Source organism: Hyla sarda, chromosome 4, assembly GCF_029499605.1.
Source record: "Hyla sarda isolate aHylSar1 chromosome 4, aHylSar1.hap1, whole genome shotgun sequence".
In the NCBI taxonomy this organism is placed as follows: domain Eukaryota; kingdom Metazoa; phylum Chordata; class Amphibia; order Anura; family Hylidae; genus Hyla; species Hyla sarda.
Window position 1 is genome coordinate 75640355 of NC_079192.1, and position 119546 is coordinate 75759900.

Below are 119546 nucleotides of genomic sequence, written 5' to 3' on the forward strand. Positions count from 1 at the left end.
AATGTACTTATCCCCTAAGCCCTATCCTTCCCATTCCAAAGATCGAGGGGGTCCCAGCGGTCAGACACCCACCCCCCCCAATCAGCAAAGTTATTCCCTATCCTGTGCATAGGGGATAGTTTAATTTTTGCTGGATTTCTCTTTTAAGCAAATTTCTGGCATAAATGATATGAAATGCATTGGGCCACGGGCCTTCCTCTAAGCCTCTAAATGATGTTACAAGTTCCATATTTTTGCACGAAGCTCAACTTCACAAAAATTTTTTATTTTAAAGGGGTACTCCGGTGGAAAACTTTTTTTTATTTATTAACTGGTGCCAGAAAGTTATACAGATTTGTAAATTACTTCTATTAAAAAAATCTTAATACTTCCAGTACTTATTAGCTGCTAAATGCTACAGAGGAAATTCTTTTGTTTTTGGAACACAGAGCTCTCTGCTGACATCATGACCACAGTGCTCTCTGCTGACATCTCTGTCCATTTTAAGAACTGTCCAGAGTAGGAGAAAATCCCGATAGCAAACACATGCTGCTCTGGTTAGTTCCTAAAATGGACAGAGATGTCAGCAGAGAGCACTGTGCTTGTGATGTGAATGATTTTAGCTGGCATCCGGCTCCGGTCCCCAACCGGCTAGCGGTGGGGACCGGATTTCCCACGGGCGTATGGATACGCCCTCGGTCCTTAAGGACTCGGAATGCAGGGCGTATCCATACGCCCTGTGTTCTGAAGAGGTTAAGATACTGTAATACACAACACATAATGCATTTGGCATACCTCACAGCATACTAAACACATGCCATCATGGTGATTGTCCAACATTTACATTAGCATATTGTAGCAAAAATGTTGTTTTGCAGTCTCTTCTAAAATAGGAAAAACATAAAATAGAGCAAAGGACACGTCTGGCCTTTCCTCCTGGGGCCCAGACAACACTCCGTCCTGTTCTGCTTCCATTACAAAGTGTAGAACATGTAATTGCAGCTTTTTACAGTTCTGTTTTATATTAGGATCACAAGTTACCAGTTTGTGCAGAAATAAAAGCATTCTGCGGCCTGTAATGCATTCATTTACTTACAAAGGACTGTTAAACATTTCCTTTTCAGTATTTTATGTCATTGTACAAAATGGCATAATGTTCTTCAAGGAGGGTCAATTTACTGCTGATCGAGCTGTGCAATGCAGCCAATAGCAAGAAGCCATTTCTGAGGGGATACTGTGCATCATGCCCACTAGGAGACCAAGCATGCCCACAGCAAATTATCGGCCAATTAAGGCAGCAATTAACCTCTAACCAGTAGGGCCCCCTGCTGAAGCGATTATTTATTCATTATGCAAAGGACAGTGAATACTAAATACAGAAATCTATTGTTTTGTGTAATGTTATTCTCTTTGAACATGATATGTCACAACATTGCATGTGGAAATGAACTATTTCCGATAATTCCAACATTATTTACAAGTATTTATAATGGATGAGATGAGTGAGGGAGATAGAGATGGATGGGGATTTGCGGAAAGAATATAAAGGGATAGAGCATTTTATTATTGGCTAATGGTCTTATAGCTCTGTAATGGTATGTATAGGTTCCTCAGGGGTGGCGTGGCTCCACGTTTAGTCAGCCCTCATTTTCTGCAGCCCTCTGGCTTGTCTAAAAGGGCCCTAAAAGTAATTTCATTTATTTTATATGGTACAGATCATTTCAATGCATTCTACCTAGGTTGTGATGTTCTACTAAAACTTGCCATACAGTTCAGATACAATTGTTCTGCTGACAGCTATTTTTCCTAATCTGCTCATACATGTGCACACCTGGCTTGGCCTTGTGTATGTGCATGCATGCATTCTGAATGGGTTGCTGATGCCTGACACATGTGGGGGTTGACTATCTCCCTGAAAATCCTACATTGCCACCTACATTTCTAACTCTCAACATCTGCTTTTGGGGGAAAATTGATAGGCCCCATACTCATTAGCTGTTAACCCAACCTACTGATTTCAGGAGGACTTTAACCCCTTAAGGACACAGGGCATATCCATACGCTCCCGTTTCCAAGTCCTTAACCCCTTAAGGACACATGACGTTCTCATACGTCTCCATTTCCGAGTCCTTAAGGACACATGACGTATGAGAACGTCATGTGTTTTACCGGCCCCCCGCAACCATCTGGAGCGGAGCCGGTCCCCAATGCCTGCTGAAATCGTTCAGCAGGCATCGGGGCATATCGCCCAGGGGGGTCATTATGACCCCCCATGTCGGCGATGGCCGCAGATCGCTGGACAATTCAGTCCAGCGATCTGCGGCGGATTCCAGGTCAATCGGGTCTCCAGTGACCCGGTGACCCGGAATTATTGGCTGATCGGGGCCGTCTCTGACAGCCAGAGCCAGCAGGGGTGAGGTGGCACTGGTGCCACCTCACGATCGCCCTGATTCGTCGGCCGGATTACCGGCCGACCAATCAGGGCGCCTGCTGCGGGTGTCACTCCCGCAACCCGCTCCGCCCCTCTTCCGGAGGACGTGAGCGGGTGCGGGACGTGCACCCCGTGTGCTGGGGACCCCGATCCCCGGCGCCCCTGTTGGGATCGGGGCCCCAGGAGCAGCGGCGGCGGCGGAGACGACGAGGGACTGACCTGTGCGGCGAGGATCGTTGGAGGTGAGTGACAGCCTCCTGCTGTTGCTTAGCAACAGCTCCCAGCATGCAAAAAGGGCATGCTGGGAGCTGTAGTTATGCAACAGCAGGAGGCAGACCACCACAACTCCCAGCATGCCCTTATGGGCATGCTGGGACTTGTAGTTTTGCAACAGCTGGAGGCACATTCTTTCTATGGAAAAGTGTACCTTCAGCTGTTGTGTAACTACAACTCCCAGCTTGCACAATCAGCTAAAGTGCATGCTGGGAGTTGTAGTGGTGCATCTGGTGGTTGCATAACTACAACTCCCAGCATGCCTGTTGGCTGTCGGTGACTGCTGAGAGTTGTAGTTTTGCAACAGCTGAAGGCACACTGAGTTAAGTAGCAAACCAGTGTGTCTCCAGCTGTTGCATAACTACAATCCCCAGCATCCCCAGCCAAAGTAGTATGCCTCCAGCTGTTGCATAACTACAACACCCAGCATGCCCTTCCGCTGTCCGTACATGCTGGGGGTTGTAGCTTTTGCAACAGCTGAAGGCACACTGGTTGCAAAACACTGAGTTTGTTACCAAACTCGGTGTTTCACAACCAGTGTGCCTCCAGCTGTTGCAAAACTACAACTCCCAGCATGCACTGATAGACCGTACATGCTGGGAGTTGTAGTTTTGCAACAGCTGGATGTTCCCCCCCCCCCCCCAATGTGAACGTACAGGGTACACTCACATGGGCGGAGGATTACAGTAAGTATCCGGCTGCAAGTTTGAGGTGCGGCAAAATTTCTGCCGCAGCTCAAACTGCCAGCGAGAAACTACTGTGAACCCCCCGCCCGTGTGACTGTACCCTAAAAACACTACACTAAACTAACACACAATAAAATAAAAAGTAAAAAACACTACATATACACATACCCCTATACAACCCCCCTCCCCAATAAAAATGAAAAACGTCTGGTACGCCACTGTTTCCAAAACGGAGCCTCCAGCTGTTGCAAAACAACTACTCCCAGTATTGCCAGATAGCCGTTGACTGTCCAGGCATGCTGGGAGTTTTACAACAGCTGGAGGCCCCCTGTTTGGGAATCACTGGCGTAGAATACCCCTATGTCCACCCCTATGCAAGTCCCTAATTTAGGCCTCAAATGCCCATGGCGCTCTCACTTTGGAGCCCTGTCGTATTTCAAGGCAACAGTTAAGGGTCACATATGGGGTATCGCCGTACTCGGGAGAAATTGGGCTTCAAATTTTGGGGGGTATTTTCTGCTATTACCCTTTTAAAAAATGTAAAATTTTTGGGAAAACAAGCATTTTAGGTAAAAAAAAAATATATTTTTACATATGCAAAAGTCGTGAAACACCTGTAGGGTATTAAGGTTCAAATTACCCCTTGTTACGTTCCCCGAGGGGTCTAGTTTCCAAAATGGTATGCCATGTGTTTTTTTTTTGCTGTCCTGGCACCATAGGGGCTTCCTAAATGCGGCATGCCCCCAGAGCAAAATTCGCTTTCAAAAAGCCAAATGTGACTGCTTCTCTTCTGAGACCTGTAGTGCGCCAGCAGAGCACTTTTCACACCCATATGGGGTGTTTTCTGAATCGGGAGAAATTGGGCTTCAAATTTTGGGCGGTATTTTCTGCTATTACCCTTTTTCAAATTGTAAAAATTTTGGGAAACCAAGCATTTTAGGTAAAAAAAAATATATTTTTTTACATATGCAAAAGTCGTGAAACACCTGTAGGGTATTAAGGTTCACATTACCCCTTGTTACGTTCCCCGAGGGGTCTAGTTTCCAAAATGGTATGCCATGTGTTTTTTTTTTGCTGTTCTGGCACCATAGGGGCTTCCTAAATGCGGCATGCCCCCAGAGCAAAATTTGCTTTCAAAAAGCCAAATGTTACTCCTTCTCTTCTGAGACCTGTAGTGCGCCAGTAGAGCACTTTTCACCCCCATATGGGGTGTTTTCTGAATCGGGAGAAATTGGGCTTCAAATTTTGGGGGGTATTTTCCGCTATTACCCTTTTTAAAAATGTAAACATTTTGGGAAAACAAGCATTTTAGGTAAAAAATTTTTTTTTTTTTTACATATGCAAAAGTCGTGAAACACCTGTAGGGCATTTAGGTTCACGTTACCCCTTGTTACGTTCCCCGAGGGGTCTAGTTTCCAAAATGGTATGCCGTGTGTTTTTTTTTTTGGTGTTCTGGCACCATAGGGGCTTCCTAAATGCGGCATGCCCCAAGAGCAAAATTTGCTTTCAAAAAGCCAAATGTGACTCCTTCTCTTCTGAGACCTGTAGTGCACCAGCAGAGCACTTTTCACCCCCATGCGAGGTGTTTTCTGTATCGGGAGAAATTGGGCTTCAAATTTTGGGGGGTATTTTCTGCTATTACCCTTTTTAAAAATGTAAAATTTTTGGGAAACCAAGCATTTTAGGTAAAAAAAAAATATATTTTTTTTACATATGCAAAAGTCGTGAATCACCTGTAGGGTATTAAGGTTCACTTTACCCCTTGTTACGTTCCCTGAGGGGTCTAGTTTCCAAAATGGTATGCCATGTGTTTTTTTTTGCTGTCCTGGCACCATAGGGGCTTCCTAAATGCGGCATGCCCCCCAAAAACCATTTGTCGCTCCTTCCCTTCTGAGCCCTCTACTGCGCCCGCCGAACAATTAACATAGACATATGAGGTATGTGCTTACTCGAGAGAAATTGGGTTTCAAATACAAGTAAAACTTTTCTCCTTTTTATCCCTTGCAAAAATTCAAAAATTGGGTCTACAAGAACATGCGAGTGTAAAAAATGAAGATTTTGAATTTTCTCCTTCACTTTGCTGCTATTCCTGTGAAACACCTAAAGGGTTAATACACTTACTGAATGTTTTTTTGAATACTTTAGGGGGTGTAGTTTTTATAATGGGGTCTTTTATGGGGTATTTCTAATATAAAGACGCTTCAAATCCACTTCAAAACTGAACTGGTCCCTGAAAAATAGCGAGTTTGAAAATTTTGTGAAAAATTTCAAAATTGCTACTGAACTTTGAAGCCCTATGGTGTCTTCCAAAAGTAAAAACTCATAAATTTTATGATGCAAACATAAAGTAGACATATTGTATATGTGAACCCAAAAAAAATATATTTTGAATATCCATTTTCCTTACAAGCAGAGAGCTTCAAATTTGGAAAAATGCAAAATTTTCATTTTTTTCATCAAATTTTGTGATTTTTCACCAAGAAAGGATGCAAGTTACCATAAAATTTTACCACTAAGTTAAAGTAGAATATGTCACGAAAAAACAATCTCGGAATCAGAATGATAACTAAAAGCATTCCAGAGTTATTAATGTTTAAAGTGACAGTGGTCAGAATTGCAAAAAACGCTCCGGTCCTTAAGGTATAAAATGGCCTGGTCCTTAAGGGGTTAAGGACACAGGGCATATGGATACGCCCTGCGCATTTCCGGCCCCAGCCGCTAGCTGGAGCGAAGCCGGATGCCTGCTGAAATCGTTCAGCAGGCATCCCGGCATATCGCCCAGGGGGGTCATTATGTCCCCCCATGTCGGCGATTGCCGCAGATCGCTGGACAATTCAGTCCAGCGATCTGCGGCGGATTCCGGGTCAATCGGGTCTCCAGTGACCCGATGACCCGGAATTACTGGCTGATCGGGGCCGTCAGAGACGGCCCCGAACAGCCATTGCCAGCAGGGGTGAGGTGGCACTGGTGCCACCTCACGATCGCCCTGATTCGTCGGCCGGTTTACCGGCCGACCAATCAGGGCGCCTGCTGCGGGTGTCACTCCCGCAACCCGCTCCGCCCCTCTTCCGGAGGACGTGAGCGAGTGCGGGCAGAAGACCCCGGGTGCTGGGGACCCCCAGGAGCGATGGCGGCGGCGGGACTGACATGTGCGGCGGCATCGTGGAGCAGCAGCAGGAGGTGAGTGACAGCCTCCTGCTGTTGCTTAGCAACAGCTCCCAGCATGCAAAAAGGGCATGCTGGGAGCTGTAGTTATGCAACAGCAGGAGGCAGACCACCACAACTCCCAGCATTCCCTTATGGGCATGCTGGGACTTGTAGTTTTGCAACAGCTGGAGGCACATTTTTCTATGGAAAAGTGTACCTTCAGCTGTTGTATAACTACAACTCCCAGCTTGCACAATCAGCTAAAGTGCATGCTGGGAGTTGTAGTGGTGCATCTGGTGGTTGCATAACTACAACTCCCAGCATGCCCGTTGGCTGTCGGTGACTGCTGAGAGTTGTAGTTTTGCAACAGCTGAAGGCACGCTAAGTTAAGTAGCAAACCAGTGTGTCTCCAGCTGTTGCATAACTACAATCCCCAGCATCCCCAGCCAAAGTAGTATGCCTCCGGCTGTTGCATAACTACAAGACCCAGCATGCCCTTCCGCTGTCTGTACATACTGGGGGTTGTAGCTTTTGCAACAGCTGAAGGCACACTGGTTGCAAAACACTGAGTTTGTTACCAAACTCGGTGTTTCACAACCTGTGTGCCTCCAGCTGTTGCAAAACTACAACTCCCAGCATGCACTGATAGACTGTACATGCTGGGAGTTGTAGTTTTGCAACAGCTGGATGTTTCTCCCCCCCCCCCCCCCAATGTGAATGTACAGGGTACACTCACATGGGCGGAGGATTACAGTAAGGATCCGGCTGCAAGTTTGAGCTGCAGCAAATTTTCTGCCGCAGTTCAAGCTGCCAGCGAGAAACTACTGTGAACCCCCGCCCATGTGACTGTACCCTAAAAACACTACACTACACTAACGCAAAATAAAATAAAAAGTAAAAAACACTACATATACACATACCCCTACACAGCCCCCTCCCCAATAAAAATGAAAAACATCTGGTGCGCCACTGTTTCCAAAACGGAGCCTCCAGCTGTTGCAAAACAACTACTCCCAGTATTGCCAGATAACCACTGACTGTCTAGGCATGCTGGGAGTTTTACAACAGCTGGAGGCACCCTGTTTGGGAATCACTGGCGTAGAATACCCCTATGTCCACCCCTATGCAAGTCCCTAATTTAGGCCTCAAATGCGCATGGCGCTTTCACTTTGGAGCCCTGTCGTATTTCAAGGCAACAGTTTAGGGCCACATATGGGGTATCGCCGTACTCGGGAGAAATTGTGTTACAAATTTTGGGGGGTATTTTCTGCTATTACCCTTTTTAAAAATGTAAACATTTTGGGAAACCAAGCATTTTAGGTAAAAAAAATTTTTTTTTTCACATATGCAAAAGTCGTGAATCACCTGTGGGGTATTAAAGTTCACTTTACCCCTTGTTACGTTCCCCGAGGGGTCTAGTTTCCAAAATGGTATGCCATGTGTTTTTTTTTTGCTGTCCTGGCACCATAGGGGCTTCCTAAAAGGTGACATGCCCCCCAAAAACCATTTGTCGCTCCTTCCCTTCTGAGCCCTCTACTGAGCCCACTGAACAATTAACATAGACATATGAGGTATGTGCTTACTCGAGAGAAATTGGTGTCAGGATTCGGCAGGCTGGAGGTGGATCCTCTGTGTCAGAGAGGGTTTGGCGTGGTCCGTGTCGGTGGATCGGTTCTAAGTTGCTACTGGTTTTCACCAGAGCCCGCCGCAAAGCGGGATGGTCTTGCAGCGGCGGTAGCAACCAGTTCGTATCCACCGGCAGTGGCTCAACCTCTCTGACTGCTGAGATAGGCGTGGTACAAAGGATTAGACAAGAGCAAGGTCGGACGTAGCAGAAGGTCCGGGCAGGCACCAAGGATCGTAGTCAGGGGCAACGGCAAGAGGTCTGGAACACTGGCTAGGGATACACAAGGAACGCTTTCACTGGCACAATGGCAACAAGATCCGACAAGGAAGTGCAGGGGAAGTGAGGTAATATAGGGAAGTGCACAGGTGAACACACTAATTAAAAACCATGCGCCAATCAGTGGCGCACCGGCCCTTTAAATCACAAAGAACCGGCGCGCGCGCCGGGAGAGCACAGACGGGGAGCGAGTCTGGTAAGCGGGTCGGGATGCGCACCGCGAGCGGGCGCGTCCCGCATCGCAAATTGCATCCCGGCTAGGGACATTATCGCAGCGCACCCGGTCAGCGGGTCTGACCGGGGCGCTGCGAACAGGAGAACGCTGTGGGTTTCAAATAACAGTAAAAATTTTCTCCTTTTTACCCCTTGCAAAAATTCAAAAATTGGGTCTACAAGAACATGCAAGTGTAAAAAATGAAGATTTTGAATTTTCTCCTTCACTTTGCTGCTATTCCTGTGAAACACCTAAAGGGTTAATACACTTACTGAATGTCATTTTGAATACTTTGGGGGGTGTAGTTTTTTTATAATGGGGTCTTCTATGGGGTATTTCTAATATGAAGACCCTTCAAATCCACTTCAAAACTGAACTGGTCCCTGAAAAATAGTGAGTTTAAAAATTTTGTGAAAAATTTCAAAATTGCTGCTGAACTTTGAAGCCCTCTGGTGTCTTCCAAAAGTAAAAACTCATACATTTTATGATGCAAACATAAAGTAGACATATTGTATATGTGAACCCAAATTTCTTTTATTTTGAATATCCATTTTCCTTACAAGCAGAGAGCTTCAAAGTTAGAAAAATGCAAAATTTTCATTTTTTTCATCAAATTTTGGGATTTTTCACCAAGAAAGGATGCAAGTTACCACATAATTTTACCACTAAGTTAAAGTAGAATATGTCACGAAAAAATAGTCTCGGAATCAGAATGATAACTAAAAGCATTCCAGAGTTATTAATGTTTAAATTGACAGTGGTCAGATTTGCAAAAAACATTCTGGTCCTTAAGGTGTAAAATGGCCTGGTCCTTAAGGGGTTAAATGGGTACACAGATGGAAAACAAATGTTTACAAATTAAGTGGTGCAAGAAAATGATACAGGTTTGTAAATTACTTATATTTAAAAATCTTAATCCTTCCAGTGCTTATCAGCTGCTGTATGCTCCAGAGGAAGTTGTGAAGTTCTTTACAGTCTTACCACAATGCTCTTTGTTGACACCTCTGTCCATTTTAGGGACAGTCCAGAGTGGAAGCAAATCCCCATAGAAAACCTCTCCTACTCTGGACAGTTCCTGACATGGACAGAGGTGTCAGCAGAGAGCTCTGTGGTCAGACTAGAAAGAACTACACAACTTACTCTGGAGCATACTGTACAGCAGCTGATAAGTACTGGAAGGATTAAGATTTTTTTTAACAGAGTAATTTACAAATCTGTATATACAAATCTTTCTGTCACAGTTGATTTGAAAAACATTTTTTTTTCACTGGAGTACCCCGTTAATCTAATGTGTATGGCCAGCTTTAGGTTGGTGATTCCAGAGTTGTTGTTGCCTTTTGTTTCTTTTACTTTTTGTGGTAGTGGATCCATTAACCTGTTGGGGACGAAGGGCGTAGAGGTACGCCCTTGTGTCCCAGTACTTAAGGACCAATGGTGTACATGTATACCCTGGTACCATTAACTATAAAAATATAAGGGTAGCTAAACTACACGGTCAATGGCATGGTCACTTCATATATCATACATTTTTTTTTATAAAAAGCGATCAAAAGGCCCCATCAAAACAAAAATGGTACCAATAGAAAAGAACAGACCATGGCGCAAAAAAAATTACCCTCATATAGCCCTGTATGTGGGAAAATAAAAAAGTTATAGGGATCAGAAGATTACAATTTTATAGGAAATCTGTGACCAGTATCACCTGCACTAACCTGTCTGTACTGACAGATAATGCAGGTAACACTGATGATAACGGTACTCACCTAGTCCCGTTCCGTGGTGAGGATCTTCAGTAATCTTGGCTGTTAGCTTCAGCTCGACTTGGGGCATGGGCGGAGTTTAGTGACGTCACCGCTGCTGCTCCCTGCTGGGTCTCGCTGCTAGAAATCAGCAGCAGTGACGTCACTAAGCTCCGCCCGTGCCCTAAGCCGGTGTTAATGGCCAAGATAACTGGAGATCCCCGCCACGGAACAGGACAAGGTAAATGCCGTTGTTATCAGTGACACCTGCACTATCTGTCGGTACCGGCAGGTTATTGCAAGTGACACTGGTGACAGATTTCCTTTAACCCCTTAAGGACACATGACGTTCTCATACGTCTCCATTTCCGAGTCCTTAAGGACACATGACGTATGAGAACGTCATGTGTTTTACCGGCCCCCCGCAACCATCTGGAGCGGAGCCGGTGCCCGATGCCTGCTGAAATCGTTCAGCAGGCATCGGGGCATATCGCCCAGGGGGTCATGATGACCCCCCATGTCGACAATTCAGTCCAGCGATCTGCGGCGGATTCCGGGTCAATCGGGTCTCCAGTGACCCGGTGACCCGGAATTATTGGCTGATCGGGGCCGTCAGAGACGGCCCCGAACAGCCATAGCCAGCAGGGGTGAGGTGGCACTGGTGCCACCTCACGATTGCCCTGATTCGTCAGCCGGATTACCGGCCGACCAATCAGGGCGCCTGCTGCGGGTGTCACTCCCGCAACCCGCTCCGCCCCTCTTCTGGAGGACGTGAGCGGGTGCGGGACGTGCACCCCGGGTGCTGGGGACCCCGATCCCCGGCGTTAATGTTGGGATCGGGGCCCCAGGAGCAGCGGTGGCGACGACGAGGGACTGACCTGATGCAGCTGGATCGTTGGAGGTGAGTGACAGCTTCCTGCTGTTGCTTAGCAACAGCTCCCAGCATGCAAAAAGGGCATGCTGGGAGCTGTAGTTATGCAACAGCAGGAGGCAGACCACCACAACTCCCAGCATTCCCTTATGGGCATGCTAGGACTTGTAGTTTTGCAACAGCTGGAGGCACATTCTTTCTATGGAAAAGTGTACCTTCAGCTGTTGTATAACTACAACTCCCAGCTTGCACAATCAGCTAAAGTGCATGCTGGGAGTTGTAGTGGTGCATCTGCTGGTTGCATAACTACAACTCCCAGCATGCCCGTTGGCTGTCGGTGACTGCTGAGAGTTGTAGTTTTGCAATAGCTGAAGGCACACTGAGTTAAGTAGCAAACCAGTGTGTCTCCAGCTGTTGCATAACTACAATCCCCAGCATCCCCAGCCAAAGTAGTATGCCTCCAGCTGTTACATAACTACAAGACCCAGCATGCCCTTCCGCTGTCCGTACATGCTGGGGGTTGTAGCTTTTGCAACAGCTGAAGGCACACTGGTTGCAAAACACTGAGTTTGTTACCAAACTCGGTGTTTCACAACCAGTGTGCCTCCAGCTGTTGCAAAACTACAACTCCCAGCATGCACTGATAGACCGTACATGCTGGGAGTTGTAGTTTTGCAACAGCTGGATGTTCCCCCCCCCCAATGTGAATGTACAGGGTACACTCACATGGGCGGAGGATTACAGTAAGTATCCGGCTGCAAGTTTGAGGTGCGGCAAATTTTCTGCCGCAGCTCAAACTGCCAGCGAGAAACTACTGTGAACCCCCGCCCTTGCGACTGTACCCTAAAAACACTACACTAACACACAATAAAATAAAAAGTAAAAAACACTACGTATACACATACCCCTACACAGCCCCCCTCCCCAATAAAAATGAAAAACGTCTGGTACGCCACTGTTTCAAAAATGGAGCCTCCAGCGGTTGCAAAACTACAACTCCCATCATGCACTGATAGACCGTACATGCTGGGAGTTGTAGTTTTGCAACAGCTGGATTGCCTCCCCCCCCCCCCCAATGTGAACGTACAGGGTACACTCACATGGGCGGAGGATTACAGTAAGTATCCGGCTGCAAGTTTGAGCTGCGTCAAATTTTCTACCGCAGCTCAAACTGCCAGCGAGAAACTACTGTGAACCCCCGCCCGTGCGACTGTACCCTAAAAACACTACACTACACTAACACAAAATAAAATAAAAAGTAAAAAACACTACATATACACATACCCCTATACAACCCCCCTCCCCTCCCCAATAAAAATGAAAAACGTCTGGTACGCCACTGTTTCCAAAACGGAGCCTCCAGCTGTTGCAAAACAACTACTCCCAGTATTGCCAGATAGCCGTTGACTGTCTAGGCATGCTGGGAGTTTTACAATAGCTGGAGGCACCCTGTTTGGGAATCACTGGCGTAGAATACCCCTACGTCCACTCCTATGCAAGTCCCTAATTTAGGCTTCAAATGCGCATGGCGCTCTCACTTTGGAGCCCTGTCGTATTTCAAGGCAACAGTTTAGGGCCACATATGGGGTATCGCCGTACTCGGGAGAAATTGGGTTACAAATTTTAGGGGGTATTTTCTGCTATTACCCTTTTTAAAAATGTAAAATTTTTGGGAAAACAAGCATTTTAGGTAAAAAATATATATATTTTTTTACATATGCAAAAGTCGTGAAACACCTGTAGGGTATTAAGGTTCAAATTACCCCTTGTTACGTTCCCCGAGGGGTCTAGTTTCCAAAATGGTATGCCATGTGGTTTTTTTTTTGCTGTCCTGGCACCATAGGGGCTTCCTAAATGCGGCATGCCCCCAGAGCAAAATTTGCATTTAAAAAGATAAATGTGACTCCTTCTCTTCTGAGACCTGTAGTGTGCGCCAGCAGAGCACTTTTCACCCCCATATGGGGTGTTTTCTGAATCAGGAGAAATTGGGCTTCAAATTTTGGGGGGTATTTTCTGCTATTACCCTTTTTAAAATTGTAAAAATTTTGGGAAACCAAGCATTTTAGGTAAAAGAAAAATATATTTTTTAACATATGCAAAAGTCGTGAAACACCTGTAGGGTATTAAGGTTCACTTTACCCCTTGTTACGTTCCCCGAGGGGTCTAGTTTCCAAAATGGTATGCCATGTGTTTTTTTTTTTTTGCTGTTCTGGCACCATAGGGGCTTCCTAAATGCGGCATGCCCCCAGAGCAAAATTTGCTTTCAAAAAGCCAAATGTGACTCCCTCCTTCTGAGACCTGTAGTGCGCCAGCAGAGCACTTTTCATCCCCATATGGGGTGTTTTCTGAATTGGGAGAAATTGGGCTTCAAATTTTGGGGGGTATTTTCTGCTATTACCCTTTTTAAAATTGTAAAAATTTTGGGAAACCAAGCATTTTAGGTAAAAAAATATATATATTTTTTTTACATATGCAAAAGTTGTGAAACACCTGTGGGGTATTAAGGTTCACATTACCCCTTGTTACGTTCCCCGAGGGGTCTAGTTTCCAAAATGGTATGCCATGTGTTTTTTTTTGCTGTCCTGGCACCATAGGGGCTTCCTAAAGGTGACATGCCCCCCAAAAACCATTTGTCGCTCCTTCCCTTCTAATCCCTCTACTACGCCCGCCGAACAATTAACACAGACATATGAGGTATGTACTTACACGAGAGAAATTGGGTTTCAAATACAAGTAAAAATATTCTCCTTTTTACCCCTTGCAAAAATTCAAAAATTGGGTCTACAAGAACATGCGAGTGTAAAGAATGAAGATTTTGAATTTTCTCCTTCACTTTGCTGCTATTCCTGTGAAACACCTAAAGGGTTAATACACTTACTGAATGTCATTTTGAATACTTTGGGGGTGTAGTTTTTATAATGGGGTCTTTTATGGGGTATTTCTAATATGAAGACCCTTCAAATCCACTTCAAAACTGAACTGGTCCCTGAAAAATAGTGAGTTTGAAAATTTTGTGAAAAATTTCAAAATTGCTGCTGAACTTTTAAGCCCTATGGTGTCTTCCAAAAGTAAAAACTCATAAATTTTATTATGCAAACAAAAATTTTTTATTTTGAATATCCATTTTCCTTACAAGCAGAGAGCTTCAAAGTTAGAAAAATGCAAAATTTTCATTTTTTTCATCAAATTTTGGGATTTTTCACCAAGAAAGGATGCAAGTTACCATAAAATTTTACCACTAAGTTAAAGTAGAATATGTCACGAAAAAATAATCTCAGAATCAGAATGATAACTAAAAGCATTCCAGAGTTATTAATGTTTAAAGTGACAGTGGTCAGAATTGCAAAAACGCTCCGGTCCTTAAGGTGTAAAATGGCCTGGTCCTTAAGGGGTTAACCCCTTAGCGATGCAGGAAGTATATTTACGTCCTGTGCTGACTCCCGCGATATGAAGCGGCATTGCGCCGCAATCCCGCATCATATCGCGTCGGTCCCGGCGCTAATCAACGGCCGGGACACGCGGCTAATACCACACATCGCCGATCGCGGCGATGTGCGGTATTAACCCTTTAGAAGTGGCGGTCAAAGTTGACCGCCGCTTCTAAAGTGAAACTGAAAGTGACCCGGCTGCTCAGTCGGGCTGTTCGGGACCGCCGCGGTGAAATCGCGGCGTCCCGAACAGCTGATCGGACACCGGGAGGGCCCTTACCTGCCTCCCCGGTGTCCGATCGGCGAATGACTGCTCCGTGCCTGAGATCCAGGCAGGAGCAGTCAAGCGCCGATAATGCTGATCACAGGCGTGTTAATACACGCCTGTGATCAGGATGAGAGATCAGTGTGTGCAGTGTTATAGGTCCCTATGGGACCTATAACACTGCAAAAAAAATGTAAAAAAAAAGTGTTAATAAAGGTCATTTAACCCCTTCCCGAATAAAAGTTTGAATCACCCCCCTTTTCCCATAAAAAAAATAAAACAGTGAAAAAAAAAATAAAAAATAAACATATGTGGTATCGCCGCGTGCGTAAATGTCCGAACTATAAAAATATATCATTAATTAAACCGCACGGTCAATGGCATACGCGCAAAAAAATTCAAAAATCCAAAAAAGCGTATTTTGGTCACTTTTTATACCATTAAATAATGAATAAAAAGTGATTAAAAAGTCCGATCAAAACAAAAATCATACCGATAAAAACTTCAGAGGCGCAAAAAATGAGTCCTCATACTGGCCCGTACGTGGAAAAATAAAAAAAGTTATAGGGGTCAGAAGATGACATTTTGAAACGTATAAATTTTCCTGCAGTTTTTTCTGTAGTTATGATTTTTTCCTGAAGTGCGACAAAATCAAACCTATATAAGTAGGGTATCATTTTAACCGTATGGACCTACAGAATAATGATAAGGTGGAATAGTTACCGAAATATGCACTGCGTAGAAACGGAATCCCCCAAAATTTACAAAATGGCGTTTTTTTTTCGATTTTGTCGCACAATGATTATTTTTTCCGTTTCGCCGTGCATTTTTGGGTAAAATGACTAATGTCACTGCAAAGTAGAATTGGCGACGCAAAAAATAAGCCATAAAATGGATTTTTAGGTGGAAAATTGAAAGGGTTATGATTTTTAAAAGGTAAGGAGGAAAAAACGAAAGTGCAAAAACGGAAAAACCCTTAGTCCTTAAGGGGTTAAAGGGGTACTCCACTGGAAAACATGTTTTTTTTTAATCAACTGATGACAGAAAGTTATAAAGATTTGCATATTACTTCAATTAAAAAATCTTAATCCTTCCAGTACTTATAAGCTTCTGTATGCTCCACAGGAAGTTATTTTCTTTTTGAATTTCCTTTCTGTCTGACCACAGTCCTCTTTGCTGACACCTCTCTCCATGTCAGGAAATGTCCAGAGCAGGAGCAAATCCCCATAGCAAACTTATCTTGCCCTGTATTATTCCTGACATGGACAGAGGTGTCAGCAGAGAGCACTGTGGTCAGACAGAAAGGAAATTCAAAAAGAAAAGAACTTCCTGTGGAGCATATAGCAGCTGATAAGTACTAGAAGGATTAAGATTTTTTTAATTGAAGTAATTTACAAATCTGTATAACTTTCTGTCATCCATTGATTTAAAAAAAAAACAAACATGTTTTCCAGTGGAGTACACCTTTAAACATTAAAATTTTGGTGCATGTAGTTATAATTTTTTTAAAGTAGTAAAATAAAATACAACCTACATGAATTGGGTATCCTTCTAATTGTATGGACCTACAGAATAAATATAAGGTGTCATTTTTTCCGAAAAGTGCACTGCATAGAAACGGAAGCCCCCAAAAGTTACAAAATGGCATTTTTTTTTTATTTCACCCCACAAATAAGTGTTACATTATTGTTTAACCGCAGATTATGTTATAAAATAAGTGATGTCATTACAAAGTACAATTGGTGATGCACAAAACAAGCCCTTATATGGGTCTGTAGGTGCAAAATTGAAAGCGTTATGATTTTTAGAAGGGGTGGAGAAAAAAACGAAAGCGCAAAAACGAAAATTAGCCTGTTCTTTAAGGTCAACATTTTTTTGGTCCCCAAGGGGTTAAAGAAGATGTCCGCTGCTAAGAAATGTATCTCCTATCTGCAGGATAGTGAATAAATCGATCTGCTGTACAGGGCCCGACTCGGCCCTGGCTGAGCTGCTGTGTGTGACGTTTCGCAGGTCAACTGGTACAAACACTCCCCCTTCCATTCTTCTCTATGGAAGCGGCGGAGACACAGGAACGCAGTAAGGTTTTAGGGTTAACTTGATGGACTCTTGTCTTTTTTCAACCTAATGTAACAATATTATACTGTATGTATCAGAAATCAATCAGAATTCCATAATTCTGTATAATAATATTTACAATGTTACATTCAGATCTCATTAATAACCATACAATCTTGCTTCTCAACAACATACCTGACTTGTTATTATATTATGTATTGATATTGGATAAACATGTGAACCTCTCCAGAAAGATCTAATGCCCCTTGTAATGTACGTCATAATATGTCAAAGCCACTTTCCATGTTAAAGGGAACCTGTCAGCAGTTTTATAGCGGAGAGATGCATCAAGTTGGCCAGGCAGAGAGCAGCCGCCATGAGGACTAGTTACCCGTGTCTCGTAATTCATAATTCAGAGTAATTCATAGTGTGCCAGGATTGCGATGCCTGCATTGTTTTTATGCTGCCCGACTTCGGGCAGCATCAAACTGATGACAAGTTTTCTTTAAAGTAAAGGCTTCTCTATTTGCTACATATATATATTTTTTTTTAATACAGAAAAATATGTTTGTGTTAATAGTCTGGTCACTACCAATGTATCATGGATTCATAGTTATGACTGTCCCTCATTCATTGGCACTGACCTCCACCACCCACTGAGCCCTAAAAGTTCCTGTAAGCTGATGACACATTAACCCCTTAGGCTCCTTTCACACTATGAATTTCTCTGTTCACAAACTTCCGTCACATGTTCCGTCACTAAAGCTGCAAAACCCGGCCGCTACAAAACCCCTGAAGGCCGTGACTAAATTGCATTGCAGCCTATGGGGTTTTGTAACTGCCCGTTTGCACCCGTATATGCCCGTAATTCATTACGGGCGTTATACAGTGATGGGACATTGTGGCGGAAAAATTACTGCATGCCAGAAAGTTAAACAGATTAGTAATTACCTCTATTATAAAATCTTAATCCTTCCAGTACTTATTAGCTGCTGAATACTACAGAGGAAATTATTTTCTTTTTGGAACACAGAGCTCTCTGCTGACATCACGAGCACAGTGCTCTCTACCGACATCTCCATTTTAGGAACTGTCCAGAGCAGCATATGTTTGCTATGGGTATTTTCTCCTACTCTGGACAGTTCCTAAAATGGACAGAGGTGTCAGCAGAGAGCACTGTGGTCATGTTGTCAGTAGAGAGCTCTGTGTTGCAAAAAGAAAAGAATTTCCTCTGCCCGTGCGACTGTACCCTAAAAACACTACACTACACTAACACACAATAAAATAAAAAGTAAAAAACACTACATATATACATACCCCTACACAGCCCCCCTCCCCTCCCCAATAAAAATGAAAAACGTCTGGTACGCCACTGTTTCCAGAACGGAGCCTCCAGCTGTTGCAAAACAACTACTCCCAGTATTACCAGACAGCCACTGACTGTCCAGGCATGCTGGGAGTTTTACAACAGCTGGAGGGACCCTGTTTGGGAATCACTGGCGTAGAATACCCCTATGTCCACCCCTATGCAAGTCCCTAATTTAGGCCTCAAATGCGCATGACGCTCTCACTTTGGAGGCCTGTCGTATTTCAAGGCAACAGTTTAGGGTCACATATGGGGTATCGCCGTACTCGGGAGAAATTGTGTTACAAATTTTGGGGGGTATTTTCTGCTTTTACCCTTTTTAACCCCTTAAGGACCAAGGGCGTACAGGTACGCCTTTGCTCCCTGGTACTTAAGGACCAAGGACGCCCGTGGGAATTTCGGTCCCCGCCGCGCGCCGGGCGGGGATCGCGCCGGGGTGACTGCTGATATCTATCAGCAGGCACCCCGCGCAAATGCCCAGAGGGGTCATTAGACCCCCCCATGTCGGCGATCGGCGCAAATGGCAAGTGAATTTACACTTGCGATTTGCGCCGATTCCGGGTCATGCGGGTCTATGGTGACACCCACGATCCCCCTGTAGCGATAGGAGTGAGGTGGCAGGGTTGCCACCCCTCCTATCTCTGCTATTGGTGGTCTAGACGCGACCACCAATAGCAGATCAGGGGCGGAGGGGTTTACTTTCGGTTTCCCCGTCCTGCCCTCCCACAATAGGTGGGGCAGGACGGGGGAAACCGACAGGGACCGGCGCCGAAGATCCACTTACCCATCGGCGACGGCAGCGGCGACGATCAGCTGCGGCAGCGGGCGACGATCGGCGGAAGAAGAGGACGGCGACGCAGCTCCCTGGATCCAACGGAAGCCGGTGAGTTACTTAGCAACATCTGGAGGGCTACAGTCTGAGACCACTATAGTGGTCTCTAAACTGTAACCCTCCAGATGTTGCAAAACTACAACTCCCAGCATGCCCAGAGAGCTGTTTAGGCTTGCTGGGAGTTGCAGTTTTGCAACAGCTGGAGGTCTACAGTTTGAGACCACTGCAAAGTGATCTCTATACTGTGCACCTCCAGATCTTGCAAAACTACAACTCCCAGCATGCCCAGACAGCAGTTTGCTGTCTGGGCATGCTGGGAGTTGTAGTTTTGCAACATCTGGAGGTCCACAGTTTGGAGACCACTATGTAGTGGTCTCTAAACTATAGCTCTACAGATGTTGCAAAACTGCAACTCCCAGCAAGCCTAAACAGCAAACAGCTGTCTCTGCATGCTGGGAGTTGTAGTTGCGATCCCTCCAGCTGTTGCATAACTACATCTCCCAGCATGCCTTTCGGCGATCAGTACATGCTGGGAGTTGAAGTTTTGCAACAGCTGGAGGCACACTGGTTGGAAAATACTGAGTTAGGTAACAGAACCTAACTGAAGGTTTTCCAACCAGTGTGCCTCCAGCTGTTGCAAAAGTACAACTCCCAGCATGCACGGTCTGTCAGTACATGCTAGGAGTTGTAGTTTTGAAACAGCTGGAGGTTTGCCCCACATGTGAACGTACAGGGTACATTCACACTGGCGGGTTTACAGTAAGTTTTCTGCTTCAAGTTTGGGCTGTGGCAAATTTTTCACCGCAGCGCAAACTCCTAGCGGTAAATTCACTGTAAACCCGCCAGTGTGAATGTACCCTAAAAACACTACACTACACTTACACATAATAAAGAGTAAAACACAACATATACACCCCCTTACACTGTCCCCCTAATAAAAAATAAAAAACGTATTCTACGGCAGTGTTTCCAAAACAGAGCCTCCAGCTGTTGCAAAACAACAACTCCCAGCATTTACGGACAGCCACTGACTGTCCAGGCATGCTGGGAGATTAGCAACAGCTGGAGGCACCCTGTTTGGGAATCACTGGCGTAGAATACCCCTATGTCCACCCCTGTGCAATCCCTAATTTAGTCCTCAAATGCGCATGGCGCTCTCTCACTTCGGAGCCCTGTCGTATTTCAAGGAAACAGTTTAGTGCCACATATGGGGTATCTCCGTACTCGGGAGAAATTGCGTTACTAATTTTGGGGGCTTTTTTTCCTTTTACCCCTTATGATAAAGAAAAGTTGGGGTCTACACCAGCCTGTTAGTGTAAAAAAAAATTTTTTTTTACACTAACATGCTGGTGTTGTCCTTTACTTTTTATTTTCACGGGAGGTAAAAGGAAAAAAAGGCACCCAAAATTTGTAACGCAATTTCTCCTGAGTACGGAGATACCCCATATGTGGGCGTAAAATGCTCTGCGGACGCACAACAAGGCTCAGGAGTGACAGCGCACCATGTACATTTGAGGCCTAAATTGGTGATTTGCACAGGGGTGGCTGATTTTACAGTGGTTCTGACATAAACACAAAACAATAAATACAGACATGTGACCCCATTTTGGAAACGACACCCCTCACGGAACGTAAGGAGGGGTATAGTGAGCCATAACACCCCACAGGTGTTTGACAAATTTTCATTAAAGTTGGATGGGAAAGTGAAAAAAATAAAATTTCACTAAAATGCTGGTGTCACCCTAAATTTTTCATTTTCACAAGGGAAAATAAAAAAAAGCCCCCCAAAATTTGTAACCCAATTTCTTCTGAGTAAGAGCATACCCCATATGTGAATGTAAAGTGCTCTATGGGTGCACTACAATGCTCAGAAGAGAAGGAGCGCCATTGGGATTTTGAAGAGAAAATTTGTCCGGAATTGAAGGCCACTTGTGTTTACAAAGCCCCCATGGTACCAGAACAATGGACCCCCCCCCATATGTGTCACCCCATTTTGGAAACTACACCCCTCATGTAATGTAATAAGGGGCGCAGTGAGCATTTATGCCCCACAGGTGTCTGACAGATTTTTGGAACAGTGATCCGTGAAAATGAAAAATGTAATTTTCCATTTGTACAGCCCACTGTCCCAAAGATCTGTCAAACGCCAGTGGGGTGTAAATGCTCACTGCACCACTTATTAAATTCTGTGTGGGGTGTAGTTTCCAAAATGGGGTCACATGTGGGGGGAGTCCACTGTTCTGGCACCACGGGGGGGCTTTGTAAATGCACATGGCCCCTGACTACCATTCCAAACGAATTCTCTTTCCAAAAGCTCAATGGTGCTCCTCCTCTTCTGAGCATTGTAGTTCGCACGTAGTGCACTTCAGGTCCACTTATGGGGTACCTCCATACTCAGAAGAGATGGGGTTACAAATTTTGGGAGGTATTTTCTGCTATTAACCCTTGCAAAAATGTGAAATTTGGGGGGAAACACACATTTTAGTGAAAAAAAAAATTTTTTTTTTTACATATGCAAAAGTCGTGAAACCCGTGTGGGGTATTAAGGCTCGCTTTATTCCTTGTTACGTTCCTCAAGGGGTCTAGTTTCCAAAATGGTATGCCATGTGTTTTTTTTTTGCTGTTCTGGCACCATAGGGGCTTCCTAAATGCGACATGCCCCCCGAGCAAAATTTGCTCTCAAAAAGTCAAATATCACTCCTTCTCTTCGAAGCATTGTAGTTCGCCCGTAATGCACTTCATGCCAACTTATGGGGTACCTCCATACTCAGAAGAGATGGGGTTACAAATTTTTGGGGGTATTTTCTGCTATTAACCCTTGAAAAAATTTGTAATTTGGGGGGAAACACACATTTTAGTGAAAAAAAAATATTTTTTTTACATATGCAAAAGTCGTGAAACACCTGTGGGGTATTAAGGCTCACTTTATTCCTTGTTACGTTCCCCAAGGGGTCTAGTTTCCAAAATGGTATGCCATGTGGGTTATTTTTGCTGTTCTGGCACCATAGGGGCTTCCTAAATGCAACATGCCCCCCAAAAACCATTTCTGAAAAACGTACTCTCCAAAATCCCCTTGTCGCTCCTTCGCTTCTGAGCCCTCTACTGCGCCCGTCGAACACTTTACATAGACATATGAGGTATGTGCTTACTCGAGAGAAATTGGGCTACAAATATAAGTATACATTTTCTCCTTTTACCCCTTGTAAAAATTCAAACATTGGGTTTACAAGAACATGCGAGTGTAAAAAATAAAGATTGTGAATTTTCTCCTTCACTTTGCTGCTATTCCTGTGAAACACCTAAAGGGTTAAAACACTTACTGATTGTCATTTTGAATACTTTGGGGGGTGTAGTTTTTATAATGGGGTCATTTGTGGGGTATTTCTAATGGGAAGACCCTTCAAATCCACTTCAAACCTGAACTGGTCTCTGAAAAAAAGCGAGGTTCAAAATTTTGTGAAAAATTGGAAAATTGCTGCTGAACTTTGAAGCCCTCTGGTGTCTTCCAAAAGTAAAAACACGTCAATTTTATGATGCAAACATAAAGTAGACATATTGGAAATGTGAATAAAATAAAAAAATATTTTGAATATCCATTTTCCTTACAAGCAGAGAGCTTCAAAGTTAGAAAAATGCTAAATTTTCAAATTTTTCATCAAATTTTGGGATTTTTCACCAAGAAAGGATGCAAGTTACCACAAAATTTTACCACTATGTTAAAGTAGAATATGTCACGAAAAAACAAACTCGGAATCAGATTGATAACTAAAAGCATTCCAGAGTTATTAATGTTTAAAGTGACAGTGGTCAGATGTGCAAAAAACGCTCTGGTCCTAAGGTGTAAAATGGCCTGGTCCTTAAGGGGTTAAAAATGTAAAATTTTTGGGAAAACAAGCATTTTAGGTAAAAAAAAATTTTTTTTTACATATGCAAAAGTCGTGAAACACCTGTGGGGTATAAAGGTTCACTTAACCCCTTGTTACGTTCCCCGAGGGGTCTAGTTTCCAAAATAGTGGATTTTTTGGGTGGGTTTCTTTTTGCTGTCCTGGCACCATAGGGACTTCCTAAATGCGGCATGCCCCCAGAGCAAAATTTGCTTCCAAAAAGCCAAATGTGACTACTTCCCTTCTGAGACCTGTAGTGCGCCAGCAGAGCAATTTTCACCCCCATATGGGGTGTTTTCTGAATCGGGAGAAATTGGGCTTCAAATTTTGGGGGGTATTTTCTGCTATTACCCTTTTTAAAAATATAAAATTTGGGGGAAAACAAGAATTTTAGGTCAATTTTTTTTTTTTTTTTACATTTGCAAAAGTCATGAAACACCTGTGGGGTATTAAAAGGCTCACTTTATCCCATGTTACATTCCCCGAGGGGTCTAGTTTCCAAAATGGTATGCCATGTTTTTTTTTTTTTGCTGTTTTGACACCCTAAGGGCTTCCTAAGGCTAGGTTTCCACTTGTTTTTTTTTCTGGCAGTTTTTGAGCCAAATTCAGAAATGGATCCATAAGGGAGGAGAAGTGTAAATCTTTCCTTTATATGTCCTATTTCTTTTGAATACATTTCTGACTTTAGCTCAAAAACTGCAGTGGCAGTATTCCAAAAACTGCCAGAAAAAAAACGTGGAAACCTAGCCTAAAGGTGATATGCTCCCCAAAAACCATTTCAGAAAAATGTTCTCTCCAAAATCCCCTTGTCGCTCCTTCCCTTCTGAGCCCTCTACTGCGCCCGCCGAACACTTTACATAGACATATGAGGTATGTGTTTACTTGAGAGAAATTGGGCTACAAATACAAGTCAACATTTTCTCCTTTTACCCCTTGCAAAAATTCAAAAATTGGGTCTACAAGAACATGTGAGTGTAAAAAATGAAGATTTAGAATTTTCTCCTTCACTCTGCTGCTATTCCTGTGAAACACCTAAAGGGTTAAAACACTGACTGAATGTCATTTAGAATATTTTGGGGGGTGTAGTTTTTTATAATGGGGTCATTTGTGGGGTATTTCTAATATGAAGACCCTTCAAATCCACTTAAAAACTGAACTGGTCCCTGAAAAATATTGAGTTTGAAAATTTTGTGAAAAATTGGAAAATTGCTGCTGAACTTTGAAGCCCTCTGGTGTCTTCCAAAAGTAAAAACTCGTCACTTTTATGATGCAAACATAAAGTAGACATATTGTATATGTGAATTAAAAAAAAAAAATTTTTTGTAATATCCATTTTCATTACAAGCAGAAAGCTTCAAAGTTAGAAAAATGCAAAATTTTCAAATTTTTCATCAAATTTTGGGATTTTTCACCAAGAAAGGATGCAGGTTACCACAAAAATTCACTACTATGTTTAAGTAGAATATGTCACGAAAAAACAATCTTGGAATCAGAATGATAACTAAAAGCATTCCAGAGTTATTAATGTTTAAAGTGACAGTGGTCAGATGTGCAAAAAACGCTCTGGTCCTTAAGGCCAAAATGGGCTAAGTCCTTAAGGGGTTAAGACTTGGATAAATGAAATGATCGTTTCCTAGAGTGCTACCTGCAGTGCTACCTGCAGGTGGCAGCATCACCCAGTACTGAGACACATGGGAGGAGACTGTAGTCAGGAGGAGTTGAGTATATTATATAGTAGGAGGTGGGATTCACAACATAACTAGCATTTTAGCTGAATATTCAGAGCCGGGATGTGTGTTTACTTTGGTAATATCTGTAATTCTGATCACAATGTTACCTGTATTTTTAATCATTTTTACTTAGGCTTATTCTGGTTTCACATCTGCATCAGCGCTCCATTTACAGAATCAGTTAAAATAGCATGGCATGAGCAGAGATAAAAAAAAATAAACTGTTCGCTTACCCTGATGACGCCGCTCTCCCTGCTCTGCTGATAATATTCTGTACCTGCAATCAGGACCACCTGCAGGGTGTTCAGGGGACCACAGGAGTGGTGAGACAGCGTGTCATCAGGGGAAGTATAGGGATGGACTGAGGTGAACCACCAGTGCTGGATTGGTGAGGTGAGTGCAGTATAGTTTATTATTTTCTAGTTGTGGCAAGTTGCTATTTTTTTAATAAAATCTGAGAACATCTTTATAGGAAAACTGTCACCAAGTTCACCCACACTAAATCCAATACACTGGGTTATAGTGTGGGTGAACAGGAATCCAATAAGGGGTCACTTACTTTTTTCCCTCCCATTGCCGCTGAGTTATGTCCTGGTAAAGTTCCGTTGTTTGTCCCCAGCATCGTGCTTCATGGCGGGGCCCCTGCCGGCTGTCATCCTCTGTTACGTCCTAAGCTCGCCCCCTTTCATAGCTTAATCATTGTCTTCAACTCAATGTCCTAGTAACATGGGGGGAGATTTATCAAAACCTGTGCAAAATAAAAGTTGCCCAGTTGCCCATAGCAACCAATCAGATCACTTCTTTCATTTTTGAAAAGGCCTGTGAAAAATGAAAGAAGCGATCTGATTGGTTGCTATGGGCAACTCAGCAACTTTTCCTCTGGACAGGTTTTGATAAATCTCCCCCATGGAGTCTCATGCCCCCTGAGCGCAGCGAGCTGTCTGCGGGGCACATGCGCCTAAAGCTTTCAACCTCTCACTGAAGCCTCGCAACTCCCGACTTCCGAGTGTAGCGAGGGACGGGCGCATGCGCAGTAACAATGGCCAGAGCTCTCTCTTCGTACGCCGTAGGAGTGGAGTTGAAGGCATAATTTTTCTAAGTAAGGGGGTGAGTTTAGGACGCGTCAGACAGCCGACGGGCGCCCCACCTTGTAGGGGACAAACAACTGAACTTTACGGGGGCATAACTCAGCGGCAATTGGAGGGAGAAAAGCAAGTGACCCCTCATTGGATACCTGTTCACCCACACTATAACCCAGTGTATTGGATTTAGTGTGGGTGAACTTGGTGACAGTTTTCCTTTAAGGGCAGGGTCACACAGGGCGCATCCACAGCCTATTTCCTTCATCAGATGCGCCGACAGCAGTCACAGAGGGACTGCAGAGAGAACACCTGGCTGCGGGCGGGTAGCTCTGTGTGTCTGCTCCTAGCAGCAGATTTCAACAGCGGGAAATCTGCCACTACGAGCGGAAACACAGAGATACCTGGCCACAGCCGCTGAAATAGGCTGTGGATGTGCCCTGTGTGACCCTGCCCTAAAGAGAACCTGTCACATGGAAAATGCAGCATTTTCTGCAGGCATCGTGTTATAGTACTGAGAGCTGATCAGATTGATGCATAGCAATGGTCTCCAAACTGTGGACCTCCAGATGTCCCCCCCCCCCCAGAAAAACATATTTAATATGTATAGCTTCAGTTTTTTTCAACAGTGATTTTTAATGGCTACGTTGTGTTGATTTGCATACATTTTAAACTATTTTTGCATCGAAACATATATATTCTTTTACAAATGTTATGTTACAATAACTGATAATGTATCTGTTATTTCACTGGACAATAAAAACTGACCCCATCGCCTTCTATGACCGAACGGAGTAACCTAGTGACTTAATTTGCCACATATGCGCTCCTTTCAAAACAAAGGCGACTGCGCATTTGTGGGTATGTTCACATGATGGAATTTCCGTGCGGAATTCCACAGCAGCAGCGTCCTAATGGGATTCTGCTGCGCTGTGCACATGGTGGAATTTCTGCAGCAGATGTTTCTGCTGTGAAATTCCTGATTCCGGAGTCTGTAGAAAGATTAGACACGTCACGTTCATACGAAAATGAGATGTGATAATAACGTGTCCGTCATTTTGCTGGAAAAAAAAAACATGGTCAACCGTTTTGGTTTTCTTTGATCAGCAAAATAATGCAGAATAAAAAAGTATGCAAACGTACAAAGCACTATAGACCTGAATGGGCATGTTAACGGACACTCTATTGTCCATTATTCAAGAAAAAATAATGGGGGAGGTTCTCAAAAAATTTTGCACCCAAAAAAATTAATTTCGCTCCAAAATGTTGCCGCGAAAAGTATCGGCCACATTTTCAAAGAGCTTTGTGCCGCGGTTTACACTGTTCACATCAGTTTTGTAAAAGTGGGCGTGTCCTCGTATATAGTCTGCTTAATATGATATTTTCAAAGGGGTGAGAGTCCAGTTTACAAAAATTTCACACCAGCTTTTCGATAGTATAGAAATCACAGAAATGGTTGTAGTTTTGCTTTTTTCTTCTTATTTTATTATAAAAAAAAATAAAAAAATAAAATAACAAAAATAAATAATTATTATTGAAACATTTTATTTAAAAAAAAAATTATATATATATTTTTTATTTTTATTTTTTTTTTTCTTGGTCACTGCTCCTGCACTCACATTTAAGCTAAGAAATGTTTTATTTATACAGTTATCACTTGTCTGGGCACTAGTAACCATGGAATATTTTGTGAGATGAGATGTTTCCGCCAGAATTTTCCGGTATGTAAAATTTGGTTCAAAAATCGAATTTTGATGCCAAACTCGCCAATGTTGGCGCAAAAAAAAATCAAATATGGCTGCAAAAAAAAAAAATAATAATAATTGGGCACGAAAAAAAAACAAAAGTGGTTCAAAAATGAATTTTCACATATTTTCAAAGCAGCACAAAAGACCTCAAAATGTGAGGAGAAAAAAAATAAAAAGGCGTGAATAATATCGCTGGAACAGAAATGATAACAGCACTTTTTGAGAATCTCCCCCAATATATCTGTCAACGTAGTCAAGTGTTTCCCAACCAGGGTGCCTCCACTGATGCAAAACTACAATTCCCAGCATGCCAGCTGTCTGGGCATGCTGGAAGTTGTATTTTTGCAACAGCTGGAGGCACCCTGGTTGGGAAACACGGTCCTAGCCTAAATTAGTGTATACTGGATATCTGAGGGTCTAGCGGCTTCTTTAATCTATACCGAGAACATGACGTCATCACACAAGCAGGCGTGGCCTCCCGGGCAAGGGGCGTGGCTATTGTAGCGGCCGCGCATTCTGCGCGTGCACGCGCTTCTTCGTCAGCCAATAGGGGCGTGGTTAGGTTCCCCGGCTTCTGTCCAATGGGGTGCGGGTGAGGATGTCTGCGCGCGCAGCAGGCGGAGGAGGCAGCAGCAGCAGCAGCAGATCTGTACGTCAACACGGGCCGAGGACATCGCTGTGTACCGTACAGTCATAACGGAATACAGCGCTGAGGATGACGGAGCTGAGGCACAGGGGGACCGGGGAGCAGGAGATGGATGAGAAGGTAAATGGAGGAGGAGGAGGCTGCACTGGGTCCTCAATGGATGCATGCACTGGGTGACATACAGTACCGACTGTCACAGCATCCCTGGATAGGGCTTGGGTCACATGACGCGACTTTCAGACATGACACTTTGTTTACCTCCCTGGAGGACCGGAGCTGGCTCTGCTGCATCACTGTAGTATACCATGGCAGTGCATAGAGTTCTGCTGTGTGTGTAAATATATATATATATATAATCAGTGTTTCCCAACCAGGGTGCCTCCAGCTGTTGCAAAACTACAACTCCCAGCATTGAAAGTGGAATTCTGCTTGAAAATTCCGCCGTGTCAACATAGCCTAATAGTAATGGCATATTGTTAGGACGTTGTTTCCCAACCAGGGTGCCTCCAGCTGTTGCAAACTACAACTCCCAGCATGCCCGGACAGCCTCCGGCTGTCCGGGCATGCTGGGAGTTGTAGTTTTGCAACAGCTAGAGGCACCCTGGTTGGGAAATAGTGATATGTGTGTGTACGTACCACAAAGTGTCAGCTCTGTCATTATGAATGAATATTTCATACCCGTCTGACTATAGTTAATCTAGAGAGATCCATAGAAGACCACGCTGGAGCATGTAGTGCAGCAGTGACCGCTATATGGCGAAACCGAGGGTGGTCTTACATGGAGACGGTGCAGTCTATGTAAAGTGGAGCTTTAGAGGCCACCTAATCAAGGTAGGATGGGCTATTACTTTGGGGATCAGCTATGGGACCCCCTGAGGACTTGACAGGAGGGGCCACAGTGTTTTGAGCAGGTGCTGTAACCCACCCTGTTGTTGGGCCTCCGCTGGTCAGAATTTTTTTTTATATATAATTTATATAAAATGTTCCAGTGTTCTACAGCTTAGTGTTTCCCAACCAGGGTGCCTCCAGCAGTTGCAAAGCTAAACCTAGCTGTCTGGGCATACTAGGAGTAGTAATTTTGCAACAGATAGGGAAGGGCACCTTGGTGCAAAATGACAATTCCTAATATGTGCCGACAGTCTTCGCTTCTCACTGATCAGAATAATAGTATGTCCCAGTGTTTTACATCCTGAGGCTCTCCAGTAGGTGCAAAAATACAATTCCCAACATGCCCTGAGAGCCCTTTGGCCCCACTGATCAGAAAAATGGTATATCCCTGTGTTTTACATCATGTTGCTCTCCAATGGTCGCAAAACTACAACTCTCAGCATGTCCTGACAGCGTTTGACCCTCACTGATCAGAAAAAAAAAACGTATATCTCAGTGTTTCACATCCTGTGGCTCTCCAGCAGTTGCAAAACTACAACTCCCAGCATGCCCTGATAGCCTCCAGCAAGAGCTGGAGAGCCACAGTTTGGGGATCATTGGGATATTCTTATGATGTACTGTGACATGCTTAGGCAACAAAAACCCTCTAATCATAATGACACCAAGCAGAGGTTTTGAAAGCGGGTAGGAATTCAAAGGTAAATTATCTTTAAGGCTAGGTTCACACTACGGAATTTCCGCCTGCAATTCCGCTTTGAAATTGCAAGCAGAAATTCCCCTTACTAAAATGTACTTTATAGCGAATGAGTTTCCGTTCACAAATTCTCACTTCGCAATTTGTGAATGGAAAATCCGCTTGAAAATTTCCGCAGGATAAAGAATAAATGACTAATCGCGGGGGGTCCAACTGTTGGGACCCCCCTGTGATCTAACCGGATGGGGACCCAGAACTGCCGCGGCTAATGCTTGTATCGTCGACCTCACTAAGAGGTTGACGGACCTGCTCCCTCCATTCAGCTATAAGGGAGAGGCGGGGGTGTACGAACGCTGCATCTCCGCCTCTCCCAGGTACATGTCAGCCACGGCATCATGACATAAAGTTATTTTTAATATAGTAAAAAGAAAAATGAAAAGCAGGGAGGGGGTTAGGGATAGATTGGTAATAGGCAGGGACAGAAAAAAAAATAGGATGGTGGGAACTACCCTTTAATGGTGCGGTCTCCTATTATTATTATTTTTTTTTACGTGGAACAGACTGAAGTTTCTGCAGCAGCCACGGATAGAAGTTGAGCTACACATTACCTTTCTATGTCTACCCATAAGAATCAATCACAGTTCAGCTTTCATATCTTTACGAGCTCTGGTAGAATAAAAGCTGAGCTGTGATTGGTTGGTATTGGCAAATGACTCCAGTTTTGTCTCAAACAGATTAGTACATCTGGGCCAATAAGTATAAAGGAAGAATATATCTGGCGAACCGCTGCACAGTTTTGAATGAGGTAAGAAGCGTTTTAATCAGGATCACCCACACTACAAGCATGTGTAACAGGTTTAGTGCGGGTGATTCTGATGACAGATTTCCTTTAACAACAAGAAAAGACTTATTGATATAATGTTCTTAGCCATTGTGCAGAGATCTTCCATATCAACTGTTTTCTCTTCCCGTTAATACTGCGGAAATTCAGCTTATAGCAGCTCCTCTGAAATCATCTGTCTGAGCATGCTCGGAGATGTAGTTTTGCAACAGCTGGAGGTACCCTGGTTTGGAAACATTGTGCTAACAATATGCCATTACTATTCGGCTATGTTGACCCGGCGGAATTTTCAAGCAGAATTCCACTTTCAATGGGATTCTGCTGCACTGTGCACATAGCGGAATTTCCACGATAGATACTACTTCCGCAGAACTCCAGATTCCGATAAAGAATAGGCATGTCTGTTCTTTCTGCGGATTCCGCTTGGAAATGCATTACCGTCTATAAAACAGTGCATTTCCAAGCGTTCCCAGTGCCCACCAGCACCTTTAAAGGGTACCTTTCATCAAATAAACTTTTGATATATTTTAGATTAATGAATGTTGAATAACTTTCCAATAGCATGTTAATGAAAAATAGGCTTCTTTCTATTGTATTTTTCCCGATCAGTCCTGTCAGCAAGCATTTCTGACTCATGCTGGAGTCCTAAACACTCAGAGCTGCCAGCCTGCTTTGTTCACAGCCAAACAGGCTGTGAACAAAGCAGGCTGACAGCTCTGAGTGTTCCCCTTTGTGAACAAAGCAGACTGGCAGCTCGTAGTGTTTAGGACTCCAGCATGAGTCTGAAATGCTTGCTGCCAGGACTGGTAGGGAGACCCCTAGTGGTCATTTCTTCAAAGTGGAAAATTAAATAGAAAGAAGCATATTTTTTAATAACATGCAATTGTAAAGTTATTCTGCATACATTGATCTATAATATATCAAAAGTTTTTTTGATGAGAGGTACCCTTTAAATGTGAGGAATGTCTAGTGCTGGGTGGTATGACCAAAAATGTATATCACAGTATTTTTCTATTGCGTTTTCACGGTATTTAACAGTATTTCGTGGGGGGGGGGGGGGGTTCCTCAGTATAGTGTCAGGTGGTCGGGTGTCCTCACCATGGTACCCTGGGTCTCTGTCAGGCTGCCCAGTAACTCTCCTCCATGTCTCCACAGTTCTGCTCGAGTTTCCCGGGGGACAGGGGTCCTCACCATGGTACCCGGGGTCTCTGCCAGGCCGCCCGGTAACTGTCCTCCATATCTCCACGGTTCCGTGCCATCCCAGAAGTCACGTGTCGCCGGGAGTTGTAGCCCCCTCCCAGCTTCTCACAGTCAGTTCAGTGCGGCTCGGACAACACTTCCCCGAGACGCTGTGCGGCTGGACGTTTCTCTACGCCATCACGCGTTTGAGTTGGTTGATATGGAAACGGTATTGCGGTATGTGAAGAATTCATATCGTAAAGAAAAAACACACCGGTATTTGGTATGAACCGGTATACCTCCCAGCACTAGGAATGTCTACCTAGTGCTGGGCGGTGTACCGGTTCATACCGATTACCAAAAAATTTTCCTGCACGATATGAATTTTTCCCATACCACAACACCAGTTGGGTCCCCCCCCCCTCCTCGAATGAATTATCAGCCCAGCACTGCACTGTCCCCACATCGGGCAACTAATCATATGTGACCCGCGGGCGCTGTTCTGCTTCTCTCCCCACCCCGATTTATCGGCCCAGCACTACGCTGTCCCCACATTGGGGAACTAATTATATGTGACCCGCGAGCGCTGCTTCTCCCCCCCCCCCCCCCCAAATAATTATCAGCTGCTGTGCTGTACTGTAGTATACTGAGCCCGGCTTCAAAAATAAACAAAAAAAACTTAAACTCACCTTCCTACGTTCCCCATTTGCTCCGGAACCGGCCTCACGGTTCCTCCGCTGCTCTTGCTGCTTCCTGGGGATGGGAACGTCACAGAGCTGTCAGGGTATCACCGGCAGCGATGTCCCGCCTCGGCCGGTGATGGGCTGAGCGCACTGTCATGTAAGGAGCCGGCCTGGGGGGGGGAGAAGCAGCGCCCACGGGTCACATGGGGGTGGGAATACTGTTAAATACAGTGGAACCACCAAGATTTACAAAAATACTGTGATACACATTTTTGGTCATACCGCCCAGCTCTAAGTCTACCCATATTTTCCGGGTGGACATTATGCCCATTTTCAGCCGTGTGATATGCTGGGAGTTGTAGTTTTGCTAAAGCTGGAGGCACCCTGTTTGGGAAACACTGGCGTATAGAAAAGTTTGGCCACCGGAGATGACCATGCTGGATTTTATGCTTGTTTGCACGTCAGTGTCAGTTCTCGTGTTAGTTCTTACAAGTAGTACTGATAGACCATTCTATGATAGTGGGGGATCCATCTGCCATGATCCTGCTACATGCATCGGGTGCAACATAGTATACTTCCACAAGATAGAAAATGCACCTGGCACTGTATACGTTCACAACATATGTACTCTACACCTCTAGGCAGTATGGCATACCATTTCTTGATTATAAAAAAGAGAGGCATGGAGTAACTTATTTCAATATAAAAATATACATATTTTATTGGTATACATTAAAATGACAAAAATTCATAAAATACATATTAAAGGAAATTCCACTGGGTGAGAATAAATGAGTGTCACTCCCCAGTGGAATTTCCTTTTCCCTTACTATGTATTTTATGCTTTTTTTTTTTTTTGTCATTTTAATGTATACCAATAAAATAGGTATATTTTTATATTGAAATAGTACACAATAGGTCCTATGCTTTTATGCACATGCTGATATAAATAGTTCTAATAGCAAGAATTTTCCTTTGTATATTCACTTCTTAAACCTACATACATTTGGTGTTGCTCAACTGCAATGACGATATATTGTATCAAAACTTCATAGAAAGAATCAATGGGGCACTCACCAGTCTGTAGTGTTTCTTCTTTAGTCTTGTGCAGACAAGTTGCAGGGAGGCCCCTGCTGTGTCTGTCTTCACCTCCTCGCTGCCTTGTGTTTACTTGTTTTCACAAGAATAAAGAAGAAACACTTTAAATTAGCGGGTGCCACGCTGATTCTTTCTATGAATTTTTGCAACTTAGTACACAGTGGCCCAGATTTATCAAACTGTGTGAGAGAAAAAGTGGAGAGATTTTCCCACAGCAGCCAATCACAGCTCAGCTAACGAGCTGAGGTAAAGTGAAAGCTGGGCTGTGATTGGTCGCTGTGGGAAAATCACTCCACTTGTTCTCTCACACAGTTTGATAAATCTGGCCCAGTGTGTCCACTACAAACATGGAGAAAGCTACGGACACTCACCTAGAAGTGAAGAACTGGAGAATAAAAAGAGTAATAGCTTTTTTTTTTTTACTCCCAGGACATCCCTTTAAGGGAGACTTGTCATCACTTTCATGCTGCTCGAACTATGGGTCATTAGGTGGTCTCTGGTCACTTCTATCTGCCCTGTCAGTAGACTTCTCCCTATACCCAAACAAGGACAGTACTACAAATCTAGGATGCTAGTGTAGCTTTCAGGAAACGCCCAGTGATTTGTGGTTCGGGCAGCATGGAAGTCATACAGCTCCTTCAGTGTTTTTCCTTGTAATGAAGGTGTTCCCGGCCATAAGTGGTGCAAGGATCTGCTCCCGAGCTCACTCACTTGATGGGAGATGTGTTGCATTCTTTGCACAGAGGGGCCATAAGCCTTGGGATCTAGGGATCTATAGTGTTAGATCACGTGTCACATGATAGACATATGTGCCACCATATAGGCTCTGAGCTGTTTTCACTTCATTGGTCGGCCAAACAAATGTAATTCAATGAGGGATCCAGAACAAGGTGTTGTCACAATCCATGCACAGTCTTCTACCTTAGATGTGGCTCTTACATCCTGTTTTACTAGTCCTCGTACTTTGCCTGCCCTCTGGGTTTGTTCTTTACACCACAATCTGCAATTGGGTGGAGCTGAAGAAGCTGTTGTGACCAGTTATTCAGCATTTTTGGGTAATCTGGTACCATTTTTTAGGTCTACTGTCATAAAGCGTACATCCAGCAATGGTCTGGTGGAAGGATATATTTTTTAAATTCCCGGGGAACTTACTGTTCATCACAAATGCAGAGCAGCCATACCTTTTGACTGCGGTTTTCCACACTTTAACAGGTGTAAAATAATTTTTTGGAGGGGTCAGGAACAGTCGGATAGGCGTGGCCGGGGGTTCGCAATGCTCCGCCGCCGCCATGTCAATCCCCTCTACCATCTCCCATAGAAGATCAGGGGCGCATGCGCTGAGGACCTGTGTGTCAGTCACACAGCGGTCCCAGTGCCGACGTAGAGGGGATAGATGTGGCAGCAACGGGGCATTGTGAACCCCTGGTCACACCTGTCCGACTGTTCCTGACCCATCAAGAAAACTACTTGATAAAACTACTACTGATAAAGTGTGGGAAAACTGCAGCCAAAGGTATATGGCTTCACTGCATTTTTGATGAACAATAATATCATGGTAGTAGTCTGGGGGGGTTCAGAGTTGGTGACAGTTGTGCTTTAAGCTTAATACATCAGTGACAGTGTACATTAACAATAAGCTGTACATTAACAGAGCTTTGCCCAGACTGCATACAGTCTTGTATCCACTTCGTAGAGAACAGGACTATTTAGGTTTGCAGCTTTTGAATGTGAACCAGACTGTTCTCATTCACTGACAGCAAACATACGTCTTAACAATGGTGAAGAATTAAAACTTAAAGGGGTATTCCAGGAAAAAAAACTTTATATATATATATATATATATATATATATATATATATATATATATATATATATATATATATAATCTACTGGCTCCAGAAAGTTAAACAGATTTGTAAATGACTTCTATTAAAAAATCTTAATCCTTTCAGTACTTATGAGCTTCTGAAGTTAAGGTTGTTCTTTTCTGTCTAAGTCCTCTCTGATGACACCTGTATCGGGAAACGCCCAGTTTAGAAGCAAATCCCCAGAGCAAACCTCTTCTAAACTGGGCGTTTCCCAAGACAGGTGTCATCAGAGACGATTTAGACAGAAAAGAACAACCTTAACTTCAGAAGCTCATAAGTACTGAAAGGATTAAGATTTTTTTTTATTAGAAGTAATTTACAAATCTGTTTAACTTTCTGGAGCCAGTAGATATATATAAAAAAAGTTTTTTCCTGGATAACCCCTTTAAAGGGTGGAATATTCAAAACTGAATTTGTCTTTTTTTTTTTTTTTCTGTATGTGTGTGTGGCGCAGCGCATGTTTTCAAAAGAATTATTGCTTTTTTGCACCATGTGCGTCAATTTCTTCAAAAGGGACCTTGCAGCTAAGGAGTTTATTATGGTATACATCTGTGTTAAAGGGATAAGAACATGGCCGTGAATTTTTTCCTACCATTCTGGATGTTTTTGGATTGCTCTACGGCCATCTTCCCACATGCCGATGAACACGTGGCCAAAATGATGCCCTCATGTGTCCATAGATGCCAGCACGGCGTTGATAACATAGAGCGGACATTGATAAATGAATGGGAGTGTTGTTTTGACAGCATGCATCACTAGGATGTGGGAAAGTGGCCTAAGGCAGTGATCCCAAGCCTGTGGCTCCCCAGCTGGAGAGCCACAGTTGGGGGACCACTGCTGTAAGGGTACGTTCACTAGCAGTAGATTTTTTTTCTTCTGCAAGTTCTGGGGTCACATTCTGTATTCCTTTTGGCTGTCTGGGAATGCTGGGAGTTGCAGTTTGGCATTCCTAGTGGTTGCCACAGTAAAGATCACTTCACTTTCAATTCCCACCCCCCCCCCCCCCCCCACCGTCACTTCCCTACCTGAGCCAAGATCCAGAAGTCTCCAGCGAAGATCGAGGGGTCCCCAGGCATCTTCTTTGCAGGTACCCAACCTCCATCTTCTGTCCATGTTCCCCTCGACATCCAGGAGTGGGCAGAACGGGGGGTTGCGATGGCAACCCACTGTCCTGCTCTGCCATTGGTAAGAATCAGTTCTTACCAATGGCAGGGGATAGGAGGAGATCGCAGCACTGCGACCTCACTCCTAGCCCTCAGGATGATCGGGGCTATCTCTGATGGCTCCGATCATCCCTATTTTCCGGGTCACCAGAGACCCGATCAGCCCGGAATAGCAGAAAATCGCATGTCTGAATTGACATGCGATTTTCTGCGATCGCCAACATGGGGGGGGGGGGGGGGGGGGTGGGGCGATGTGCCGGGGTGCCTGCTGAATGATTTCAGCAGGCATTCCGGTCCCTAACCGGCTAGCGGCGGGGACCGGAATTCCCACGGGCGTATGCATAAGGACTCGGGATGCAGGGCGTATGCATACGCCCGGCGTCCTGAACAGGTTAAACATATGCCGCACAATATAAATATATATAATTTTTGTTTTGTTCTGGAAAGTGAATGTTAGTATATTTCTGAAGGCGTAGGGAGAGAGAAGAGACCTGGTTATCATGTGTCCATCCTGGAGATCATCAAGTAGTGTATGCACAGTGGAGCTATCAGGAATTGGTCATTGTATGGAAAATCCATAAGAATGGGATAACTCTGAACATAATAATATATAATTCATATAATAACATATAATTCTAAGCTCCTATAGATGTTAGACAGCAACAATTCACCTTCCACCAAGGACTGATGTCTTGTTCGAACTTTCGAGATCACGCATTTCTTTCACTTCCATATTGCGATAGAAGTTTCACTGGGTCATCTTTCATCTTATGTCTGTAGTCAGTGTAAATAGAATAAGGCTAGGCTCACACCACGTTTTTGTATCTCTTACAGTCCGTTTAATTTAGCTGTATGCAAAAAATTGAAGAAAAAAAATGTTAAAACAAAATTGATTTGTTATGGTCAGTTCTTTTTTTCTAATGTAAGCAAATGGATAACGTATTATGCCATATAGCATACAGCAGCATCTGTTTTTAACATCGCTAACGTATCCAGTTTTTTTTTTTAAAACCTTTTTTTAAAGAGACAAAAGCGTGATGTGAACCTAGCCTTCCAGCTCCTTCCAGCTATATGTATGGAACATAACCTGCTTCCTCCCTATTGCGGTCGCAGATAACCACTCTCGTAAGAGCAGGTTATCTTTGTTTACAACCCTAAATTAGCAAACAGGACGTCTTCTCTAAACTTCACCTTTAAAGGAGATATATCGCACTGAAAAACGTATCCCCTATCTCAAGGAGGGGATAAGTTTTAGATGGCGTTGGGTCTGACTGCTGGGACCCCCCACGATCTCGAGTATGGGGCCTCGGCTCTCCCTGTGAGAAGGGGGTGCCATTCGGCTATCTTTGGCTCTTCTATAAAGGTATATCCAGGGGGCCATTTGGCCGCCTCTTCGTGCGGGGTCAGCACGCCCTTCTCATGGCGAAAGCGTCAGGTTCCAGTGGTCAGACACCCCACGGTCTAACACTTATCCCCTATCCTTTGGAGAGGGGATAAGTTTTTCAGCCTGATACTTCTCCTTTAAAGAGAGTGTTCACATTAGTATGAACTGTGTGTAAATAATTAGAAATGTGCCATAGCAACACTCAGGCTCCAGATATAAAATAAAAACATTATGGCGGAGGTAAGTAAAACTATGTAAGAAAAGAAAAGAAAAAAAAAATAGGTTGGACAGGGCTTACAAAAACCTGGGCGCCCATGGTGATCTGACACCTGGGATTTGTCGAGGAGCTGGACTGGGCACCATCAGAAAGGCAAAGGTTGATGATTTTTTTATAATTTTTTACCCATTTTAAATGGCTTCGTTACATAACTAAAAACATAGTTTTTACATACTATGTGGTGCCCCCTGTTTTTCATTTGATTCCCCCTCAGAACATCCATCTGATATGTTCTAATGTGTGTTGAGCCAATAAGATGAAATAGTATCTAGTGCACTGATCTTTATAGGCTTGCCTGTTCAGTAGCCCGTGCATATAAGAGGGTCCAGGTGATTGGCACATGTGATCACTGATGCTGAAACCAAAAGCTGGATATTCTGAGAAGGAATAAAAAAAAATAACAACGGAGTGCATCATGTATGCAACAGCAATATCTATACAAAGAAGCATTTTTTTCATCATGCCAATTGAAAAATAAATTTTTCCTGATATAACAGAGAGAAGTAATATTTAATGTAGAACAACCCCTTGGCTTGACGTTGGGATGGAGCAATAATAGAGAAGTCCAGCAGACTCACCGCGTTCTAAGACCACATCATGTAGAGACCATCGGAAGGAGATGGGAGGCTCAGAGGCTACAACCGGTAAGTTTCGTGCAAATGCACTTCTTCCGGCCAAAGGGCCGGAAGAAGTTCATTTGCACGAAACTTACCGGTTTGTAGCCTCTGAGCCTCCCGTCTCTCTTTCCCGGCTCCTTCCGATGGTCTCTACATGATGTAGTCTTAGAACGTGGTGAGTCTGCTGGACTTCTCTATTATTGCATTATTTTAGTGGCTGTTCCTTTTCCAAGCACCACTGTGTTACCAATGTATTCCTAACCGACTTATCGTGTGGTAAGTCATCATGTGCCCGCTCCCTCTTCGCTCTTCATTTTGTGCGGTTTCTTTGATGTTCTAGATGAACTGAGTTTATAATTGATTTTCTACAGGAACATTTCATTCCTGTGATTTGTATTGTGTTGCTGCAGGAAGTTACAGATTATTGCAGTGAGGAGAATAAGAGGCTCGGAGAACATGAATTATTCGTTTATAGGCAACATTTCTCACAGTTTGCACTTTATCTTTTGCTCTTTCTCTTATTGCTTCCTGGTAATAGTTTTGGGGAACTGTGGTGAACCCACGTACCACCTTCTACGTTGCGATACCATATTTATTTATTTTTTTTGTCATGTGACAGCAGAGGTGGCTCTAGACTTTGTGAAGCCTTAGGCGAAAGTCATACATGAGGCCTTCACTGACACTCGTAATAAAAATATGCCCCCAGAAGTTAGGTAGGCAATCCGCCTCCATTAGGTAGAATCTCCCAGTAAGTAATATGTTAGAATCCCCCTATTAGGTAGAAGCCCTCAGAAGTCAGGTATGTTTGGAATCCCACATATTAGGGCTGCACGATTTGGGGAAAATTTGCGATTATGGAGGTAAATATTGTCATTTCGATATGCGATTGCAATATAATAAATGGTAAAATCCCCCCCCCCCCCCCCCAGTTCATGTCCAGTCCCCTTATTTCATAAACTGAACATAAAATGGAGGGGATTGAATGTGAAACAAGGAGAAATTAGCTTAATTCCTCCTCCACATTTCATGTGCTTGGCCTAGTCCGCACACTCTCCTGCGTTGTTGCATTGCTCTATGGTGCAGCGCAGCCGCGTGGGAAGGAGCACAAGGGGATTGTTTGATTCTACACAGTGCACTTCTTGGTAAAAAATTACACATTATCTTTATTCTGTTTTAGTATACTACCTAAAAATGTGATCTTTTTGTAAAAAAAAAAAAAAAAAAAAAAAAATTTGTATGCTTAAAGGGAACCAATCATCAGATTTTACCCTATATAATGCTTGGCAAAGCGTTATATAGGGTAAAATCTTTATTTTCACCATTCCCGGGGGATGCTCCTGCCCCCAGGGATGGTGAAGATATGAAGTTATAAACTAGTCACTGCCGCCGCCGTAAGTAGTCACCTGGGCGGGGAGCTCTTCTCATCTACTCCCGTTCTTCGGCCGGCAGCGACGCCCCCTCCGCTTGATTGACGGGCCGCGTCATCACTCTGCTCCGTCTGTTCAGTGAGCGGAACGATGACGCGGCCCATCAATCAAGCGGAGGGGGCGTCGCTGCTGGCTGAAGAACGGGAGTAGTTAAGAGCTCCCCGCCCAGGTGACTACTTACGGCGGCGGCGGTGACTAGTTTATAACTTCATATCTTCACTATCCCTCGGGGAAGGAGCGTCCCCTGGGAATGGTGAAAATAAAGATTTTAACCTATATAACGCTTTGCCAAGCGTTATATAGGGTAAAATCTGATGATTGGTTCCCTTTAAAATTGCACTCCTCTGACCTCTATTACCTTATTATTTTTCTGTATACGGGGCTGTATGAGGGCTCAACTTTTGCACTGTGATCTGTAGTTTTTATCAGGGCCATTTCTGTTTTGATGGGACTTCTTGATCACTTTTTATAAAAAAAAATAATTTCTGTTATATCAAGTGACCATAAATTAGCAATCCTGGTATTTTGGTATTTTTTTTACTCATGCCATTGACCGTGTGGTTTCATAAATGCTATATTTCCATAGTTTGGGCTTTTACGCACGTGGCGATACCACATGTGTTTATTTTTGTTTACATTATTTTATTTGAAAATGGGAAAAGGGGGGTGATTTAAATATTAGGAGAGGGGCTTATTACCTTTTTGCCTTTTCCCCACAGGGCAGTGTTTTCTAAACAGTGTGCCTCCAGCTGTTGCAAAACTACAGCTCCCAGCATGTCTAAATCCAAAGGCTGTCTGGGCATGTTGGGAGTTGTAGTTTTGCAACAGCTGGAGGCACATGGTTTGGAAAACACTGCCACGGGTACTACACTACTATTTGCAATTCTTGCAGACACTGATTAATTGATCGGTGCTATCGGCGTGCCATTACTATCGGCTGCTGAGGCTGCCAGCATTATTGGAGCGCTGATGGGACGAGCCGGCGGCAGGTAGGGAACCTCCACTCATCCTCTCAGCTGAGCGGGACCACATGGGTTTTGCCGCTGTTTGTTAGGAATCCCCACTATTGGGTACATACCTGCAGAAGATAGTTAGGGAATACCCCCTAATAGGTAAAAGACAAGCAAGCAGGGAATCCCCCTATTAGGTTGAAGCCCTGGTAGGAAGACAGACAACCCTACCCTTTTAGGTAGTCAGGTAGGTATGGAACCTCCTATTATGTAAATGCTCACATTGTTGTCCCCCATAGGGAAGGTCTCCAGTTAACTGGATGGATACCGGGGACATTTGCAGGAGTTCAAGTGCAAATGTTCGGTACTGGCGCCAATACCAATATCCGTATCGGGAGATCCCTTCCTGGTACTAATAGCTATTCGCTCAGCCTGAGGGGCTGGATGTACAAATCCCTTTCCATTTGGTGATATGCACTTGTGGTCAGATCAGATAGGTGACCCGTCTTGTGTTGTATAGTTTTTCTATATAGGACATGTTATATATTTCCCATTACAATATGTATACCTTCTGCAGACACAGGCTTACGTTTTTTGATAGTCTAGTAATACAAGGATCTTTCTATCACTTTAGTCTTTGAACAATTCTTGGATATTTTCCAGAAGTCATAACTGTGTCTATAGGTCTATTCTGGAAGCAGAGAACGGAAAGGATACCGTTTATTTATATCTGCTCATGTGAACAGGATCTGTGTACAGATATCTTATACAGTATATGAATACTTTGCTCATTTTGGTAAATGTTAAAGTGGTATTCCAATTCCATTCTGCTATAACATTGGTATAAAATAAGACACTCCATACTCTCCTTGCCTATTGGAGCACTACTAATTTACCTTTAGCAACATGGAGCAAAATGGTGCTGCTGATATGGTCTAAAAGTACACGTGGATGAGAAGCCAAACAAGCTAGTTTTTTAAAGCATACCTGTTATAAACGGTTTTGAAAAACCTGCATGGTTTTATTGGTTTAACCCTTTATAGTGGTGACAAGGTGATTTTTACTGATTTCACTGCTGCTGTGAAACCTCTGAGAGTCCCTCCATGTTGCACAGCTTTTTCTTATTCTCTCTATTTCAGGGGGAGGGAACAGAACTGGGCTGTTTACCAGTAGTACCCACATAGTTACTTCCTCCATTGTTACTCTAGGCAAGGAACTTACAGCTCAGTGCATTACAAACCCCTGACATAGTGCTGGAAAAGCACACTGATCAGGCTTATACTGTGTTCTGGATGATGTACACAGTACACAACTATATATGGCATGTTCTAGGGGAGGGTGGTACTTATGCATGGAGTTATTGCAAGGGGCTTTGTGAGCAAACGTGAAAGAATACGCAGGACCCTAAGGTTACCAGAAGTACAGAACAGGCTGGCACAGTACACCACTATAGATAGCATGTAGGAGAAGGGGGTGTTGATGCATTGGCATTGCAAGGTGCTAGCAGTTAGGAAATAAATGGCAGCAACAAAGCAAGGAATGGGTTACACTAAGCACTGACATTTTGCTGCAGAGATTAGAGGGAAGCCTTCACATGGGACAGTGCAGATTCAGGTATACACCCTTTCTCTCCAGCAGAGAGCACATCCTGAGTTTTCCCTTTTTACCTGTAATCTGTCTTGCTACATGCTCACAAAATCCCACATTTACCTTGCATTTGATTTTTGTTGGTGGTCCGGTCCCAGACTAAACCCCTGTGTGTGTGTGAAATGGTGCCTGGATTCAGAAAAAAAACCCTATGTTTCACTATCCCCAGTCCCCTATAGTGCTGCCACAGATCTAGTTTTTTGTGTGGTCCCAGTGTCTTCTCTGTCCTTCCTTCTTCAGAGACAAGTAGGTGCTGTAGGACCTTCTGCTGTAGGACCTTTCTGCTCAGCCAATCATTGGCTGCAGTGGGAACGCCCTGCAAGTGCTTTTGAATGTTGGGGCATGCTGGGAGTGGTAGTTTTGCAACATTTGGAGACACACTGGGGGAGATTTATCAAAACCTGTCAATGGGAAAAGTTGCTGAGTTGTCCATAGCAACCAATCAGATCGCTTCTTTCATTTTTCAGAGGCCTTGTTAAAAATGAGTGTCTGGTTGCTATGGGCAACCCAGCAGCTTTTCCTCTGAACAGGTTTTGATAAATCTCCCCCACTGTTTTGGAAAACATTGATCTAGGTCAGTGGTCTTCAACCTGCGGACCTCCAGATGTTGCAAAACTACAACTCCCAGCATGCACGGACAGCCAACGGCTGTCCGGGCATGCTGGGAATTGTAGTTTTGCAACATCTGGAGGTCCGCAGGTTGGACACCACTGATATAGGTGATACATTCTCTCTAAAGTAAGAAGTGAACTGTTTCTTGTGATTTATCGATTTACTAGACGTTTCCTTCACGCCAAAAAATTTACGGGCGGAAAAAATTATTTTATTTCTGCGCGCAATTTACATGGAATTGCGCGCAGAAATGGGGAAGAAAGAAGTGAAGGGTTTTTCAGCCATTTCCGCGGTGTGAACAGGACAGCGGGGGAAATAAACATTAAAGTCAATGGGCAGAGATGTGAATTAATTTGGAGCGGAGAATTCAAGAGGAATTACTCGAGTAAATTCCTCTTGAATTACTCCGTGTGAACGCACCCTAATTCTTACTGCTATAGTGCGGTATATCATCCTGCCATGTTGCATTGTAGGTACCGGATATACGTTCCCTGTGCACTTATCCTCTGGCTGTACCTGCATGTTGGATTCCATGGCAGAGGGAGAGATTAAACCTTCTTACAGCCCTGGGTCTTGGCTTATATGAGGCTTTAGTCCATGGTGGCAGGTAGAGATGAGCGAACTTACAGTAAATTCGATTTGTCACGAACTTCTCGGCTCAGCAGTTGATGACTTGTCCTTCGTAAATTAGTTCAGCTTTCCGGTGCTCCGGTGGGCTGGAAAAGGTGGATACAGTGCTAGGAAAGAGTCTCCTAGGAATGTATCCACCTTTTCCAGCCCACGGGAGCACCTGAATTTATGCAGGAAAAGATATCAACTGCTGAGCCGAGAAGTTCGTGACGAATCGAATTTACTGTAAGTTCGCTCATCTCTAGTGGCAGGATGTGTACATGAGATGGATATATGTATACACACACATGGTTTGCTTTCTTATATGTAGTTTAATGAACATTTTTTTTATTTATTTATTTTTACATACAGTTTGCAAATCCCTTTTCCACTGTAAACACGACCTAAGCCCTTTATTGTTTTGCATCATCACTTTGCATACGGCACCGGATGGAAATTTTAGGTCAGGGCTTATGTCGTTAACCTTTGCTTTAGCGGGTTTGTACGGGAGGCTGTATGATCAATGGGCTCTGCTCAGTGTTAAGTAACCTGTGACATTCTAGCTGTCATTGAGTTGTGCCGAGCTTCATATGTTACATGGTTACGTGTTCTCCTCCAAGTCATCTCATGGCCATAGACACATGCCTCAGCTCTGAGAGGGCATATACTGTTTTTTGTTTTTGCATAGCTGATGCTTTTCCATCGTGTGGATTTGACAGGAGAAAGCTTATGGCATAGGGTTGGCAGTATTTGTGCAAGCATGCACTCTACTGTGTGATGTATCCTCCTGACACAGCGGTCACCCTGGTCACTTATTGTCTCATTGCTCGTGCTCCCGGGCTAAGCCTGCAGACTGTTCTCTGGCTGATTCCATTTATTTTTAACCATTTTCCCTAAATGGTTCCTTGTGATTTTATGTAACGTGTGGGAGGAGGCGGCAGCGTACGGCTGACACTGAGCAGAAGACCCAAGCAGTCTGCAGGGAGGAGGGAATTAAGGGGCTTTATTTTTTGAGTGTAATTCTATGTAATGTTTAGCCGTGTCGCCAAACATTCTGTAAGAGTATAGAATATATAACGTCCCTAGTCAGTGACTAGAAGCATCTATATGGGACAAGGCCTTATGATCTCTGCCTGTGCAGTAAGGGCATTGTACTGCAGCATGTAGTATGTAACCACTAGGGATAGACCGATACTGATTTTTTTTTTTTTTAGGGCCGATACCGATCATATGTGAACTTTGAGGCCGATAGCCGATAACTTATACCGATATTCCGGTATAAGTTATCGGCTATTCCAAATCTCCCCCCACACCACCCCACCCCCCGGCCCCGCAGAAGCCGCTGCAGATCAATTATTTAAAGCAGGCGCTTTAAATCAATGAACTGCAGCGGCTTTTGCGGGGCCAGAGACCACCGCCACCCGCTTCTTTCCCCCTGCCTGTCCTGGGGTCCTCCCTAGTCCAACCACCACCGCCGCTGCCCCATTGCCTCCCCCATCCCCGGTTTATAATGACCTGTACCCGGGTTCCGCGCTATTTCTGGCTCCACATGTGTAGTGAAGAAAACTGTGTCTTGAAGCATTCTTTGACCGACGGCGTCCTGAACTGTCACTGTGCGCACTGACGGTGATGTCGCTTTGAGGACGTGACTCGTCATCGCGCAACGCACAGCAATAGCGCAGGACGCCGCAGGAGCCAGAAGTAGCGCGAACAGGTAATTATAAAACCAGGGACGGGGGAGGCAATGGGGCAGCAGCAGTCTCAGGGCGGGGAGCAGCGGTCTCGGGGGGGGGCAGACATTATCGGCATATTGGCAAGGTAATTGCCGATACCGATAATGTCAAAATTTTTTACTATCGGCCAAACCGATAATCTGTCGATCCCTAGTAACCACAAAGCAAAAGAGAATGAAGTGGCACTCCAAAAAGATTCGATCCAAAGCATACTTGTGTACCGAAACGTTGCACTATGTATTGATGGGTGAATAAAACACCGTTTGGAATTAATTCTTTCGGAGTGCCGCTTCATTCTCTTTTACATTTTGAAATCTTTGGGACGTGGAGTCTAGCCCCCCCCCCCCCCCCCCCGGAGCTGAGCACCTGCCTGGACTTTAATTCCATCACAGTGCCTTATCTACTCCTTCTTTTCCTAGTATGTAACCACAGTGCTGTGATGTTGTGGCCGCTGATATTTAGGGGGCTTTCACATGGGTTGGATGAGCTGCACATTATTTCGTGCGGCAGATCAGCATATCACAGTACCAGTAATGTGAATAAGATTTTACAAAGTACTTTCATATTCTGTGGGAGAAATCTGCAGGAAAGTTTAGTTTTTAAATCCACAGCGTGTTAGTTTATGGTGCGGATTTGTTGCAGATTTTCCTTATTGACTTTTCCCTATAAGAATGGGGAAGGGTATGTTCACACTGAGTAATATGGGTCAGAATCTATCCCAAAACTGTCACGTATTCCAAGTTCTATTCCGTTTTGCATCCTCCTTGAATCAGACTCCCATAATCGCAAGGAATCCGACCGCTGAGACCCTCTGCCATCTCTAGAATGGGGCCTGTCTCTTACTTCAGAACGATTCAGCCTCTTTATTTCGAGACAAAGAAGTCTCAGGAGTGACAGCCCACTTCACCAATCATCAGCTAAGGCGGAACATTGCTGCGGCCGGTGATTGGTGGAGAAGGGCGTCACTTCTGAGACCAGGTTCTTGAAAGTTAGGGGCTCTGAAGTAAGAGATGGGCCCAGTTTTAGAGATTGCAGGGGGCCCCAGTGGTCGTACACCCCCCCCCCCCCCCCCTGATCACACATTAAACCCCTTTCCTGTGGGTAGGGGTTACATTTTACATAACAGGAGTATATCTTTGGGATTTCACTATCTGCATACAGCGTAATTTCCACACAGGATTTTCGAAAACTGATCTGAATTTCACATTTGTAATGGGTGAGACATGACTGGGTGCACTAGGGGAGATTTATTTACCTCTGCTGAGAGAGCCCTGTAGAAGGTGCTTATATGTTGGGGGTTTAGGGTAGATATTTTACTCTTATGGATTTCTTTACTCATTAACTGTTAACATGGGGACCATTGATGTAAACTGCAATATGGTGACAGCAGATGCTCCCTCCAGATGTCCATTACCACAGTATTGATTTACCATAAGGACAGATGAGATGTGTTAGAGCCATAGGCGTGCGCAGCCTATTGCGTTATATACATACACATACACACACCAATAGGGGGCAGTACTCTCCTTGTAGGGACACACAGTTATGGGCATAAATTTGTTAATAGTAGTCAGGCACGGTAAACTGCATCAATAGGACACTTGTCTAAGTAACTAACAACACGTTGCTAATTTGCTCATGATCTCTATGTGAATTGCACTCAGTAAACCAGCCCAGGTCAGGTGCTCTGTGTGAACAATATGTAGTATTATGCAAGTTTAAAACAATAAATCAGAACAATCTATATTTGAATCTAAATTATCAGTAGGTACCATTTGCCCCTTTAATATGTGACACAGATGGGTCTGACTGAGGCTGAACAAATGAGTAAATTAAATAAAAATGCAGCATGAAGGAAGAAGAAATAAACTCTTAGTGTACATGGCTGAGGGGGAAAAAAAATAAAAAATATATATATATTAAATAAACAATAGCTGTTATCATTAACCCCTTAAGGACCAGGCCATTTTACACCTTAAGGACCGGAGCGTTTTTTGCAATTCTGACCACTATCACTTTAAACATTAATAACTCTGGAATGCTTTTAGTTATCATTCTGATTCTGAGATTGTTTTTTCGTGACATATTCTACTTTAACTTAGTGGTAAAATTTTATGGTAACTTGCATCCTTTCTTGGTGAAAAATCCCAAAATTTGATGAAAAAAATGAAAATTTTGCATTTTTCTAACTTTGAAGCTCTCTGCTTGTAAGGAAAATGGATATTCCAAATATATTTTTTTGGGGTTCACATATACAATATGTCTACTTTATGTTTGTATCATAAAATTTATGAGTTTTTACTTTTGGAAGACACCAGAGGGCTTCAACGGTCAGCAGCAATTTTCCGATTTTTCACAAAATTTTCAAACTCTCTATTTTTCAGGGACCAGTTCAGGTTTGAAGTGGATTTGAAGGGTCTTCATATTAGAAATGCCCCATAAATTACCCCATTATAAAAACTACACCCCCCAAAGTATTCAAAATGACATTCAATAAGTGTTTTAACCCTTTAGGTGTTTCACAGGAATAGCCTCAAAGTGAAGGAGAAAATTCAAAATCTTCATTTTTTACACTCGCATGTTCTTGTAGACCCAATTTTTGAATTTTTGCAAGGGATAAAAAGGAGAAAATTTTTACTTGTATTTGAAACCCAATTTCTCTCGAGTAAGGACATACCTCATATGTCTATGTTAATTGTTCGGCGGGCGCAGTAGAGGGCTCAGAAGGGAAGGAGCGACAAATGGTTTTTGGGGGGCATGCCGCATTTAGGAAGCCCCTATGGTGCCAGGACAGCGAAAAAAAAACACATGGCATACCATTTTGGAAACTAGACCCCTCGAGGAACGTAACAAGGGGTAATGTGAACCTTAATGCCCTACAGGTGTTTCACGACTTTTGCATATGTAAAAAAAAATATATTTTTTTACCTAAAATGCTTGTTTTCCCAAAATGTTTACATTTTTAAAAAGGGTAATAGCAGAAAATACCCCCCAAAATTTGAAGCCCAATTTCTCCCGATTCAGAAAACACCCCATATGGGGGTGAAAAGTGCTCTGCTGGCACACTACAGGTCTCAGAAGAGAAGGAGTCACATTTGGCTTTTTGAAAGCGAATTTTGCTCTGGGGGCATGCCGCATTTAGGAAGCCCCTATGGTGCCAGGACAGCAAAAAAAAAAAAACCACATGGCATACCATTTTGGAAACTAGACCCCTCGGGGAACGTAACAAGGGGTAGTTTGAACCTTAATACCCTACAGGTGTTTCACGACTTTTGCATATGTAAAAAAATATATATTTTTTTTTACCTAAAATGCTTGTTTTCCCAAAAATTTTACATTTTTAAAAAGGGTAATAGCAGAAAATACCCCCCAAAATATGTTAGGCAATTTCTCCCGAGTACGGCGATACCCCATATGTGACCCTAAACTGTTGCCTTGAAATACGACAGGGCTCCAAAGTGAGAGCGCCATGCGCATTTGAGGCCTAAATTAGGGATTGCATAGGGGTGGACATAGGGGTATTCTACACCAGTGATTCCCAAACAGGGTGCCTCCAGCTGTTGTAAAACTCCCAGCATGCCTAGACAGTCAACGGCTATCTGACAATACTGGGAGTAGTTGTTTTGCAACAGCTGCAGGCTCCGTTTTGGAAACAGTGGCGTACCAGACGTTTTTCATTTTTATTGGGGAGGGGAGGGGGGCTGTGTAGGGGTATGTGTATATGTAGTGTTTTTTACTTTTTATTTTATTTTGTGTTAGTGTAGTGTAGTGTAGTGTTTTTAGGGTACAGTCGCACGGGCGGGGGTTCACAGTAGTTTCTCGCTGGCAGTTTGAGCTGCGGCAGAAATTTTGCCGCACCTCAAACTTGCAGCCCGATACTTACTGTAATCCTCCGCCCATGTGAGTGTACCCTGTACGTTCACATGGGGGGGGGGGGGGGGGGGGGGGAAATACCTCCAGCTGTTGCAAAACTACAACTCCCAGCATGTACGGTCTATTAGTGCATGCTGGGAGTTGTAGTTTTGCAACAGCTGGAGGCACACTGGTTGTGAAACACCGAGTTTGGTAACAAACTCAGTGTTTTGCAACCAGTGTGCCTTCAGCTGTTGCAAAAGCTACAACCCCCAGCATGTACGGGCAGCGGAAGGGCATGCTGGGTCTTGTAGTTATGCAACACCTGGAGACACACTGGTTTGCTACTTAACTCAGTGTGCCTTCAGCTGTTGCAAAACTACAACTCTCAGCAGTCACCGACAGCCAACGGGCATGCTGGGAGTTGTAGTTATGCATCCACCAGATGCACCACTACAACTCCCAGCATGCACTTTAGCTGATTGTGCAAGCTGGGAGTTGTAGTTACACAACAGCTGAAGGTACACTTTTACATAGAAAGAATGTGCCTCCAGCTGTTGCAAAACTACAAGTCCCAGCATGCCCATAAGGGAATGCTGGGAGTTGTGGTGGTCTGCCTCCTGCTGTTGCATAACTACAGCTCCCAGCATGCCCTTTTTGCATGCTGGGAGCTGTTGCTAAGCAACAGCAGGAGGCTGTCACTCACCTCCAACGATCCTCGCCGCACAGGTCAGTCCCTCGTCGTCTCCGCCGCCGCCGCCGCTCCTGGGGCCCCCGATCCCAACAGGGGCGCCGGGGATCGGGGTCCCCAGCACCCAGGGTGCACGTCCCGCACCCGCTCACGTCCTCCGGAAGAGGACCGGAGCGGGTTGCGGGAGTGACACCCGCAGCAGGCGGCCGACGAATCAGGGCGATCGTGAGGTGGCACCAGTGCCACCTCACCCCTGCTGGCTCTGGCTTTTCGGGGCCGTCAGATCAGCCAATAATTCCGGGTCACTGGATCACTGGAGACCCGATTGACCCGGAATCCGCCGCAGATCGCTGGACTGAACTGTCCAGCGATCTGCGGCCATCGCCGACATGGGGGGTCATCATGACCCCCCTGGGCGATATGCCCCGATGCCTGCTGAACGATTTCAGCAGGCATCGGGGACCGGCTCCGCTCCAGATGGTTGCGGGGGGCCGGTAAAACACATGACGTTCTCATACGTCATGTGTCCTTAAGGACTCGGAAATGGAGACGTATGAGAACGTCATGTGTTCTTAAGGGGTTAAAGCTGCTAAACTAAAGCATTAGGGTGACTAACTAGAGAATCCATAGAAAGATGGTAGTGCTGGTATACAAGGAGTAAATATATACCACCACACAATAACTGGATAATACCGCCATACTGTACTGAATAAAACCACTATACACAGACCAGTATACCAGTGTTTCCCAACCCAGTCCTCAAGGCACACCAACATTCCGGGTTTTTTCAGTTACTCCATTGGAATAGAACAGGGAAAAATTTTAATCCTGGACTGTTGGTGTGCCTTGAGGACTGGGTTGGGAAACACTGCAGTATACTATACAGGATCTGTATACAATATAAGTGATTATATACAGTACCATATGGCAGTAGATATATTGTATACAGATCTCTGTACAGCTGTTATCTACTGCCATATGGTCCTGTGTATAATCACTTATATTGTATACAGATCTCTGTACAGCTGTTAAGTGATTATATACAGGACCATATGGCGGTAGATGACAGCTGTACACAGGATGTGTATACCATATAAGTGATTACTGTTACATTTTGGAACTCACAATTACGTCTTTTCTGATCAGCGGCGTCCTCTTTCCTTTTCTTCTCCGTCCAGATAAGACCGCCATGTGGATCTCTTAACATTTGCAGGACAAACATGTCAGACTTTGCATTTTTCCAGTGCCCTCCCCTCCTCTACAAAATCTTTCCATCTATAGGTCCACAAACTGTAATAATGCCCTCCTTGGTGTCTTGCACAGTAAAAGGGCAGGTAGGTAGGTAGCCAGGTAAATGGGTAACTAGGTAGGTAGATCAGGAAGCCAGATATATAGGTAGGTGACAAGCCAGGTAGGTAGAGGGCTAGCTAGGTAGTTAGGCAGCCATGTATGAAGGCCAGGTATGTACATAGTTAGGTAGCTGGCTATGTAGGTAGATAGCCTAGTATGTAGGTAAGTTGTTAGGCAACAAGGTATAAAGTTAGGTAGCCCCCCCTTCCCTGTGGGTATAGGCAGCAGAGTTAACCCCCCCCCCTTCCCTGTAGGTATAGACAGCAGATTTAACCCCCCCTTCCCCAAAGGTATAGGCAGCAGGGATAGCCCCCCACCCTTCCCCATGGGTATAGGCAGAAGACTTAACCCCCCTTCCCAATAGGTATAGAAACAGAGTTAACCCCCCTTTCTCCTCAGATATAGGCAGCAGAGTCCCCCCTCTTTTCCCGTAGGTATAGGCAAATTTAAACCCCCCCATTCCCCATAGGTATAGGCAGAGTTAAAACCCCCTTTCCCCATAGGTATAGACAGAGTTACACCCCCCCCCCCTTTCCCCATATGTATAGGCAGAGTTAAAACCCCTTTTCCCCATAGGTATAGGCAGAGTTACGCCCCCCCCCCTTTCCCCATAGGTATAGGCAGAGTTACGCCCCCCCCCCTTTCCCCATAGGTATAGGCAGAGTTCCCCCCCCCCCCGTTCCCCATAGGTATAGGCATAGGCAGAGTTACTCCCCCCTCCACCCCATAGTAATAGGCAGAGTTAAAAATGTAAAAAAATGATGCTCACCTGATGTCCCACGCAGCGATCTCCTCAGCACCAGGGGCCCGCGTCTTCTCCCCTCCACAGTACAGGCATCAATGAGTGACATCATCAGCGCCTGTACTGCGTGCTGCGTGGGGGCGGAGGTCACGTCTCCTCTGTGTAAGCTGCAGATGCGGCTCAGACAGAGGGGACGCCTTTTCCTGTATGTGCGTGTATCGCACATACCGGAGAAGGCAGCGCTGTCTCCTGTGGATCTGGGACGAGTGTCCCGGATCCTCAGTAGCAGCGGCGGGGCCTTAACCTGGCCGCTCCCTCGGACGACATCCAATCGGACCGGCCAGTCAGTCCGCCCCTGGGTCTGGAGGAGGTGCATGTCTGTCCTACATTGTGCGGCGATATTGCGAGCATAGTGTAGGAGGATTGGATCGGCAGGGAAACAAATGCACGGCAAGGCAGTGCAGCACGAAGGTGATCGAGCCTCAAATATGAGGCTTGATTAGGGTGTGCCCAGGCACACCAGGCACACCCCGTGCGCACGCCTATGGTTACAGCAGCTGTCAAACATCCTTACATTCTATGCATTCATGGACATCGGCATCTTGCAGTCAGGGATTCCTTATGTGTTATCTCCTACCCATTTGAAGGCATTTATATATTATATAGGTGACTTTTTTTAAGCGGTACAAAAAATAGAAAGGTATCTATCCATGGGGTATCATTTTAATTGTATTGATCCACAGAATAAAGAACACATGTAATTTTTACCATAAAGTGTACAGCGCATCAACGAAACCCTACAAAGTGTGCAAAATTGTGGTTTTCATTTAAATTTCCTCCCTAAAAAAATAATTCTTTGGGTTCGCCATAAATTTTTTGGTAAAATGAGAGGTTTCATTACAAAGTACAATTGCTCACGCAAAAAACAAGCCCTTATATGGGTCTGTAGATGGAAATATAAAAGTTATGGATTTTAGAAGGTGAGGAGGAAAAAAACAAGAAGGTCAGTCAATAGCGGTGTTTTCCAACCAGTGTGCTGCCAGCTGTTGCAAAACTATAACTCCCAGCATGCTGGGAGTTGTAGTTTTGCAATAGCTGGAAGCACACTGGTTGTTAAACAGCAGTCTACAATAGGCACACTGTCTATTTATATAACCATTGTCTGGTCAGATGATACAAAGAGAGTAACGTTGAGTCCAGCACTCGTGGGGTTCTTTATGGAGTGTTATAAATTCATTTCAGCTAGTATATTGTGAATTGTGCTCATATATTTAAGCTTTTTATTTTTTTTATTTATTTATTTTTAGACCCCCCCCCCCACCCATCCAGCAAGAAATTAATTCCTAAGTCGTATAGCTCTGTAATGTTTCACTTACGCAGCGCCATTGTGGACCACCTTCCCTCATTGTTGTCGGCCATGACATATGATAACCGAGCCATGGGAGTTTGTATAGGGAATTCTGCGAGCCGTCTCACCTGTCCGCTTGTTTATTCCATATTCCGAAACCTAAACAGTGTTAAAAAAATCTTCACAAATGCAAACAATGGGAATTTCCAAGCAGAATTTTTCCATAGGATTCCGCTTGGAAATTCCGTAGTGTGAACATAGCCTGAGGGTCTTGTACGAAGAAGCTTGTCAGGGGATACACATCTGTCCTGCTGTGCTGTACTGTGGTAGGGAACATGGTATGGTTAAGCATGGTCCCCATTGTGACTGCATGCATATAGTAGTAGCTGGTACATCCTCTCTAAGGACTGAATTAAAACTCCCAACCCCCGCCGACACTCTTTATACATGACTTCCATAGTCTCATTATGGTACGGCAGCTGGAGGAGCCATTAGGGACGGTCAAAATACAAAATAAGTGGTTTTGTATTGTAAGATGTGATCACCTGCGCCGCTTCCTGTCGACAGCGTGTAATCTGTAATAATTGCCGAGGCTTTAGGACGGTAGAATATCGCTCCTCTGCCTCCTGGTACCCGTCACTGGGCTTGTTAGTGAGTTGTGGTGCAGGTCCTGAAGACAACATCTAGAATATCTATTACAGAAAGTGCTGTACTGTGCAGAAGCCTATATTCTATGATGATGATGATGATGAGGAAGAGCCCTTTTAAATAGGAGCTGTCAACACTTCTGACATCTTTTTGCAGAAAAATATTGGTCTAAATAAGCTCATGACTAGATAGAGCTCTGGATTCTGGCCATATAATTTTATATGTATTTTTATTTTTCAGCCCCGACCTATAAGTTATTGTGCAAATGAAGGTCAAAAGCCCAGGGGGGCGTTCTCCAGCATGACTACAACCCAGGTAAGGCTGGGTTCACACCACGTTTTTGCAATACAGTTCCCGTATCAGGTTTTTGATGAAAAATGGATTCCACAAAACCTGAACTGTATCAAAACGTGTGTACAAATTTCAACCCGTATACAGTTAAAAACCGTATACGGTTTGAAAAATTATGTCCGGTTGCATCCGTTTTTTAGAAAAAAAAAAGTATAAGTTTTTAACTTTTCACTCCATTTTGAATAAAGTTTCACTTGTTTGATTGAAATTCCAAGTAAATAACTGTGCAAAGTCAAAAAACGTATGGTGGAAACCGGATGGAATCGTACGAACATACGGTTCTGTACGGTTCCCATTGACTCCCACGTATACGGTTTAATACAGTTTTTCACCCGGACCAAAAACCGTGGTAGACTACGGTTTTGGGTACGGGGAAAAAAAATGACAAAACCAAATAGTGTGCAAAACGTTACGGTTTTCAATGGAGAGTCAATGCATACGGTTTTCAATACGGTTCCGTACGGTTTTCACATTGAAAATGTATACGGGAACTGTATTGTAAAAATGTGGTGTGAATGCACCCTAAGGGCTGGTTCAAATCATGTTTTCTCCCATACGGGAGCGCATACGGCAGGGGGGAGCTAAAACCTTGCGCTCCCGTATGCCTTCGTATGCGCTCCCGTATGTAATTAATTTCAATGAGCCGGCTGGAGTGAAACGTTCGGCCGGCTCATTTTTGCGCTGTATGCGCTTTTTCCCCGGACCTGAAACTGTGGTCAACCACGGTTTTAGGTCCGGTTGTAAAAGCGCATACGGCGCAAAAATGAGCCGACCGAACGTTTCACTCCGGCCGACTCATTGAAATGAATTACATACGGGAGCGCATAGAAAGGCTTACGGGAGCGCGAGGTTTTAGATCCCCCCCCTGCCCTATGCGCTCCCGTATGTGAGAAAACATGATGGGTTCACACCACGTTTTTGCCATACTGTTTTCAATCAGTTTTTTTCTAAAGAAAACCGTATGGCAAAAAAACAAATGGAACAGTATGGGAAAAAGAAAACCGTAAGTTTTTTTTAAACCGTATACTGTTTTTAAAAGTGTGTACAGTTCCGTCCGTTTTTATTTAAAAAAAAAAAGAAGTGTTTTTGAAAATGTTGTCCATTTTTTTTATGTGAGGGGTCTTTGGTGGGGACTTTAGGATGCAACTGTGCATGTGCAGAGTAAAAACAGTATACGGTTTCCTGTATGGAACGGTATACATGTGCGTTTCCCATTTGACGTCCATGTTAAAAAATAAAAAATAAAAAAAAAGGTATGTGGTTGCAGTACGGTTTTTAAACCGGAGACAAAACCGTGGTCAACTACGGTTTTGAGTATGGGAGAAAACCGTATTGCAAACAAACCATACACAAATGGATGCATATGGTTTTCCATTATTTATTTATGTATACGGTTTTCAATACGGTTCCATACGTTTTCAATGATGAAAACGTATACAGGAAACGTCCTTGAAAAACATGGTGTGAACCCAACCTAATTCCTAATCTTCTGGCCTGCCTACCCTTTTTGACAGACAAAAGTTGACACGATCTGGACTAACCTGGGCTTTTTGGTATGTTCGGCGGCTTTTGGATCTCATTTATATCTTAGGCTTAGATCTTGGTGCTGAAAAGGACTATGGAGATAACAAGGTATGCCTGGAATCCTAATGACTAGCCCAATCTAGCCATGGGCTTATTTACACCCCTGTTTGTTTTTTTGCTGACAGGTCCACTTTAAAAAAATAAAATAATAATAAATCCAGAAGTATTGACAGCTCCCATTTTGAAAAGGCTATTCTTTATAGAATATAGGGTTCTGCACAGAACAGCACATTCTGCACTAGATCAAGACGTTCTTTTGACTATCTAAATAATTTAGATCCCTAGCAATAACAATGCTGGAGCTATTTATTTATTTTTTACAATTCCCAGTTGCATCATCTCCGTTATTTCTCTGCAAAATGTTTCAATAAATTGAGCATTTTCTAAATTAAAGATACTCCAGTCTGTAAGTATGTACTGAAGTGAGGAGTGGGGACTTGTCCTCTATAAACCTATGCTGTGAAGTCTATTGTCCTCCATTGTTGGCTGCTATCACCCGGATTAGGTTGGGGGGGGGGGGGGGGGGGGGCAGTCACACATCTGCTGTCAAAAGACAATTAGGAGGACCCTATACATATTAGATCAGTGGTCTCCAAACGGTGGACCTCCAGCTGTTTAAAAACTACAACTCCCAGCATGCCCGGACAGCCGTTGGCTGTCCGGGCATGCTGGGAGTTGTAGTTTTAAAACAGCTGAAGGTCCATAGTTTGGAGACCACTGAATTAGATGGTCAGCAAGTCCTAGCTAGATTTAGCGGAGCTAGGAAACATTTGGCCAGCCTTAAAGGGGTATTCCAGGCAGGGTATTCCATTTTTTTTATATATCACCTGGCTCCGGAAAGTTAAACAGATTTGTAAATTACTTCTATTAAAAAATCTTAATCCTTCCAATAGTTATTAGCTTCTGAAGTTGAGTTGCTGTTTTCTGTCTAACTGCTTTCTGATGACTCGCGTCCCGGGAGCTGTGCAGCTCCTATGGGGATATTCTCCCATCATGCACAGCTCCCGGGACGTGACATCATCATTGAGCAGTTAGACAGAAAACTCCAGAAGCTAATAACTATTGGAAGAATTAAGATTTTTTAATAGAAGTAATTTACAAATCTGTTTAACTTTCCGGAGCTAGTTGATATATAAAAAAAAGTTTTTGCCTGGAATACCCCTTTAATAACGTGTTATTCCTCCGTCACTAGAGTTTTATCTTTTTTCCTTTTGGATGTACACACATCTATTATTGGTAGCAGAGCCATCTTGCTGACCCATGAATCTATAGAGAAGCACTGAATGCTTTACTGTCAGGTCGATGCTTGTAGAGCCATAGAAATGGCAGTGTCAGTAAAGAGCTATTCCAATATATTGCAGTTAATGGCGCAGCATTGCTTACGGATGATAACATTTATGTTTTTAATTTATCATCATATTTATCTGTATCCGCCATTCTAGGCTCTGCAGCACTTCCCTACGATGGACCTGTAGCACTGTTCATCCTGAGCTTCATGGTCAATGAATAAGACTCCCAATACAGTGTCACACGGGGGGCATCTGCAATGGAAATCTGCCACTACATGCGGACACACAGAGCTACCTATCCGCGGCTGGGAGCTTGCTGTGCAGTCCCTCTGTAACTGCCGCCGGCGCAGCCTCAGCGTGAAATACGGGCGAGGGTTGTATTTCACTAGTCTTAAAGGGGGTGTCCACTGCCCTGCCTTTAGGAGCTCCGCTCGGAGTGTCCGGAAGTTCATTACTCCGAACGCTGTGTGTGGGCTTCCGTGTTCGAGGCCACCCCCTCGTCACGTCACGCCCGCCCCCTCAACCAAAGTCTATGGGAAGGGGGCGTGACAGCGGTCGCACCCCCTTCCGATAGACTTTAGTTCAGGGGGCGGCGTGACGTCACGAGGGGGTGGGCGTGACGTCACGAGGGGGCGGCCTCGAATACGGAAGCCCGCACACAGCGTTCGGAGTAATGAATTTCCGGACACTGCGAGCGGAGCTCCGAAAGGCAGGGCAGTGGACAACCCCTTTAAGCGTTTTTCTTGTTTTTGTGCAAATTTGCTTTGCAGTTATTTTAATAAAGTTTATCAACATTCTCTATCCAGAGCAGAACATCCGCAGGTACCGAGAAATACGCAGGTTAAAAATCGCAGCTGATTTGATGTGCACCGAATCTGCTGCGGATTTGACGCATGTCAATCCGCAGAAAACACTCATCGGACCTTCTGCGAGTTTTTTGCCAATCTGGCCAAAAACTGGCATAAGGGCTGATACAATTTTTCCGCTTGGAATCAGCTGAGATGTTGTGCTCTGGATAAAGGTTGTTAAAGGGGTATTCCAGGCAAAAACCTTTTTTTTATATATCAACTGGCTCCGGAAAGTTAAACAGATTTATAAATTACTTCTATTAAAAAATCTTAATCCTTCCAATAGTTATTAGCTTCTGAAGCTCTCTGTCTAACTGCTCAATGATGATGTCATGTCCCGGGAGCTGTGCATGATGGGAGAATATCCCCATAGGAACTGCACAGCTCCCAGGATGCAAGTCATCAGAGAGCAGTTAGACAAAAAACAACAACTCAACTTCAGAAGCTAATAACTATTGGAAGGATTAAGATTTTTTAATAGAAGTAATTTACAAATCTGTTTAACTTTCCGGAGCCAGTTGATATAAAAAAAAATGTTTGGGCCTGGAATACCCCTTTAATAAAGTTTGTTCAAATAACAGCACTGGAAAATTGCATGAACACAAGAAAAACGCTTGAGAATAGTAAAATACGTTGCTGAAATGAGAAACCATTGATTTCAATGGCACTTACATCCTCAGCGTGTTTTACCACATCAATTCCGCAGCGGATGCAGTACGTGTGAATAGACCCTAGGGGCAGGATCAAGAAGGATACACAACGTAGATGGCAGCCGACAGCCATTCCTCCTGACCCCGTATACACTTATGCCAAGCATTTATGTGTTTTCACGAAGTAGAAATGAATGAGCCTCTCACCTCTGCCATCACGCCCCCTCCCATAGACTTGCATTGAGGGGACGGGACGAGTCATGGCGTCACGGACTTCCGTCCCCGTGGTCGCGACCCAGACCCTCCAGCTCTTCCGGACAAGAAACAGGTGGGTGCCACATGCTATACTGCGGGGGTCCTCAGCGGCAGGACCCCCGCGATCAGACATCTTATCCCCTATCCTTTGGATAGGGGATAAGATGTCTAGGGGTGGAGTACCCCTTTAACCCCTTAACGACGCAGGATGTATATTTACGTCCTGGGCCGGCTCCCGCAATATGAAGCGGGATCGTGCTGCGACCCCCGCATCACATCGCGTTGGTCCCGGCGCTCATCAACGACCGGGACCCACGGCTAATACCACACATCGCCGATCGCGGCAATGTGCGGTATTAACCCTTTAGAAGCGGCGGTCAAAGCTGACCGCCGCTTCTAAAGTGAAAGTGAAACTATCCCGGCTAGTCAGTCGGGCTGTTCGGGACCGCCACGGTGAAATCGCGGCGTCCCGAACAGCTTACAGGACACCGGGAGGGCCCTTACCTGCCTCCTCGGTGTCCGATCGGCGAATGACTGCTCCGTGCCTGAGATCCAGGCAGGAGCAGTCAAGCGCCGATGACACTGATCACAGGCGTGTTAATACATGCCAGTGATCTGTGTAAGAGATCAGTGTGTGCAGTGTTATAGGGGAACTATAACACTCCATAAAAAAAAGTGTTAATAAAGGTAATTTAACCCCTTCTTTAATAAGTTTGAATCACCCCCCCTTTTCCCATAAAAAAAAATAAAACAGTGTAAATAAAAATAAACATATGTGGTATCGCCGCGTGCGTAAATGTACGAACTATAAAAAATATATCGTTAATTAAACTGCATGGTCAATGGCGTACACGTAAAAAAAATTCCAAAGTCCAAAAAAGCATATTTTGGTCACTTTTTATATCATTAAAAAATGAATAAAAAGTGATCAAAAAGTCCGATCAAAACAAAAATCATACCGATAAAAACTTCAGATCACGGCGCAAAAAATTTGTCCTCATACCGCCCTGTACGTGGAAAAATAAAAAAGTTATAGGGGGTCAGAAGATGACACTTTTAAACGTATAAATTTTCCTGCATTTAGTTATGATTTTTTCCAGAAGTACGACAATATCCAACCTATATAAGTAGGGGATCATTTTAATCGTATGGACCTACAGAATAATAAGGTGTCATTTTTACCGAAATATGCACTGTGTAGAAACGGAAGGTCCCAAAAGTCACAAAATTGCGTTTTTTCTTCGATTGTGTCGCACAATGATTTTTTTTCCCGTTTCGTCGTGAATTTTTGGGTAAAATGACTAATGTCACTGCAAAGTAGAATTGGCGACGCAAAAAATAAGCCATAATATGGATTTTTAGGTGGAAAATTGAAAGGGTTATGATTTTAAAAGGTGAGGAGGAAAAAATGAAAGTGGAAAAACCCTGAGTCCTTAAGGGGTTAAAAACTTTTTTTTTTTCCCACCGGAGAACCCCTTTAACCCCTTAAGGACACATGACGTTCTCATACGTCTCCATTTCCGAGTCCTTAAGGACACATGACGTATGAGAACGTCATGTGTTTTACCGGCCCCCCGCAACCATCTGGAGCGGAGCCGGTCCCCGATGCCTGCTGAAATCGTTCAGCAGGCATCGGGGCATATCGCCCAGGGGGGTCATTATGACCCCCCATGTCGGCGATGGCCGCAGATCGCTGGACAATTCAGTCCAGCGATCTGCGGCGGATTCCGGGTCAATCGGGTCTCCAGTGACCCGGTGACCCGGAATTATTGGCTGATCGGGGCCGTCAGAGACGGCCCCGAACAGCCATAGCCAGCAGGGGTGAGGTTGCACTGGTGCCACCTCACGATCGCCCTGATTCGTCGGCCGGATTACCGGCCGACCAATCAGGGCGCCTGCTGCGGGTGTCACTCCCGCAACCCGCTCCGCCCCTCTTCCGGAGGACGTGAGCGGGTGCGGGACGTGCACCCCGGGTGCTGGGGACCCCGATCCCCGGCGCCCCTGTTGGGATCGGGGCCCCAGGAGCAGCGGCGGCGGCGGAGACGACGAGGGACTGACCTGGTGCGGCGAGGATCGTTGGAGGTGAGTGACAGCCTCCTGCTGTTGCTTAGCAACAGCTCCCAGCATGCAACAAGGGCATGCTGGGAGCTGTAGTTATGCAACAGCAGGAGGCAGACCACCACAACTCCCAGCATGCCCTTATGGGCATGCTGGGACTTGTAGTTTTGCAACAGCTGGAGGCACATTCTTTCTATGGAAAAGTGTACCTTCAGCTGTTGTGTAACTACAACTCCCAGCTTGCACAAACAGCTCAAGTGCATGCTGGGAGTTGTAGTAGTGCATCTGGTGGTTGCATAACTACAACTCCCAGCATGCCCGTTGGCTGTCGGTGACTGCTGAGAGTTGTAGTTTTGCAACAGCTGAAGGCACACTGAGTTAAGTAGTAAACCAGTGTGTCTCCAGCTATTGCATAACTACAATCCCCAGCATCCCCAGCCAAAGTAGTATGCCTCCAGCTGTTGCATAACTACAACACCCAGCATGCCCTTCCGCTGTCCGTACATGCTGGGGGTTGTAGCTTTTGCAACAGCTGAAGGCACACTGGTTGCAAAACACTGAGTTTGTTACCAAACTCGGTGTTTCACAACCAGTGTGCCTCCAGCTGTTGCAAAACTACAACTCCCAGCATGCACTGATAGACCGTACATGCTGGGAGTTGTAGTTTTGCAACAGCTGGATGTTCCCCCCCCCAATGTGAACGTACAGGGTACACTCACATGGGCGGAGGATTACGGTTAGTATCCGGCTGCAAGTTTGAGGTGCGGCAAAATTTCTGCAGCAGCTCAAACTGCCAGCGAGAAACTACTGTGAACCCCCCGCCCATGCGACTGTACCCTAAAAACACTACACTACACTAACACACAATAAAATAAAAAGTAAAAAACACTACGTATACACATACCCCTATACAACCCCCCTCCCCAATAAAAATGAAAATGTCTGGTACGCCACTGTTTCCAAAACGGAGCCTCCAGCGGTTGCAAAACTACAACTCCCAGCATGCACTGATAGACCGTACATGCTGGGAGTTGCAGTTTTGCAACAGCTGGATGTTCCCCCCCCCCCCCCCTCCAATGTGAACGTACAGGGTACACTCACATGGGCGGAGGATTACAGTAAGTATCCGGCTGCAAGTTTGAGCTGCGTCAAATTTTCTGCCGTAGCTCAAACTGCCAGCGAGAAACTACTGTGAACCCCCGTCCATGCGACTGTACCCTAAAAACACTACACTACACTAACACAAAATAAAAGGTAAAAAACACTACATATACACATACCCCTATACAACCCCCCTCCCCAATAAAAATGAAAAACGTCTGGTACGCCACTGTTTCCAAAACGGAGCCTCCAGCTGTTGCAAAACAACTACTCCCAGTATTGCCAGATAGCCGTTGACTGTCCAGGCATGCTGGGAGTTTTACAACAGCTGGAGGCACCCTGTTTGGGAATCACTGGCGTAGAATACCCCTATGTCCACCCCTATGCAAGTCCCTAATTTAGGCCTCAAATGCGCATGGCGCTCTCACTTTGGAGCCCTGTCGTATTTCAAGGCAACAGTTTAGGGCCACATATGGGGTATCGCCGTACTCGGGAGAAATTGGGCTTCAAATTTTGGGGGGTATTTTCTGCTATTACCCTTTTAAAAAATGTAAAATTTTTGGGAAAACAAGCATTTTAGGTAAAAAAAATATATATTTTTTTACATATGCAAAAGTCGTGAAACACCTGTAGGGTATTAAGGTTCAAATTACCCCTTGTTACGTTCCCCAAGGGGTCTAGTTTCCAAAATGGTATGCCATGTGTTTTTTTTTTGCTGTCCTGGCACCATAGGGGGTTCCTAAATGCGGCATGCCCCCAGAGCAAAATTCGCTTTCAAAAAGCCAAATGTGACTCCTTCTCTTCTGAGACCTGTAGTGCGCCAGCAGAGCACTTTTCACACCCATATGGGGTGTTTTCTGAATCGGGAGAAATTGGGCTTCAAATTTTGGGGGGTATTTTCTGCTATTACCCTTTTTAAAATTGTAAAAATTTTGGGAAACCAAGCATTTTAGGTAAAAAAAAATATATATTTTTTTACATATGCAAAAGTCGTGAAACACCTGTAGGGTATTAAGGTTCACATTACCCCTTGGTACGTTCCCCGAGGGGTCTAGTTTCCAAAATGGTATGCCATGTGTTTTTTTTTGCTGTTCTGGCACCATAGGGGCTTCCTAAATGCGGCATGCCCCCAGAGCAAAATTTGCTTTCAAAAAGCCAAATGTTACTCCTTCTCTTCTGAGACCTGTAGTGCGCCAGCAGAGCACTTTTCACCTCCATATGGGGTGTTTTCTGAATCGGGAGAAATTGGGCTTCAAATTTTGGGGGGTATTTTCCGCTATTACCCTTTTTAAAAATGTAAACATTTTGGGAAAACAAGCATTTTAGGTAAAAAAAAAATTTTTTTTTTACATATGCAAAAGTCGTGAAACACCTGTAGGGCATTAAGGTTCACGTTACACCTTGTTACGTTCCCCGAGGGGTCTAGTTTCCAAAATGGTATGCCATGTGTTTTTTTTTTGCTGTTCTGGCACCATAGGGGCTTCCTAAATGCGGCATGCCCCCAGAGCAAAATTTGCTTTCAAAAAGCCAAATGTGACTCCTTCTCTTCTGAGACCTGTAGTGCACCAGCAGAGCACTTTTCACCCCCATGCGAGGTGTTTTCTGTATCGAGAGAAATTGGGCTTCAAATTTTGGGGGGTATTTTCTGCTATTACCCTTTTTAAAAATGTAAAATTTTTGGGAAACCAAGCATTTTAGGTAAAAAAAATATATATTTTTTTTACATATGCAAAGTCGTGAATCACCTGTGGGGTATTAAGGTTCACTTTACCCCTTGTTACGTTCCCTGAGGGGTCTAGTTTCCAAAATGGTATGCCATGTGTTTTTTTTTGCTGTCCTGGCACCATAGGGGCTTCCTAAATGCGGCATGCCCCCCAAAAACCATTTGTCGCTCCTTCCCTTCTGAGCCCTCTACTGCGCCCGCCGAACAATTAACATAGACATATGAGGTATGTGCTTACTCGAGAGAAATTGGGTTTCAAATACAAGTAAAAATTTTCTCCTTTTTATCCCTTGCAAAAATTCAAAAATTGGGTCTACTAGAACATGCGAGTGTAAAAAATGAAGATTTTGAATTTTCTCCTTCACTTTGCTGCTATTCCTGTGAAACACCTAAAGGGTTAATACACTTACTGAATGTTTTTTTGAATACTTTAGGGGGTGTAGTTTTTATAATGGGGTCTTTTATGGGGTATTTCTAATATGAAGACCCTTCAAATCCACTTCAAAACTGAACTGGTCCCTGAAAAATAGTGAGTTTGAAAATTTTGTGAAAAATTTCAAAATTGCTACTGAACTTTGAAGCCCTATGGTGTCTTCCAAAAGTAAAAACTCATAAATTTTATGATGCAAACATAAAGTAGACATATTGTATATGTGAACCCCAAAAAAAAATATTTTGAATATCCATTTTCCTTACAAGCAGAGAGCTTCAAAGTTAGAAAAATGCAAAATTTTCATTTTTTTCATCAAATTTTGGGATTTTTCACCAAGAAAGGATGCAAGTTACCATTAAATTTTACCACTAAGTTAAAGTAGAATATGTCACGAAAAAACAATCTCGGAATCAGAATGATAACTAAAAGCATTCCAGAGTTATTAATGTTTAAAGTGACAGTGGTCAGAATTGCAAAAAACGCTCCGGTCCTTAAGGTATAAAATGGCCTGGTCCTTAAGGGGTTAAATGCTGGGTATACATATAGAGGGAGATTGGAGCAGTTGCCCATAGCAACCAATCATATCACATCCGAAATAAAGTTCAGCTGTTGTAGTAGGATTTTCCTGCTACAGAAATGCACCTAAAGGTTATTATCCGACATGAAAACCACATGTACCCTAAAGTGACCATAGCTTTGGAAATTTGGTGTATTGGCCAGGTAAGTGATCTCCTCAGTATATCACTGTATAGCTCTCCGATAGAGCTGCTGAAATGACATCTGTGACTTGTTGGATGCTGCAGAGATATGACACAGAGGAGAACATTGGATCAAGAGGATTAATACAGAGAGCAGGAGAGGGGGGCTGACATCCGGGAGAGGGGGGCTGACATCCGGGAGAGGGGGGCTGACATCCGGGAGAGGGGGGCTGACATCCGGGAGAGGGGGGCTGACATCCGGGAGAGGGGGGCTGACATCCGGGAGAGGGGGGCTGACATCCGGGAGAGGGGGGCTGACATCCGGGAGAGGGGGGCTGACATCCGGGAGAGGGGGGCTGACATCCGGGAGAGGGGGGCTGACATCCGGGAGAGGGGGGCTGACATCCGGGAGAGGGGGGCTGACATCCGGGAGAGGGGGGCTGACATCCGGGAGAGGGGGGCTGACATCCGGGAGAGGGGGGCTGACATCCGGGAGAGGGGGGCTGACATGCGGGAGAGGGGGGCTGACATCCGGGAGAGGGGGGCTGACATCCGGGAGAGGGCTGACATCCGGGAGAGGGCTGACACAGTAACCTGGCAGGGCTGGGTGATTTCCCCCTGGAAACCAACACTTCAGGATCACATAACAACAAGCATAACGTCTAGTGACCACCTCCCCATCCCTGCATTGTATACAAGATGTGGCGCCTCTGCTAGCCGCTCGGCTAAAAAAAGATTTTAGGAATGCTTTTCCAAAATATTTAACAATTTACAAAACGCAGCAGTGTGTATTTTTTTTCATTGCTTCCACCCTGAAGAATTCTTATATTTTTTTTTGCCCCATTTGCTTCACAGTAAACCAGTTTTCTTGGGGAACCCTACAGCCCTAAATTTGTTCTGTAAAGTGTCAATGTTTTGCTAGTTTGTGTCCATGCACAGTGACCTCCTACCAGACAGGAAGGTCGGCATCCCCAGACTGTTTAGCTGCAGTGGGATATAAAATACAACTATAATAGTGACATTGTACAAGAAGAGCCGAGATTTATTGGAGGGCTAGTAGAGCACAATGCCTGTGTTGTACTGATCAGTATCCTGAAGAAGCCTCCAGCCATCATCTACATCTTATTATTGACCATGTGACCTACATTTTGACCCACTCCACCTCTTGAATGCTTAAAGGGGTACTCCGGTGGAAAATATATATATTTTTTAAAATCAATTGGTGCCAGAAAGTTAAAGGGTAAGGCTGCTTTCACACTGAAAAATACTCCCATTAATAAACGCCCGTTATAAAATCCCAGGAGATCGGCAGTTAAACGGCCATTAGAAAATTCCATTATAGTCTATCGGATTTTTCTAATAGCCGTTTTAACCCGTTATCGCCCGTTATTAATAACGGCCGTTATTTTGTGATGGGTGAATGAACGGGAGAAATAGGGCATGCACTAATTCTCCTGTTCCTATCGCCCGTTACAAAATAACGGCCGTTATTAATAACAGGCGATAACGGGTTAAAATGGCTATTATGGTAAATAAAAAATATTTCTAATACAGTGACCCCCCGACCTACGATGGCCACGACTAGAGATGAGCGAATTTACAGTAAATTCGATTCGTCACGAACTTCTCGGCTCGGCAGTTGATGACTTTTCCTGCGTAAATTAGTTCAGCTTTCAAGTGCTCCCGTGGGCTGGAAAAGGTGGATACAGTCCTAGGAGACTCTTTTCTAGGACTGTATCCACCTTTTCCAGCCCACCGGAGCACCGGAAAGCTGAACTAATTTATGCAGGAAAAGGCAGCAACCGCCGAGCTGAGAAGTTTGTGACGAATCGAATTTACTGTAAATTCGCTCATCTCTAGCCCCGACATACGATAATTTCAACATGCGATGGCCTCTCAGATCAACATACGATGCTTTTGTATGTCGGGGCCATCGCATAAAAGGCTATCCGGCAGGGCAGACTGCTTCAGCTGCCGCCGGATAGCAGTTTAAGGTGCCCCGTGTGCTCCGGTGATGGTCTCTTACCTGTTCTCGGGGCTCCGGAGCATCCTCTTCGGGATCCCCCTCCATCGCCGCCGCTCTCCTTCGTCATCATCACGTCGCCGCGCATGCCGTCCCGTCATCCAATAGGAGCGGCATGCGTAGTGACGTGATGGCGGCGACTGAGAGCGAAGATCCCGTGGAAGGAGAGACGTCCGGAGTGTCGGGGACACCCCGGGGACGCGGTGACAGTGATGGACGGCGACATCCAGGGCAGCGGTGACGGGTCCAGAGCGGCGGGGACAGGCGAGTATAACATCCTATACTTTACATTGCACGGATCCCTCAACATACAATGATTTCAACAAACGATGGTTCATTTGGAACGGATTACCATTGTATGTTGAGGGACCACTGTATACTTTGTTTAAAAAAAAAAGTTTTCTATGTTGTATTTGTGCTTAAGAAAGCTCAAGAGCACATTTTCCCCCATCTCATACACAGACTTTGGACCGAAGTCCAAACACAGAAAGTGCAGCCTGCAGTGTTATGGGTTATTGCACTGTTATTCTGCATACATTAATCTATAATATATCAAAATATCATTTTTGGGATGAAAGGTACCATTTAAACCATGTCAGTTCAGGTGACTTTTTTTTTAGGACAAGCTGCCCTGTGTGTGTATATGAGAGGCAGCAGTATTTCTGGCTTTTATAAAACTTGTTTATGGTATTGTATAGCAGATTTCTGCTCTGTAGGCTTCATCTATAATTTGAAGCTCTCTCAAAGCTGGTGGGCAGAGCTCCCCCTTCCCATCTCCATAGGCGTGTATTGACTTGTCTTGCAGACACAGGACAAAGCTCAGCTGATTTTCAGAGTGGAATACAGTCTCACGGGAGAGAGGGAAGAAGCTCTTAATTTCACTTCTATTATTGATCTGTTCAAATAACAGTGACCATTTTAAAGATTTAAAATGCATATACATCTGCCAGGTTACAAACTGACGCGTTTCGGCATCGTGCCTTATGCATAGATTATCTACCATTAAGGCTTGATTCTGAAACCCGTCAGATTGTAACCTTCTGAATGTGTATGCGGTTTTAACCTTTGAAATAAAGAGGATTTTTTTTGGATTCCCATTGTGCCGGATCTGTTCTTAATTTGGGGGATATGCCAAGTTGGTTGTTGTCTGTGGCCATGTCGCTTCATTTCTCGTTTTAGAGACATTGGGGGAGATTTATCAACCTGTGTAGAGGAAGATTGGTGCAGTTGCCCATAGAAACCAATCAGATCTCCTCTTTTATTTTTAAAGAGGCCTGTGAAAAAATGAAAGAAGCCATCTGGTTGCTATGGGCAACTGCACCAATCTTCCTCGGCACAGGTTTTGATAAATCTCCCCCATTGACATAATAAACATTTGCTACAAAGATGGACAAACGCCTACGTTATTGTAAAACGTTCTTCTCTTTTCTTCTAGGAGAACGAACCGGAAATTAAGCTTGATGGGGAGACCGCATCAGACAGTGACAGCAAAACGGACACTGTGGGAACTCAACAAGGCACCCCGACTGATGACACCCCAGAAGTGCTCAACCGGGCCTTGTCCAGTCTATCCTCCAGGTAAGATCTCTCTCTTCTTCTAATGATCTCTACCAGTGGTCTCCAAACTGTGGACCTCCGCTGTTGCAAAACTACAACTCCCAGCATGCCCGGACAGCCGTTGGCTGTCCGGGCATGCTGGGAATTGTAGTTTTGCAACAGCTGGAGGTCCACGGTTTGCAGACCACTGATCTATATATCCCTAGTCGCTCCCTAGGCATTGTATGCTTGGCCTGCAGGAGTTAACGCTCATTGTGATGAGGCCATCAGAGCTGTTGACTTGTGCTCACTGACTGACTGCACTGTAAGCAGATTACTCTGTAAACCTCAGCTGGCAGCTCCGCTAATGAATTGTTGCAGTGATGGAAATAGAGGATACTGCTGCTCGCTACAAAATCTCCAATCCCCTCGGGTGGCTGCACATCGTGCATCTTTTTGGGTAAATGCTTCAATTCACTTGAAACTGGGAAACCCAGCTTTCCCATATGTTTAACTAAAGCGCACATTTGGAAAGCTGTTCAATGTTCTAGTGGCCTCTGATACAATATCCTTGTTAATTTGGCAGCTAAAGTGACGTGATGAAATGGAGCAATTGCCCAACCCCATGTAGGTTGATGTCAGTCAAGTCCTTCAAAACCAAACCATTTTGTGTGGACCTGACATTGCAGAGTTTTAGCCAAGCATACGAACTGCCGCTCTGTATATTTGTGGACAAGGGACTTCTGACATTTTTAGGGGTCCCAGTGGTAGGATCCCCACCGATCAGACATCGATGAGCTATTTTGATGTTAGGTACAAGGTAAGACGAAAAAAGACTCGGCAACTCACCACTTCTGATCAACGTATGGACTGTAATCCAAAGAACAGATCATAACACAGTCCATGCCTCCATCTTCTTCCCCCCCCCTGCCATGGACTGTGTTATGATCTGTTCTTTGGATTAAAGTCCATACGTTGATCAGAAGTGGTGAGTTGCCGAGTCTTTTTTCGTCTTACCTTGTACCCATTGTGGTTATGCCTATACTCAGAGCACCGCCTAGCTGTCTAGTGGAGATCCGGATTGCCTCTCTAGTGGGGATAGTAGTGGCAGATTGGAATTACTCTTTTACATTGTTATTTTCATGTTAGGTGGTATGTTTTAAACTTGGGATAACTTTTTTAAAGTGTACCAATTGTTTGCAAAAATGTTTCATGTAATGCAGATAATACCATTATTTGTATATTTGTAATCTCCGTTGGTTAAAAAAATGTGTATATTTTTGGGTGAGAATAATGCTGTCCCTGCAGCTATTGGCTTTGTGTCACTTTGCGGAGACAAAATACAGGAAGTGTGGGCTTGTTAATCAGCCTGCTGTGTGAGCCTGGGGTGTGATAGAGCCTTGGTGCACAGAGCCCCGCTTGTCCTCGGCGCACAGAGCCCCGCTTGTCCTCGGTGCACTTATGTAATAAGCTTTGATCGGTCAGGGTCTGAGTGTTCACACCCCAACTTATGAATAGAACAAGCCAGGAGAAGCACTCGGCTTAGTACTTCTCTCCCTGCTTCGCCATAGGAGGAGGATTTGATTCTAAGTCTGAGCCTGCAGAATGGCAGGGAGAGAAGAGCTTATCCCCACTGTCTGGGTAATAAATACATGGACATTTTTGTTCCTCTTAAAGGGTTATCCAGGCAAAAACTTTTTTACATATATCAACTGGCTCCAGAAAGTTAAAAAGATTTGTAAATTACTTCTATTAAAAAAATCTTAATTCTTTCAGTACTTATGAGCTTCTGAAGTTAAAGGGGTATTCCAGGCAAAACCTTTTTTTATATATATCAACTGGCTCCGGAAAGTTAAACAGATTTGTAAATTACTTCTATTAAAAAATCTTAATCCTTCCAATAGTTATTAGCTTCTGAAGTTTTCTGTCTAACTGCTCAATGATGATTTCACGTCCCAGGAGCTGTGCATGATGGGAGAATATCCCCATAGGAACTGCACAGCTCCCGGGACGTGAGTCATCAGAGAGCAGTTAGACAGAAAACAACAACTCAACTTCAGAAGCTAATAACTATTGGAAGGATTAAGATTTTTTAATTGAAGTAATTTACAAATCTGTTTAACTTTCCGGAGCCAGTTGATATATAAAAAAAAGTTTTGGCCTGGAATACCCCTTTAAGGTTGTTCTTTTCTGTCTAAGTGCTCTCTGATGACATGTGTCTCGGGAAATGCCCAGTTTAGAAGAGGTTTGCTATGGGGATTTGCTTCTAAACTGGGCGTTTCCCAAGACGCGTGTCATCAGAGAGCACTTAGACAGAAAAGAACAACCTTAACTTGAGAAGCTCATAAGTACTGAAAGGATTAAGATTTTTTTAATAGAAGTAATTTACAAATCTGTTTAACTTTCTGGAGCCAGTTGATATGTATAAAAAAGTTTTGCCTGGAATACCTTCTTAGAAGTTGCTCTCAACTTTGCCTAATATAGCTTCACTTTCCCCAATAGGGTATATAAGCTAAACCCCAGCGTTTTAATATTCTTATATATTTCCTAAAACTGTGAAGCTGATGCTGCAATCCAAGTCTTTTGATATTGGCCAAATCTAAACCTATGTGCAGCTGAAATATGAGAAATGCTTCGTTGTCACCAGATACCTTTTTAGTGCAGCCATGTTAAATGTCTGCAACACAGTGACCCAGGAGCAGCTACCCAATACCGTGTTATCAGTACTACAGGACGAGATGCCATCAGGGTACCATGGTGCGTCCAGCCAAAAGACCTCCTAACAATTCATGACTGGTAACAGAAGACCAGGCCGGGTGAAGACCTTTCATGCCCACGTCTTCATTTCCTTAGCTGCGCAAGTCGCCTTTCCTCTCTAACAATAAGTAAATTAGATTCTTCCCTTTCAGGATAGGGGCTTTAGGTCAGGAAATGGTGCTTTAAATAGATTGGGAGAAGGGGAGGGAGGCTGAGATAGCTGGACGTGTCGTCTGCTACAGTTTATTTAGCTCTATAGTCCTGATCAAACAGGGTTTTCCTGTGGGAGTCCTGCAAGTTTATTAAACTGAAGTGTCATAAAATGTATACTTTGCAGCGCCAGATTTTTATTTTTTTGTCTTTTCTCTTTTCCTTTGATGTAGTTCAAGTATTTAAAGAAATATGTTGCAGTCTTGTATATGCAACTTTTATGCTTCTGTGAGAAAATACCTGTGCTATAAAGCAACATTTCTTGCTGACTTGTTGTCAGTGCTAGAACAGTATAGATCAGTGGTCTTCAACCTGCGGACCTCCAGATGTGGCAAAACTACAACTCCCAGCATGCCCGGACAGCCGACGGCTGTCCGGGCATGCTGGGAGTTGTAGTTTTGCCACATCTGGGGGTCCGCAGGTTGGAGACCACTGGTATAGATCATAGAGATTGGGTGGCTGCACACTAAATAGTTGCATTGTACCAAAAAAGAGGGACTTCAGACCTTAAGGTGTAAACTTATTAAAATGTAACCTTCCATTTATGGAAATACAGAGAAATAAGATGTAGCTGGTTTAAGTTTAAATAAGATATGTGATTTATTAAATAATATACACTTAGTCTGGTATCTGTGCAGGGCCCTTGCTACAGATCCAGTAAAATTAGTTAAAATAACATGAAAACATGGTATCAATGCCGGTATTTGTAATTATCATTATAGTAATTACATTTTCACAGTATACCACCTTTGTATTGTGTCTCAGTGATAGATCTTTATAGACACATATGATTAGATCCAATGATGTAGTCTGTGCAAAAAGTTCTAAATAATAATCCTGTGTGTCAGTAATTAAACTGAGCAGAGTTGTGATGTGAGCGCTGGATGATGCGAAAGTTATACTATAATTCCACACTGTCCCGTTATTGGGACGTGGCCTTTAGCGGAGGGTATGTGATACAGGTTGGCACTGGCTGCGCACGGCCTGTATGTACAGAGTACTTGTTTCCAGATGCAGATCATCACTAGAGGTGTCCTTACGGTGCGCTGGCTCTACCAGCTGTAGGGGGATGCCGACTCCTGCTGCTCGTTGGCACGGCGCTGCGTCCGGCTTGCTGCAACAGAATCCAGGCAGGAGGAGCTTGCAAGGGATTAGAGTTCAAATGTGCAATAGCTATATGCAATAGTGATGTGGTGGCAGAACTGCACTGTGTGCTGTGATGGGGGGGACAGACGCGTTTCAGGGGGTCCCCCTTTGAGCCATTGAGAAAGGGGGACCCCCACTGAAATGCGTCTGGCCTCCCGTTCACCGCACACAGTCCAGTTCTGCCACCACATCACTATTGCATATAGCTATTGCACATTTGATATAGACGGGAGAAGCATGCATCTGTGCGTTTCTCTCCTCGATTCCCCACTTGATCTGACTTGTTGGAGGAGATGAGCTCTGGACACGCTGGGAGTTGTAGTTTTGCAACTGCTGGAGACACCCTGGTTGTGAAGCACTGATTTTTTGTAGTCTGTATCCTTCAACAAGTTAGATTGAGTAGTGAGCCAGGGAGTGAAGTGCATAGCCGTGCACTTCTCCTGGCTGTATCTAGCGCTGAGACCCAACTGATCAAAACCATTGACGTGTCTGTGTTATTATTTTTTTTTCTTCTTACTTTGTATTATGACCCTTTTTTGAGGTACTTTAGTTCACAAATTAGTTTTTCTGTACATATTTTGGTGCAATGCATGCCCCATTATTATTGGAAAAATGTGCCGAAGTTCAGTCCCAGTGGTGGGTAATTTTTATTTACTTTTTTAATTTTTTTTATATATATTTATTTTTCATGTTGCCTCAGTAAATCTGCTAATCTGCATCCAAAGGTGCAACAATAAACACATGTGCAACGATGTCTGAAATCTGAGTCTATCTTCAGAATTTCTGCCTTTCATTTTCTAACGCTGTATGCATATACTTAGGGTATAGAGACAATCAGGAAGCATACAGATGCAAGTGGTAACTTTGGGGATACAAGCGGTGCAGAACAACTCAGAGCAACAAACGTTTCACACTTAACTTGCTTCTTTCGACTCACATTGAGAAACTCTCTATAGTCTAGTGTATCGTACTCTCATAATACTGGTTGTCTCAGTAATCTGTGTGGATTTTTGATAACAAGATGTCTCCTGTATCTCTTGTAGATGGAAGAACTGGTGGATCCGAGGCATCCTCACCCTGGCCATGATTTGTTTCTTCTTCATCATCATCTATCTGGGACCTATAGTGCTCATGATGATTGTAAGTGCCACCTGGGGGTTTCTAGTGATGTGTAAGAAAGACTGATTTGTAACCTGTGTATTCTTCTTTCTACAGGTGATGTGTGTGCAGATTAAATGTTTCCAAGAGATTATCATGATTGGCTACAATGTCTACCATTCCTATGATCTACCCTGGTTTCGGACACTTAGCTGGTAAGCAAATAGTTTGGATTCCATGCAGAAACTGTTAGTTAGCTAGGGTACAGATTGGCCCCATTGTATGGAACTAATCCACACCTAAATCTGCAGTGAATTTGGCTTTATCCAGTGTTAAATCCACATAAGAAGCCTAAAGGTATTATAAAAGTAATCGGCTTCTGATCCCATAGAAATACAAAAATAAAATGAAATATGATACACACCCTAAGATTAATCCGCGACATGGAAGGCATTATAGAGCTGTAGTGAATAGTGTAAGCTGTCTCTTAGAAGTATTCTATCGTACTCCTTCCCCTTCCCCTCTTCATGGACTTGTATAGGCATCATGTAACCTGATAACCTGTCCGTAAGCTACTTGTCCATATACAGGGGACCGATTTGGGCGGTTTTTCTTAATGAAAGTCTAGTGGGCGGAGGTTGGTAAAATAAATTTGAGAGGAGAAAGAAGTGTGTGTGTGTGTGTGTGTGTGTGTGTGTGTGTATATATATATATATATATATATATATATATATATATATATATATATATATATATATATAGTATATGTATGTGTATAAACTGCAAAGCTTTTTACATCCATTTGTAGTGTTCGATTTCAAGTTTTTTTTTTTTTTTTTTTTTGCAACCTAAAGCCAGGAGTGAATTCAAAAGAAATGGGATATATTAAGAAATTATACAAAAAAATGCTGTATGTGAACCCACACACATAAGGGGTTAAAAATCTGCTTCCTAAACATATATACAAATGGCCAAAACAAAGAAGATACTCCCATGGCCAAATAATAATAATTTTCATAATAACCTATGTTCTTGCTGTTTATTGCTTTCTATATCCTGATTATCTGCAGGTACTTCTTGCTTTGTGTTAACTACTTCTTCTATGGAGAGACGGTCACTGACTACTTCTTTACACTGGTCCAAAGAGAGGAACCATTAAGAATCCTCAGCAAATATCATCGCTTCATTTCGTTTGCTCTCTATGTCCTAGGTAGGAAGGTTCTTCTTTATTATTTTTTATTTTTTATTTTTGGAATATTTATTTACTTATTTAATTTTTTAAGTGCACCTCTTTTTCGTTTACTAATAGTAATAGAACAGTTGTCTCCAGCTGTTGTAAGACTATAACTTTCAGCATGACCACTGTTACAGAACAATATGTTACATGTACATACAAGTGTATGTAAGGGTTCTCTGTAGAATCCATTTCCTTTTGCCATGAGGCTGTGACTAGCACAATAGAGCCGTTTTTCGACAACAAATCGGAATATATAATTTATCATGATAAAAACTAATTATTCTCCCTCTCTTTATACACTTGTAAATATTTTTAGTTTTTTCTCTGCAATAAGTTTTAGACACTAATGTCCACCTACATTATTTGCTACTTATGGTCAATGTCTAATTTATGTGGATAAACTCACTGTAAGGCTGGGTTCACACTACGTTTTCTCCCATACGGGAGCGCATACGGCAGGGGGGAGCTAAAAGCTCGCGCTCCCGTATGTCACCGTATGCGCTCCCGTATGTCATTCATTTCAATGAGCCGACCGGAGTGAAACGTTCGGTCCGGTCGGCTCATTTTTGCGCCGTATGCGCTTTTACAACATGACCTAAAACCGTGGTTGACCACAGTTTTAGGTCCGGTTGTAAAAGCGCATACGGCGCAAAAATGAGCTGACCGGACCGAACGTTTCACTCCGGTCGGCTCATTGAAATGAATGACATACGGGGGCGCATACGGTGACATACGGGAGCGCGAGCTTTTAGCTCCCCCCTGCCGTATGCGCTCCCGTATGGGACAAAACGTAGTGTGAACCCAGCCTAAGCAACATCTCAGCTTTCTTGTACGTAACCTATGACGGACTGCAGGTTGTTCAGAAATCTGTAACATTCTCTGTTTTTCTTTCATCTGCAGGTTTCTGTATGTTTGTGCTCAGCCTGGTGAAGAAGCATTACCGTCTGCAATTTTATATGGTAAATGATGAATATATTTCACAGATATATATATATATATATATACATCAGTCATTAAAGTTGTAATCCACATAATCCTCAAGAAGCTGACCTAAGTTCGTACACATTTCATTCAGAGACGAGGGGAGTATATTTTATACAAGTCCCTTAGGACTGTATTACACGGGGAGTCCTATACACAATACTAAATTGGGCTTGTTTAAAGGGGTACTCCACTGGAATCAACTGGTGCCACAAAGTTAAACAGATTTGTAAATGACCTGTATTAAAAAATCTTAATCCTTTCAGTACTTATCTGCTGCTGTGTGCTCCAGAGGAAGTTGTATTTATTTCTACAGTTCTTTTCAGCCTAACCACAGTGCTCTCTGCTGACACCTCTGTCCATTTTAGGAACTGTCCAGAGTAGGAGCAAATCCTCATAGCAAACCTATCCTGCTATGGACAGTTCCTCATACGGACAGAGGTGTCAGCAGAGATCACTTGTGGTCAGATAGAAAGGAACTTCAAAAATAAAAGAACCTTCCTGTGGAACATACAGCAGCTGATAAGTACTGGAAGGATTAAGATTTTTTTTTTTTTTTTTTTTTTATAGAAGTAATTTACAAATCTGTTTAACTTTGTGGCACCAGTTGATTCCAGTGGAGTACCCCTTTAAACAAGCCCAATTTAATATTGTGTATGGGACTCCCCGTTTAATACAGCCCTAAGGGACTTGTATAAAATATACTCCCCTCGTTTAACTTTTTGGCGCCAGTTGATTTAAAAGAAAATGTTTTCCAGTGGAGTACCCCTTTAAGGAGTCTTTTTTACATGGCTTGACTAGTGTTTTCCAACCAAGGTGTCTCCAGCTGTTGCAAAACTACAACTCCCAGCATGCCCAGACAGCCGAAGGCTGTCTGGGCATGCTGGGAGATGTAGTTTTGCAACAGCAGGAGGCACCCTGGTTGGGAAACACTGCAGTAATGTCTTCTTAAGTCAGTGTTTCCCAACTAGGGTGCCTCCAGCTGTTGCAAAACTACAACTTCCATCATGCCCTACTGGGAGTTGAAGTTGTAGTTTTGCAACAGCTGGAGGCACCCTGGTTGGGAAGCACTCTTGCAGACAGTTTGCTGCCTGTTTAGCCAATACCCCATATAATAGGGCAATTTCATAATCCTATTTCTGTTGTTGGGGTGTAAGAGCAGAAATGTCACTGTCAACCACTAATAGAGAAGGCAGAAACCTGCACTTTTAGCTGTTTACCATTTTGTACACTTCACTCAATACCGATCATGGTCTGCAGCTGAGCAAACAAAATATAAAGGTGCAGAAAATGTATATTTGGAAAATATATGTGACCCTTAGATCTGCATTTTATTCTTGTTTTTCTAGTTTGGCTGGACCCATGTCACTCTACTGATCGTCGTAACACAGTCTCACTTAATAATACACAACTTGTTTGAAGGCATGATCTGGTGAGTCCTCATTCTTCTGCCATGTCCTGTTGGCTACATTAATGTAGAAAAGCTGAGCGAATATATGGTAAGATGACACAATCCTGTTGTCAATTCGTTTAGTCCTGAAGTCATTCTGTGAATTGAGACTTTGCGGGGGTCCTGCCGCTGGGATCCCCGCAATCTCCATGCAGGCACGACCACGCCCACCCAAACCCAGCTTTCTGATTATAATGTTCAGAACGCCGGAGTGCCTGCACTGAGATGGTGGGGGCCCAAGTGGCAGGACCCCCCCCGCGATCAGACACCTTATTCCCAATCCTTTGGATAGGGGATAATATGTCTAGGAGTGGAGTACCCCTTTAATGTAGATTCGCTCAACCTTTTTACAAAACTTTTGGTAAGAAGGTGGTGCAGCTATTATTGACTTGAAAAGTCTGAACAACTCTCTAAAGAACAGTCACAAGGGAAAATGTAGTGTCTTAATGGGTTGTTTTCATTGTCTATATATCAGCTAAGAACTTGCATCACTGTTAGTGTTTGCAGGATGAGCAGCCACAAACATTTAAAGGGGTACTCCACCACAAGACATGTAACCCCCTATCCAAAGGATTTCCGCCGCGGACCGTATGACTGGCAATCGCAGCAGTCACGCTCCTCACATAGACATGAATGGAGGGGGCGTGGAGTGATGTCCCAATCATGGAAGCCCCAGGCTTCTGTGAATGCAGCGCCGGCCCAGAGATCGTGGGGGGGGTCCAGCCTTGTCTCAATGTATTTGCTAAAATTTTCGTTGCGCCACCCGGGCCTGAGACTTATGTGAGACTACATGCATTCAATCTTCAAATTTTGCGGAAGTCCCATGTAATTCTATGGAGCTTCAATCAAATCCGAAGATTGAACGTCCGTAGTCTCTACCGGCAGGATATATGTTTAAATTTTGCGCGAGACTACGGGCGTTCAGTATACGGATTTGGCGTAACTGAATGTAGACTTTAAACAGGCCGTGGCACATATAAGAGTGCTGCGGCATCTTTGAACAGATCAGTGTGGGTGTCTGATAGTAAGATAAAAAGATAAAATGTGTACCTCACTCAAACCAACCGTCCCAAGGTTAACTGGGTTGGTCTCAATCCCAAAAGACCCAGTACTGTACGAAAAAATTATCCTGTCAAAGGACAGTAGAAAATAGAAGAAAAGAGAAGAAAGGGAAAGAAAAGAAAAATGAAAGAAAAAAAAATAGAATAGAATGAAGGAGTAAAAGGTGAAAAAGTAAAAACGAGAAATAATGGAAAATATGGAAAAATAGATAAAAAAATATATATATATAAATAGTAGATAAATGATTGCAAATAAAAATGAATGCTAATAGACCTGAATCAAGGATGAATACAATGATAAATACAATAGAGACAATATTTAATATAATATGATCTCTCACATCTGGGCAGGGCCCTTGCACCAGATGTAAAGTAAATACAAATATATTGATGAAGGTAAATGATAAAAATAATAATCAACTATATATGGTTGTTATTACCCATCGCACCCCTGAACTACTGTTGAACTATTTCTGGCAACATCGCTCCCTGAACTGACATTTGGACATAGCAGGCGTTACCACACCGCACGTATATATATATCCATGCGGTGTGGTAACGCCTGCTATGTCCAAATGTCAGTTCAGGGAGCGATGTTGCCAGAAATAGTTCAGTAATAGTTCAACAGTAGTTCAGGGGTGCGATGGGTAATAACAAATAATGATACCTGCAATCCGGGATGTGATTTTTCTTATTACTCACAATGAGGGACATTTATCAATGTTTGCTTATGTATTCTTTTTTTTTTAGTAATTTTTTCCTTACTTTTTTTTTGCTTATGTGCGACGTATTTATCATCTGGTTTCAGCCTGTTGATAATTTTCTTTCACATAAGCAATTTTTCCTTTTTTACTTTGGTAGTAGCTTTTTCTGCTCCAAGTTTGAGCTGGAGTAAATTTAGTCAATTTGTAACCCTTTTGCGCCTTTTTTTTTGCGCAGTTGCGACTGTCGCAGTTAATAAATACCTGACGACCCGTAGTCCATTTTAAAATTATTACTACGTAGTTAAGTTTTGGAAAACTTGCTTTTCTCGCTTTCCAGTCAAAATGTCGCACGAAAAATCGCGTACTCGCAGTTGCGACAATTTTGCGATAATTATAGTAAAGAAAACCTGACTAAACCCGTTGATAAATGTCCATAAATATGTGCAGCCGGCGTTTTTTTTTTCCAAATTATTTTTATCATTTACCTTCATTAATATATTTTTATTTACTTTACATCTGGTGCAAGGGCCCTGCCCAGATGTGAGAGATCATATTATATTAAATATTGTCTCTATTGTATTTATCATTGTAGTCATCCTTGATTCAGGTCTATTAGCATTCCTTTTTATTTGCAATCACTTATCCACTATTTATATTTTTTTTATGTTTTTCCATATTTTACATTATTTCTCCTTTTACTCCTTCATTCTATTCTACCTTTTTTTTCTTTCTTTTCTTTCTCCTTTCTTCTTTTTTCTTTTCTTTCCCTTTCTTCTTTTTTTCTTCTATTGTCCTTTGAGGACTGGTTTTCCATATACGGTCATTTTTATTTGTATATAATTTTTTCGTACGATGTCTGATCCCTGCCAATCTAATTTACATGGCCTTTTAAAAGGTTAGATGACCCCTTTAATGTTCGTTACAAGGTTTTGCATGCATATTGTTTTGCAAAGGTAAACAAGCTGAGCAGCTGATGTGTAGATTTTGTTGCTCGCATATAAATATTTTAGGACATCTGCGCCTTATCCCTTCTATAAACCAAAGCTAGGAACCAACACAAAATCCTTCTACTCTAGGGAACTTGGCACAACAATGCATTATGTATTCTCTTATTCTTTTTAATAGGGAATCTGCAGTATATAAAGCAGTGATCTCCAAACTGTGGACTTACAGCTATTGCATAACTACAACTCCCAGCATGCCCAGACAGCCAACGGCTGTCTGGGCATGCTGAGAGTTGTAGTTTTGCAACATCTGGAGGTCAACAGTTTAGAGATCACTGATATAAAGAGTCCTCTATGTACACAACCACATTCTTATCTAATCCCTATAGGCCAATGCTATTCTGGTGAAGCAATATTCTGGCCAGTACAGTTTTACGATTTTGTAATATTTGGGGAAATCTTGCTATTTTGGGGATTTATCCATCTCTATTTTTAGAGTTTTTTTTTTTTTTGTAAAATAATCCACATTATGATTAACCCCTTAAGAACAGACCCATTTTTAACCTTAATGACCAGGCTCTTTTTTTTTTTTTATTTGACATGTGGTAATAACTTTAGAACGCTTTTTCTGTGCGGAGTGATTCTGAGATTAGTTTTTTCGTGACATATTGTACTTTATATAAGTGGTATATTTTTGTTTTTTTTGGTGAAAAACTATAAAATATATATATTTTTTTTAATGGTGTTCACTGTGTGGTAAAAGGGATTTTATATTTATTATGTGAGTCGGTACCATTATGGCGATACCCCTCTTATATAGCTTTTTATGTTCTTTTTCCTTTTTCTGAGCAAATTTTTTTCCCTTTTGTGTTATCATTTTCCGACAGCTGTAACTATATTTTTCATCCAACACCATTGAGTGAGGGCTTATTTTTTTGCAGGACAAGCTGTCATTTTTCATTGGTATAATATTTGCACCAAAATGTAAGAATTTTGTGCTTTTGTTTTTTTTTTTTTTTTTTTTGCGGCGTTCACCGTGCGAGATAATTTACATTATAGCTTTATAGTACACCTCATTACGGACATGGCAATACCTAGTATGTATATGATTTGTGCTTTTTTTTATTTTTATGATAATACAGGGCTTTTATTTGGCATTTTTTTTTTTTTTTTTACACTTTACACTTTTATTGAAGAACCGTTTATTTTATATTTTTATAATTTTTTGTGTCACTTTTTACAGGTTATACTATGCTGCAACAATACATTTGTACTGCAGCACAGTATAACCTGATGAGGTGCACACACTACAGCCTGTGCGATCCAGCCACTGGCTTGATCTCATAGGCTTCCATAGCAGGCAGACAGCAGGTCATCATCTGACCTCCTGCTGCCATAGCAACCAATGACGACCCGCAATCCCGCATCCTCCCCCTGTCAACACCATAGATGCCATGATCAGGATTGATCACGGCATCTATCGGGTTAATGCTGCCGGGACCGGCACGATCGTAGCCCTGGCAGCTGCGGCGGGACCCCGGCTGTGATGGTCCCGCCGGCGATCTCCTGCAGTGCACCGCACAGAGCAGGAGATCGCTAGGATGCATACGTCCAGTTGCGCTAACAAGCTACCGTAGCAACTTGGACGTATGCATACGTCCTGGGGCGAGAAGGGGTTAAAGAAAAATAAAAATGATAAATAATTTCCAAGACGAATATATTGAAAATAAGTTCTAAGTAGACACGAGTGGACCCTATGATTACTGACCTTCCCCTCCATCCGGATGATGTCACTACTGTTTTGTTCCCGCTCTGTTTCCCTCTTAGATCTTAAGCCTGTTTGAGCTGGGCTTACATTTTTATTGTCTCCCCTTTGTACTGACATTGGGCGGCTGTAGAGGGAATGTTTGGCAGCACAGAAATAAAGTTCTGTATTATGTGGAAACTGTTCACCGTGATATTAAAGTGTTTTATTTATAACTCAGCTTTTGGCATTTAACTCTTTGGTGCTGCATAATTTTTTCCCTGCGGTAACACGCTAAAGTGAATGAATGTACTTGCAGTCCTATGTAAGATCTCCATAGTCATAATAGTGAGTTTAACCAAGAATTGTAAGCTATTTTGTGCTCCATGCAGCGGGGAGATTTGAGCCCTGTTTTGGAGATTGGAGGGTCCCAGAGGTCGGACTCCCTGTGATAAGACACTTTATGAACAATCCTTTGGATAGGTTTTTTAACACTGGGATACCCTTTTCATGGAAAATTACTCTTTTGAACAATTGTTATAAAAGTGTAATAGGTAGCTCTGTAAATATTTGCATTAGTTCTTCCTATTATTTGTCACATGATGATTTCTTTTCAGCTATTTGCTGTTTTCCTGTTACTACAGAGCAATGCATTATGGGGGGTGCTTTGATGATTGTTATAAAAGGATCAGCTGATAAGTCACATGTCTGACATTTAAAATGCTGTCTGCTTCGCAATGCAAAAAAAAAACAAAAGAAAATATGGATAACCACAATAGATCTGATGTGCAGATTCCTGTCTATTGTCCATCCTGTAAAGTTCTACCCCCAGGACTCTGGTGTATGATGCGTTTTTTCTGTTCCTTCAGGTTTATAGTGCCCATCTCCTGTGTGATCTGTAATGACATCATGGCATACATGTTTGGCTTCTTCTTTGGTCGAACCCCACTCATTAAGGTAAGTTAAAGGGGGTTTTCCCAGAAATGTAGTCACCACTGGGCCCCTGCTACTTGAATGCCAGGGACACAGTGAGGGGAGCCCCAGCGATCAGCCTGAGCCTTGCTTGGACAAAGCTGTTATGGCCATGCCAATCTTGTAAGGGGGTTAAACAAGATTTGTGATTGTTGAAATTATTCTCTGAGTTATATAGTGGTAAAAAAAAAAAAAAGTATGATATACATTTCAAATTTGGCGCTGTCTTATACTGCTGTTCACCATGTATACAACACTTGCATATCATTGAGACATGCCGGCCATTTAGATCAAAGTCCAGTGCAATAGCTCAGTTTAAAATCTTTTAGTCTTTTATTCTCAAACAGACATGGAGGGTAACACGTGACTCCTTTCGGCTGTCTTGCGCAGCCTTAGGCTGCTTTCACACTATAAAATTCATCCGTTTTAAAGATCCGTTTGATGTTCCGTTATGAAAACCCTGAAAATCGGCCATTAAACGTCCGTTAGAAAATCCCATTACAGTCTATGGGATTTTTACATTATCCGTTTTAATCCGTTATAGTCCGTTATTAATAATGGACGTTATTTTGTGACGGAAGATAGTAATGGGAGAAATAGTGCATGCACTATTTCTTCCGTTCATTCTCCCATCACAAAATAACGTCCGTTATTAATAACGGATTAAAACGGATAATGTAAAAATCCCATAGACTATAATGGGATTTTCTAACGGACGTTTAATGGCCGATTTTCAGGGTTTTCATAACGGAACATCAAACGGATCTTTAAAACGGCTGAATTTTATAGTCTGAAAGCAGCCTTAGCTCTTACAAGTAAAGTGAGACTCTTATATAGTGGATGCAGGGCGGATTAACCCGATCACACACAGGTGTAATCAGGGATTAAAGGGGTTCTCCGGTGCTTAGACATCTTATCCCCTATCCAAAGGATAGGGGATAAGATGCCTGATCGCGGGAGTCCTGTCGCTGGGGACCCCCGTGATCTTACACGCGGCACCCCGTCTGTAATCAGTCCCCGGAGCGTGTTCGCTCCGGGACTGATTACCAGCGACTACAGGGCGGGCGGCGTGTGATGTCACGCCCCGCCCCTCAATGCAAGCCTGCGGGAGGGGGCGTGATAGCTGTCACACCCCTCCCTTAGGCTTGCATTGAGGGGCGGAGCATGACATCACACGGGGGCGGGGACATCACGCCGCCCCCCCTGTAGTCGCCGGTAATCAGTCCCGGAGAGAACACGCTCCAGGGACTGATTACAAACGGGGTGCCGCGTGCAAGATCCCGGGGGTCCCCAGCAGCGGGACTCCCGCGATCAGCCATCTTATCCTCTATCCTTTGGATAGGGGATAAGATGTCTAAGCACCGGAGTACCCCCTTTAACCCTGTAGCCATCATATTCACAGTGTATCATCATGAATACAAGCAATAAAAATGGTAATAAAAACATGAAGTATAAAGCATGGTAATGCTACAGATAAGAAACTATTTAAATATATGGACTAATGCAAGTTATACCAAATAATGTGTTTCATAAAGGTGTCTCATAAAAGTGAAATAAACATCTATATCACAAAAAATATTTTTAAAGTCTCTATCCCCTATATCTACTGGTAAATATTTTTTAATGATGTTGCAAATGTTATATTCGTGGCTGTATTGGGTAGAAATTATTATAATTTTTTTTTCTGTGTCGTCCCTGAAACCTGGTTCTGTTTAAATGAGTTGCCCACATTGTAGCTCGCTGGATACTCCACTTAGAATACCCTCTTTGTGTCAGACAAGATCCAATTTCTTGGCATTCTCACAGGGTACAGTTTATTCTGGACCTAGTCATCTCCCCTACAAGGAGGTTGGTAACGACATGGCCCGGATGGCAGGAGGTGGCCTGCAGTAAATAATTCACCGCCATGTCTTTGTGGTATGTAGATGTTATGACAATTCCAGCCATTGCTAGTACTGTAGTATGATATGGCTCGTATTCAAATAGATTGACAATCAAAGTGAGTGTGTCGGTGTAAGTGGCACTCTCTTTACAGTACCTTTTTTATTCTGGCTAACTGAGGGGATCCATCCATCCATCCAGAAAAAAAATTGACAGCCCGCTCAATCAATCACTGGCTGTGACTGGACCCCCGAGTCGTTTGTTACTCCTGCACATTTCCTAGTCTGGGGGCCGCACTGCGATCAGACCCTTTTCCCCTATCCTGTGGATAGGGGATAAGTTTTACTTACCTTTAATGCATATGGGGTCGTATTTGACACGAAGATCCAGTTTGTACAGACAAAGATTCAGAAGTGGTTACCAGTGTAGGCAGTATCATGGTTTTATCTGTGTCTCTAATAAAAGCCACTTCTGAATCTTTATCTGTGCTAGCTGGATCTTGTCAATTGTGGATTCCTCTGTATAAACTAGGCTTATTTTGTGCTGCTGCAGGATGGGAGAGGAGGATCTCTGCAATGTACGCACACCTATGGGTTTATATATTTTTCATTGAACTTAATATTAAATGCAGTAAATTCCTGCCAGCTGGTATATTAGACTTGCCAGGACCAGACCATTGCCAGCCATTTATGATGTATCTTATGTTTGGGAAAGATATTGAGGCTCTATGCAGCACCCTGGCTTGCTGTATCCTGACTTCTGTTTTGGTTCTCTCTATGTTCTTACCAGCTGTCACCCAAGAAGACGTGGGAAGGATTTATTGGAGGATTCTTTTCTACAGTAGTGTTTGGGATATTGGTAAGTATTCAGCTTTTGTTACATTCTTCTTTATTCTGTTACACTTCTCTCTCAAGCAGGTAGCATGCAAAACGATTTCAAGGTTAAAAAAATTAAATAATTTTTTTTATATATATATATATATATATATATATATATATATATATAATCTCTCAAATCCAAAATACAGTGGCACTCCAGTAAGGTGAAGAAGTTGGAGTTTATTGCATATAAACGTGAGGCTAGCTCACCCAGCTATTCTCAAGCAACAAATGACAGGACATATATATGCTCACACAGGACCAATTATTCAATATCATTATACAGTGCATAATTAATACAAAATATTTCATAAAGTGCAGTTATAAACATATATATGGAATGCATATACATGGGGATGTCACCACCTAATGCATCATACATGCATACCGAAATTCAAAAAAAGGTGCATAGATATTATACATATTAATCATCAATTAGTGTACATAAGAGAAGGGGCGGAGTAATGCCAGGGTCACTCACCAGACTGTATGTGTAGTGTGTATCACGAGGACGCCAACTTCCATAACTTCCGGGCCGGGGCTCCGAGAACCGGAAGTGACGTCACTCATAAGCGGTCATGTGATATGCATATTCAGCCACTGCACATGCATGGCTGAGTGCATGGCGGCACAGCGCCATCTTTATTAAGGGCACAACCATGGGCAAAAAGTTGTCACCGCACGGCTGTCTTCTTGATGCACGTAAACAGCGCACAGGAATGTCAGGGTGTAGCGGAAACCGTCGTGCCACCGACACTCCAATCCCTTACTTCTCAGGTGCCAGCATCATGTGAATAATTGTTGCCAGATTTCGGGGGCACTATGTGACCTATAATGTGGGTGACGAATAATACCTCATGGATTTATGAACATATAAAAACAATGTAACAGAGATTGCATTAAACCACAGTATACATGAACCGCAGTAAGACAGCTGATAATTAGTTCGGTGAGTAAACATCCCGTACTCCAGACCCGAATCTGTAAAATTAAAAAACAATATATAAATAAATATAGTCCAACATACAAAAAACATACCTTCAACATTAAAGGTCAAGCATTATAGATGTCATGTGTCACAATAAAATCAACGTTCAAACCATTTGGTTTCAACGAATTTAGCTCATGGATCCACCATAATTCTTTTCTTTTTAAGATGGCTGTACGAATGCCACCCCTTTTTGGAGGGGGTGCATGATCAATGAGAAAGAATTTTAGATCTTTTTCGACATGCCCACATTCATTAAAGTGGGATGGTACGTTAAGATCAGACCATTTTTTTTTTTCCGAATGGAATATCGGCGCTGGTTTAGCCGAACCTTTGTCTCAAGTGTGGTTTCACCCACATATAAAAATTTACATGGACATTGTAGAATGTAAATTACATAATTAGAATTACATGGGAGATAAAATCTACTGTGGTATTTTTTGCCACTAGTCTGATGTATAAATTCCCCACCTTTTATCATATATGAACATTTAACACATGAACAGCAGGGATATGATCCCTTATTAGCAGTAGTGAGATATCTTTGTGGTGGTTTGGAAACTGAGACATCCGACTTTACTTGTCATTTGACTGACTGGTAATGAACGCAGCATGATGTGTGGATGGTGAAATCTTAAGATGGAATTAACATCTGTAGGTTTAGTGAAAATGTCAGAAACAAGATGATTTTTGACAATAGAGATGGGTGTGTCAGGAAATTGGACAGCAGAAGTGGATGAGGTCAGGGTAAATTGTATGAAAACAGAAAAAAAGGATTCCTGAGGTTCCAGGGCAATAAATCATAAACAACCTTTAAGGGGTAAACCCCTTCGGGGACAACCCTTACTAGAAACCCCCCCCTTAAAAAGACTTTATTTATATCAATATTAAAATACATATATACCCTTAAGACAAACACTTTAAATTATCAGCGGTATTAATAGGTCAAAGAAGGAGAGGGTAGCCTCTCCTATATATTCTGCTATGACTGACACTTGTATGTAGGTACTGGCTGTATTGTTTACTAACAACGTCTGTGTCAGACTTGAATATTGCTACTAATCAGCTGCCTATCCGCTGTTTAAAATGTTAGCTAGCCCCCGACGTTTCGCTTAGCAAGTTAGCTTTGTCAAGGGCTAGGGGCTTTAAGGGGGGTTTCTAGTAAGGGTTGTCCCCGCAAGGGGTTTACCCCTTAAAGGTTGTTTATGGTAAATTGTAAACCTGTTTACAATTATTATTAAGAAATTATTAAGAAAGTCATGAAAGTCTGTCAGTTGGTCTTGTGTACCTGTCCAAATAATTTAAATGTCATCTATGTATCTCACCCACGTCAGCACGTGGCTGAAGTGGGGAGATACATAGATGTAGGTCTCCTCTACATGGGCTACGAACAGATTGGCATATGTTGGGGCCATGTTTGTGCCCATGGCTGTCCCGACCAATTGAATGAAAAAGAGTCATTAAAAGTAAAATTATTGTTGGCGAGTACAGTCATGAGCAGGTCAATAATAACGTCAGTCTTGTCAATATTGAAGTCATCCTGTAAAGTCCGTCGGACAGCCTGCACACACCCATCATGAGGGATGGAGGTGTACAGGCTGACCACGTCAAAGGACGCCAAAATGGTGCCTTCAGGCACCACAAGAAGTTCAATTTTATTAAGAAAATCTCCTGTATCCCTGATGTATGATTTAGATGCATAGACATATGGACGTAATATCTTGTCTAGAAAGATGGAGATATGGCTAGTGAATGATACAGATATCAGGACACAGTGATTTTCTCTCCTAACATATGATCTCCTATCATTGATACATTCCAGACATTGGTGAGAAAGGACCTGAGCAGGTTGCGTGATCAGTCAGTCAGACTCATACATCCTAACATGACACACAACCAACTCACTGCATTCAATGAACTGATCCATAACCACAATCTGATTGTCAAGCCCGCTGACAAAGGAGGCGCGGTTGTGGTTATGGATCGGTCCTGTTACCTGGCGGAGGCCAATAGACAGTTTAGTGACACCAGTACTTACAAGCAACTGACTACCGACCCGAGATGGGAATTGGGCTGACATATTGAATCTTTGCTACACACTGCATATGATAATGGTCTTATTGATAAGGCCTTATCAGATTATCTTATTGTAAAACATCCCATAACTCCACAATTATATCTGTTACCCAAAATCCACAAGAGACTCCATTATCCACCCAGTAAACCAATATACAGGCTGTCCGGGCATGCTGGGAGTTGAAGTTTTGCAACATCTGGAGGGCCACCAGTTTGAGACCCCCTGCTTTAGAATGACTTTCCTGATTTCCAGTTAGTGATATAGAAACTGTGGAACTGTATAATTAGGCATACTTGTTATTCATCTTTCTCAGAATCCTGAATAGCAACTTTTGTTTAAGAGAAGCAATGGGTATCCTATTGGTTGCTACACATCCTTCTCAGAAACAGGTATAAAACCGAAATAGACAAAACAGATCATTATGGGCGATTTCCAGTTTGCTTTAGGGGCGGAATGAAAAGGTATTACAGAAACCTACACAGGCTGCATGTCAGGGCATAGATATGAATTGCCAACAAACCTTGGTTATACCTGCAAAAGTGTCTTGGTCTCTACACATACTGAATAAAATCCAGTATCATCTTTTAACTAGTTTTTGTATTTCCTATAGTTATCTTATGTCATGGCCGGCTACAGTTACTTTGTATGTCCAGTGGAGTTTAACAACGACACCAACAGATTTATGGTGGACTGCGAACCATCAGACCTCTTCCAGTTACAGGAATATCAAATCCCTACTATGCTGCAATCTGTCATCGGCTGGGTAAGGACTACAGATTCAAAGGATGGTATTTCGTACAGCCAGTATATAGATATGTATGACTATGTAGACATGGATAAATAGATGAAGGATTAGCAATGTATGCAAGGCCGCTTTTTATTTATTTATTATTTATTTATTTTTTTTGACACAAGTAATGATATATCCATCAGGGATATGAGAAACAGGTTTTTGAATAAAACTAGTCAGTAGTAATAGTAATTTAAAGGGGTACTCCGGTGAAATGTATTTATTTTTTTAAATCAACTGGTGCCAGAAAGTTAAACAGATTTGTAAATTACTTCACAGAGCTGTCTGCTGACATCATGAGCACAGTGCTCTCTGCTGACATCATGAGCACAGTGCTCTCTGCTGACATCTCTGTCCATTTTAGGAACTGCCCAGAGCAGCATATGTTTGCTATGGGGATTTCCTTTTACTCTGGCAGTTCCTAAAATGGAGAGAGATGTCAGCAGAGAGCACTGTGCTCATGATGTCAGCAGACAGCTCTGTGTTTCAAACGGAAAAGAATTGCCACTGTAGTATTCAGCAGCTAATAAGTACAGGAAGGATTAAGATTTTTTAATAGAAGTAATTTACAAATCTGTTTAACTTTCTGGCACCAAAAAGTTTTTCACCGGAGTACCCCTTTAAGAGCACAATATGCCAAATGCATTGCTTTGTATGTTTTTGGATTAACATTTATCCATGCTTGCAGTACAGGGGACATCTAGTGGTCGTTTTGCAGATTACACATACAGTTTTTACATGTGCTGCAAGTCTGTTTGTGGCAGGCTGAAGGTCTCATGTATTCTATATATCAGTGGTCTTCAACCTGCGGACCTCCAGATGTTGCAAAACCACAACTCCCAGCATGCCCGGACAGCCAACGGCTGTCCGGGCATGCTGAGAGTTGTAGTTTTGCAACATCTGGAGGTCTGCAGGTTGAAGACCACTGATAGATATATATATATATATATATATATATATCTATCATATGTTCATTCTGTATATTACATAAGCGTTTATTTTTTTTTTTTGTCAAGATGATCTCTAGTAAAAAATTTTTTTTTTTTTTTTTTTAATATATTTAATGTAATATGATTTTGTTATGTTGAGATGGAGGGATTGGTGCAGATTCTGCAGTTAAATCCCATGACAATAGGCTTCCAATGCTTATTGCTGCAGAAATCCAATGCTCCATTTTGGATTGGGAATACACATTTAGGGGAATTTATAATCCTTATGTAACATTTTTGCGCAAACCATTGGGACTTATAATGGGTTTCACTGTCCTCTGCACATTAGAAGTGAGTAAGGCTTAGCACAAAAGGGGAGGGCATCTATGGCCTGGCAGAATTACTATATTTATGCCAGTAACTAGTGTTTACTTTAGCGGAAATCTGTGCTAGCCTGCAGCTACCAGAAAAGGGGAAAATTAATTTAGAGGTGCACGCTCATGAATCTACCAGTTCCACCAGCAGCAGAAGTTTACTGAAGATTGGCATTTGAAACGCTGGGCTTAGTAAATTTTATCCAATACATTGTAAGTCAGATATAATGATTTATTAACCCCTCAAGGATGCAGGGTTTTTCCGTTTTTTTGCATTTTCATTTTTTTCCTCTTCACCTTCTAAAAATCATAACGCTTTAAATGTTGCGCCTACAGACCCATATGAGGGCTTATTTTTTGCACCACTAATTGTACTTTATAATGACATCAATCCTTTCACCACAAAATTCACAGCGAAAACTGAAAAAAAAATTTGTGGGGCAAAATTGGAAAAGAACGCCATTTTGTAAATTTTGGGGGCTTCCAATTCTATGCAGTGCACTTTTCACTAAAAATGACACCTTATCTTTATTCTGAAGGTCCATATGGTTACAAGGATACCTAATTTATATAGGTTTTATTTTACTACTTTAAAAAAATTATAACTACATGCAACAAAATTAGTATGTGTAAAATTGTCATCTTCTGACCCCTATAACTTTTTATTTTTCCATGTACAGGGATGTATGAAGGCAAATTTTTTGCGCTGTGATCTGAAGTTTTTATTGGTACCATTTTTGTTTTGATGGGTCTTTCTGATCGCTTTTTATAATTTTATTTTTTATTTTTATTTTTTAGGGTATACAAGGTGACCAAAATACGCAATTTTGAAATGGTTTTATGTGTACCCCACTGACCATGCAGGTTTAATTAACAATATATTTTTATAGTTCGGACATTTATGCACGCGGCGATACCACATATGTTTATATTTTTATTTACATTTTTTTTATGGGAAAAGGGGGGTGATTCAAACTTTTTTTTGGGAAGGGGTTAAATCACATTTATTAACAATTTTTTTTACACTTTTTTATTTTTATTTTTTGCAATGTTATAGCCCCCATAGGAGATTATAACATGCAATACCTTGATTGCAGACACTGATCAATGCTGTGCCATAGCATTGCATTGATCAGTGTTATCGGTGCTCTGCTGCTCCAGCCTGGATCTCAGGCATGGAGCAGCAGAGTGACAATTGGATGGCGGGAGACAAGGTAAGAAGCCTCCCGCTGTCCTCTCAGCTGTTCGGGACGCCACAATTTCACTGCGGCGGTCCCAAACAGCTAACTGGCAACAGTTTTCTCCCGTTTTAGACGCCGCGATCAACTTTGATTGCGACGTCTAAAGGGTTAATACCGGACATCAGCCCGATCGGCAATGTCCGGTATTAGCTGCGGGTCCTGGTTGCTGTTAGCAATCGGGACCTGCTGGGTATGAAGCGTGCTAAGCCCCTGAGTGCGCTTCACGTTTCGGGAGCCGGCGCAGGACGTTAATGTACATCCTGCGTCTTTAAGGGGTTACATTTTTAAGTTGTTTGTTCCCAAGTTACAAGATTACCGTATATTCCGGCTTATAAGACGACTTTTTAACCCCGACTTTTTTTCTGAAAAGTCGGGGGTCGTCTTATACGCCGGGTATTGGGGTCCGGCATAGGAAAACTTATGACAATCTGCCCGGGCCGGCTCCCGTGTGCAGGGGCCGGCCAGAGCAGATAAAAACTAATTACTGATACTAAAAACCAAGGTGTCTCCAGCTGTTGTGAAACTACAACTCCCAGCATGCCCGGACAGCCTTTGCCGTTCCGGGCATGCTGGTAGTTGTAGTTACACAACAGCTGGAGGCACCCTGGTTTTTAGTATCACGGGAGCAGATAATCATAGCTTTTCCTATGCCAGACATCCCTGTGTCCCGAAAGATCTTTTCGGAACATAGGGATGTCTGCCGGTCACTCACCATTCCCCGACCGGCGTGCGTCCTCCTGCGCTTCTCCGCCTCTATGGTTGTACGCATGGGACGTCAGTGACGTCCTCCTGCGACCATAGAGACGCAGGAGGACGCACGCCGGCCGGGGCCTGGTGAGTGACCGGCGGCGCATCATCTTCAGTGATCCGGTCACCGCTCCTACAGGCCCGGGACTGCTGCTATGGTCCATAGCAGTAGATGGTGACCCTGGGCCGGAGGAGCGGTAATCAGAACACTGTGGGGGCAGTACAGACATACAGCCTCCAGCCATACATTGTATATGGCTGGAGGCTGTATGTCTGTGAGGGGGGGGGGGGGCGACTGTCTACTAATGTGGGGGAGCTGTCTACTAATGTGGGGGAGCTGCCTACTAATGTGGGGGAAGCTGCCTACTAATGTGGGGGAAGCTGCCTACTAATGTGGGGGGAACTGTCGACCTAATGTGGGGGGAACTGTCGACCTAATGTGGGGGGAACTGTCGACCTAATGTGGGGGGAACTGTCGACCTAATGTGGGGGGAACTGTCGACCTAATGTGGGGGGAACTGTCGACCTAATGTGGGGGGAACTGTCGACCTAATGTGGGGGGAACTGTCGACCTAATGTGGGGGGAACTGCTGACCTAATGTGGGGGGAACTGCTGACCTAATGTGGGGGGAACTGCTGACCTAATGTGGGGGGAGCTGCCTACTATTGTGGGGGAACTGCTGACCTAATGTGGGGGGAGCTGCCTACTATTGTGGGGGAACTGCTGACCTAATGTGGGGGAACTGCTGACCTAATGTGGGGGAACATGCTGTCTACCTAATGTGGGGGGACATGCTGTCTACCTAATGTGGGGGGACATGCTGTCTACCTAATGTGGGGGGACATGCTGTCTACCTAATGTGGGGGGACATGCTGTCTACCTAATGTGGGGGGAACTATACTGCCTACCTGATGTGGGGGGAACTACACGGTACTGTACATCGCGGTAGGAGGGGTAGTCTTATACGGCGAGTATATCCCAAACTCTATATTTTAACTGTAAAAGTTGGGGGTCGTCTTATACGCCGGCATATACGGTAGTCCTATTCTGAAAGGTTCTCTGTGAAACCTGTTAAACATTATATCATTTCTACAATTGAATTTGAAGCACAGCCTACTGCTTCTACTGTTACATTTTGGCATGACAATAATGTTCTCATGCTTTTAAAAAAAAAATGGTTTGCTCCCTCGACTCCAGCCAGCTCCTCTATTGATATTACCTGTTCTGCTTAGGCTATGTTTACACCACAGAATATCTGCAGAGAGTTTCCGTGGAGACATTTGAAGGTGTGAACATATTCTTAGGGTATCTGGTTGGCTGGACTATTGTCATCATACAGCATAGCAGGTACATCTTGTAGAATTTTCATAGGACTGCTGACTTTCCTAAGATGCAGTAACTAAGTTTCACTCATATCATAATAGGTGACTGCAGAAAAAAAAAGGCTTGGATAAGTCAGAAGGTGCTGATCCTGCGGGACGATGGTACCCAGATGTCTTGGGATATCAGTTTCTTTTATTTTTATCACAGCAAGAGTTATGTAAAATTATTGCCATCAAAAATGCTGGAACACAAATGGTCTGAAGTTTACACCAGTGTGAACAGGAGTCTAAAATTACTCTGTTCTTTATGCATTCATTAAAAATACCTATGTATAGTAGATTAATACATTTATTATTATTTTTATCTCCTGTTATTTCTTCCTGCAGAAGACCGTCTGGATGTATCCCTTCCAAATACACAGCATTGCTCTGTCCACATTTGCATCGCTCATCGGTCCATTTGGAGGATTCTTTGCCAGTGGATTTAAGAGAGCCTTCAAAATCAAAGTAAATATTATGTTTGTGGTAGATGCCCATCTTAGAAGGATGTATGTGGGACATAGAACACGACTGATGTCTGGTGTCCTTAGTGCAGTTTTATGTTCTGTACTTCTGCATGACGCTTATTAATTGTAATTTTGTAGTTTTATCACATACCATATCATAGAACAACAGTGGTCTCCAAACTGCAGACCTCCAGATGTTGCAGAACGACCATCGGCTGTCCGAGTATGCTGAGAGTTGTACTTTCGCAACAGATTGAGGACCACAGTTTGCAGACCTAGGCAGTAGAAGGTTCTCTGTATTCTGTATTTCCAGGTCCATGCTGCCACAATTTCTTATATTCCTTTTTATTTTGCAGGATTTTGCCGACACCATTCCAGGTCATGGAGGCATCATGGATAGATTTGACTGTCAATATTTGATGGCCACATTTGTGAATGTGTATATCGCCAGCTTTATAAGGTAAGTTAGAAGTGGATACTTCCAGCCTGTAGCTCCTGTAAAGTTCTCCTCCTGTTTGATTATTGTTACTTTACAATTTGTCTTCGATTTAAAGGGGTATTCCAGGAAAAAAAAAATGTTTTAGATCAACTGGCTCCAGAAAGTTAAACAGATTTCTAAATTACTTCTATTAAAAAAATCTTAATCCTTCCAATAATTAGCAGCTGCTGAAGTTGTTCTTATCTGTCTGGAAACAGTGCTCTCTGCTGACATCTCTGCTTATCTCAGGAACTGCACAGAGTAGAAGAGGTTTGCTATGGGAATTTGCTTCTACTCTTGACAGCTCCCGAGACACGTGTCATCAGAGAGCACGTAGACAGAAAAGAACAACAAAACTTCAGCAGCTCATAAGTACTGAAAGGATTAAGATTTTTGAATAGAAATAATTTACAAATCTGTTTAACTTTCTGGAGCCAGTTAATATATATATTAAAGTTTTTTCCTGGATAACCCCTTTAAGATCCTAATTTTTTTTGTTTACAGCTCCTATGCAGACCTATGTATCTCCAAGGTTACAGACTAAAAACAAACCCTGTGTAGTCTGATCCTACAGTCACACCCTCTTCCATTTATACCTTTTAATTCGTGAGACACTCATCAAGTGATGCTCATAGTAGCTAGAGATACTTTTCTACATGTGTTGTCTTCATCAATAAAATGTAATACCAGCAATCTACATACAGGGCCATGTATCCTGTCTTGTCAGTATGCTCCCTGCTACAGGGAATGCCATGTCATAGATAATGATGTACGGTAAAAGAATCTGCTTCACAGGGAGCAATTGGCAGGATAATTCCAGCGGTGACCGGACCACAGGACACAACCAAGTAGGTGATTGCAGGATTTATTTCAGAGAACGCGTTGCACTCTGTGAAAAAAATCTTGCAATCACCTACTTGGTTGTGTCCTGTGGTCCGGTCAGTGCTGAAATCATCCTGCTAATTGCTCCCTGTGAAGCCAATTCTTTTACCGATTTGAAGGCTGGAAGCTGCAGACAGGACCCATATTTATCCTTTATGTGCATATCATTGTTGTGTATGACTGTACGTAACCTCGCAGGGTAAGCAGTATTTGACTTGTGATTACCCTCACCCTCCCTCCGTTGTTACACTATGGAGAGCTTTCCTCTACCATTTTAGATAGATAATGATGTGACAGCTCTCTGTGCAATCTGCCCAAATGTAGAAGTAGCTGCGTCTGCAATTGAGACACATTGCTCGGTATTGGCAGCATGTTTAGAGGATTTTACTGTTAGGAAGTTGCTTGTTTTAGTTACCTGCTAAAGGTTTAGGCTAGGTTCACACTGCGTTCAGCCGCAATCCAGCAGGCTGCGTTTAACACAAGTTTTTTTTTTTTTTTTTTTTTTTGTTCTTTGACAAATATACACTGCTCAGAAAAATAAAGGGAACACTAAGATAACACATTCTAGATCTGAATGACTGAACTAATCGTATGAAATACTTTCGTCTTTACATAGTTGACTGCGCTGACAACAAAATCACACACAAATTATCAATGGAAATCTAATTTATCAACCCATGGAGGTCTGGATATGGAGTCACACTCAAAATCAAAGTGGAAAACCACACTACAGGCTGATCCAACTTTGTGTAATGTCCTTAAAACAAGTCAAAATAAGGCTTAGTAGTGTGTGTGGCCTCCACGTGCCCATATGACCTCCCTACAATGCCTGGGCATGCTCCTGATGAGGTGGCGGATGGTCTCCTGAGGGATGTCCTCCCAGACCTGAACTAAAGCATCTGCCAACTCCTGGACAGTCTGTGGTGCAACGTGGCGTTGGTGGATGGAGCGAGACATGATGTCCCAGATGTGCTCAATCGGATTCAGGTCTGGGGAATGGGCGGGCCAGTCCATAGCATCAATGCCTTCCTCTTGCAGGAACTGCTGACACACTCCAGCCACATGAGGTCTAGCATTGTCTTGCATTAGGAGGAACCCAGGGCCAACCGCACCAGCATATGGTCTCACAAGGGGTCTGAGGATCTCATCTCTGTACCTAATGGCAGTCAGGCTACCTCTGGCAAGCACATGGAGGGCTGTGCAGACCCCCCAAATAAATGCCACCCCACATCATTACTGACCCACCGCCAAACTGGTAATGCTGGAGGATGTTGCAGGCAGCAGAACGTTCTCCTCGGCATCTCCAGACTCTGTCACGTCTCTCACATGTGCTCAGTGTGAACCTGCTTTCATCTGTGAAGAGCACAGGGCACCAGTGGTGAATTTGCCAATCTTGGTGTTCTCTGGCACATGCCAAACGTCCTGCATGGTGTTGGGCTGTAATCACACCCCCCACCTGTGGACGTCGGGCCCTCATACCACCCTCATGGAGTCTGTTTCTGACCGTTTGAGTGGACACATGCACATTTGTGGCCTGCTGGAGGTCATTTTGCAGGGCCTTTGGCAGTGCTCCTCCTGCTCCTTCTTCCACAAAGGCGGAGGTAGCGGTCCTGCTGCTGGGTTGTTACCCTCCTACGGCCTCCTCCACATCTCCTGATGTACTGGCCTGTCTTCTGGTAGTGTCTCCATGCTCTGGACAATACGCTGACAGACACAGCAAACCTTCTTGCCACAGCTCGCATTGATGTGCCATTCTGGATGAGCTGCACTACCTGAGCCACTTGTATATGTTGTAGACTCCGTCTCATGCTACTACTAGAGTGAAAGCACCGCCAGCATTCAAAAGTGACCAAAACATCAGCCAGAAAGCATATGAACTGAGAAGTGGTCTGTGATCACCGCCTTCAGAACCACTCCTTTATTGGGGATGTCTTGCTAATTGCCTATAATTTCCACCTGATGTCTGTTCCATTTGCACAACAGCATGTGAAATTGATTGTCAATCAGTGTTGCTTCCTGAGTGGACAGTGGGAGTTCACAGAAGTGTCATTGACTTGGAGTTACATTTTGATGTTTAAGTGTTCCCTTTATTTTTTTGAGCAGTGTCCGTCTGACCTATACATCAAGGCCTTCCATCAAACAGATGCTGCTATCGAAATGTGAACCTAGCCTTAGACTTTTATGCTGAAAGCCAAACCAACATGATCGCACCATGCTTAGGGCAAGAGAAACAGCCAACTCTTAAGAAAATAAGCATGAAATAAGGTTATAGTGTGTGGGCTCCAAACATGGCAAAGTGGAGTGACTGAGCATGCACACTGCCACTCCATTCAATCTGGTGACATTTGACCTCTGTTCACATGATCAGTGGGGGTGTCAGCAATCAGACTCCCACTGTTCTGCTAATTGTTACCTATCCTGTGGATAGTTCTTTTGGATAGGGGATAACTTTAAAGGAGTAGTCACACCCCCAAAGTATTTCCAGTCCATTGTGCCCGGGCTGCAAAAAAATAAAAAAAGAAAAAATTTTTTTTTTTAATAGACACTTTAACTCACCTTCCTCCGTCCCCCCCTTAGCGCCGCTACAACGGTTCGGTCCTCCGTCCGGTCTCCTTCCTTCTTCTATGTGCACGGATTGTCACACGGCACTCAGCCTATCACTGGCTGCAGCGAGGACCGAACAGCTGTATCGGGGGAACGGAGGAAGGTGAGTTAAAGGGGTACTCCGGTGCTTAGACATCTTATGCCCTATCCAAAGGATAGGGAATAAGATGGCTGATCGCGGGAGTCCCGCCGCTGGGGACCCCCGGGATCTTGCACGCGGCACCTCGTTTGTAATCAGTCCCCGGAGCGTGTTCTCTTCGGGTCTGATTACCGGCGACCACGCGTCAGGCGGCGTGTGACGTCACACCTCCGCCCCTGTTTGACGTCACGCTCCGCCACTCAATCCAAGCCTACGGGAGGGGGCGTGATAGGGGATAAGATGGCTAAGCACCGGAGTACCCCTTTAGTTTATTTTTTATTTTTTTGCAGCCCGGGCACAATGGACTGGAAATACTTCTCAGTAGATTGCTCCTTTTGTAATAACCTCTTTTAAGCTTACATAGAAGTGAGAGGTCATGGCTGCACGTCAATTGGTTGCTTTATAATATTTTTACTGCTGCTTAATAAGTAACATTTTCCTTTTTTCTTTTGCAGGGGACCTAACCCAAGTAAACTAATCCAGCAATTCTTAACTTTACGTCCTGACCAACAAATTCACATCTTTAACACCCTGAAATCACACCTAATGGAAAGAGGGATGCTGGAGATTGGCGAGGGTGTGTAAAATAGCTGTATATCCAGTCAGGGCACAACACCTCCACCTGGCGCATGAGGGGTCACTGTCCCAACAATGCTGTTCCAGCCCTTCCCACAGAGGACTCATTAACCCCTTTGCTGCCGGAGAAAGTTCCAGAAGCCCCTCCCTCTTTTCCTCCGTTTGTAAACATTCGTGCGACCTCATACTGTTTTTTTTATTTTTTTTGTTCACATCCTTATGTTTACATATAATTTCTAAAGATAAAGCCTGTTACCTTCCCAGCCAGGCCCACAAAAGGGGGTACCTGTAGAATGGGGGCATGTGACCATAGCAAGATATGAAAGTTTTGGAGAGTGGAGTACAGAAAAAACATCCATAGTTCGTTGAATTTATAGAGAACATAGTAGAGTGATTAAAGAGGGGGTTCCATCATCTGATGACTTTAAAGGAGTTTTCCAGTGCAAGACTTCCGTGTTGGCTAAACTATGGTACCCCACACGTCAAGAGAATGTGGGTCCCACATCCTTCTATTTGAATGGAGCAGTGGTTGGATGTTTGCTGTCATTTGCTTTGGCAACTCCTTGAGCTGGACAAAGATCGCAGAGTACAGACCTGCGGATAGGGGATGAGAATCCTTTACGGGAAAACCACTTTCATCTGATCCTTTTGTACATGCAACTTTTACTGAATACAGTAGAATTTGTTGCATTAATTCAGTGTTTCCCAACCAGGGTGCCTCCAGCTGTTGCAAAACTACAACTCCCAGCATGCCCGGACAGCCTTCGGCTGTCCGGGCATGCTGGGAGTTGTAGTTTTGCAACAGCTGGAGGCACCCTGGTTGGGAAACACTGATTTAATGATTCATTACTGGGGTTCAGATGCCATGACCCATGTTGGAGTTAAATACAGCATACAGGTAGTAATCCCCTCCATGCCTTGTTAATGTCATTACAGCAGTTTACAATTTGACCTTGCAGTCATGAAAATCACAATATTAATAGGTCAATGGGATAGATTAGTGATGACAAAAATACAATTTGTACCATAGCCACCTTATGCTAGTCTATAGTCCCAGCCTTATATTTGTGCCTTATCTTACCAGGAAAGATTAAAGGACCTTAACATGTATAGAAGAAAGAAGAGACAGGGGGGATATGATAGAGACTTTTATATACATAAAGGGAATCAACACGGTAAAGGAGGAGAGCATATTTAAAAGAAGAAAAACTACCACAAGAGGACATATGTTTTATATTAGAGGGGCAAAGGTTTCTGCAGTAATATCAGGAAGTATTACTTTACTGAGAGAGTAGTGGACGCATGGAATAGCCTTCCTGCAGAAGTGGTCACTGCAAATACAGTGAAGGAGTTTAAACATGCATGGGATAAGCATAAGACTATCCTTCATATAAGATAGAGATAGGCATAAGGCGATCCTTCATATAAGATAGAGATAGGCATAAGGCTATCCTTCATATAAGATAGGGATAGGTATAAGGCTATCCTTCATATAAGATAGAGATAGGCATAAGGCTATCCTTCATATATAATAGAGATAGGCATAAGGCTATCCTTCATATAAGATAGGGATAAGCATAAGGCTATCATTCATATAAGATAGAGATAGGCATAAGGTTATCCTTCATATAAGATAGAGATAGGCATAAGGCTATCCTTCATATAAGATGGAGATAGGCATAAGACTATCCTTCATATAAGATAGAGATAGGCATAAGACTATCCTCCATATAAGATAGGACCAGGGACTATTGATAGGATTCAGTATATTGAGCAGACTAGATGGGCCAAATGGTTCTTATCTGCCGACACATTCTATGTTTCCATGTGTCTCTATAGACTGCCATAAACTTGCTGACTTGAGCGCAGATTTCCTGCTTTATTTTCAGATGTTTCAGCAGCACAGGGAGTTGCTCTTTATGCAATTTCCTAGTATTTTATTCAAGCAGATACGATCTGGCAGAAATAATCCATAAATGCTTCGTGCACTGAAAGGTTGTTCTATAATAACGGAGTGAATTGCACAGCTGGGAGCCAGTAAGATGGAGAGTGGCCTTTGGTATAAGCAGCAGGGGGCATGTAGAGATCAATAAGATAAAGTCATCCCATGGTCGAACTCAAGTCTTTTCTTTGCTCCACTTTCTTTAATGCTACCAAGAGAGGAAACGGTTGGTCATGTTGTATTTTTAGTATTTTATCCTTTGCACAATGATTTCCACTGCTCACACTGTTTTAGCATCTATGTATATTAGCATTTTATATGTTCCATCTGGTTTAAGTTATGTCTTGTTATTTTTATGTTTTGTGATGAAGGACTGATTATTTAGAATAAGTATTTTTCTCGGAGATATTGAGGCATCACACATTGTCTGCTTGTACATGAGGCTCTGGTTGTGCATTTGCCTATATACATGCTATTGCCTATGTGTCTCGGACAGATCTCATTTTTTTTGCTAAGACTTCTGTATACACACATTGTTACTTATTCATCCTTTCTTAATTTTTTTTCTTTTTTACAGTTCAGTTCCTTAAACATATTTTTCGTGCAATTTCCCTCAGTGGCATTCTTATGTAGTAGGAGTTTTTAGAGGGAGTAATTGAACATTTTCTTGAGACCCTTTTTTATTTAAAGGGTTTGTACGAGATAAGAGAATATTTCTGCTTCTATCCCCTCCCCCAGAAACAGGGCCACCCATGTCCATGATCTTGTATTGCAGCTAACATGGATTCAACCTTTCCCACCACCCTCTGCTGTACTGTAATGTTGTGGTAGGTAGGTCGCTCCCTTGGGCTAAAATAGTGCCATGACTGTGACGTACTATTATCACTTATGGGTGCCAGCTGTGTCATCCTGTGATCATAGATAATTCTGATCCTGGTTGTTTAACCCCTGAGATGGTGCAGTAAATGTAGACTACAGCATCTTAGTGGTTAGACATAGTTGGGAGGCTCACTCCATAATCCCATCTGCACCCCCACAATAATGGGATGCTGATGGGTTTGCATGGCAGCTGGGGGCCTAAAGAAGGTCTGCCCTCTGTACATGCCTAAGAAACCCTGCCAGAAGCCTAAAGTGGTGCCATTAAAACAGTCAACTTTTTATGTAAAAGACCAGCCCTCCTATAGCTATGTTAATAAAAAAAAAAAAAAAAAAGTGCTAAGGGCCTTTCTTAAGGGGCTGGGTAGGACTGAGATGTAAAACCCAGATATAGCCCATGGACAAGAGGGAAAACAGAAAATGTTTTAGAATATCATAACCCCTTTTAGTTGTAGTCATCCCATATACATCCATTAGCTTAGTGTTTTTCAAACAGTGTGTCTCCAGCTGTTGTAAAACTACAACTTATATGCAGGAGCAAAGCAAAGAAAGCCGCACTCTCCACTTGATGACATTTACTTTATTGAAACCAAGTCAGCGGGTTCATAGGTCATAGATGCTTGCTATAGGGTTAGGCTAGACGAAATGTGCTTGACTCACAAAACGGACACCGCCCCATGGAGGTGCCCCCACATCTATGACCTATGTATCAGCTGACTTTGTTTTATTAAAGTAAGAATGTCATCGAGATATCGGTTTTCCTTTTCGTGTGTGGTAAAACTACATTTCCCAGCATGTCCAGACAGGCTTTGGCTGTCTGGGCATGCTTGGAGTTGTAATTTTGCAACAGCTGGAGACACACTGGGAAACACTGCTCATGTTGCACCAGTCAGACAGCGGTTTGGCTTTGATTTGCAATCCACTTAGCACCAACTAGTGTTTAGTAGCTATTCCCCTTTAAAGTGTAACCCTCTTTTCAACTGTATCCTATAAATCTATAGTGTAAGCAGCGATAAGAATCTTTAGAATATCTTATTACAGAAAAATGCCCCTTTCTCCACTTATCAAACACTTCTCCTTCTCCTACCTGCCCCTTGCACTGATCACTTGCAATTCACTGATAAAATCCATCTTCAGAGAGGCAGAGATGGAAAATCAGGATAACGCTGCTACTAATAGAAATCTATGGAGAGGGGAGGAGAAGGAGTAGGAAGGAGAGACACACACACACACACGTGCTACTGGTACTTCTAGGAAATTTTTCTATTCCACTCCAGTTGTAGATTTGCATCTCACACTGCTCCGTTTTGCTCTATAATGTCCTCCATGCTGCTGCTGCTGCTTCTGAGGTTCTGCTATAGAGATATAGGAGAGCAGAATCTTTTTATTCTGTGTGCTGTGTATGGGAGACATCATATCAGCTAGTCTATTCTAGTCTGGAACTAAGGTAAGGGGAAAACGGTCTAAAATGCCCTGGTCAAGTTATATAATGGCTAACAATAGTGCAACTCCTCATGTACACACAAATGTGGCTTACACGTGAAACAGTGGTTACACTTTAAACATTTTGGTGCCTCTCAGCATCATGGAATCCTGTTTGAAAGGGAATTTGATGCTCTTTGATACATAAGTGTAACGTTGTACTCTAGTTAATGGAATGCACTAAATACCTAATATTGCCTCTGCTATTATTTGGTCTGTGGGTGCTGATTGACAAATTTGGGTGGGACAGAGGCGCAGCACATTTTGTGTATGTATATATATCCCAAAGGATCTTTGCTATGCTCATGTATGACTATAGTATGGTAGTGTCTTCACCCAGTCCCTGATATCTGCACGTCTGAACCAGAACAGAGGTTTAGGATTAGAGCGCAGTTATATTCTGATATATACTTTTTAAGTTATCTTTACGTCCTCTTCTATGAATATTTTATTGGAATTGTTTGCCCACTTCATTTAGTAACTTTCTATTTTAGTTACACCAGGGTATTTTAAGTAGTTGCCTGTGGAAGTGTTTAAAATATTTTTGTGATCCTCACCTTTTCTAAAAGTTCCATGGGTTATACTGCCAGCCAACATCTGTCCTGTTACATTACATTTAAAATAGAATTATAATAAATAAAATAATAATGTGAATTTTAACCAATGTGAGCCATGGAATTGCAATATTCTTGGATATGGATAACTTACCAAAAATCAAGATTAGACATTTGTACTGCAATTATAAATGTTATTTAATTTTAATAGGGAATTTTATGTTGTGTATATTGGACTTATTTTTGTTATGTGCATTTGATTCTTTATACTTTATTAGATTTATTTTTCCTATAGACAGGATAGGTGCTAGCTGCTGGGGGCCCCACTGATCAGAAGAGAAGGTCCCATGTAGTCATGTTTGTATGCTGGTGCTCCATTTAAAGTATATTAGACTGATGGAGACTGATGTACTCTCTGTAAGTCCTTCAGATAAGTGGTTGCATACATACCTAGCTAGAGCTCCATTCAAATAGGGACCATGGGGCCCTCCTTATGATCAGTGGAGCCCTGAGTTATCAGACACACTTTTTGTGTATAGGTGATAAGTATTCTTGGAAAAACCTTTATTGGGAACCTACAGGAGCAGTTTTAGAATGTTTTGCCTTAAAATTATTCTGCCATAATTCTCCCATAATATGAGAGGCCGAGCTCCTTACCTAGTCTTAAGGGAGGCTCCGGAGGAAAAAAAAATGTTTTCAAATCAACTGGTGTCAGTAGAGAGCCCTGTGGTCAGACTGAAAAGAACTACACAACTTCCTCTGTAGCATACAGCAGCTGATAAGTACTGGAAGGATTAAGATTTTTAAATAGAAGTAATTTGCAAATCTGTATAACTTTCTAGCACCAGTTAATAAAAGAAAAAAAAATTTCTCCAGAGTGCGTCCTTAAGGGGTTAAGGATTCCATACCCATATTTGCAACACAAGAATGTTTGATGAATGGGTGTATGCTGCAGAGAGTTGTCATTGAGCCCCTTAAAGTGAATATGAGTGACACATCCAAGTGTCCAATAAAGCTTGGTCTCTTATTGGTTTTCATACAGTGCCCCTTAAATAGTTCTGGAATTTTATGTACTCTCTAATCTAATTCTCCGTTAAATTGCTCACAATTTGTATGCACAGCAACGGAATGAGACTTGGAAACTGGACTTGGCTTCCAGCTGACTGTCAATCAAGCTGGAATGGAAGGGGGAGTGAGGGGGTGTTCCAGCCCTTAGCACTTTAGGGGCTTAGGAACGCCTCTTTGCACTAGAGAATAAAAGCATTATTGATGTTATGGAAGCTGACAGATATATGAAGGTATCATGTGTCTCCTTATCCTAAGAGCAATCTAACAGTGTCAGCAGTTTGGAATTTGAATTGCAAATGGTAGATTCCCTTTAAAATTTCACAATCTCTGTGATTTCTTTTTCATAGTGACTAGTTTCTGGAATTTTTGCCTTTAATTCTAGACTTTGTTGAGACTTTTGCTTATAACATAAGACACAGCGCAGTTTTAGATACATGGTATGAGAGTTACGCCTCACACCTGGCAAAGCCCATTGACTTACATTTAAAGGGGTACTCCGCCCCTAGACATCTTATCCCCTATTCAAAGGATAGAAGATAAGATGTCTGATTGCGGGGGGTCCCGCCGCTGGGGACCCCCGCGATCTACCTGTTGCACACAGCGTTCGTTTAGAGTGTCAGGTGCAGTGCCGAAGGCTCGTGACTTCACAGCCACGCTCGTGACGTCACGCCCCCTCAATGCAAGTCTATGGGAGGGGGCCTGACGGCCGTCACGCCCCCTCCCATAGACTTGCATTGAGGGGGCATGGCCGTGATGTCACGAGCCTCCGCCCTGCATCGCCAGTCATCCGCCATTGAGCGACGTTCGCTCCGTGCACCGGATGTCTGGGGTGCTGCAGCAGAGATCGCAGGGGTCCCCTGCGGCGGGACCCCTGCGATGTCTAGGGGCAGAGTACCCCTTTAAGTCTGGCAGGTTTCCATTGTGATGTCTGTCTTTTTTACAGGAATATGTGCAGAAAGCAAAACTGTCCTCTTGTCAGATATGATGGGAATATGTGAGGGCCATTTACAGAACCTGCAGTATCTCTGCAGACGGACACTTTCTGAATGGCCTTTCTGTCACATGATCTTTTTCATTTGCAGATCTGGATCACTTATTAATCCTATAATATAAAATGTGATTTTTCACAGCTGATGTTTTGACTTTACAGCTATATGATATACTGTACTATAAGGCTGCATTCACACCACGTTTTTGCAATACAGTTCCCGTATCAGGTTTTTGATGAAAAACTGATTCCTCAAAACTGGACTAAACTGTATCAAAACGTGTACAAATTTTAACCCGTATACGGTTTAAAAAATGTCTGGTTGCATCCATTTTTTATTAAACAAAAACTTATACGTTTTTAACTTTTCGCTCCCATTATGAATAAAGTTTCACTTGTTTGATTGAAATTCCAAGAAAAAAAACTGTGCAAAGTCAAAAACCGTATGATGAAAACCAGTTCTGTACGGTTCCCATTGACTCCCATGTCTTAAAAAAAACCTATACGGTTTAATACAGTTTTTCACCCGGACCAAAAGCCGTGCTAGACTACGGTTTTGGGTATGGGAAAAAAACTGACAAAACCTTACAGGATGCAAAACGGACACAACCTGATGCATCATTTGGCATACGGTTTTCAATGGAGAGTCAATACATTTTCAATACGGTTCCATACGGTTTTCACATTGAAAATGTATACAGGAACTGTATTACAAAAACGTGGTGTGAATGCAGCCTAACAGAGCCAGTATGCTTTTGTTATGGTTTTGTCGTGTTGTGTTTTTTTTATTTATAGTTTTGTACAGTCTTGTTTATGCGGTCATTACGTTCAGATGGTTTGCCTTTTGCTGATCAGAGGAGTTCTTCCATTTTAGTCTATAAATGGCTGAAGGTAAACTACCCAGTTGCTATAGGGTTTGTCCTATACAGTTGAGTACGTTCACACCACGGACCTTCTGCGCAGAATTTTAGGTGCATTACATTTTGTATAGATTTTTTGTATTGGTTTCATACCTCAGAATTTCCACGCAGAAACAAAAGTTCTAAGCATAAAGCAAAAATCACAGTGTCCTGGTAAAAACAAAAAACAAACTATTCCGAGCAGACACTTTGAGTCCGTCGTGTGGGCCCACCCTAATATCCATTCCTGCACTCCATTATAGGAGACTGTAATGTGAGGTAAAGAGGCGCAGATATAATCCACGCTACTTATATTCCTCCATCTTGGTGGAAGTGGTTTAAAGTTAACCCTGTCAGGAATGGACTTTTCCAGTTAATGTGCATGTAAAAGCTCTATATCCAAACCGTGGATATCCAAAGGTTGCAAAACTACTATTTAGAGATGAGCGAACTTTCAGTAAATTCGATTTGTCACGAACTTCTCGGCTTAGCAGTTGATAACTTTTCCTGCATAAATTAGTTCATCTTTCAGGTGCTCCGGTGGGCTGGAAAAGGTGGATACAGTCTCCTAGGACTGTATCCACCTTTTCCAGCCCACGGGAGCACCTGAAAGCTGAACTAATTTATGCAGGATAAGCCACCAACTGCCGAGCCGAGAAGTTCGTGACGAATCGAATTTACTGTAAGTTCGCTCATCTCTACTACTATTCCCAGCATGCCTGGACAGCTGTTGGGGAAAACCATGCTTCTGTTTTAATAGAAATCTGTGCTGTACTTCATGTTTTCTTTCCAATTACATAAACATGATGTGTTGTGGTATCCATGTGGATTCCTCACCCAGTAGCTTGGACAACCCACCGAGTGGCGGTAAAAAGCATCTAAGGGTGCGTTCACACACTATTACTAGCAGCGGGTATCCTGCTGCGAGTTACGCAACCATTGATTTAAATGGGTCCACAGACAGTCTGCATTAGTGTCAGATTTGCGGACTGTCCACGGACCCATTTAAATCAATGGTAGCGTATCCCACAGGGGGAAACTCGCTGCTAGGTACTAGCGTGGGAACGCACCCTAAATCTGTGTTCTGGGTAGAGACAGAAAATCTGCATACCTTTTTTATAGTTTACACCAGTGTTTCCCAACCAATATGGTCAGCTGGGAGTTGTAGTTTTGCAACAGCTGGAGGCACACTGGTTGGAAAACACTGGGCTAGACCAAAAGCTAATGGTCGCTTTGGTCTATAGAAGTAACAGCACCATAAATCATCTGTCATGATATTTATCATACTGTAATGTGTGTTTTTGTTTTACATAGGACTGCAGGTAGATCTACTGAATTACCTAAAGTCATTTAGGAAGGTTACCCTTACCATCCTTGGGTCACTTTTCACCAGGAGAATTAGGGCTGGTTCACATCAGGTTTTCTCCCGTATGTAATTCATTATGATGTTATCTGACTATCTCTAGTTTCCCAACCAGTGTGCCATCAGCTGTTGCAAAACTACAACTCCCAGCATGCCCGGACAGCCGAAGGCTGTCCGGGCATGCTAGGAGTTGTAGTTTTGCAACTGCTGGAGGCTCCCTGGTTGGGAAACACTGTTTAACTTCTCCATTCCTACAGTGAATAGAGGTATTATAACAGTATTTCCTATGATAACCAGGCCCTATGGCTTTGCTGCTATGATATTGTATTTTTTCCAGGTGATATTTTGGTGGGTAACATTTATGTTTTTTATTTTTCCTGAAATGGACTTTATGGTCACCAGAGAGCGTTATACATGATTTATAGGGACCACATTATGACAGATTATACAGAAATTATGTTTTCTTTTATGTTTTCCGCATTGATATGTGGAACTACTGTATAAGGCCTCATTTGCGAGGTGGGGGGAGGTGGTGGAGCTGTAGCTTTTGTTGCTGTAGCTCTACAAAAATCATGATTTAAAGTATAACTTTCATCATGCACTGGCGACAGGATATCTGCTTAAAGGGATACTTTATTTATTTTTTCTAATCAACTGGTGCCAGAAAGTTAAACAGATTTGTAAATTACTTCTATTAAAAAAAATCTTAATCCTTTCAGTACTTATCAGCTGCTGTATACTATAGAGCAGGGGTCTCAAACTGGTGGCCCTCTAGATGTTGCAAAACTTTAACTCCCAGCATGCCTGGACATGCCCAGTCATACATTGGTTGCAGCTAACTGCTGTAGGCATGCTGGGAGTTGAAGTTTTGCAACATCTGGAGGGCAACCAGTTTGAGACCCCTGCCATAGACAAAGTTATGTAGTTCTTGCCAGTCTGACCACAATGCTCTCTGCTGACACCTCTGTCCATGTTAGGAACTGTCCAGAGCAGGATGGGTTTGCTATGGGGATTTTCTTCTACTCTGGATAGTTCCTGACATGTACAGGGGTGGCAGAAGAGAGCACTGTGGTCAGACAGAAAGGAACATCTCCACTTCCTCTGGAGCATTCAGCAGCTGAAAAGTACTGGAAGGAATAACAGTTTTTATTAGAAGTAATTTACAAATCTGTATATCTTTCTGGAGCCAGTTGATATGATGAAATTTTTTTTCCACTGGAGTACCCCTTTAAATCTCCCAGAAGCTCTGTAGCCCCTTACTGAAGTCCCATGCAAGTCTAATGGCAGCATGAACTGGACCCAGGAGGTGGTGTCAGGTGCAGACTGTCTTTTGACCGGCCCCCAGTGTAGTTAAAGGGGTACTCCGGTGCTTACACATCTTATCCCCTATCCAAAGAATAGGGGATAAGATACCTGATCGCGGGATAGGGGATAAGATGTGTAAGCACCGGAGTACCCCTTTAAGAGTTAATTTTCATATTGCAAGATTGAACGGATTGAGGTAAGGAATACATTCTTTTACTCAGGATTACCCACACTAACCACCTGTATATTCAGGTTAGTGGGGTTGATCCATCTGTCGGTTTCCCTTTAAGGAGGAACCTGTAGGAAATTGTATAGCTTTATAATATTTAAATATTGTAGTTGCTAAAATGAGAATACTGTTTATTGTGTGAACTTTGGGTATTTTGCTGTTGACATCTTTTTAGGAACTCTGATAATTTGGGGAATTTTTACCTAGACCAGCATTGTGCTAAAAAAAAAAAAAAAAAAATATCTATATATATATTTTTGGATTTCCCAGCAGCTCAGTTCTCTGCAGTTGACTCTTTGACCAAACCCATGGTTTCCGTGTATGTTATATTCAGTTTATGTTAATAAAAGACCTATTCTTGGTTATCAGATGTCTTTTCTCATATCTAGGCATATTCGGCTGGGTTCATACTGCACTTGTGTTTTATGTTTCATACTATACCTTTGTACAGAAAAACATAGTATGCAGTAAACCTTATATGTTAGTGTGTACAATATAAACATTCTCCTGTGTGACATATAGTTTAAAAGGGTTATCCAGGAAAAAACTTATTTTATATATCAACTGGCTCCAGAAAGTTAAACAGATTTGTAAATTACTTCTATTAAAAAAATCTTAATCCTTTCAGTACTTAAGAGCTTCTGAAGTTAAGGTTGTTCTTTTCTGTCTAAGTGCTCTCTGATGACACGTGTCTCGGGAAACGCCCAGTTTAGGAGAGGTTTGTTATGGGGATTTGCTTCTAAACTGGGCGGTTCCCGAGACAGGTGAAATCAGAGAGCACTTAGACAGAAAAGAACAACCTTAACTTCAGAAGCTCATAAGTACTGAAAGGATTAAGATTTTTTAATAGAAGTAATTTACAAATCTGTTTAACTTTCTGGAGCCAGTTGATATATATAATTAAAAAAAAAGTTTTTTCCTGGAATACCCCTTTAATGTATGTTTTTATCCTTTTGAAGAATATGAAATGTATATGTTAAGCATAAACACAGATGTGGTGTAGACCCAGCCTTAGTATATGTTATGCTCTATGCCACTGGTCTCCAACCTGCGGACCTCCAGATGTTGCTAAACTACAACTCCCAGCATGCCCGGACAGCCGTTGGCTGTCCGGGCATGCTGGGAGTTGTAGTTTTGCAACATCTGGAGGTCTGCAGATTGAAAACCACTGCTCTATGCTGTTGGTAAGGCCCCTTGCACACTACAGAATACCCACCCCGAACATGCAGTCTCCCCATTGACGGCAATGCATTTCTGAGCAGATTCCCCCCAAAGAATGAACATGTCTATTATTTTGGCGGAGTCTGGAATTGGAATTTTTTGCTACGGACATTCCGCATTGTTACAGAATCCCATTGAAGACAATGGGAGGCTGCTGCATCGGAATCTCTGGCAGAAATTCTGTAGTGTGCACGGAGCCTACAGCTTTGCCATACTATGCTTGTCTGTCTAGTTCGGTAGCATTTGGTCAGTAGTTACCTCTCAAAGATGTACTGCTAAGTATGAAGTATTCAACTGGTTGTGTGGTTTTATGTGATTGTTATTATTTGTTTTATAGCCAAAGTGCAAGGATTAGGCATGCTTAAAGGGGTACTCCACTGGAAAACATTTTTTTTTTTAAATCAACTGGTGCCAGAAAGTTGAACAGATTTGTAAATTACTTCTATTTAAAAATCCAGTACTTATCCAGCTGCTGTATACTACAGATGAAGTTCTTTTCTTCTTGAATTTCCTTTCTGTCTGACCACAGTGCTCTCTGCTGACACCTCTGTCCATTTTAGGAACTGTCCAGAGCAGGAGATGTCCTACTTAGGACAGTTCCTAAAATGGACATATGTGTCAGCAGAGAGCACTGCGGTCAGACAGAAAGGAAATTCAAAAAGAAAATAACTTTCTGTGGATTATACAGCAGCTGATAAGTACTGGAAGGATTAAGATTTTTTTTTAATAGAAGTAATTTACAGATCTGTTGTACTTTTTGGCACCAGTTGATTTAAAAAAATAAAATAAAATTGTTTTCCAGTGGAGTACCCCAAATACAAATATATATAATGTTCTCTGTTTAGCTTATATTCGGATCAGAGAGGATGTCTAATCTGTCCTATTCCTGCATTTTACACTGTGGCGAACATGTTAAAGCATCGGATCTATGAAATATTTTGTCCATCTTTCTGTAAAAATTTTGCACTGTAGTTTGTGTTCAGGTCTGTGTATTTCTTTGCTGTTACCCATTACCGTGACCCCCCCCCCCCCCCCCGACCTACGATGGCCCCGACATAGGATCATTTCAGCATACAATCACTCTCAGAGGCCATCGCATGTTGAAGGCAGCATCAACATACGATGCTTTTGTATGTCGGGTCCATCGCATAAACGGCTATCCGGCAGCGCAGACTGCTTCAGCTGCCACCGGATAGCCGTTTACGGTGCCCCATGTGGTCCGCTGACTATCACTTACCTGTCCTCGGGGCTCCGGCGCGTCATCTTCGGGATCCCCTGCATCGTCGGCGCTCTCCATCATCACATCGCTGTGCACGCCGTCCCGTCATCCAATAGGAGCGGCGTGCGTAGCGACGTGATGGCGGCGACGGAGAGCGAAGATACCGGGGAAGCAGAGGCCATGCCGGAGCGTCGGGACACCTCGGGGACGCGGAGACAGCGATGGACGGCGACATCCAGGGCAGCGTTGACGAGCGGTGACGGTCCGGAGCGGCGGGGACAGGTAAGTATAACCTCCAATACCAGTGGTCTACAACCTGCGGACCTCCAGATGTTGCAAAACTACAACTCCCAGCATGCCCGGACAGCCGTTGGCTGTCCGGGCATGCTGGGTGTTGTAGTTTTGCAACATCTGGAGGTTGGCTGTCCGGGCATGCTGGGTGTTGTAGTTTTGCAACATCTGGAGGTCCGCAGGTTCTAGACAACTGTCGTAAACTTTCCATTGCATGAATCCCTCAACATACGATGGTTTCAACAAACGATGGTCCATTTGGTCCATCCGGATTTCCATCGTATGTTGAGGGACCACTGTAATTTTCATTATATTCCTAACAGTGTATAAAAATATTGATCAAATACAGATGCGCAATGTGAATCTTTTTTTTTTTCTGTTATTGTAATGTTGCTAAATTACGGGTAAAAAACAAAAAACTGAGTAAATACTAAAGAACTAAAGACCTGGATAAATATGTTCAGTTGTATCTGTTGCAACATGCTGCATATTTGAGGGGGGGGGGGGGGGGATAAAACAATATGTGCAAAAGAAGGAAATGGGAATGAAACGTCCTTTACACATTAGCAGCATTACAAATAGAATACAGGTACGTAATATGGAGGTGTGTAAATGAGCCCCAAGTAGCGGGCTGGTTATGAGGCAGAAATGAGTTGCGTTATAGCGGGCAGTATTTATTCATTGTTATTAGAGATGAGCGAACTTACAGTAAATTCGATTCGTCACGAACTTCTCTGCTCGGCAGTTGATGACTTATCCTGCATAAATTAGTTCAGCTTTCAGGTGCTCCGGTGGGCTGGAAAAGGTGGATACAGTCCTAGGAGACTCTTTACTAGGACTGTATCCACCTTTTCCAGCCCACCGGAAAGCTGAACTAATTTTTGCAGGAAAAGTCATCAACTGCCGAGCCGAGAAGTTCGTGACGAATCGAATTTACTGTAAGTTCGCTCATCTCTAATTGTTATCCATGTTTATACTCCACAGCAGTGTTTTCCAAACAGTGTGTCTCCAGCTGTTGCAAAACGGCAACTCCCAGCATGCCCAAGGAGCCTTTTATTTTGCCCTGACCATCTTGTGAGAGATTTCTGTGCACGTGGCACGTCGTGTGTTTCTGTACCTAGTGACCAGTCCCCTTAAAAATATGAGCGGTAATATATTTCCAGTAGGTTTTAGGTACACTTCTATTTCTATTAACTACTGCCCAAATACATCACATTGGGGGAGATTTATCAAAACCTGTGCAGAGGAAGAGTGGTGCAGTTGCCCATAGCAACCAATCAGATCGCTTCTTTCATTTTCCACAGGCCTCTAAAGAGGCCTGTGGAAAATGAAAGAAGCAATCTGATTGGTTGCTATGGGCAACTGCACCACTCTTCCTCTGCACAGGTTTCGATAAATCTCCCCCATTGTGTGTATATTTATTTGTATATATATTTTTTATTTAACATATTTTTTTTGTTTAATACCAGACTAGGCAGAACGCACATACTGATTTATCTTCTAATTTGATGCTTATTGCTGCGGGACCATATTGCAGCACAGAAGAGCTTGTATACCGTGTTACAGTGTATCACCTGTCCCCAGCAGATATCTGTATTACACTCACTATAGGCCAAAGTGATATTGTAGATGCTTTATACACCTGCTTCATGCAGAGGCTTTAGCTTGTATGTTGCCGGTAACTTATTGGCACGAATATAGCCATATGGACTACATGGTGCCTGCGTTCTTGAAAGCTGCAATGGCTGATGCAGATAGGTTCTGTGCTAATATGGTTTAAAGTAAGCCTTGTGTACCGTGTACAGTGCTATGAGCTGGACCAGTAGGCTCTCTTGTAACCTCATAGTGGCCCCTTACGATTAAGGGTATGTTTACACTACGAAGGTATGTATACTGGGGCAGAGATTCCGTCTGCAGCAGTAGCCGCCGCTTAAATCCATTGGCAGGTCTGGAATCCTGAATTTCCATGGCGCCATATTCTGCATGTGTGGATAATTTAATGGAAAAAAATTTACACCAATGTTAGATTCATGCAGCAAAATTCTTGTACTGTGAACATACCCTGAGGCTATGTTCACGAGGTGGAATGTCCGCACAGAAAATCTTTGTTTGGCCATTCCACCGACAGAGGGAGCTCATGGACTGCAATACATTTCCGTGCGGACTCCGCAGAAAGAATAGACATGACCATCCTTTCTGTGAACGCCGGAATCTGAATTTACGTGGCAGAAACATCTGGCGTGGAAATTCTGCCATGTGAACAGTGGAGCAGAATCCCATTGAAATCAATGGGACTATGCTGCAGCTGAAGGTCTGTGTGGAATTCCATTGTGTGAACATAGCCTAACAGTCAAGAGGTCAAAAGTAATCCCCACCCACTTGGCAAAAATAAGGACTTTTTGTAAAGGAAAAGTAAGCCAACCACTTATGTCCTCAAATGTGATTGGTCAAAAAGCAGTCCCAACTCTTTCTGCACCTCGCCTGGCCCCTTGTTTAGCACTCCACCAGCCATTTATTGGGGGCAGTAAGCCTACAACAAAACATCTTGTTCAGTTTTGAGTCCAAGAATGGTCTGATGAGTGTTGGGTTGGTCAAAATCATCTGATGAGTACAGGACAGTGGGTTGAAAAATGTGACTTTTTCATGTATGGTTACTGTAAGCTGCAAGTCACATTACAAGGACATTTTTATGGCTATCTGTAAGAATTGCGGAGCTGACCCGCATGAATTGATGCTAGAGATACAGGGAAGGGCCTGTTGGAATTGGCACACTTACAAATATATTGTAGATTTGTATTACCTTGCAGTGCCGGTCTCTCTCCGTACAGCCTCCTAGTGTTTAGCAATACGAGGTGTTTCTTCTTTGAACTGAATGTTCCTACGTGACTATAATGTATGTTTATTCTATTTATATACTTATGCAACTGAAAAAATATATAAATGTCTACAATAAAAGGATACAGTTGTCTGAGTTTTTATTTTCTTCCAGATTGATATGGATTGATGTGGTATGGTGTTGTGTAGCATAAATGGTTAAACCTGCAGTCAAAAGAGCATTTAAAGGGGTACTCCGTTGGAAAACATTAATTTTTTTTTTTTCCAAATCAAATGGATTTGTGAATTACTTCTATATAAAATTCTAAATGCTTTCAGTACTTATCAGCTGTTGTATGCTACAGTGGAAGTTGTGAATTTCTTTTCAGTCTGACCACAGTGCTCTCTGCTGACACCTCTGTTTGCTATGAGAGGTTTGCTAGGGGGATTTGCTCCCACTCTGGACAATTCCTGACATGGACAGAGGTGTCAGTAGAGAGCACTGTGGTCAGACTGGAAAGAACTCCACAACTTTCTGTGTAGCATACAGTAGCTGCCTCTGTCTGACTCTCCCAGCCATGGACGCGACAACGTTTCGGGGGCAGACCCCCTTAGTCATGCGTACCAGGTGTGGGAGGCGAGAGAGGTATATACCCTGCTAATAGCCATCTGTTCACACATGATGTAATGGAAAAACGCATGAACTTACAAAGCATAACATAATAAAAGTGACATGGCTAAAACGGTATTACAAATAACACTTTAAACTACAGATTTCGTTAAGTCCCATAGAGAACAAGCTTCAGTTCATTAATCCAAAAGCTCTCATGCTGCAAAAGACGCCTTCTGTTCAAACTTTCATTAGCATCTTCAGGAACCTGCTCACGAATTAACCATTTCAGGTCAGTCACCAAATTCCTCGCTTCACTTAAATGTTTGGCTACAGTTGTTTCTCCATAGGTAGTTACAGAATCAGTCTTCAAAAATTTTCTTATCACAGATTTATGCTCGGTTACTCTGGTTCTTTTCAGATGTGATGTCTGACCGACATAGACCAGTACACACGGACACTTGAGCATATAAATAACGTTGCTAGTGGAACATGTAAAATAGCCCTTCAGCAGAATCTTCAAGCATTTAGTTGGATGGGAAACATTCACCCTTGGTTATACTAGAACATCGGTTACAATTCAGACATGAAAATGTTCCCTTGCGTTTTGCAGCAAGTAGTGAGACATCACTACAAATAAGCTTATTATCGATTGACTGACCCTTTTTGTATATAAACATGCGATTTGTTTTAAATAAAGAACCATATTTTTTATCTGTTCCCCAGAATGTGCCAATTACGTAATATAGCTTGCTTTATCAAGTCTACTCTTTTATAATAAAAACCTGTATAGGCTACACATTGGTTATGTAGGGACTTTTTGTTCTTATTTTCATGATTAGATTTATCAAAACACCAAAAAGGATCCCCTAAGGTGTAACATGATCCTACGCCAGACAGTTCATTAATACATCAAAGAAAAAGAAGCATATATAGACCCAGTAGCAAAGAATATCAAATTTTATTGGTACATGAATGCACAAAAATCACCGACATTTAAAAGCGTGTAAAATACGAAAGAAGTAACAGAGATACAACTCCGTGATCACATGACCTTTATGTTACATAAGATTATGCACAGCTCATGGCTCTACCACCATGCAAAGTTTTGTGAGTTTTGGAGTAACAGTGCAGCTATTACATGCAGCAGCGAATAGAATTAATATAATAATTATATTATTAATTATGGCTGCCGAACCATTTGGTTAAATAACATGAAACAAACATATATGAGTCTAGGTCACTGTGTAAATATACACTACAATTTGTATTTCTGTATCTTTAATGGTTTCAGAAAGACATGTCTTTCTGACTATTGTCACATAAAACAAGATGGCTGCCAGATCATTTGACCTGTGACTTTGTTACATTAGTTTAAGCACAATATAGCACTCTACCATTGTGCAAAGTTTCATATGTTTTTGATTAACAGTGTACGTGTTATACACATTTCAAAAGAACTGCACAATCAGATCTACCGTATATACTCGAGTAGAAGCAGAGTTTTTCAGCACGATTTTTCATGCTGAAAACGCCCCCCTCGGCTTATACTCGAGTGAACTCTTCGCCTGTCAATCACTTCTCAGTGGTCTTCAACCTGCGGACCTCCAGATGTTGCAAAGCTGGGAGTTGTAGTTTTGAAACATCTGGAGGTCCGCAGGTTGAAGACCACTGCGGCCTTCGTCATCATCCAGACCCCCCTTTAGTTTTCTACTCACCTCCCCTCGGTGGGAAGGAAGGGTGAACTGGTCCAGGCCATCTATGCTGCAGGGAATGTCCGGTGGGGAGGGTTAGTCGTTCCGGGCTGTCCATTTTCACCAGGAGGCCCTCTTCTCTGCTTCGGGCCTGCCCCAGCATAGTGATGTTGCCTTGACGACGATGCACAGAGACTCCATGCGCAGCAGATGTACCTGCGCATGAACGTTCCTGTGCGTCATCGTCAAGGCAACGTCACTAGTCCGGGGCCGGCCTGGAGCGGAGGAGAGGGCCTCCCGGTGAAAATGGACAGCGCGAAACGACTAACCCTCCCCACTGGACGGTCCCTGCAGCATAGATGGGGCATGCTGGGAGTTGTAGTTTTGCAACATCTGGAGGTCCGCAGGTTGAAGACCACTGAAAGGGATTGACAGGCAGTGATGATGCAGGGCTGAAAATGACAGGGTGTTGATGACGGGAGGTGACGATGATGGGGGTGATGACAGGGTGATGTATTTCCCACCCTAGGCTTATAGTCGAGTCAATAACTTTTCCTGGGTTTTTGGGGTGAAATTAGGGGGTTGGCTTATATTCGAGTATATACGGTATGTTATTGGCATGTGGCAGCCATGCTGATTATGCAAATGAACCAGCTTTAACAACCTTGGTACAGGAGGTTACCCTGGACATATGTGCCAAATTGGAAGTTATTCTAACAAACGGTTTCAGAGAAGATGTTTTTAGAATAATGAGCAAACCAATATGGCGGCCAGGTCATGTGACCTATGACCCTTATATTACATACGATTATGCACAGATCCAAGCTCTACCACTTTGCAAAGTTTCATAAGTATTGGAGTAATGGTGCAGCTGGTACACGCTTTTATCGTGGCAGAATAATAATAATCAATAAATATATCTGCGGGCAGCAATACAGGTGGCCAAGCTGCACAGCCGGGCACACAATTGCACCTGATGGTGGAGAAGGTGATCATGGACATGTCTGCTAATTTTCAAACTTTTCTGACCAGTAATTTAAGAGAAAAGTATGCTTGAAAGATATTGTGCAATCCAATATGACGGCCAAACCATGTGATCAAATGTGGTTCAGAAAGTGATCATGAACATGTGTGCTAATTTTCACATT

The 119546-nt window shown here is 43.2% G+C and overlaps 1 protein-coding gene across 2 annotated transcripts; it reads left to right on the forward strand.

Moving 5' to 3' along the window:
• Positions 1-28163: 28163 nt before the first annotated feature.
• CDS2 (CDP-diacylglycerol synthase 2) lies at positions 28164-100028 on the forward strand. 2 transcript variants are annotated; one of them, XM_056571400.1, is made up of 14 exons: positions 28164-28396; positions 54818-54892; positions 69026-69168; positions 74283-74379; positions 74455-74552; positions 75408-75547; positions 76475-76533; positions 77905-77987; positions 83328-83415; positions 86101-86169; positions 89865-90017; positions 95046-95165; positions 95521-95624; positions 99723-100028. In XM_056571400.1, exons 1-14 carry the CDS (start codon positions 28346-28348, stop codon positions 99850-99852), a joined length of 1410 nt encoding a protein of 469 aa, XP_056427375.1. In that variant the 5' UTR covers positions 28164-28345; the 3' UTR covers positions 99853-100028. The 2 variants fall into 2 exon arrangements, with proteins under 2 accessions (XP_056427375.1, XP_056427376.1); XM_056571401.1 differs by lacking the exon at positions 54818-54892 and having other exon boundaries at positions 28169-28396.
• Positions 100029-119546: the final 19518 nt, after the last annotated feature.

What these genes read in the sequence shown, in the direction of transcription:
- CDS2 (XM_056571400.1), top strand. Translation starts at nt 28,346, where the DNA reads ATGACGGAGCTGAGGCACAGGGGGACCGGGGAGCAGGAGATGGATGAG. An exon ending in TGCAATCTGTCATCGGCTGG is followed by an intron (nt 90,018 to 95,045) that starts GTAAGGACTACA and finishes TTCTTCCTGCAG; the next exon opens with AAGACCGTCTGGATGTATCC. An exon ending in TATATCGCCAGCTTTATAAG is followed by an intron (nt 95,625 to 99,722) that starts GTAAGTTAGAAG and finishes TTTCTTTTGCAG; the next exon opens with GGGACCTAACCCAAGTAAAC.